The sequence below is a fragment of the Platalea leucorodia genome, assembly GCF_965183815.1.
Source record: "Platalea leucorodia genome assembly, chromosome: 3".
Classification (NCBI taxonomy): Eukaryota; Metazoa; Chordata; class Aves; order Pelecaniformes; family Threskiornithidae; genus Platalea; species Platalea leucorodia.
The window spans coordinates 66176337-66320515 of record NC_138825.1 but is presented as its reverse complement, the minus strand read 5'-3'; positions in this window follow the sequence as shown (position 1 = coordinate 66320515).

Sequence of the window (144179 nt, the reverse complement as noted above, 5' to 3'; positions counted from 1 at the left end):
AACTGCATCACTCTTAACATAAAGAAGAAATCTTAATACTTGAAGGCCCTTTTGTGAAAAGTCTAGCACAAGCAATACCACCCTCCCAGTGTTAGCAGGCCTTCCCGGTTGAGATGTAAGATAGATATAGGGAAAAAATGTCAGCAGTCCGGGAGGGTTGTTTTTCTTCCTTCTGAGAACTAGGGCAAAAGCCCAACTGGGCTATTTGCTGGTATCCTGAACCATTATTATTCTCTGAGTCTCATTACAACAAAAGAAAACAAAACAAAAACCCTGCCTTTGTCTCAGGTCATTCCAGAACATTTGCCCTCCCCTGTTATGTATCCAGGCAGGAAATGTTTTTCTTCTTTTAAAATGAGCAATGCAAGGATATTGTGGAGAATGCATGTAGGGCAATATGCTATCAGCACCCTCCAGTTGTTTATCATGGCCATTTTCAGCCCAAACGGGGACACTAAGTTCTCTTGGATTCTCACTGTGCTGGCAAAGTCATCTGTGTGTGACAACAAAAAAACCAACAACCACTTCCTGATAAGTTTCGGAGGATTACTTTTCTCAGTCTTATCTCACAGTTTCATTCCACTACTGAAAAGAAATGCGGTTTTACAGCAGGCTTGCCTCTTTACTGTATATTTGTCAGTGATAACTGTACAGTTTTGCCTTCTCACATGCTTTGCTTCTTTCTGGAGGAGATAATAAAGAAGACTTACTCTCCTTTGCCCTGTGAATAGATGTGGCCTATGTCTAAGGTCACTTCAAAACAACAGACCCTCAACTGCAGTTTTGGCCAGGGGCCTTTTCTATAAAAACGCATTGTTTTGCTGGAGGCAGCAGAGTGGGTAGGGTTATGGCATGCCAGAGATGCACAGGAATGTGAGGCTACTTCATAAGCACAATTTCCAATCTCAGCATGTCTCTTTGCAGCAATGTTGTGTTATGAAATTATCATGGATGTTTTATGCAGAAAGCTTTATGTTCTAAAGGCCAGCCACGGTGCCACTTAGGCGAGGAGGGTTTCTGTCTCAATTAGGTCATGAGACCAAGAGCACAGCAAGGGGAAGCCTCCTTTTGGCACACAGAAAAAGGAGACAACTGACAGCAGTGGAAAAGTCCTCACACTTCCTCAGTCCTTTTTCTAGAGAGAGCAATTTTCAGGGTATTCAAGGCTCAGTGGTGTTGGCTGCTTGGTTATTTTATACCCCAGCTTGTGACAGTTCTCCTCTATGCGTATTTTGCATATGTCCACAACAAATAGCATTTTTAATTGCACCCTGAAAAGAAAGCAAAGCTCATTTTCCAACTGTGGGTGCCAGCTGGAGAGTACAGGGCTTGTTTTCTTTCTAAAACATAGACTTTCTTTTTAGCCTTTGCAACTACCTCCCACTTCCTCTCCAAATACGTGTTTGATGCTTGGTAGTGATCACTCTGGTGATATTAACCGATGAGAGGAAAAAGGCAGGAGGATGGTCAGGATGATAGCCGCAAATTTAGGAAACCTAAATTAAAATCTCTGTGACAGACTTCCTGTGTTATCTTACACAAATCACTGAGCCACAGAGCTACAACAGGCTGCATTCGCCTTGATTTCTGTGCTTCAGTTTCACATCTGTTAAATGTGAAGCATAGAATTTCTATCGGATGAGTTTATGTAAATTCAAATTGTGAAGTTCCTAGCTACCTGCTGTAATGGGGGCCACACTGCATTTTAAACTAAGATTTCTGAAAGGGATCATTAAGATAGATGGCAAGAGGACCTGTTTTTACTTATTTGTTTATTCTCATCATGAGGAAGCCCAGTCTGAGCACAAGAATAAATGCTGTGGAACTTCATCAGCAGCAGATGAACAAATCCTTGCAACCTTGTTGGGAGAAACTGCTCCTCTCTCCTTAGGTTTTCCAGAAGAATAAGTGTAAAAGAATAGCTGAAATAATAAATTCTTCTGAAAAATAAGGGTTTCCTGTTGAGTAATCCAAGGCTTTATTGTTTCTCTGGAAGCAGAGAGCTGCAGCCTCTTAAAAAGAAAAAAAATCAACCCACTAGTTAGCACAGACTAATACAGTAAATGTTAACACTTAGTATTCGTTTCTTGACATGCCTCTGGAAGTGTATTTCTTGCCCCAAAGAATTCCTCAATGATAGTTTTCTGACTGTTTTTGTTTGTTTTGTGGGATTTAGAGTCCATTGATATGAGGTATAATTTAGAAATACAGGAGGCTAAGAAAGAGTTAATTTAATTTAAATAATTCTTTTACTGTCTTCTTGTCAAGTACCTATCCAAATCTATCAGCAAACTGTTAAATATAAGTCCCAGTCCTGGGCCCACACAGGTAGAAAGGGAAATGATTGCCTCTAGTCAGAGTTGAGACCGTGGGCTCTTGCAAATAACAAAACATACCCAAGCACTGTGGGGATGGGGCTTTTTGAGTGAACGAGCATGAGGATCAGTTTGCAGTTACCTAATGTAAGCGCACTGCTGCTGTGGCAAAGTAGTCCCTGTGATCTAGGGGTTGAAGGTAAGTGCTAGAGTGGCCAGCACCAACCTACTGTGAGTAGCAGAACAGAACCGGCACAAAGTTTCCCACAGCTTGACCCATACTCGGCAACAACTGCTGGCAGGAGAGGTAATGTTTCAACAGGACAAGTTATTCTTCAGTTGCTTGCCTTAAAAAATTAATGCTCAGTTTTGCTATTGCAGTGCAACCATAAACTCTTCTGCAGCAGTGACAACTTCTGAGTGACGGCTGTTTTCTACCCACCTATGTCACCTGCAAAGTTTTTAGTGAGTTGCTACAGTGAGAAAACTTACGAGAACAGTTATTTTAATTAATGCTTTTCTTCTCAAACCTTAATGTTGTTAACTTTAAGAAGTCATTAGAATGCTGGCATGAACAGGAGACAATGCTTATGGGTTTTAATGAATGCAAATGTGGGGAGGAACCCATTTTCATCTTCTAAGAAACAGAAGGGATTAATCTAAAATGACATACTTAATTATTCCAATCAGGCCTTCTTCAGTGAGAGGCAATAAAAATAAGAGCCTGTGATTAGTTCTATATTTCTGGATAAAAATGTTGATGCCATTAGCTAAGAAATATTTCAGTGACAGTTTGAAACAAATGTCTCCAATACACTTTTAATGTAGATCTTAAAGGTTCATTATTCTTGGCTAATTGCATGCCAGTTGATCATTAAAAACAGATTTGCTGAGGCTTAGGAAGCATGCATCCTTTACATGAATGTTAATCCTCAATAAACATGCTTTTAACAATCAGTTGGCTTACTTTATATGTATAGCAGGGAATTCAAGTCACAGAATGTTCGTAAGATGCTTACTTTAAAGTACTACTATCATTTCCCTACTTATCCTGCACTGTCTTCTCTAATTAAATGGAAAGCCAATTATTACATAGACATAAGACACTTTTCTAATTTGGCTTTTGCCAGATTTCCCCTTTGCAGAAGTTCATTTCTGGTCGATTGCCCCAGTTTAATATTGAAAGTGCATAAATGAAATGTTGTCAGAAAAAAAAATTGTCAGAAAAAAAAATTGTCAGAAAAAAAAAGTGCACCTCTTCAGTTCATACAAAGAACCATTGCATGTGAATAGATCCGTATTTTCTGAAAGACAGTTCTGCCCTGAGCCTGGTGACAATTGATTCAGGCCTAAAGGGTTCAGAATGGTCACTCCAAAGACTGGAGGCAGATTAAAATCTGCCTAGTATCGTCTTACAGAGAAAATTTCACAGCACAGATGCATTCAAAGATTCACAAACATCTGCAGCTATTTAAATTGGTTGTGTCAAAACAAAAAGCCTCGCTCTAAATTCTCTTAAGCTTTGAAGACAAAAGAAGGTTAAAAATCTAGATCTCATTTTGTAGCCTAGTTGATCTCCTCCATTATCTAAGGCATGGTTGAAAAGTGTTTTCAGGTAGAAATCCTGTAAAAACAGGTGATGTCATCTTAAAATTGGGCAAAACTTGCTATTCTAGCTTAATTTAATTTTGAGTTCTTGTTTTTATTTCAATACAAAATTCAAATCAAATTAAGATTCGATAACTTAAAGAACCAAGCAGACAGAGAGACAAAGCAGAACTTACTCCCCCCCAGTTCTAATTCCAGTCATTTTGTGAGATGGAGAATAGGAGAATATTGAGGTTTTCCTCTTATTCTGATACCAATGTATCACCCATGCAGTGCTGGTCATTTTTGTCTCAATTCTTTATACTTTTTCTGAGATCGTGAAATATTTATTTTGAGCTGTATATTCAGCTATATATTTATTATTTTACATGTATTCATATGTTGACACCTTCGAGCACAACTTGAAAAATAAAGCATATGGTTATTCTTTCTGGCAACTGTAAGGTTTTAAATCTCTTCTCTACTCAGCTATTTCTCTAATCAGAGAAGAGATCATTGCTATATGGTATGGCAGAGATCACTGCTTGTCTCCTCTCAGCTCTTCTGTGCCACCTACACAATTATTCAATACAGAGGTAGTTATTTTTATTTTCAGATCTTTGGCAACATTAAATATACACACATCTTTGTATATATGTCCCCTTATTCCTGTAGGAGGAGAACACTGCATCCTTCTGCATGCTGTTTGTTCTGTTAAAGACCTGTATGGAGGAGGAAAGGAGCCTGCTTGCAGGGCTGCCATGTGAGTTGGCCCAGCACCATTCGGTATAATCCAGCTGACTATACTGCCTGTAAAGCCTGTTAGCATATGGTGGAAAAATGCCTAAAAGGTAACTCCAGAGCAAAGTTTTCTGAAGGTCACAGATCTTACTGTAGAGAAATTGCAGAACCTGAAGCTTTTGCAGAGCCAGGGAATGAAATCCTGGTTTCATTTGGGGCAGCAAGGATTTTGCCAGTGATGCTACCAGGTCAGATTTGGTCAGGTGAGGTGCAGGGACCCTTACTTCCAGCAAATCTCTGGGTATCAATGCATGTAAAGAAGAGCATTTTGTCTTTTCTGGGGAAAGGTAAGAACTCATCACAGCTGCATGATCTGCAGGAGATGGGGCTAGAAAAAGATTTACCTTTTTCCTAGACTATTTGGAGTGATCTGTGGTTATGGTGCAGATCAAGCAAATGACATAACATTGTTTGCCTATAGGTACACAGTTTGCCTGTCAGTTTTACTAGAAAGGGTCACAGGCTTAGCCATGAGTAAACTATATCTTGCTTTGTCTTTTTTTCTTTCTCTTTCTTTTCCTCCCAGAATAGCTCGGACCTGAGATCCTCCAAACCACGATTACTTCACAGGGCTTTTTTCTATCCAAGCCCCTGGGCGAAACAGCAGGTGCACCACGAGGTTGAGAATAAGCCTCCAGGAGAAATGCTAATGGTCAGGCTGCTGACCCACATTGCACAGCTGGCAGGTGCATGCTTCCTCTGAGGACGTCCCTGCTACAGAGAAGGTTTGGGCTCCCAGAGTGGTGTGTGTGCGCAGCTGCTCATAGGAAGTGGAGGAATAGACCTTTCTTGTAAGGAAGTTGTCCTATTAGTCACGAATCCAAGACTGACCTTTTCTTTTCTGGTGGAAGCTAAGACTGGGTGGCCCTTGGCTTCTTGCAAATGAACATATGGTTATGGACTGGGCTCATGCGATGATATTAATGACTGGTGATTAGTACAAGGAAATACCAGGCACATGGCCTGTTCTATAGGGGGTCATCAAGCTAGACGTGGTAGCTCTATTTCAAGAAAATGCCTAATAGCCTGAAGGCTTTCTAATAGCATTTGAAGTTTTATGTTCTGGAGTAAGGTAATCAAATCTCATGCTTTGGGGCACACGCTGGTCTCTGCAGGAACCAGCTCTCCCCCATGAGAGCTTTATGCAGTTGTCTGGGTGGTTTCCATATTTTCCCAGAGTGATGGTAAATGGAGGCGGTTGGAGGCAGGACACTGAACTGCATGGAGTGACCCCCACATATCTGTGTCCCCACATAGCTCTTTAAGGAGCTAAAGATTTCAAATCCTATAGAAATGAATGCTTATGACAGGAAAGCTCCAGCAAAATGCTTTCAAAGTGAAACCCTGGGCCAGCTTTCAGTCTCTATTAGGTAGGTGCAGTGCTCACTGAATTCATCTCCAGAACAGAGAACAATACTTGGCAAGCTGCTTCAAGTGAGGAAAAATGATTAATGTTTTGTGCCAAGTGCTCATAAAACGGTGTGGCACTTGTACACAGTGTCTTTTCTCTTCTTAGGTAGGGTGCTAGTGACCGCATCAAAGCAAAGCAGAGTGTTCACAGCACCAAGTTTTTGTTCTCCAGCTCCTAATGCACTGCCATGCCAGCCAGCTTCTCTGTATGCCCATCTGATAAAATCTGTGCCCTGTTTTGGCTGCCTTCTACTCCTCTTCTACTTTTAATTGTCTCTGTGGCTTTTTCTCTTCCTTTTTTTGTTTTTCTTTTCATTCTCTTCTGCCCAGCTGGAGGAAATAATTTGTCAGTTGTTATTGAAATTTTTACTTTGATCTGGCTAATGTAAAATATTTTAATCCAGCACAGAATTTGATGCTGCCACTTTGTCATTACTAAATTGAATTTTTTTCTCACGGGAACATTTCTATACACATATATATGTACTTAACAGTAGCATGGACAAAGGCAAATTGCTCCAGCAAGGCAACTTTCACCGTCGGTTCAAGCCAAGATTTCTCACTTTTTTCTGCCTGGAACACAATGTTAAAGTATATTTTTCTCATGATGTCACAGACAATGCCAGTATTTTTCCCTAGAGATACCCCATATTTATTGTCATTATTTTTCACCGTCTTGTAAAAGGTGTGATGATGCAGCCGAGGAAGAGTTTTGAAATGGTACATCTCAAACATTGGGGTCTAGAAAAGTAATTGGCTCCTCAGTCACTTTGTGAGTTTAATCACCAAAACTACTTGAGTTTATGCAAAATGAAAGCTAGTCCTCTATCTGAGGGAAAGATGAAAAAGTAGAGAAATTAATCTGTCATTTCTTTTTTATTTACTAGTTGAAAGGGGAAAAAACCCTGTCCTTTGTCCAGTGGAAAATATAGCAGTAGTAAATGAGTAGGTACAAATATAATGCAGACGATAACAGTGTTACCTTTGTCATTCCACATGGAAACAGCAGAACAAGCAAAATAGTTCACAGAAAGTGCTACTGCCAGAGAAAAGCCTTCAGCTTTCATTCTTCTTGGGATTATCCTTTCTCCTTGAACACAGACTATTGCTGCATGTTGGGATCTACCCAGACACGCTGGAGCATATAAGCTCTCAAAGCTGTGCAGCTTTGAGGAGAAGCAGCAAACAAGGGATGAGGCAGGAAAACAAGGGATGAGGCAGGAAAACGGCATGTTTCACATGATGGTCCCTTGTACCTGCTTTTCCAAAGAGGGCCAAGGATGATTTAGTTCTGCTTTACACATCCTTGTGAAGTTGCTTGACTGTTAAAATATTGTGATCTCCTTGTTCTTCTCTAGGGTTTGATGCAAATGGCAAACTTGAGAAGATGTCTGAAGGAGATGAAGACTATGGATTAAAAGAAGTGGTTTGGGGAAGGGAGAGCAATTGACCTGAAGTGGGAAAAGACTGAAGCTATGATTTGTGATGCAAGAGGAAAAAATTAGGAGGGACAGAGTTTTAAATGGCCTTGGACAAAAGGACAAGAATTGTTACCCTTATGCAGGAAAAGAAGGAAATCCAGTAGAGAGGTAAAAGAATGTGATCGGAACTTTTTGTTAGTGGTTTTGCTTTTTGTGAACGAGAATGCTGCAATACTGGAAAGCAGTGGAAGCAGAGATTGTGACAAGCACAGCTGCAGGTATACAGAACACAGCTGCAAACAGCTTCTAGGGGATGTTTCATCTGCTCCAGTGCTTCAGCAGAAGACCACCATATATTCAGCGAGAGAGACTAAAAGTGGTCTGTGATCATCAGTCAGTCAGTCAGACACAACTCTCCTGGGCAGAGTGAGAAGGGATGCACAGCCTGCAGATTTGTCGGTGGGTTTGACGGTAAGAGGAACAGCGTATCTGGGCAGGGAGAGGAGTATGCAGGAGGGAGATGTGAGAAGGTGAGTCTGTTCCACCTAGAGCAATTAAGGAGCCAGCTTTGTTGCCATTGCAACATCACTTTACAAAACACGAGCCCAATCCCTAACGAGCTTAACTTTAAAAATAAGAGAAAGCCTTTCTTGCCTCAGAGTACTTGTTATGTGCTCAGAATGTGCTGTTCTCTTTCCAAAAGCTTTTCATCTTAAAGTGAGTTTTCGCCAACTGGTCTGAGACGGAGCTCTGTGAAACAGCATGGCAAAAGAACAAGACCGCGTGTCATTCAACTTTAATAAGTCATGGGAGAAGACATTGTTTAGCCTTGCAGAGTTTATACTCTCAGATTTATAACTGTAAGTAATTAAAAAGAAGCAAGACATCTTGGGCTTGTCTACGCTCCAGCTCTTACAGGGCCCAGTGTCCTGCATCTGGCATGGCTCAAAGGTCTGTGCCCTTTATGAAAGGGAAGGGACTAATTGGGTTGCTAGCAATGCAGGAGGCTCTGTGGGCAGCAGGGAGAGTTCTTGGGGTCTCCAGGCTGGTTAGGGAAAAAGGAGAACATTGCTAAACTTTTTCCTTCTTGCAGAGAAGACTTTTCGCTCTGTTGCCATCACAGTGACTCCAATATTTTGGACTGTTGTGCAAAGCTTTGGATCCCAAAGATAGGGCTGGGGAGTGAGTGCACACACAGAGCTATAGCAGAGCTGAGGTCCCACTCTGCCTTTGGGAGGCAGGTGTGACCAGCAGCTGGGAGCAGTCTGGGGAGGGCTGCAAAGGTGGCAGATCTTCCTAGCAGTCTGGGCCGGCTCGTAAAATGCACCAGGCAGGATCGTGGAGACCTAGTCCACATAGGCACCAAGGGCAAAAGGAGGGGCAGGACAGAGTTTTTGGATGCTAAGTCTAAACACCTTAAAAACAGCAAAGCTTCTATGGCAGTGATCTCAGAAATGTTTACAGTGCTCTGTGCAGGGCTGGAGAGAGAAGCCAAACAGTAGAGTTGTAATGTCCAGCAGAAAAGACGGTAGGTGAGCAGGGACTCAGGATGACAGGAATGGGGGGTCCTTCTGTTGTATGGGAGACATATACAGACATACGGGCTTTGTATAGATGTTAAAGAAATGAAATTTCTAGTGCTTAAAATAAGAAGATTGTGAATGAGTTTTTAAACTGAAGAGCATTAAAGGAAGCTGGTTGGTATGGAAGAGCTCATGGTTTGAGACAATTCTTCTGTTCTGGATTCTGTATCCAAATAGGAGACAGATCAGAGGATCGATAGCCACATAAGAAATGGAAAACTGTCATTTAGACTTCCAGGAACCAAATGAGCAGTATGCATGCTTCCAGAGGATTGCAAGGACTCTAATGAAGAAGATGAGAAAAATGGAGTACATAGCCCTTGACGAAAATATTGACACTGGGTATGCCAGGGCCTTGGTGGAAGAAAGATCACCACAGTATATGGTGGTACAAAATATACCTAAAAACATAGTAAACTCTTCTGGTACTGCAGTAATATTTGAGGTTAATGAGAACCTAACATAAAGGTAGGTTAATAAAATAATAAATTAACTACCTCAATGAATAACACCAAGTTTGTACAGGCTGAAATTCCAGGCCTAAATAGGAAGAAAAATAAATCATCAGGTCCCTGTCTCCAGCTGTGTGATGAAGTAAGCAACAATGATTGCCATTCTAGGGAGATGGAAATGTGGTGCCGGTAAGAAGGTAAGGAAGTTTGAATAAAACAGGGAACAGCATTACATGCTTGTTTGCCCACACCTTGACTGCTGCATGCCACTCTCATCCTGTCAGCTGAAAAAGGGTGTATGAGAACTGGAAAGAGTTCAGAGAAGAGCAACAGGGATGGCTGGAGATACAGAATGCCTTCTGCATGACAAAAAAATTAAGTAAACTAAGGTTTTTCAGTCTGGGAAAGAGATGACTCAGGCTGATGTAGTAGAGGTCTATAAACTCATGCGTTGTACAGAAAGAGTAAGTAGTGATGGATGTGATTTAAATATCTCTTCCAACAGTAAAACTACAGGACATCAAATGATGCTAGTAAGAACTAGATTTGGGGGCGGGGAAAAGGTTATTAACATGGTTGTAGCAGCACAAGCTGACCTAAGTTCAAAGGGAGAATTGATGAGTTCAGGGAAATTTGTTGAGAATTTCTAAACACATTGAAATCATATCTGCTTCAAAATGCCACTGAGATGGAAATATTTGGAGGCTGTGACAGTATAATGGGGAAACATCGTGCATGCTTGCTTTATTTTAGGATGTTCCCTCAGCATTTGCTTGAAGACGCTACTGGAGATGATATGGTCCTGTGGTCTGATCCACTACAAGCTCTTATGTTATTGTGTGAAAGTAATTCTTAATCCAGACCAGTGGTGGCCAGAGGACTCCCAGACTGGGCCTGACACATGCATCTCCTGATGGGACTTAGGCCTGGGCTGGTTGCTGTCAAGACATAGAGTAAAGCTTGGAGAGTAAAGCTAGTATACGATATCTCATGCCCACTGCCTTCACCATGATGCAGCAGTTGCCTCCCATCAGTGCCAGTGGAGCTCACTCTGGAGCTATCCATCCCGTGACCCAGGGCACAAATGCAACTGCTTCAGAAAGGACGAAACCCACCCTCACCATTTCAGCGCAGAGTTTACAGGGGAACCCCACAAAGATTTGCCCTAGCACAGCTGGGAGGGTGGTTGGCCTCAGCCCCAGAGTGACGTTAACCAGCTCAAAGTGGGAAAGGGGAGGGAGAAAAGAAAGTCTTCTCTGAGAGAACGTAAGAACAACTGCACCCTCCAGTGCCTTGGTATAATTGTGGCATTGTGCGCTAATCAGAGCAATAAAATAATCTGTACTAGAAAGTGCACCTTTGTTTTATAGGTCATTTTTTTACACCCCCCGTATTTCATTCATCTTGGGCAGAAAGCAACACAGCCAAAACAGTTCAGTTGCCTCAGCCGAGGGCAGGACAAGGACACGAATAGGTGTTGGTTGCTTTTTGCTGCCTGACTGCGGTGAGTTGACCCTGGCTGGACCCCAGGTGCCCACCAAGCCACTCTATCACTCTCTCTCCTCAACTGGACAGGGGAGAAAAATACAACAAAAGGCTCATGAGTTGACTCACTCACCAAGTACCGTCATGGGCAAAGCAGACTCAACTTGGGGAAATTAGTTTAATTTATTACCAATCAAATCAGAGTAAGGTAATGAGAAAATAAAAACTAAATCTTAAAACACCTTCCCCTCATCCCTCCCTTCTTCCTGGGCTTAACTTCACTCCCGATTTTCTCTACCTTCTCCCCACCAGCGGCGCAGGGGGACGGGGAATGGGGGTGGCGGTCAGTTCATCACATGTTGCCTCTGCTGCTCCTTCTTCCTCAGGGGGAGGATTCCTCACACTCTTCCCCTGCTCCAGCGTGGGGTCCCTCCCACAGCAGACAGTCCTCCATGAGCTTCTCCATCATAAGTCCTTCCCACGGGCTGCAGTTCTTCACAAACTGCTCCAGTGTGGGTCCCTTCCACAGGGTACAGTCCTTTCAGGAACAGATTGCTCTAGCGTGGGTCCCCTGCGGGGTCACAAGTCCTGCCAGCAAACCTGCTCCAGCATGGGCTCCTCTCTCCACGGGTCCACAGGTCCTGCCAGGAGCCTGCTCCACCGTGGGCTTCCCACGAGGTCACAGCCTCCTTCGGGCATCCACCTGCTCTGGCGTGGGGTCTTCCACGGGCTGCAGGTGGATATCTGCTGCGCCATGAACCTCCATGGGCTGCAGGGGGACAGCCTGCCTCGCCATGGCCTTCGCCAGGGGCTGCAGGGGAATCTCTGCTCTGGCGCCTGGAGCACCTCCTCCCCCTCCTTCTTCACTGACCTTGGCGTCTGCAGGGCTGTTCCTCTCACATATGCTCACTCCTCTCTCTGGCTGCAATTGTTCTTGTGCAGTAACTTTTCCCCCTTCTTAAATAGGTTATCCCAGAGGTGCTACCACCATCGCTGATGGGCTCGGCCCTGGCCAGCAGCGGGTCCATCTTGGAGCCGGCTGGCATTGCCTCTATTGGACATGGGGGAAGCTTCTAGCAGCTTCTCACCAAAGCCACCCCTATAGCCCCTCCACTACCAAAACCTTGCCATGCAAACCCAAGACATTGACAAAATGTAATGTGGACCCAGTCTCCAGGAAACAGAGGAGCCATAGGGTTTGGGGATGGAATTTTTTGGAGTTCAGTTTTTTTGCTTAGTCACCAAGGGTTAGGTACATGGATCTGACTCTAAGAGATGATCCTTGTAAGAGGCTTTTAAGAAGCTTAATCACAACATAAATACTAAGGCAACAAACAGGGAGCAATGGGAATTTATAAGAATTTCTGCATTACGTAGCCTAAATTCCAATCACGCTCCTCAGAAAAAAGCAAACGGATCAGCAAACAGAACAGAAGGACGCACTGGTGAGAGGTATTGTCATGTACGACTCAATCGCTCTATCCGCTGCATGGTGATTTAGGCCCTCTCAAAGGTTTATGCAATCTTTGTCACCCACTATTCAAGCTCTCCGTATGGTTACACGTGTAGCTACATTCACCAGACCTCTGTACTCAAGTGGGCATGAATATTCATTGCCAGACTTTTTTGTTTTATCTTAAGGGGATAAAAGTTATAGTGGAAATATGTCATCTGAGAAGGGTTTTTTCAGTCATTCTGATTGGAAAAGCCAGGGGCAGCACACGCTACACGCTTTTATCCCAATTTTAGTAAATTCAGATATGAATACAAATGGACCCTGAATGTTGAAGAGCTGCTCTATAGCTGAATGTATGTGCTAAAGCACAATGGAAAAAATACTGACGAAAGTGCCAGATGTCTAAAGCAGTTTAAACAGAGCAGACCAAGACTGCCTGGCTGCTGATGCACAGTCCTGCCAGCTGGCTTGTGGGGTTCAGGTACAAGCAAAGCACTTGGGCTCAGAGCCACAGACCTTGAACTGATGGTATCAGAGCAGAGGATGATTTATTTTTGTTAAGTCCTGGATATGGACATTTGCACAGTCATTTAAAGAGGGGAAGTACTACCCTGTGGAAGCGTGTTCATTTCCATTGGCAAATTTGGGATAATAATTAGGAACTGTGGCAGAACTACTTAAAATTCAGGGGGACCACTGAGACAAAACACAGGCCTAAATTAAAAGTGGAGAACACAGCATCAAAAGAAAGAAAAGCTGTTTTAGTAGTTCACAAGGAGAAAAAAGTCCCTACCAAAAAGGAAAAAGAGGTAGTGTTATCATGACAGAAAAAAAAATCTGTTGGGTATGAGCTATTCTTCTTCAGGAAAGAAATAAAATAAATGATAGAATGAAGGGAAGTATTAACACGTAAAGTGAAGACTCCTCTAGTTGAGGTGGTGAAGACTTTCTTATTAGGGTGTACATCACTGAATCACTAGGCTGCTAGACTTCTGGCTGAGACCTGCGAACATTGATAGTTACTGCCTTTGCCAGTCAGAGTAGAAAAAAGGTTAAGCTGTACTGTGGGTGCCCTTTGTCACAGATGATCCACCACCAGCAAGAGTTTATTCTTTTGGCTGGCGTATCCTTCCCCAAGCACCACTGCCAGCTCTATCTCTATGCTCTGGGGAGGAGAGGACTGATATTGTGAGCAGATACACAACAAAAAGAACAAAGTGAACACTTCTGCCTCCTTCAGGTCCATTAAAAGCTGTTCATGGTCTTGCTTCTTACTCAGAGTATTTCAGAAAGCCTCTTTACTGTCTTCCTATGGTGAGGATCCCAACACCTTAACTACAATAACACATTACATCACGAATAGCTTTAATGAAGGTAATGGAACCTTTAACACTCTACATACGTAATTTAAACTGGCTTACTGGCAGGAATAATGTATGTCTATTCTAATAAACTCTTTCAGCCTGCAAAACAGAGTACTTGCATGCAAAGTCCCTGCTGGGAATGATCCCAGGAATGTTCAGATGCCAGACCATGTCCAGAAATTGTTTGGGGGTGCTGGCTGGCAGGGACCAAAAGTGTGCCTGGGAGCCCTCTGATGGGGAACTGTATAGACAATAGCATTCCAGTGGGAATGCTTGGGACTGTTCCTGGGCACTGTTTAACTTACTAGCATAGACGTAGCCTCATTGTCTAAAGTGATGGACTCCAGAGAGCTTCTCAGTTCCAGGATCTGGGTATATGTCCCCTTGCCTCCCAACCGCGTTCTGAAGTGAGAGAAAGGCAATCTCATGCCTTGACTGCTCTGAGAAGGAGACTTGGATACACAAGTGAGAAGGGTGACTATACAGACAGCTGCAGGACCAGAGCACTCTGGCACACATTTCATCATTGGTCCACACGCACCCTAATATGATAAGGCATTTCCTCATTTTGTGAGTGTACTAGAATACAGACCTAAATAATAATGCTTGTGACAACAGGACTCAGTCTGCATCTATTTTGCTTCTGTCCCTTTTCTATGGAAAATGGCTATGTTTGCCCTTAAATTCCTTCCAGAGCACTATCTAGGCATGAACTGTTCTGTAATTAAACTAAACTATTTCAGCTCACAGGAATAACTGAGTGCAATTTATCTGAGAGGAATGATGTGTATGATCCCTATGGAAGCCTGGAAAGACTTTATCAGCATGCCAGAATAATTTCATAGTTTAAGTAGAGAGGCCTAGAATAAACTCCACAGTCTTCATGAAGTGCTCTGTACTAACAGCTTTGCTAGATTATTTGCATTAGACTTGCTTAAAAATACCCTGTATGGACACAAAGAAAATTGTATTGCTAATTGCACATTGGGAAAACACATGAGTTATGTCTTGAGACCAGCAACATGACTGTTGCTCAAACTGAGAGCTGCAGAGTTCATCAGAATTGCTCAAATGATGGTAAGTGGAGCTTTATCTTCCCCTGTTGCACTGATGATGTGCTTCACACTGCTAGAGACTTTAACGGTGTTAAAAGAGGTCAGAAGGGGTTTTGAATCTCAGAACATCTGTCTGTCAAGACCCACTTCTGGGGTCATGACCCCACTTCCAATTATACTGCCAAGCTTGTGCATAAAAGTAAGGTTGTGACCCTCGTTTAGGAACTAGCGGCTTAAAATAAGCTCTGGGAAGAAGGAATAAAAAACATTTACAAAGCAGTGTATACTTGGAATGCATGTCAAGTGTAGGGTACTTTCCAAAGACACAAGACTAGGGTGAGGTCATACAAACATGCAATGCATTGTATTTCTATTTGGGTCATTCTTTTTCTCCATAAAAGGGGAAGAGCTAACCATTCTCAAGACAGAGAGAATCATAGCAGCTGTACAGGTTCTGCACTATTAGTTGATTTAGATTCCTGTCCTGCATTTTAATTGTCAAAGTGCAGAAGTTACACACCTAGCAGTAAATAGCAAGATTTTCCATTGGAAACTGGGAGTTCACCTGTTGAGAATCAGGATGGAGCATATGCTATAGTGGCTGAGGGTATTAGTCAGTCACAGGGTAACTATGAAACACTGACAGGACCAGTCCTGAAAAAGGCACACATCATCTTAAGATTTATCAGATATGACATTTCTAATATAGTGTGCAGATGAGTCTGAAGCATCACTGGGGATTTTACCTCTGGCACCTAGTACTATTTCTCCAGCAAAATGAATTTAAACAAAACATGTGCAGAGAGGATGATTGAAATGGCCAGGGGATGAGAGTCTTATCTTACAAGATAGAGACTGAGAAGGACTGGCTTATATAGCCTAACACAGTGAAAGAAAGAACAGGACTGCACTGCTTAAGTCCATTGATGGCTGAAGGAAAGCAGGGGAAGGAACTATCTGAGCTTAAAGATAGTGTTGCACAGGAAAAAAATATGTTGGTGTTTTTTCTTTTTTTATTTTGACTATGAATCATTCTGGGTTAGAAACTGAAAGAACTGGCAGTACTGCGAAGTCTTAGCAGAGGTATGACAAGTCTGGGGCAAGGAACTTAACTGGTTTTAAGACATGCCTTGCTGAATGGGATTATATAGGAAGATGTATGTAATATCAGGAAACAGGGAACAATGATACGGACATTAAGTAGGTGTTTCCTACTTAGTAGTAGGTCCTAGTTCTCAGGCACAAGAAGAATATGATTATCCTTCTGCCAGTAGTGTACCCTGGCTATGGTACATCGCCCAAAGCTCTCCCTAGCCTGACACTGGAATGCTTACAGAAAACTAAGGTGGAGTTAGGTCTGCTGCTATATAGCAGATTCATCTCTAATAAAGAGGGTTGTTTTCCAGATACAAAGCCAACATTTTGCATTGCTCAATGTGATATTATCACTCATAATTATATGCAATTCGTCTCACTCTATGGTGTTTACAACTTTCAAATGTGGGTAGTCAGTTATAATAACATTCTTATAGTGTTAAGCAGTGTCTTCCTGTCCCATTCGCTCATTTCATTTTATGTGAACCAAATGTGATTTTGCTCAGTTCTTAACTATTTTAATTCTGTATATTCTTTTCATGATCAATTAAGTGTTTCTACTGAAAAGTTTACATAGTTTTCCAAGTAAATGTTTATTCCCTTTCCTTCCACTATGATTAAGGTGGAAACTTTATCAGGTTTACAAAAGGGATTAAATGGTGACAGACAATGCAGCCTACCTCATGCAATTTACTGACTTTTCAAACCAGATTTGCTCCAGAGAAAGAAAGATTAATTCATACCCAGATTCTTTGTAGGGAACGCAGGCCTGTTGTTCATGCAATGCAATTATGCAACAGAGAGCAGGCAACACTCCTAACCCCCCAACAATCTGCTACTGTAATGAAGTTCAGGTCCTGATTGGAGTCTGATCACTGGGCCTCCAGTTCATCAGCATTTTTTTTTTTTTAATAAAATCAATAAAAGAGGCTTTTCCAGAGATATGAATAGACCTGTGAAATCTAGGCCTGTCATCTCTGTGCTCTATCTCTTCCCTTTGCTCCGCATATCTTAGTTCCCTTCCTTTTATGGGTCTTACTGCCTGCTGTTGTTTTCCACGTTATCTACTGCAAGCAAAAACTCTGGCTGGTCAACAGAACCCTTGGTGCCCCCACTTACGTGTATTTAAGAAAGAGCATCAGCTGCTGGGGGTGGTGGACACATTGAGGGTGACACTGCTGACGAGGTGGCTGGAGGTGCACGCTTGGGCGGAGGTGCTCTGTGCTGCAGGAAATACCTCTGAGGGACTGGGGCTGTGGGTGACTCACACCAGGGCAGTGACAACCCTGACAGATTGCAGCCAAGGGTAACCCACACTGGAACAGAGGCACCCCTGAGGGACTGCAGCCATGGATGATCTCAGGGATGCCCATCTCCAGGATGTCCTTGAGGGATTGTCACCAAGGATGACCCACACCAGAGGAGAGACACCCCTGGGGGACTGTGTCCCATAGATGGATGATAGAATTGTATCATAGAATCATAGCATTGTTTAGGTTGTAAAAGACCTTTAAGACCGTCATGTCCAACCGTTAACCTAGCACTGCCAAGTCCAACACTAAACCATGTCCCTAAGCACCACATCTACCCATCTTTTAAACACCTCCAGGGATGGGGACTCAACCATTTCCCTTGGCAGCCTGTTCCAATGCTTGACAACCCTTTCGGTGAAGAAATTTTTCCTAATATCCAACCTAAACCGCCCCTGGCACAACTTGAGGCCCTTTCCTCTTGTCCTATCGCTTGTTATTTGGGAGAAGAGACTGACCTCCACCTTGCTACAACCTCCTTTCAGGCAGTTGTAGAGAGTGATAGGGTCTCCCCTGAGCCTCCTTTTCTCCAGGCTAAACAACCTCAGTTCCCTAGGCTGCTCCTCATAAGACTTGTGCTCTAGACCCTTCACCAGCTTTATTGCCCTTCTTTGGACATGCTCCAGCAGCCAAAATTTCTTTTCTTCCAATCCTGAGGAACCTCCCCTGATCACCAAGACCTGTCAAAGACAAATTGCAAGTACCCTTGTGGTGATGCCTCCCAGCTCCCTCAGCATTCATGAGTATATCCCATTAGGTCCCATGGACTTATGCTTGTCCAGTTTGTTTAGAAGTTCCCTGACTGATTGATCCTCATCCTTCAAGAGTAAGTCTTCCTTGTTGTAGGCTTTCCCACTGATCTCAGGAGCCTGGGATTCCTGAAGATTGTTTTTACCAGAAAAGACCAAAGTGAAGAAGACCTTGAATACTGTGTCCATGTCTTTTGCCACAAGGGCACCTGCCTTATTCAGCAGCGGGCCCACAGTTTCCCTAGCCTTTTCTTGTTGTCCTTCATGTCTCTCACCAGATTTAGCTCCAGGTGGTCTTTGGCTTTCCTAACCCCATCTCTGCACAATCGAGCAATGTCTCTCTATTCCTTCTGGGTCACATCTCCCTGCTTCCACCTTTTTTTGTCTGAGATTTATCAAGAGATCCTTGTTCATCCATGCAGGCCTTCTGTCATCTTTGCTTGATTTCCTTCTTGTCAGGATGGACCATTCTTGAGCTTGGAGGAGGTGATCCTGGAAAACCAGTAAGAAGCACCAGAGCTGGCTGAAGAAAACCAGTAAGAAACACAGTGGAGCAGAAAGAAGCCAACAGGTACAGAGCAACGGGCAGAAGCTGCTATGCACACAACCCAACCTCTTGGGCCACCCACTGCTTCACCATAGGAATTGGGATGGACTGAATGTATCCCACAGCAAAAATAAGGGAAATTGAGACTAGGAAGTAAGGAGGATAGGTGCTTGACTTAAAGTAAGCCTGAGGGAGGAGAAAGGATGTTTACTTAAGTGTTTAATTGTTTATGTTCTCTCTCTCTTTTTTCTCAATACCTAGATCAGTGATCAGAAATTTCTGTTAAGTGGTAATTAATAAAATTAACTAAAAATAGCCCAGTTTTTGCCTGTGATGCTAGCAAGTACAATAGTCAAACTTTCATTTCACTGCACTGTGGAGACGCTTTGGCATATTCTGCTTCCATAATGTGGAGATGCATTAAAATCTTTGGTAACTTAGGTAAACTCACAATTAAGACTCTTTACACTGAGTACTCTAAAGAGAGCTCTGGTACATAGTAGGGAAAAGCCAGCTGAGCTGTTGAGTCTACAGCAAGCTTTGACTACACTAATACAATGTTGAGTCAAAGCTGATTAACTTTGCTGTGCCACAGATACATTGGTTTGAGTTTAGTGCTGCACTTCTGTTAATTGCTCAACTTCCAAACTACATCTGGTTTATGACTATTTTGGAGCCATGGAGCAGACACACAAAGGACTGCACCCATTTCTGTAGATATTTTCTGCTGGATATGTGTCTACTATGCTTTGAGCGTGAACTGCTGCATGTTCGCGCTGTGAGGAAGTAAAATTCTGCTGTCTTTTGACTGTGGAAAAGCCTCTGAACGTGTTGCAAAGAACGTTTGGATGCACACTCTTTGTGAAGGCTCAGACACAGCTATAGGCAGTATCAATGCACTGCCACCATGATTTTGTCTGTCCTTGTAGACTGATGGCTGATTGGCATGGCTGACATTGTGCAGACAAGGCAGTGGAAAATCCGCTCAGGAAAGGTTCTTTATTATGTGCTAGAGGGAGAAATAGATGAGATTTAGAAGTACTCTGATCTGTCCTTGTAAAAGCACAGGCTCCCAAATCTGAAAAGCCAGTGTCCTACATTGAACTCAAGTCTGGGAGCTGTAGAATAAAAGAATTTTATGGGTAGGGCTAGAATCTTTGTTTCGTTAACCAGTATGTTTAAAAATGAAAGTTCTCAGATTAAAAAACAAACAAACAACAAAGAAACAGTTACAGGAGATGTGACTCTTTCTTCTAATACTATTGCGAAACATTTTTATTAGATGCATAACAAGCTGAAGAACTCAGAAAGGGCATGGTTGATCAGAAGATCCCTCTACTATGTGGCCAAGAACAGATGTATGTGGAGACAACCAGATATATTAAAAAGAGTATTCTGGCAGATTTATAAACAAAGAACACGACAGCTTGTCCATGTCAGCATGTTGTACTGTCAGAGAGGATTAATTCTCTGCTTAGCATCCTAAACATATGGAAGTCAGTGGGAACTGGAGTGACAACACCTACTAGGAGTGGATCAAATTTTTTCCCCCCTCTTGGAGCAAAGTCAGTTAGCAACCCAGGAACACCCCTGTTCCTTTTGGCTGGTTCTCTTGCCTTTTTGGCCTTTTTTCTCCCCAGGTGCAGGGAAGGATGAGAACTTGCTGAGTTGGTTTTGAGAATTTAAAAATGTGAAAAAAGGGAAATTAGACCCTGGCTGTGGTTTAAATTGAAATGGAGATCAAAGTCCAGCACTTTCAAGCATAAAGGGTGTGTATACATTTTGGGAGCAGCTCTAAGTTTGATGTAAGTCAGTCTGCTTGTGTAATTCTACCATACCTAGCCCAGATTCCTGTCTGCAGTTGCGTTTATTTTAGAAAATGTCTCTCTTAATATTAAAAAAATAAAACCAAAATTTTTCTCCTTCTAGCACAGTTATTAGTAAAATCGGGATGAGAATTCTGCTTCTGAAAAACAAAGGTCTGCTAGCGGCTACGCTAACACCAAGCTACTTCATCCTTTTTTACTCTCTGAACTCTTAAGTGGACTCATTTTTTTACGTACTACCACAAAGCAACATGTGAATGGAAAGGCACTGTAGAAGGCTGGGTGGCTTTGAGAGGTACTAGGTGACCTCTGATTACAACAGGTGGGAATGAAGTGTCAATGGGTGCTCCTAATCTTCATGCTGAGGCTACTGCACTGTCCCATGGCTCCTACCAGAAGTAGGAGAAGATCTGCGAGATGCAACTTCAGGTGTATGGGGAAGAACATTTCTTGCTGCTGTCTGTCTTCTTTGTATGTCGGTCAGTTATCTGTGGTTGAGGGATCCCTTTTCATTTAGTGTCCCTTTCCTCTGAAATTGTGCTGAATTTGAAACCAGAGCAGTCTTTTGCAGTTACTGTTGAGATCCAGAAAGAGTTCTGGGGTATTAGTGGAAGAAAATAGATCTCCAACATTACTTTTTTTTAATGATGTCTGAAGGGCATAGATTGTTATAGCAAGGGATTCAGGAAGCACTGAAAACCATGGAGTAATCTAGAAAATACTATACTAACGGCCTGTTTTATATAACCCTGGGCAATGGTGAGTATTACTTTGTCCTGGATACTCCACTCATAGCAAATAAGTTATTGCAGTAACTTTCCTTCTGGAAAGCTTGTGGGTAGGTGTCTGCCAAACTCCCCTGAAGACACGGACTGACCTGTGTATTCTCAAAGTTTATAATCTCAGAGGATGCAAGTCTTTCAAATAATTTGGAATTTACCTTGCCAAAACAAGCTGAGAAATATCACTCTAAAAATAGCTCTTTCTTTTGGCTCTATACATCCTTTAGGTAAGACATTCCTAAAGCTTAAAATAATGAATATTTTTTAAAAAATTCTCCTGCAGAACCAAACTGCAAAGCTGAGAAGGATGACCATTATTTTTCATTTTTTGTTAATCTTTACTTCTTTTAAGTTCAAATCTTGATCACTTTTTTATTTATATACAATGGTTTGGTTTTTTTTTTTTCTTATTTTAATTTTATTGTAGTCCTAAGATCTCAGATGATAAAGAGTCAATGAATAGAACTTCTACCTGGGAACTCTGAATAAAGCAGGATCAGTTTGAGTTAGGTGTTTACCGTATGGAGAAATGAAAGGATAGCTATCTCCAAAGAGACAATATTCAAAATAATTTACTGCCCCCACTCAAAAGTAAAAACCCCTGGCCTGTCTATTGCTTGCGGCTGCAGCTGAACTGGCAAGAGAAATGTCATGCCTTGCTTTATTGCAAGTACCTGCTGAAACATTAGGTACTTTCTACCACACAAGCAGAACAAATGTTCAATTATTTGACCAGAATGTTTTTGCCTGGGGATATTCTGTCATCCTTCTTGTCATAGCATCGAGTCTGTGAAGATGCGTGTGTGATACATGCTTGCTATGCACATGTTTTACAAGTTATGAACTGTGAACTCTGCAAAGAGGTGAGTTGATTTGTCAGCTGAATGAGCCTGGGAATAAAATAGAGGGCCAAAATCTACAAAAGGATTTAAGACTGTAACTGCTTTTTAGGCATCAATGCTCACCATGAAATTGATGGGAGGATAGAAACCTAAATACCTATGTGGATCTTGGCCTGTGTCTTGTTGATCCCCATCCAGTGTCTTGTTGATCCCCATCCAGTGTTTTGTTGATCCTCGTCCAGTACTTCGTCGATCCCCATCCAGTGCCTTGTCTCAATATCTTCTCTTTCTTTAGTCAGCTCCATGTTTCCTGTAGTCCTGATTTACAGCTATTTCAGGATTCATCTTGTGATACAAGAATGAAGGAAGGTGATTATTTCTGGGCTCTTGTTACTGAGATCCCGTGTTGGTAATGTAGTGTCTAACACAGACCACATTATATGGGTGTCCATTCGTACCCTGGCTTTGAAGGTGCCCTTGGACTGGTCCTTATGTGAACTTGGCAACCTGTCAGAAGCATGACTGCACAATTTTGGTAAGCTTGGAAAGTTCCTTTAAAGGCTTGCAAAAGGGAAAGGCCTCATTTCAGCACATTTTTACCAGTGACATAATCTCCTTTTAATATTTTTGTATATAAAGCATAGTGTCATTTACCAGGTCAAGAAACTCACTCCCAAAGAATGTATGCCTCTGACTCTAGCAGAGAGGGTTTAAAAAAAAAAAAAAAATGTTGTTGCCGTTCAGCAGCTTTCCTGGGTGTCTCATTCTTCAGCTGATCCACATTCTTTCCCAGTGAGCGAGAACATGATAAGGCACTAGTGCCTATTTATAACTGGCAGGGAGAGATACTTGCTTAGTGATGCAGTACTCAGTGAAGGAAAAAAGGAGAAAAAGCTGCCCAGTCCCTAAACACTTGCCCTGAGTTCTGCTGTTGGTTACTCCTCCGTGCTGGCATCCTTACTCTTCTTTGGAGGGCACCACGTGTGACTTGGCCTTTGAGAGCAAAATAAAACAACGTGCTCAGGACTGTGCAAAATGAGTCACCAGGAAACCATGTGTGCTTTTCATCTCCTCGTAGTTTTCATGTTTGATTTTTGTTTCTCTGAGAATGACTATTTATACGATGGTAGTACTTAGAGGCCCTGATCCAAACTAAAGCCTGCATTCCTAGGCTGTGTGCAAATATGGGGTGAGAGACAGGCTCTGCCCTTAAAAGCCAGTGATCAAAGTGACCCTGACAACTAAAAGATAGGACAGGAAACGGATATGATGTGACTTTCCAAAAATTATGCCACAGATCAATCACTTGCCAGACAGAAGAATCATTTACTTTTCATCTTCTCCCTCCAAACAGTTAAGAATGCGGTAGAAGGTAAGACAAACCTCAACAGGGGAGAATTCAACCTCAGTGAATCGCTCTGGTTGCTGCTTGCTACTCCTTGGTTCATTGCCTTGTGCTGGATGAGAGAAAGAGGGATCTTGGATCTGTTTTGTACATCCATCGCAAATGTCCTCACCACAGTGGTATGAAGATGGCAAGTTTCCAGGCTTGCTGATTTTGTGGCTCTACTCTTTTACTTTCAGTTGAAATGCACCACATATTGAATATATATGGCCTCAGAAATGAATCTTCATCAGCTGAGAGGTAGCCTCCATACAGAACAGCTTTCCTTTTAGCAGCCTGTTCAGCTGCAACTGTGTGAGAGCTGAGAAGGAATGGACTTTTTGCCAGCCTGGTAATCCAGGCTGCCTGTTTTCTAACCTGGCAGGGAATGGATGGGTAATTTTATTCCTTGTCTAAGAGATGGGAAAAGCTGAATATTAGGAAAGGAATATTAGGAACAGACAGCACAGATTTACCGAATTTCCAATGAACACGGACATTTTTCTTTCCGTGAGGTTTCTATCCATATTGTTTCACTAGTGAGCATAAAAAAAAAACAAGGCACCACTTCACCCACACTGTCTTCTTGGATGTCATTTCATGATGTATCTGGTGTGCTGATATCTCTTATGTAAAAGATTGAAGAGTATGATTTGAATAAAACCAAGCGTGTTCTAAAGACATTAAAGTTCTACTGGAATTGCTTTAAAATGTATTGACTATATCAGTGGCTGACCCCCTTTTAATTATAATTCCCTAAAAACTTAGTCAAACTGTACTCTGTTCTGTAAGAAATTTTCATCCTGGGCTTTTTTTAGGAAAAGCCACTCTCTGCATGTACCTGTAAATATTCCAACTAGAAAAATGTGAGGAAACTACTGCCACATTTATTTAATTAATTTATAGTATTTATTATTGTTCTGAAAACTAAGCTGGGCTATGAATAATACTGCTCTGGAGATTTAAGCATGTGACTGACAAAAGAGAAACTTCATGAATGCCTGAACCAATTGTAATGGAAAAGAGAGCTATAAAACCCCCGCCTAATATTTTTACTAATAATACATTTTTGAGGTAATGTCTGCATTGTGCCTAGGAGCCATAGTCATAGACTACCAACACAATGTGGGGAATACTGGTGGTCAAGATCAAAAGAGGGTGACTCTCCCACAAATTTATCATCTCTCTGAAAGAAGACGACAGAGCTGGATACCAGCAGAAGACTGGTTACAGGTATGTTCAGTGCTCTTGGCAGCATCAACCCTCTGGTAGCCAAACTTTTGTCAAGGTTTTTCCAGGAATCTTGTCAAAAGAGAGACTTCAATAGGGATTTGAAGGAAACCAGAAAAATGGCTTTGCTTTCAAGACCATATTTGAAAATTCAATTATGTGTAGTTATGTGACGGCAAAAGACGGAAGTCAACTATCAGTATAGGTGAAATAGTAGGGGAGATAGGAACTAGCTAGTGAGGAGCCTGAAGTTTTTCTCTCATGTGAAAGAGTAAAGAAACACAGTTTAAGTTGCAAGGAGAAAGGTGACAGTAGTCAAAGAGATGGATTAGAAAGATGAACATTGTAGTAACTTTCTGAATTGCTAGGAGAAGGGTAATCCTGTATTAATTAAAGCAGAGGAAAGAAATGGATATATAAGGTGGCACGGCTGGGCAGCACATCCATCTGATGGTAGAGCAGCTTTTCATATTCTTTTCCTGCAGAAGTGCAAGAGACTTAATGCCGAGGAACTGCCCTGCGGGACAAGTGCCCCACACAACCGGGCCTCAAAAATGGGGGCTTCTTTGGCTGCAAGAAGCACCCCTCCAACTTACTCCCTATAAAATAAACCTGCTGCTTCTGTTGAATCTCTCTGGGTGGAAAACACAGGGAAAATATTCATTTGTGCTCTGTTTTCCCTTACTTCAGGGCAGGAGTGTCCAGGAAAGCAGGTGGTGACATGGGTGTGGGGGACAGATGGCAGAGCTCTCCCCACAGTGTCTGAAGTGGCCAGAGACTGTCCTGGCTTGTGGGTATTACCCAGCAGTGAATCCCTCTGCCTGGCGTACGTTCACTTTGTATAATGCAAGATGAATGAAACAAACCAGACAATTTGGCCTTAAGATGCTATAATTGTGAACAAACTGTCCAGAACAAAAATGTTTAGAAGACACAAACCTCACAATCCTCCTTGACTTTTGATTTTCCTTTCCCCATGCTGAATCTATTAATTTAGATATTTTGAACCATGATTTAAAGAAGGCCTTAACTCTGCGGGTACTGACTGCTACCAGTTTCTACAATCACTCCATGGGTGGGATTTTAAAAAAAACCTCTGAGGTGGCCTGCGGGAGAATCCCATTTTCCTTGTCTCATTCAGTGGGTACAGGGTGGAATTTTCTTTTCCACGCTTAATTCCATTAATGAAGCAGGCCAGGCTATAACAGATAACTGATGTCACCACAGTTTGGAAAGCACATACTTAATTGAAAATATAATGCAGCGTTCTTACAAATTGTGAAACTGGACAGCCTGCAACCATCTGGCACTCCACCTCTGAAAGAACATCTGTAAGGACAATGTTGTTCTTTCTGTAAGAGTACCACCCTCTAACTGCAACCATCACAGAAAGCCCCTTCTCAAGTCAAGCTTTATTCAACTTTCAAAGTGCATGTGAAAAAATAAATGCTATTTCCAGTGCAAGCCAAAATATTCACAACTATCACATCCTTAAATCACACCCTATGCCTGCTTGTATTAGTAAGGGCAATAGTAAATACTGTGCATCTCAGCCCCAGCAAGATTAAATACATTGTAAACCTCAGGGAAAAAAAAGTGTGGAGAGGTTGAAATCAATGCACAGTAGAGTTGCGTGCTGATTAAATTTCCCCTGAGCTGGCTTTGATGGTCCAGCTGAGGACCCCTGCTTTAGGTATCAAAACTACTTCGTTCTAGTGACAATTTGAGGTCAACTCCAGTCATAGGTACTTCCAGTCTAAAAAATCCTGGTGGCAACTGTCATTTTTTCTGTTCAAGGTAAGCAAAAATGCTAATTTCATCAAATCTGAACCACAGTAGCAAATAATTAAAAATTACTTCATGAATACAGTCTTTGTGCATGGACAGGATATCACCTCTTCTCGGCTTTGTCCTGTAATAACTCACAGTAGTAATATGGAAGGAGCTGAGACAACGTGTTTGGTTGCATAAGAAGCATTTGGTTTTTCATTTACAGCCTTATTACTAATGCAGATTTTCAGGGCCAGAACTATCCAGCGAGTCAGTGGATGGAGTTACACCTGAGGATCTGCAAGTCCAGCTCAAATTCTGACCTTGGATCAACTGAGGAACCTGACAGTCTTCTCTTAACACTCTTTTTTGCTGCCCCACAGGCTGACAGAACTGGTGATAGGCAGTTTCTGCTCAGAAGATTTTCCTTTCCAGCTTTCTAAAGGTGTTTCAGTTCAGTGCTGACATATGACAGAACTGGCTGGGAAACCTTACTTGAGGATTGCTTTTACATCTATTGCTACTCAGTAAAAAGTTAAGCATGTGACTAGTCTAAAATATGTGCTTAACTGTCGATGGAAACGGGACATAGGCACAGGTTAAGTGTTCGTCTGAATAAAGCCATTTCTTAGAAAGGGTAGTCAAGGTGACTGCTCAGACCAGCATCCTGCATTTAAAACTGACTAATATTTTTCTCAGTCTAGAAGGATTAATTTCTGTCATGATTAGAGCTGGGCAGAGAAACACTCAGTTGCAGCACTGGTTCCTCTGATGTCTGATGACCAGTCAGAATGGAAAAGACCTTGGCCATTTAGAAAACCTTCTGGCAGAAGCCAAGCAGGCTGCCTGCATGCCTCTTCCCTGCTCCCCTGGCTGCTTGGCTTCTTGTGCTTTGGTGGCTTTTCTGCCCACAATTCAGTTTCACAAAGAATTTCTAGGCATAATGTATTCAGATTTGGAAATGGCGAAGTCCCCTGTGGGAGAGAATTGCTGTTATTCCTCCAAACCACTTTCTGGTTACTTAAATTTCTGTAATTTATATGAGTGAGGCTATAATTTTTTAATGTAGGGTTAAATGAGAAGATAGGTATTTTTAATAACTATTTCTCCTTGTAGTCAGTCACCTCGTGGATTACTGAAGCCAGCTTACATGCCATTATGGATGGAATAGGAAGTGCTGATAAGTGTGCCTCAAAAAGATGATAGTCTGTGGACATAAAATAGATTGAATTTTGCTTTGCTGCGTAAGAAAATTAACACTGGTCATGTGTGGCATGTAATTCTTCTTGCAGGGTCTTTCCAAAGAAAGGATATGCTTTCACTGCGCAGTGAAATCTGATTTCAGAAAGTATTTAGCTGTACTAACCTGCAGGGTGCAGACAAAGCACTCCCTGTTTTGGGTGCTTTTCCAGACTGCAGTAAATCTCCGGGGAACCACTCTTAATCTTAATTTTGGAATATTTTTAACAAAGTTGTTCTAAGTGCCTATCAGAATAGGCAGCTGGTTAGTATATTTTTCAAAAATCTGATGCACCTGGAATTTTTCCTTCATCGTACATCATGATCAGAATTTTTTGCTAAGTGTCAAAGAGAACCCAGCCTTCTTGACCATATTTTAATTTTTCCAAAGAAAAGCGCTTTTTTCTTATAAAATAACTTTCTCCCTCTGGCAATACCTTTCCCCTTTCTCTATAGAGGAAACTGCGGTATTATGAAGAAAACCACCAGAAATCAAGTGTGAGAAAACAGTAGTGCACTAATCAAAGTATTGGAAAGTAAATAGTGTAGTAGTCAAAGAAGTCTGCACTTCATTCTGTGGGTAAGAAATCTCTATTTAGTCACACAAAGTGTGTTTGATTGTGGGCCAGTGTCTCACTGAGAAGTTGACACAGACATGTTTTCATATCTTGATGATTTTCCTGAGGCTTCTGTATTACCATCCTTATTTTGTTGATGAAAATGGACAGATTATCCTTTTGTGTCCAGGATCAGTATAATACACAGTTACCCTCTATCCATACGTAACTCTCTCTTGCAAAGCCAAACATAGGAATAATAGAGGGTCTTCCAGAAATGACAGAGACTTTTTAAGGATATCCTGAGCAGTACAAAAGAAACATAAGGTTTGATCAACTCATCCTTTCCTCACATTTACCTTTGTATATGAAAGCATGTTGACCTCTAAAACTTTATGGTTGTCGCTCTGTCTGTGAAAGGCAGTACCCTAGGTTGGCATTGCCACAGACATTTCATATTGTCAAATTAGAGCTTCAGTTTGGCACAGGAATACAGGATGAAAAAACAGAAAGTGGCTGTCAAACAAGCAAAGGTAATGTAACTTTACTCCATTTTCAGATATTAGTATGGAGAAAAATATTTTCCTGTCCTGGATGGATTATTCTGTATTTCAGCACTTTTAGTTCCTTTTTTGCTGCTTAGAAGACCTTGCTTGAACAGCAACTTGACAAACACAAACCTATGTGAAGAGACCGTATTTCATTCTGGCTTCCAATCAGACTTCTTCTGCAGAAGTTTATTTTCATGTCTGAAATGGATTTCCTATTGTTTTTGACAAGGGTGGGAACTAGATCTGGCTACCTTTGTCCATCAGGCTTGTATTCCATGGCTTGATTATTTTACTGGATGTTTTTAATGTTTATTCATTTTTAAAATTCAAGGACAGGGTGATGAAACAGGAGTTGTACACTCTGGAAAGCTGTAGTTAACTACAGAATTTATACCTCTGCAATTCCTCTGTTGTATTTTCTGCTTTAGGGATCTCATGGCCAGATTTTGCAACAACACGTAGAATTTTCTTTGCACTTCCAATAGGTCAGTGTTTTCCTGCACCTAAAAGAGCCACTTCTGGAAAGACATAAAAGAGGCCCCAGTTTATCTTCAGGATCTCAGCCCTTCATTTAAAACAAACAAACCAAAGGACAAATATAAAAAAACCCAAAAATTATTTGGAGACTACAACAGTGAGCATTGTACTGCCTTGCTTTTAAACATCCAGGTTCCCTGTGGATTGTGTGGCAGTTGTTACCCAGGGTTGAGGTCAAGCACCGTCCCATGCAGGCAGTGCCTTAGTCAACACCATCAATAAGCAGCCAGCAGGCTGTCAGAAGGGACATGCTGTGTGCTGTGGCAATTTTTCAAAAGAAAATGTTTATTTTCCCTGCTTTTTGTGTAAATATAGTGCTGCATTAGGTATGTTCTTTGCATGTCCCTTTGGTCAGGGAGAAGGAAGGTCTGCTTTGTGGATACTTGTTGAACCTATGTGTGAGTTAGGCATCAAGTTCATAGGATCATAGGGTAGTTCAGGTTGGAAGGGACTTCTGGCATGTGAAGAAACAAATTTAGACACACAGGAAACTTTAATGTCATGAAAAGATGCACATACAGAATTTAGTTCATGCCAAGATTGCATGATAGCTAAGCTGAGATTTCCAGGACCATGTTTCTATGATTTTGTTACCCAAAATCAGCCTAAGAGTTACTTTGTCCTAGGGTGGTCTCCTAGTTTGAGGACACTGGGGTCCATGACCAGCAGAACTTTAGAAACCTCAGTGTAGTCTTTCCCTGTCATTCTGTCAAGGTGGTGACATGCAATGACAGCTGAAGAAACTGCAAATTTTGGACAAACTTATGATATGTAAAATGTTATAACAAGTTTCCATAGAAAGTTTTTGTTTTTTTACTAAAACATACATGTGTCAGGCATTCTTGTGTAGCCATGTACCTACATGGTAGCCCTAAGTGGGAGTTGTGCTGCTTACCCTCAAGCTTGCAGGAACTAGGACTGATCATGAAAAGATACAAGGTGCTTTAACATGCAACAGTCATTTTTTCTGTTTTCCAATGTCAAAAAATGCAAATATTAGCACCTTGTTGGTATTATATTGATGATGTATAATCTATACTGTTCTTGCTTTTTATGATGCTGTTTTCTCAAATCTCTTTTTCATTATGTGGGTGCATATGTGTGTGCAAACATACACAAAGACTTGGACTACAAATACAGAATGAAACAGCAGTCCTGTAATGTGAATTGCCTCATTAACCTGTAGGATGCTAACTTTAATTCTTCCTTCTAATACTGCAAATGTCCATTTGTTAAAGATTTTAATGCTCAGAAGACTATATAGGCAGCAACTGCTTTCAAAAATGTAGAAAAACTTGCATCAGAAGACAGGTATTTCACCCAGACAGCAGAAATTAAGAGTTCTAAAAGCACAGAAAACAGATAGAAAATGAGTGCTTCAGAAGAACAGTCATATTTGTGGAGTATTTTGCCTGACTTAGGCAAAGGAAGTTAATGATTTCCCAAAAATACCCTTCAAAACCAGACTACTTGCACAGAAAGCTAGAATTGAATTTGTAGCTTTGGTATGTAGCACTCCTTTGAAATTCTCTATGTGTTTGATCTGACAGGTACCATCATTACAGGACATGGTCTTTAGTCCAAATAACACATCATTTAATCAAAATTACACAGGGAAATGTTTATGTATCCACCATATTTTATACAGTAGTAATATGCAAAAAGATATCCTGCAAAAGTATCATTACATTGTAGCTGGCCAGACTCTTCCAGGACAACTTGGAAATGCATAACAGCATACAATTAAACACACCACTTAAGCAAAGGACAGTGGTCCCTGGGAAGCTTTATTCTTGTGCTTTTATCCTATTTAAGCAAAATTATCCCCAAAGACATCCTAAGTGTATGTTCCAGTCCCTATGTATTCACACCCCCTCGCGGAAAAGATGTCTCAGGGGTATTTAAATCCATTTACTGTAAACGTGCTTGCAAGGATGAGGAACCAGAACTTACATCAAACAAGCTGCCTTTAGGAGCTCTACCAGAGCTGTAGCCAAGCAGAACCATGCCATTACCAGCGGTTAATGCCTGTCTGCAGCAAAGTACCATTAACACTTTCAGTGACTGTTTTTTAATGGAAGTAAGGACTAACTGTGGATGCTATTTTCATCCAATCATATCAAAAGATTAGAAGAGGCACAATCACAACGCTTTCTCTGACAACCTATCCTTCTCTTTCTCTATGGGAAAATAAGCCCCGCTGTTCATTTCTGTGTCATAGCTGTGAGGTTTACCATGTTATGATTCAGAGTGGGTGGTAATTCTCTCCTGACCTCATCATAAGAAAGAAAAAGGAATGTTAACATTGCAGATAAATAAATCTCCAGGCTTCCCTTGGGTCCAAGGGAAGAACTGAAAGATGAGCTGTATATTTATATGGCTTTTCTGCACTGCATTCAGCAGATATTGGCACTCGCACTAAGGGAGTCAGTGACAGGCCTGGAAGCAATCTAGCTGTGGTCAGCTCTCAACTGCTCTCTTAGGGGAGTCCTGCCCATTCTGGCACCCAAGCCAGATTGTTTAGGCATATCCATACTCATTCTCATCTTCAAGTATGCTTAAAGTCTGATTTAACACCTAAATTCCACTCATAGCTGGACCTTCAAAAGCTTTTGGTCCTGCAGTTAGCAGTTAAAAGCAAATTAAAAAGAAAAGCCTCTACAGGAGTAAATAGTACTATAGCCATCTCCTTAAACCAAATGGTATTGGAAGAGGGGTGAATAACACAGGAAAGTATTACGAGCAGTTGCAAATTACTCTCCACAAACGTGTTTGGTAGATTCTCCTTTGCATAGCTGTGTGTAGAGAGAGGGACAGGAGGAAAAGCAGGCTCTAGAGTAAATATTTTGTGTGGTGTACTCTAGGCAGAGATATCTAGTTGAGAGACACCTGTACAATAAATGCTAGTTTTTATTGTGGTGCTGGAAAAGAACTCGACCAAATTTCTGCCTCTATGGCTTCCTGAGTTCAGTACTGACCTTCCTGATGCCAGAGTACATCAGGAACTATCTAAATGAAGTTAATAGAGTCAACACATCTGGTAGCGCAGAATAATGACTCTGCACATACCCGTATTTCCCACTAGGAAAACTAGAGTAGCACTGGCTCTCTGAAATCTCCTTTGTTGCCTATAACCACAACACTAAGATCTGCTTAGGCACTTGAATGCACAACTCTGAATTTTAAACAGAGGAGTACTGTTTCAATCAGGGGCTTTTAAGACCAGATTTGTATTTGATCTAGCAGAACTTGAATCTGTTGACCTTGAGGCCATATTGCAGAATTGCTGTGTTATTATTTTAGGCTCTCTCCAGGCTGGTGGGTTGGGATGTGGGAGGAAAGGTGGGGTCAAACCCTGACTTTTATTCAAAGTTAAATATTTTTCTATGTTCGTTTTAAATCAAATTAGACTAAATTCATGGACAGGCATGTAATTGTGTCATTAAATTAAATAAATAAATTATCTTTTTTTTTTTCCCCCCCTATATTTTGGAGATATAATTGTATATATGAAGAGAAATAGTAAGATAGATATGTATAGACATAAACATATAACTAGATATATTGAAACTCTCCATATACATTTCAATAAAAAAGTTTAAGAAGAAATAAACAGCAACACAAAATATATCTTGAAATTTCCACTGAAGTGTTCTTTGTTAGGAAAACAAAAATAGAAGTGAGAGAAGCCACAGGAGGGACAGCAGTTTGATTTTACCTGTCTCTCATCATCTCAGAACAAGTCAAGCACATTTAGCACTACTCTAATAAACCACTAGAAAGTACAGGGAAGTGAACAGCACTAAGATATGCTGGACAAGAACTCTGACTCAAGAAAGCATTAAAACATGCTTAAATGCTTTATTGATGTATTTGAAGCATCCGCTATCAATCAGAGCTCATTTTCTTTGATGCTGTGCAAATACCAGATATTTTTTGTCTCAGCAAGAACCTAGTTATTCTAATAAGTTGGGTTTTTTTTTTTTGAGTCCTATAATTTGCTCTTTATTATTAGCTTGCCCAATTTACTTGACTTCATATACATTGGATTTGGGTTAACACTATAACAATTTCTGCAAACTTTTTAAAACAAAAAAGTACAGAGTGCAATATCTGAGAGAAATCTCCAGACCCAGGCAACTATATTATCCGGATACCTTCTTCCTAGAGCTGCCTTGAATTCAGTGTTATAAAGGTAAAATCCTTTTGATCTATCTATGCTCTTTTTACTAGAGCTCAATGACATTTCAAATTTACTACAAAACAGTTCATATAATTTGCCGTAAGAGTAGATGCACTTTTTACGCCTGTCTTTTTTTGCGTGAGCACTTCCCTCAGGCACTTGTCAGGATGTGGGAAACCAGGTTCATTTCCCTCATCTTGTTGTAGAAATCTCCACTCCCATTTCCTAGATTTCAGGATTAAAAATCCTGATGATAAATGGCTGTTGTGAAGCTTAGCTAAAGGAAGGGGTGCTCCATTTTTGTCTTGGACAATATCCTGTTTTGCTGAAATAATGCAGTAACAGGCACCAATGGTGACAGAGGTGGCCCAAGTACCAGCTCAGTGCTCCAGCTGCTAAAACGAGCAACCCCACTCACTCACACCTCACCCAAGTGCTGCCGAAGCAGGGCATCCATCCAGCAGCACTGCAAACTGGAGAGGCAGGAACAGACCTACAAGCCCACACCCAACCAAAAATATAAAGTGTTTGTCATCCCTGCTTTATGTTGGCTGATGTTTTTGGCATACTCAGACTAAAACCTCTGGGAGTCTCATGGCTGTCCACCTGCACAGGAAAAGTCCGCACTTTTATGCACGAAATATGTTCTCCTAGAAATGTGTTCAGCTAGTAGGCATCATCTCAGTGGATAAGATGATGGACCTCATTTCTACAGTCTGCAGCTTTCACCAGTGTAGTCTCATGTCTGTGCCTGGTCGCACAGCAGACAATTAAAGACTAAGGTTGACTAAAGGAGAATGTGTAAGTCTACTGGTGTATGATTTAAAAAAAAAACAAAACAAAGTGTCAAACACCAACCTTAAGAAGATTACAAAATATGATTGCTATTTTAAACTTACTTTTTCCTATAAGGACTGATTCCATGAAACAAACTTAAGATATTTTAAAGATTAAATGTCTGACCTTCAGGCTCCTTCTGCTCACAAAAAAACCTCATAGACGGTTTTATTCACACTGAAGTCAGGTGGAAAAACGTATGTGAGATGGAATTCTTGCCTAGATCCACAAAGCACTTAAGAATTTATTTCTATTATTAAGTATGTTCTGACTACCATCAAGATGCTCAACAGTGTTTCTGAACTGATATTTTATATATTTTGCACTGAACAATTAAACAATTGTTAAACATGTAGTTGTCATGGTAAAAAGGAACAAATTTTTAATGTGTCATGTAAATTTCGCTATCCTAAACATGCATCTAACCCAAAATGCTTTGCTGGATTAGTTCAAAGACATCAATAACTCTTTAGGGCCCTTGTAACTCAGACTGGAAAAGTTTCATTCTCCTTCCTGTCTTGTTGCAATCAGTTTTTGTCCAGAGTGGACAAAGCATGCTGTCCAGGAAAAAGGCAAGGTCAAAGACAAACAACTGCAGTACAGGACGGCTGTAATGATCTCCCTTATCGCTACTACTACAACAAAACAAAAGTTTATTTCCTTTCCTGATAATGCTTATTTAAGTGAGACAGCAAGTTATTTTTCTCTTATCTTAGTGAAAATTTAATTTAATTTTCGCTCACTTCAAAACCACATTTTTTTATACTTTCTTGTTCTTATGGAAATGTCTTCAAGGATTTATAGGACTTTCACCTACAGAAATTGAACCAAGATTGTATCAGAGGCCCTATTCTAAAATGCGTAAGGTTCCACTTCAGGAAGAAAAGCTGTGGGACGGTTCAGAACTCTCTGGAATTTGGTATATAATCCATTAATCCCTGCAGGAGATCTCTATAACTGCAGCTACGTACTGATTGACTACATTACTGTGTATACTTGTTTTAATATCTGTTATATCCATATTTGACCCCTACCTTTGGCCATGTTATCCACTTTTTTTTTTTAAATTTGAGAAGGTTCTTAATGGCTCAAATTGAAACACATGAATATCAACATGGATGGTGCTGCTGATGTGTGAAACCTACTATTGATACCTGTAAATATACATAGAAGCTCCTGAATACTCCCCTTTACCAAACAAAAGAAAATCTTTGTGAATAGTTAAGACACTTGTAAGATAAGAAGCTCCTGAATACCCCTCTTTAGACAGCTAGGCCTTGGGAGAGCAGATATGCGGAGCCACGAGGATAAGAAAGTTGCAAGATGACCATTAGACTAGAACAAACCGACCTTGAAAGACGTAGTATTCCTGGTCCCAGAACTGAGTTTGCGCCGAAGTAAAGGTCAGTCAGTGAACACAGTGAAGAAGACTACGAGCCTTCATCTGAAGACCCCCAAAGACCACCTGAAGACCACCACGGAAGATGATTGTGCATGCAGATCGGACATTTACATATGTTAATAAGTTCCAGGAAATCTCATGTTTATGTAGATGAATTCTCAGAAATCCTACGAATATGTATATTTTCATAGTATATAATTACTGAAAGTCTATCAGGCCTTTGGAGCACTTATGATGGAATTATCCCCAGTGCTGCCCGGTGCCGCAATAAAGAATGCCTGCTTTCTAAAACTCCAAAATTAAGTTTTAGAGAGTGAATTATTTTGCCACTTTCTAGTAACACTATGGTGGCTTAATCTTACTGCAGTGACCAAATCTTATATGCCTGTTCCCATAATTAGCATTGTCTGTCCTCCATCTTTTACTCCTTTACCAGAGGGGGAATTCAGACAAGACCTAACCAGGCTGGGTACTCTGAAAATGAACCATTTACTTTTTTTTCAAAGTGAAGCTAGCAACTTTTCTTAGTTGTTATCATCATTGCTAGAATTAGGACTGCAAAATATCAAAGTAAGCATGCTAAAAGCATAGGTCTTATTATAACAATGCAACATTGACTCCAAGAGGATTTAAGTCAAAATGCTTGCAAGGCAAAGCCAACTTCAACTGCATAATTGTGAAAAAGATTTAATTAGCATAGCAGACTGGCAAGACTGGAACTACATTGGGCAGCAAAAAATGAATGTTATTGTAAGTTTCTTTCCAACATAACACGTGAGAAATATGCTAATGACCACTCCGATAAAACTATTGCCCCCCCACACACATAAAACTACCATTTATAGTGCATTTGGATTTTAGAGTAACCTCCTCTTATTTAGTTTAAATAAGCATGTCTCCTTAGCAACAAATGTCACCTAATTAAAGTCTGTCACTCAGTTTAGCATCTCAATGAAAGATTGAAGTAGGAAGGGGACTACGAAACAGCTGAAAGCAAAAGGGAAAAAATGCGAGGAATGCCAAGGGCCCTCCAGGAATATCAGATAAGAAAAGTCACTGAAAAATGAGCTCATTAAAGGAATAAAAATACATTGAAGTGATGCTTGTTTAGAATTGCATATAAGCCTGGACTTTTCATTCTCTGCAGGTTTTTCAGGGTATCATTAGGTGTGGTTTTTAGGTTTTTTTTTTTCCTTCTAGTGAGGAAAAAGAGTATATAACTAACTTTTTTCTAAGTAACTAGCTTAAAACCATCCCAAAAGTTTGAGGTAAGAAACCCTCTTAATATTGTTCACCATTCACAAAACAGTGTGGGAAAGTTCAGGTTTTAGAAAGAAAAATACTTTATCCCGTCATCACAAAAGCGGGATTGAAGGAGAAGGACTTGCAAAAATGCTCAGCAGTTTCTTAAGTGTTGCTGACATTTTTTTGAATAGAAGCAGGTCCAGGGGAGTGCTGAGGACTCGTTGTAAATCCCATTTTCCTTAGGCCTCTTTACAGCAAATAGGTTGAAGACCTAACCCACGAACCACTGAAATTGCTGTGGGACATGAATTAGATAGTCGCAGTGATTTCAGAGGCTTTGCAAGGGCCACTGTAATGTTGCTTGTACTAGAAATGGGTGGCACTTCTATGTTGTCTTGTGCCGGGGCAAGTCTTGGGGCAAGTGAAGCTTTCACACCTCAGAATGTCTAAACCTGGCTATGTGAAACAACACAAAATATGAGGTTCTCTCCAGCTTTTCCTCAAGGCTAGGCCAGACAGCTGAATGGGGTGTCTGAGCACAGACATTTCTCATGGCAAGGTCTTATCAGAAGCAGGAACACACCGGAGAGAGCGAACTTGCATCCGGAGAGGGCGAACCTGCGTCCTCAGGTGAGACCAAGACTCTTCCAGTTGATTTCAATTTCTGTTTCAAATACCTGGCTCTAGGGCATTCGATTAGAGTCACAAATGACAGTGGAGCACCAGGAATGAAAGCAGCTTGTGACTCTCCCCTACAGGTGAAATGAGCTGTCAGCCTTTTCACTGCTTAAGGACCGCTGAAGCCCAGGAGGAGATAAAACCTTTGCAGTCTGAAAGTGGGCTAAAGCTGGTTGCTCTATGATCTCTTCCTCCTAGACATCGCCTTGCTTGCAAGTTTCCTCCTGCGGGTTATTTTCCCAGCCTACATCTTCAGCTACTCTCCCCTTGGCACAAACACCTCCTTGCATCAGTGTCAGCTCCAGGCAGCCTCGGCGCCAGCAAGGAGCCTCTGCCTTAGCTGAGCAGCAACTCAAAGCCTCTCATCTCTACCTTGCTTTACTCTTAATGCCGCTTTGCTTGGCTTCTTGGGAACCTGTGCATTACCATTGGAACTGATCCTGTTTGAAAGGCCCAGCCTAGCTAAAGTTGCTGTTCGACCCTCTGAGGTTTGGAAAATGAGGTAGTGCCTGACAACAATGATAGTGTCATTCGGATGTTCTGTTATTTCTGCTATGATTTCTAAGACTAAAAGTGACTCAATTCAGGCTAAAACTCAGGAGGGCAGAGGCAGACAAACAGGAAAAAGCCTGAGAAGAATGCAATGATTCTCTTGGACCTCCAGGAAAGTTTGAGTTGAGCTCACGTGTTGACCAAAGACATTTGGGAAAGGATTCCTTACCTGAAGATGGTATTTACATTGTATCAACAGCATGTTGTCTGGATTGGTTAATAATATCCCTGCTGAGCTCACTTTCGTCACAGCTTTTCCTCTGACCTCATTCTACTTCCTGATGTTTTTGTAGACAATCCCTTTTAAAGTTTTCCATGAATCTGGGAGGCCCCGATGTACAGGCGATGAAAAGGTTTGCTTATTAAAGAAGACCACTCCTGACACTTGTTCTGCAGCTCCCAATACAACAGTTACTTGTGAGTTTGGTCCTTTTGAAAATCATGTGGGTAAACTGTGAATCAGGCCTTCATATGCAATTTGATTGTAAAAGGAAGTTTCCAAAATAAAAGGTTTTGCCAGTCCCCTAGCATATTAAAATAGATAACTGCACAAAGTTGCAACTGAGGTTCGGTAACAGAGCACAAGGTATTTTGATCATAGGCTCCATAACTTACTTACTGGTAAAAGAGGTGCAAAAAATAACAACAGAAATTGCTGAGATTAGAAAGATTTCATCTTCAAAGATGATATCTTTGCCTCGCTGAACTTAATGGCACAATTCCCATTCCTTTGTGTGGATCTGTTCTCATTTGCCCTCTTTGTATATCTTATCAAGATCTAGAGATAGGAGCAATTTATATCCCTGTGGAATGATATAATTTTCCATGGAGTATCAAAGCATTTGTATTTCCCTTTTCAACCATATGTAACAGGATGGATAACATCAATGAATCAGGTGAGATTTCCAGAGCAAATCTCTGTATATCTGTTTAGGTAATGAAACTACACTAGTTCTATCTCATTAGCATAACTTCCTAGTAACTCCTGCTTCTCTGCATCCCTGACTGCTCCAGGATTTCATGTCCATGATTACCAGTGCATGCCTGGACTGTACTAAAAGAGTCTTACATGTTATCCACCTGCAGCAGGATGGCACGGAGCTCACATCACCAAAACCTGGTAAGACAACACATGCAGTGTGCTTTCCAGCACGTTTAGAGAGCAGAGAACACAGTGTACTCCTTACGAGAGGATTTTAAAACCACTACACCTCAGTAAGCAGACTGTGGATACTGTGCAAATAACTTGGTCTACAGTCCCTCTCAGCTCACTTAGCTCTGGATTTGCATGCAAGACAATAGTATAAACCTGCTACTTGAAATAGGAGAGGACGGCTGCACACACATACACGCATGCCCAAACTCTGAAGGCCAAATATACTGTCTGGCCTCACTGGCATTGCTCAGGGTGCAGAAGCTTGGAGCACTTGTTTTGGATTTACTGCTTGAATGCAGTCATTACTGGCTCTTTCCATTCCTGAATGATAAGTGGAGGCATGTGATTCATCTGGCATATGAAGATCCCTGGGGTTTTTGGTAGCCTCGCAGTTTGGATGCTAGAATCTTATCTAGGCATAAATGACTACTGACTTCATGGTTACTGGATTAGAGCCCTTTGGGGGAATTAGTTCCTCTTTCCCAATTCTTTGTAGAAAAAAACTAATTCCTAAAAGTCATTCCTATGTAAAACAGCATTATCACTCTGTACATGATAGATACCTTTCAATATCAATGTTGTTATTAGAATATACAGACTTAGGTGGAAAAAAAGTTCAAGTACTTGTAAATCATGAGTTTCTGGTATGATATCTGGCCCAACACAAAGAAATCAGGCTAATGTTGCATCCCTGTAAGTAGGGAGCACACTGAAGGTGGGTCTAGTGCCAAATCCTCCAGTTTTATCTTCTCCCTGTTCTCCTCACAGAGCTCCCATGAAGGAAACTCTCCTGGAAGCCTCATGGAAGACATATTTCATCTCTGCATGCTATTCATGCTTTTCTTCCAAGCAATAGCATCGTGATAACCCCTGCCAGCAAATGGAAGCATTTTCTGAATTAAATTTTGTAAATTAAATTAAAATAAATTTTCAACTAAAATTTAGATCTATGCATGTAATAACATGGTTGGCAGATGAGAGAGTTTACAAAATCCTAATGACTTTATAACACTCAAATAAACATCATTCACAATATATCTGAGGTCCTGTTGCACAGCTCAAATCAAAATACCAGCCTTTTTCAATATTCAAAAGTGCTTGCCCCCTCAAACAAACAGAAACTCCTCACCTTCTGCATGGCACAGCGGATCACACAATATTTTCTTTTGGAGACTGAGAAGCTGTTCACTACTAACAACCGTACTTGCTTAGGAAGTCTTTTAAACAGACATTTAGAAACTATTAAAGCAGTTGTTGCAGGCAATTATATTTTTAATAAGCCCTACTGCTTAGTCAAGTGGTTTGCCAAAAAACAGATAAGCATAGTAAAGTGACTCTAGTTAACTTCAGCCATATCTATGTATTTATATTTAAAGCTGCATTTCTTCAGTGAGGAAAGGAACAGGAGTACCTAGATGTTCTGACTGCCCACTGCCTGCTCCTATTAACTCTCTGTCACAGCTTCCCTCCTTATGGCCTATGAGGTATCCGTTGGTCTAAGAACCTGTACTGACAAATGCAGGAAGAAAGGCTGCATTCCTTCCCCTTACACACGAATGGAAAAGCATAGATACCTCTTCAAAGGTCAAGTCATCTTCTGTTAGATGGCTCTAGGGAGGATGAAAGGAATTACCTTCTGGAAGCACTGATTTCTTTCCAATTGCTGTAAGGGCTGGCTGAGCTTATTCACTTAAATTTGCATAACTGTTTTTTTAAATCTTTCAGTTCCTTGAATGGAAAATCACTGTAGATTTTGGTGACATCTCTATGAACAAACTCATGAAGGAAACTTCAAACTTATAAGCTCCTGACCTGATCCCATTATTCAGCAAAAGCTTCTTTCCATTCCTTTTGCAGGACAATTGCAGTAAACAACGCATTTTCTTAGCTCGACCTCAAGACACCTGAAGAACTGTGTTACTGAGAAAGGGAAAAGTTTGTTTTCCAACTATGGACTCAAAGCAGGTAAAAGGCAAGATGTGTCACAAAGCTGGAATCATGCAGCACTAACTCTCCCCTGGCCATGCTTTTTTTGTCTATAGGACCTTCTCTCCACTTGCACAGAGGGGATAATATGTGGTACCAGTGATTTTATGATTTGATGCCCATACGTAGTGCCTATATTGAGATATCTCGACTGTAAAGGTCCCTTGCTTCTTCCTCCCCATCCTTGCGCAAGAGAGCCACCCAATTTCCTCTGCAGAGTTGCTAGGACTCCCTGTCCTGACCTACTCCACAACCCAGATTACATCATCTTGAAAGGCTTCCTTTTTTTTTATCTTTCATTTTACCTTCCAGGCTAATGAATTACATGGATCTTGAAAGAGAAAATCTGAGCTGAGAAATGTGGAATGCAATGTGGAAAAGAGCCTTTCTTATTTTTTGTTTAGCTATGGTTCAGAAAGGGACAACAGCAAATGCTTGGGAGCCAGCCAGATGGAAATTACTTCAAGCGCTATCTCAAGTGTAATGGAACTAAGGTACTTTTAGCATACCGTACTCATTAGGTACTTGTAACATCCAGCACTTCTAAGTGCTGCAGTCTGACAACTCTTTTGCACACTGCTCTGAAAAAATCTATAGTGCATTTTGACTCAATGAAGTTTCAGCAGAAATTAACTTGGGGTTTTTTAGACATTCATCACATTTGCAGGGGAATGAAATATTACTGAGGCATTAACTTAGATTTAAGAACAGAGGAATACTTTTTATAGCCACATTTTAGCTCTGGAAGAATGTGCTTTCACAGGACTGCTTTCTCACAGTCAAATTAAACAAGTAGAAAGACATTTGTGTTGTATTGCAAACAAAATCATATCAGCTGCAAGGCTTTTGTAGCTTGTTGATCATAGTAAACACTACACCTGTTGATGAAAGGCAGAAGTTGTCTCAGTTTTGGCCTGAATATGAGTAAGTTTTCTATATTTTGCCTGTGACTTTGTACAAGTTAGAAATGTGAATGACTGTGTGCTGGAGCACTTTAAAAAAGTATGGTGCTTATCTGTGAGATAAGAAAGTTTATTCTGTGTATTCTTAGCTAAAAGTACCTGAGAACCTCCACCTCACTGGGAGGAACTGGTACGCTAATGTTTGTTCCCACACAAAAAAATATGTATTTTAAACCTGCAATATCGCATTCAATTTACAGAAAATGCAGAAAAAAAATCAGCAAATTGGAAGGAATTAGAAGAAGACCAGTAAAAAAAAATAAATTAAAGCAATGAAAAATTGATTTTTGAGGGATCTGTATTAACAGATCACTATTTTGGAATCAATTTGTAAATCCAAGCTAATGCTAGGCAGGCATAGGAACCCACTGATATAGATCTCATTTAAGACCAACACATAACTGGGGGAACATACATACACGCATTACAGCAACTACCTGTAAGGGTTTGGAGAGTGTAAACACCACAAAGATACGATTTGAGCATGAGTGACATTAACAACATGAGCTACATGAAAATACAATAATATTATGGAAAAAATACTGATTACATCTAGGGAGAATTTTTTGGCTCTGGAATAACCTCCTGAGAAAACAATGGGAGCCCCTATTGTCTGAGTCCTTTAAAGAGAACTGAGAAAAAGCACTGGAAAAACATCGCTCAGAGAACAATCGTTTACCAGGAGAGGAATGGAAAAATGAGTGTATCGTCTTAGATCATTTAATCTGTCCATGACTTTTATGATTCTGTGAAGCCATACAGCTGTCTTAAAAAAGTGTTACTGGAGGCCTAGTTCATTGCATAATAGACACCCGATTACTTGTATTTATTAAGAAACACACTGAAAAATATTTAGAGAGTCTTTTCCTGCGGAAAATAACAATTATGTCCTTCACTTCCTTTGATATCTTTCCTTCACAGTTTACGCAGAGGGGGTTTTTGTAGGGAAGTAAGAGGTGGTAGGGTTTTCCACACTGTACAAATCTTCACTGATTGAGGAACTCGACATGGCTTTTAAACAATATTCTGTTCACACTGCAGGTATCTTTCTGATATCTGGGATCCTAAGAATCTTTACTGATGAGTAGAAATATGTCAGATGAAAATTCAAGGGAAGGGATAATTCAAAATTTATCTCCTTGTAGGATGGAAGACTAAGAATGGGAGACAGATACCGCGGTGATAGGGAAAAATTCTCAACATTGGCGTTCAGATGTTAATCAGCCACTCACCTTCAGGAGGCAGCTTGAGAGACGGCAAGCAGAAGACACTTGTTATTTAGTCAGCATATGAGGCCAAATCCAAGCAGGAATCCAGTCTGCTGCCATCATGACATGGGTGTAGCTTTGCCGACTGGAAACATGTCACATCTCCATCTGTGCTAAAAAAAATGCAGAAATAAAAATACGAGAGCATGAGGCCCTAGGGTTTTGTGTGAGGCCAAAGTCCCAGAGAAAGTAAAGGGTTACCAAGACCTTGCAGAGGGCTTTGGCAAAGGAGAAGACCCAGAGGGATAAAGAGGTGATGCACTGACCCCCCGAGTCCTGGAGTGGGTGAGCTATCTGTCCCTCGAAATACCGGGGCTGAACTATAGACTCCCAGATGCTGGCACCTGATAATTGTCAGTCTAACACGAGGGGAAGGTGCCAGCACACTCACCAGCCTCCTTCCCTCTCCTGCTTCACCACCACCTACCCTTCACCCACCCTCCGGGACTGCTCGTGGCCCTTTGCATTCACTGGCAGCCCAGTAGGCAGCCGCTGCTGCAGTGAGATTTGAGCTTCAGCAGACTCTAAGACGTGTCACATCTTGGACTGGTGCCATGGGGAATAGTTCAAAACAATAATAGACTATCACTGGTTGCATGGTAACTAACACACCTAACAAGTACAGATTAAAGGAAATTAATGATGATGGCTGCAATCAATGCTATTGTACTAGCTATTAAAACACTTAAGAAGATCAGTATATGTATCCCTAAGGACAGCTTACCAGTGATTTTATTTTAGACTGCAACCATCTATGTAGAGAAAAGTTTCACATTAGTATTTTGCACTTTAATCTAGCAGAGAAAAAGTGTGATATAAGTCAGTGATTACAACTAAGACTGGATAAATTCCAGCTAGAAAAAAAAGCGTATTTTTTACAGGGGAAAATTAATCACTTCTACAGCCTGTGTATACATGTGTATGTGTGTATGTGTGTGTATATACACAGGTGTACATATACATATACATATATGTGTATATACACAGCGAGGTGTATATATATAAATGCATATGTACTATCTATAATAATATACTAATGTATATAATTAAAATAGCAATAATTATATTAACATAGCAGTATCAGGATATTAATATATTATACATAATGAATTATACTATGCAACATATAATACCTAATGTATAGTATATAATATAATACTATAGAATATATTGTTATAGTATAACACAATATTAATATAACATGATTAATATACATTATATATGTATAATGTGGCAGTGAGCACCTGCAGCAGCCTTTGAGTAAGGCAAGATCTCTTTTTTGAAAGGCAATTTCGGAGAATCTCAACCTTTTAAAGAGAGGTTAGGAGCCTGATGGAGAAACCTCTGTGTGATACTTTATAACCTGATGTTAGGAAATGACTTCAGGTGATCATGATGCTGTTCTGACATCATGACAGATGTGAGCTACGATTTGAGGAGCAGTTGCTAAAAGCAGTGAGCAACTGACAGCTGTGCAGTGGAGCATGCTGGTCCTTTCAAGCTAGTCAAAGTGCTTAAACATCCAGATATGAAAGCAAGACAGCAAATCAAAACTGGCATTCAGCGAAGAGGAAGAGAATAGGATGTGTAAGGAGTTGAAATTACATTGATCCCATGCAATGCCTCTCAGTATTTCTGATGCACATGACAGAGAACTATGCTGACAATTTGTTGGTCCTGCAGTTATCAACTTGTCTTGTATAAAGGAAAGTAAACTGATTTGCATAAAGGGCAAAGGAGCTGATGGGAACTGGTCAGAGTTGCCACCTGTTTCAACAGAAATAGAACCAGGCACTGAAAGAATAATGAATCTTTTACAGTTTGCAAACAATTAACTTCTGAAGTTAAAGCACTTTCATCAGCAAAACCCAATGAACTTTCTAGATGGTTAAGGAGTGTCATCAGGATTTGGCAGCTGGTAATGGAATGACCAGAAACACAGTACAGACAAACATCCATATTACCCTCACAAAACCTTTCTTTCTACTTGTATGAGGTCAAGGCAAAGGTTATTCTTACCAAAAAAAATAAGCAAATTAATTATTATGGTTACTTCCATTTGTGGGTAGACATTTTTATCCCATCTAATAAAACCTATGCAGACTTCAGGGTTTTTTTTCTGTTGAAAAGTCCTGCCTGAAAACATCAGGAAATACATGAACATAAGCCGGAGTTATTCTACACTTTCTGCTATGCAGCTGAAGCCATTAACTGTGTTTGTGATGTGTACTTAAACTGTCGCATGCGATGATGAAGTTTACAAGAACAGGCCTGGACAAAAGATCAGCAGAAATAGTGAATAGTTCCACAAAGCAGCAGCCTGGTATGTCTTTACTAAACACAGCACAGGGTCCTCTTTGATCCTTAGGACCTACACCAGTGGCCCAAGACCTGATGAAGCAAAAAGCATCTCATGCACCTTAATTTGCAGTTATATGGATAGAATGTTATAGACTTCTCAAATATTATACAAGATAGTTTCTATAAAGTAATATTTTGTCTCCTTTTTATGTAGCAGTGCTGAAAAAAAGCCAGAGGAGTCACACTGCAGCTGATTTTTTTGTCTCTAAATTACGATGTGTAATATACATATTATACATATTATAGAAGCCTCAAACAGAACACTTGACTTTGCAGCCTTAAAATTCTGTAATATACTTGTGTGTAAAAAAATATTTTTGTCTGTACATGTCCAAAACAGGAAAAAAATTATGATTCTTTCTTTGCAAACCCATTGCTCCAGCAGTAAACTGCAGCCTTTGCAGTGCTCTACAAATACATAAGCAGAGACCTGTTCTCTTTTCAGTGCACCAGTTAGTGTGCTCCCAAGATAGTACTGCCAATGCCAATTCATATAACATGAAACAATGTAGTATCTGATGGTAGTATATTGTAGAAAATAAATACATAAAAAGAAAGAAATACATGCCCGAAAGCTTGACAAGGGAAAGCCTCAGACCTTATGCCTTAGTTTCAGAGTCTTGGTGGAATTCAACATGATTCAGTACTGCATGAAACTGTGTTAGCTCTCCAGCGTCTGAACTTGTGTCTCATCCTCTTCCTGTAGGACTTCTACCTGCCTTGTGAGAAGAGGTGAGCTGTGTCTGGAAAACTTGATCTGTTTTTCCATTTTTTGATGCTGAAAGTATTTGTTTCTCTGATGCTTAGGAAACACACACTTTGACTGAACTTCCTTTCTTATAAAAGACCTCAGTGTACAAGTTATCCTTTCCTTCCTGTTGCAAAATATTTTGACTTGTGATGATTAGAGTGGCTCAGAGAAAGCAACAAAATACTTGCGAGCATTATATCTTTCTTCCTTCACCTCCCTTTTCTAGCCTTAAGAAAAGGAGTTCACCTTTCATTTACTATTGATGTTGAAAACTTGGAAATCTGGCAATATTGCCAAGCTATGTTGAATAGTCAAGATATCATCAATCCCTTCTCAATCTTTAACAAAGGTCTCATATACTAAGTACTATCTCTAAGTGTATATGTTATATTCATGCTTCACTACCTGTCCTGGTCTTCCCCTGGATTTCAGATGGAGCTTGACCTATGAAAGACATAAATCCTCCCTCCAGAAAAAGGCTTTCCTTCTCACTCTATTTGCACAGCTGTGATCAACGGAGTCTTTTGAACAGAAGGTGCCTGTCTGTAAGGGAAAGGTGGTCACCACAGTAGCCTGCTGGAGTTCACCAGTTTCCTGGGCCCCCAAACCTTTTATTAAAGGTGATATTTGCTGATCTTCCGGGGTAGCCCACCTTAGTGAGTAGGCATTTGGAGATGGTTTGTGACTTTGGCTAGGAGGTACAGAAATTTAATCATGCTCTAGGTACTGAGTTTTCATCGTTTCACTGTATTCCAGAAAGGTCAGACATCCTTATTTACCTGGTTTGACTTTTAAGCTCTCACACAGGTGACAGGCATTTTGGGACCCATCCATGTGCCTGAACAAGTTGTTTGTGCCATTTTAGGTGTCCTGTGGTACCTGAGACATGGCACAGCTCGGATCTATGGGAGGCCCATGTTATTCTGAAACAAGAGCTGGATACCAGGTAGGATGTCTGAGTACCCTCCTGCCATTTTATACACTGATGTTCAGAAACCTGAGTCCTAATCCTTTTTTTTTTTCCTTTTCAGGATGCAGTAGTTTTGATTCATCTTCCTCCTTTGGTGATCTGATAGCTTTTTTCCCCTGGAACATGCTCCTGAGATCTCAAGCCACTTGCTCATCCCTGTGCTGAGTTCCAAGTTTTTCTGTCCAGCCCTCTCTAAATGAGGACCATGAACACTTTGGGAACTCTGCTACATAGCCCTAGACTTCAGGTATTTTCCTTTAACTGTTGAATTTTACATCTTCGGGTGTAAAACAGCAGCTCTATCTATCTCACCCAGCATACCTTCCCAGAACTCATGAGGAGATTGCCAAAATATCAGACTGTCGCTTTTCCATCTTAACCAATGGCCTTAATCAATGTCATGGTGTGCCCCAGACTATGTTTATGTGTTACTAAATGGTTAGGTCTCAGCAGTGGTTTCTGAGCCCTGAAAGAAGACCTCTAAATAGCATCCTGTGCCCAGCCTCCAGCACCTTCTCTGGAACAGCAAGGGCTCCCAGATGTTCCCAGTCAGACCTGCCAGCTCAGCACAGTCCCCGTAGAGACCACAGGGTGTTTAAAAGTGCATGAAACTGGTTGCTCAGGTACCTGCTTGGGTGACATTTGACTTCTTTCACCTTGATCCTTTCCCTTGATGGAGATGGGTAACTGAGTAACCTGCATCTTTTCTTCTCCAGTCCCTGAGGTGATTTAAAGTTTTATACCGGAATGGTTTGCATAGCTTTGCACACCCAGGTCTGGCCACGAGAGCTAGTCTTATATTCAGTACTCTGAAGAACATTGCTTAGCTCCACAGCTCAGGTCTTCTGAGCACCTTTATTTTTGCTGGGCATTTCATTCTGTGACTGGCTGTTGGGGTTTTGTCTTTGTCATGCATGGTAAAGTTGTTTATTTATTTAATACTGAATTCTTGGGCTCCAGTACTACTGGTTGCCTTTGTTCTTTGTGAGCCAAAATACACCTTACCGCTGATGGACAAGGGTCATTCAGTGACTGTGTCAGGAGTGGGAGAGAGCTTAGTGGGAGAAGGTCAGAAGCTGAGTTATTTAGGGCGACTTCCTCCCTACTCCTCTGCTGCTTCTCCCAGCAGTGGCTCCACACGGGAATGCGTGTACGTGTAGGAGCAGGCTGGCATGTGGGACCAACCCTTTCCAGGAACAATGTCACAGTGGGGCTACCTGAGGGTGGCTAGGTTTTCCGACCTTCATTCTGATTCATAGCAGTTTGGGTGAGGGTAAATATGATGTTGTTTGTAATTAAATATGTGCAACAAACAGTATGTACCTCCTCAGAGCTCCTCTGCTGTCCACATGGCGAGCCTCAGGCAGTGCCATCTAGCTCAGAAGAATAAACAAACCATTCAAGACCTTTGTTTGCCTGTGAGTCATGAGGGGGCTGCTCACTGGAGTATTAAGATAAACATATGGCAAAACTCTAAAGACTATTTCTGGAAACCTTGACTGGAGGGAACAGCTAATCCATTGTTCAGAATCTGCGGAGTATTACAAGGCTGGAGAGAGGAATGGGAGCAGGAAAGAAGAAAAAAACCAAAAATCCGAGAGATCAAAAATTCAGAATGGTTGTAATTGCCCATGTAGGAACAAGGGCTTTGTGGGAAGAGGGGGATGAGTGACACAGGGGAATTGCGGGAGGGGTTGGATCCATGTGCAGTCATAACAGGAGGCAGTTGTTACCCGTCTCCTCAGGAAGTAAACAGGGAATATCATGCATTATTTGACCACTATTCCAAAGGGAAAGAATATTGGTTAGAGATGATTAACAATTATTTGCTGATTGCAGTTAGTAGAAAGCCAACGAGTCATTTCCCCCATATGCTCCAGCCGAAGGGCCAGAGGGAGTATTGTACCTGAAAACGCAAAGGCCTCCGTTTTTGATGTCTGTATGGTTTTTTGTTGAAAAGGAACATCTCTTTCCTTCTCATTACCCATTTTATTTTCTGCTATTTTAGTTGTTTCATTTATTACTGTAAATGAAAACATCACAGATGTATGCAGAAGCTTGTGGCAATTCATGAGGTGTTGCTCAGGAGAAGCCATGCAGCAACCTCAGCGTTTCCTGAGGTGCAGACATGTCCTCTCTCCTCAGGGCAGCCCCTGAAAGTCTCTGCAAGGCACCTCTGCACCTCTCATGGGCTGGTGCAAGTGAGTCCCTGTGCTTTTTTCTGTTATGCTGAAGAATAATGTACAGCCACAGAAATGTAATAAAATAATTGCAGGTGTTCAGTGGAGAAATATAGCTTCCACCTTTATTTTAATTATATTGGTCAAGCTGTCTGGGATGAAATTTACCCGTGAAGACTTTAACGACATACTGGGCTGGTACCGAGCTTGAGATGGCAACTAGGACTGATGTAAATAGGACAGTATCTTTTAGTAGCTCTTGATGTCAGCAGACATTTGTGAGTTGGATCAGGATTGAAGCCAATAGGTGGCACTAAACCAGATTATGATTATTTCCTCTAAAAAAATTTGAATGAGTTGGAGTTCAGGAAGATAAGCAGTTTCAGGGACTGGTATAAATGTGGCTTGAGTTTGAATCGAGGACTGATAGACAGCAGACTAGAGATAAAGCTGAGTCTTTTGAGGGGTGCAGTCCCCAGATTAATCTGCTGGATTTAGTCTTAATCTTAGCTCCAAACTACTAGCTGCCCTGGGCCTGAGCACTCTCCCCAAGTTGCTGACTGGCTCTTAACCTACCCCCTCGCTTACAGACACCTACTGCCTCTAACCCTATTTTAGCAAAAAAGTCAAGTATAGGTATGATCCTAATCTACCCAGTGCCTGCAGTTTAACCAAAACCACCCCCCAGGCCTGAACCTCAGATCATTTACTGTGGCCTGCCACTGCTTATCCCTGGCCTGAGGTGCCCACTGTGCCAGGTCCTAACCAGACCCTGAAACCTCTGCTCCTCTGTGCTCTCCCTGGTCTGCACTACAAGCAGTCTTTGATGGTGGCCCTGGCACAAAGCCACTTGCTGACCTGCAGCTCTGCCAGCCCTGAGGCTGCCCTCTGACGGCACTGCCTGACAGCCCCAGCCATAGCCTTGCCTGAAGTCCTGCACGTTAGCCTGTACCCATAGCACTATAATCTCACCCAGCTTTTGCTAGCCTGAAGTCACCCATTGGCCTGAGAGCTAATGTGTCGCTAGGTTCAGTCAGAGGTCTCACTTTCAGCCCTGACAGCTAGATTTAAGAAAAATCAGGAATGGTCTGTTGTGTCCAAACTTCTTATCAGTGCAAGACTTCCTAATGATCTCTTCTCTCATGCCAAAGCCAGGTTACTTCCCTGTCCCACACACAACACTGATCTAACTCAACCACTCCCGCAGTGCAGCCTGATTCAACAAACCTTGACTGTATGCTGTGTGTGGGATTCATCCTCAGTCATTTCACTAGCCCAAATCCTAAACCCAGTCTGGCACAGTTTAGGACCTGGCTCAGCTACTTCACTAGCTTCAAACCTATCTTCAGCCCTCTGCTTCCTTCTAGTTGTTATCTAATCTACCATAGTCACAGGCAGTAGGCATTTACTAAAACTAACTAACTAAAACTAACCAAAACTATCCTGTGATGTCCTCCTACCAGTTTCAAACTGCCTTACCTCTAATCTTGGGTCTCATACTGGTCGTAACCTAAGCTCCAAATGGCTTACCAGTAGGTCATCTATGCTTTATCTCTTTGCTAGCCTGTGATCACCAAACGAGCCACATCATAAACCTACCACTCGGCTACATACTGCTTCTACCTGAAACTCTACACAGAGACTACCTACTGTCTCAGAACCCCAGCCCAAGGTTATTGTTAGACATAACTTTATTCCTAACTCTTTGCTCTTCACTGGTCCCAATCCTATCTGCAGATTCATCTGTTAATTCCAACAAAAAGTTGCCTACCAGCCGAGTCCAAGCTCTGTCTCAACACAGCTTCTTGGGCTGTCCAAGCGTAATGTTGCTCCAGCTCTTTGTGGAGAACAAGATTTCGCAAGTCTCACTTGATTTGAATTATATTTCAATACCATGGCACAAAAAGGCAGTACAGAAAGCAGAACAAAAATCTCTATTCAAAATGGAATTTGCAGAAGGAGCACTTAGGGGAACATTGCTATCCTAATTATCCAGATTTGTTCCTAGTCTGAAATGGAATAGCCACAATTTCAAGATTTTATCCATATCTACAAGAAAGGTCTAGAATTACTTTTGTCTATTTTCCTAAGGAAAATGGCTTATCATATTATTGCCCTGGCCTATCTATTTGATCACCTCTGGTATCTTTTGAATGAATTCACTAATTTCAACCTGATTTGTTGCAAAGTTTAAATTTTCAAGTTCTGTGGAAGCTGGTTAGCAGCAAGGAAGCCGGATGAGTTCCTTCCAGAAGGAGAGGGAGGCAGAGCTAAGCCTTAGGAGGTTTTGCCGGGCAGCAGCTGCCTGTTCAGTCAGAAGAGGGACCAGACAAGAAACCATCAATGATGTGTTTCTGTATGAACCATAGTCTGGCATGGCTATCATAGGATACAGAAGAAGGTGAGTGGAGATTAGCAGCAAACAGTGGTGAAGGGATAAGGATGATTACTTAGGAAGTTTTATTTCATTTATGTTAAAGCTCACAGTAACATTTTGGGGAAAAGGGAGAGGAGTTTCAGTACATGTAAATCAGGACTCTCAAGTAATTGTGACTCCAGAGGCTAGGACTTTTGGGGCAAAAAAAACAATGAAAAAATTGTAGGAGTGGGCAGCAATGAACAGGACTGCAAACCATTTGGGGTAAGAACTGTGTTGATTTTATGTGTCCTAGCACAATGCAGACTCTTCTTACTCAGGGCTTTTACATGCAGCTGTTATTAGTAACAACATTTTGTATCAGAAAAGTAATAGCAGTAGAAAGGAACGAGTAGCTCTTGCTCCACTCTCATTCTATGATTATTTTAATCTTTGGAAACACAGAGGAGAGAGCAGGTTATGTAGCTGTATTTGCAGCTGAGGTTCTGGCAGGAAGCATTAATGGCACAGGGCTCAGTTATTCTGCTTGTGCGAGTGGTGTCCCCTGACAAAAATAGACAGACTCTGCTGTCTGCAGTTTGCAAAGAGCAGCTGAGGGAAGGAAAACAATCTTCGGAGGTGGTCGGCCAGGACTGGCCAAAGGCGGCTGGAAGGGGAGGAAACGCTGAGTAAAACCTTTGCAAAACTGGCAGAAATGTCAAGGTGACAGCGTCCCCATTACTGACGAAGACGTTTACCTTCAGTGGCTTCCTCTCTGCGAGCGGGGCTGCAGGCAGGGCATGTCTTTCTCCTCCAGTGACGGTGGCCGCTCCTGCGTCTCCATTGGTCTGCCTGTGCCTGCGTCCCTTTCCTGTGGAAATAGAAGATATGGGCAGGAGAAAAGACATATTTGGTAATGTTTCTCTTCAAAGTGCCTTTTTTCACAAGGCTGCTTCAGCTGCAAAATGTTAAGGGGAAAAAAAAAAGATCTTGGAACTAACTCCAGACAGACCCTAATGCCTACAAATTTGTCTAAGTAAGCCAAGTCCAGAAAGGCAAAACATGAAGAAGGCTCATTATTTGACTGCTAGGGACACTCAAATAACCAGACACACCAGTACTTAAGATCTTCATATTTCAGACGGCTCGTCTTTCATATCCTCCCTCATCCTGCACTCCCACCCTGTTCACTTCTTATATTTCCCTTCATCCCCAGTAACTCCACTGCATTTAAAATGTTTATAGAACATATAAAATATAAAAATATTCTTTAAAATACCTATGGGGAAACAGTCTATTCATCTAACAGTCTGTTTGGTAGAGCCATTCACAGCTCCCCTAATCGCTTCACGTAGTTGCTTGCACGATCATTTTTTTTCCTCTCCAGAAAGTCCAAAAGCGCTTTGTGGATCTCTTTCTATTTTCTTTTAATAAGAATTGACTGAGGAGGTGCTACGGAGCTTAGGGCATTGAGTGAATGTCTCTGATTCACAGTTCTGCCAGAGCTGTGCTCAGGGCAGGAGGTGGAGTGACTGCACTCAGTTTGAGGTTTCTTGGGGAGTTCTCCCCAAGATGTTTTAGAGCATCACAGGACTGGTAAACCGACAGTCACCATCCCTGGCCAGAAGGAGGGGCAATTTACATTCTCTTCATTCAGTACACATCCAATCTACCCCTGGAGACCTGTGCAGAGCAAAAATATTCACAAGTTGTAAATTAATCAATAAAAACATTGTTTTAACGATTGCCAAAACAACTCACAAATTCAACCAAAATCCCTGACTAGTTTTAGCAGGACAAGGATTGTACTTCAGCTATTCACAAATGTACAGGAATAAAGGCAAAGGGAATACTCTCAATCTAACCAATGTTTTTTCAGTATTACCTATCAATTCAGTTGAAGGTAATCAACTTTAATTTCTCATTGTAAGGTGAACTTAACACTCTGAAATGGTCTATCTGTGGATATTCAAATATAATGGTTCTTCCCCTTATTTTTTTTTTTTTCTTCAAGACTAGATTGATTGCCTGTGAGATGCAAATTGAATACAGTAGTGAACAGAAACTGATATTTGGTTTTGAAGTCAAGTGCAGAATTACAAGGTTTTTTCCCCACAGTTTCCTCAAATCTAGTTTTGTTGCTCATGGATTCTTAGTAGTATGTATTGGTTATCATTCACAGTCTCTTCCAGACTCTAGGAAGCTTGAATTTGTCCCCAAACCATAAACTACATTCAGTTTGATGAGTGACTCCAATACAACATAAAAACTTTAAGGGGTGGTTAGCATGCAGACACTTTCCATTTGCATTTAATAACTTTGTTTATGATACTGAAATAATAGTTGTTTTCATAGCTTTTAATGCCAAAAATAGCTATTCAAACATCTAGTCTGACCTCCCATATAATCCCAGCCATAGAACTGGACTGTTTCGCTAACAAATGGTAGACTTTTACAGCACAACCAAGTAACTGTCTGCAGCTGCTAAGTTACATAAAACATAGTTTTTTTCCTTCCTCCTCCAGTGGGCTGATGAAGAAACTGTAGTCTAGAAATTATTTTGTAAGAATACTGTTTATAGTATGAGTGGGACAGACAGAAATACGAGAAAAGCTCTGGGGCTGCCAAAAATCTCATTTTTTGGAAGAGCAGCCCTTGGGCTTTGAGAAAGTACTGTAGGAAAAATGTTATTTAAATGAGATAATTTCTGTCTCACTACAAAATAATTATTCCCTGACATAAAAAATATTTTGCGGACCCCTTCTAGCCCTCCTTGTTAGGGACAGGCAGTGTGGCATTGCCTCTTCTTTCTGGCTCTGCAAATTCCTTTCTCCAACACAGATTCCACAGTTTGGGGAGCAGCTGAAACTCTTAGGTTGTTCCAAAAACCTGGCAGTTTATGGTTGGGCTTAAATCCTACCTTATTTGTTAGCCCTATTCATTTCACCTTATAGGACAAGCAAAGTATATAGTATTTTTTCCTTTTTCTGGCCTGAAGTTGCAAAAGGATTTTTAATCCATGCAGAAGGCTATCTATGACTATTACCCAAATGGATGCTAATGGCAGCTCTGTGTTACACAGCAGTGGCTGTGACACATCCTCCTCCCTGTTCACTGTACGGTTTGGCAAAGGTTCTGTGGACTTACTACTGTTGAAGTCAGAGACAAAATTCTCCTTTCTTTCTGAGGTAAGAAGTCTGGACCAGCCCCGATTCCTCCTCGCAGCTAAAGGTTCCCAAAACAATGATACTTTTATAAAAGGGAACTAGTTTAATGGGAATAAATGTTGATACCTTTCATTTTGTTGCTTCATGAATCATTGTGTTACACTTCTGTTCTCTTACTCTTTGCATCCCAAGTTCTCTCACACTTCATACTGTGTTTTTCAGACAATCTGACCCACTGAAGGAAGGGGGATCAGTCAGCATTTACAGGGGGGAAAAACACTCAACATATATTAGTGGTGTGTACAGAAAGTAAACTTCAGTGTGTATCAGATGTGGTCTGGCTCACGTATATCCACATACTAACATCAGCACAGGAAGAGGTCAAGTGAAAAGAAAGGGTGAGGGACTGGCAGGACCTGGGCTTTTGGTGTCAGTTATATATTATTAATTATAAGGTTATATATTATTATAAGGTTATAGCAGCAGGTTGAGAGAAGTGATTATTTCCTTCTATGTGGCACTTGTGAGGCTGCACCTGGAGTGCTGAGTCCAGTTTTGGGCTCCCCAGTACAAGAAAGACATGAACATAGTGGAGAGAGCCCAGTGTATGTTCACCAAGCTGGTCAGGGGTCTGGACCACACGATGTGCAAAGAAAAGCTGAGGGAAATACATTTGCTCAGCCTGAAGGAGAAAGGGCTCAGGAGTGTCTGACTGATGTCTACAACTACTTAAAGGGTAGTTGGAGAGAAGATGGAGCCAAAGTCACCCTGGAGGTGCACAGTGGCAGAGTGAGAGGCAGCAGGCAAAGACTGAAACAAACAAATTTACAAGACACATGGGATATTATAGTATGAAGAGTATTGATTCAATTAAATACCTCTTGGGAATGGGAAATGGTGATGTCTGGAGACATATCTTGAGCTCTCAGAAGACTTTGGGGCCTTTCAGTCTAGAGTCAGTTGAGATCAGGAGATCCGGAGATATCTGAGGTCTGTTAGAGGACTGAGTCTTTGTGCTAGCCTTAGACCACTTACAGAGCCTTCCTGGTTGGGTGAGAAGATAGGGTTGGCTGAGTTTGAGGTAACTGCAGGGTCTGTAAGCGCTGCTCTGTAAAGGCAGACTGAAAGAGTTTGAAGTTTGCCCATATTCTGTCTGAGTGAAAGGAGCAAATGTGGTTTTTCTCCTGAACAGCTTTAAAAGTGTTTGATATTTATGGTGGGAGAGTGTGTTATTCGTATGATACATATCGTCAAGTGACAGAAGATGGGTCCAAGCTCATGTACTCCATGCCTCACCCCCAGCCTTTCCCAGGCAAATTGAGGAGACGGCCCAGTGCCAAGGGGTCTGCGGTAGTGTCATGCCTGCTGCAGCTGTGGAAGCTCCATAGGAGCCTGCAGGGTGGAGGGAGTTGCGCAGCCTCTTAGGAGTGCTCCCACAAAGGGGCAGAGATATGGGTGTTCACACAGCATGCCCGTGCTCTGCTGTGCACTGCATTCATTTAGTGAGCTTCAGAAGACTCATCAGCTCAGATACCTCTTAAAAAGCATGAATAGTTAATTTACTTCTGCAAACCTGCTTCCATTAAATTTCAGTCTTGAAATTTCTTACCCAGAAACCTATGAGATTTTAGACATACAGTTATACTTCTATAGTGTACCAATTGAGAGAGATGTAGTTCAGGGATTTCCTCAAGGAGAAGACTTATTTTTGAAGGAAATTCAGAGGAAATGCAGAGGAAATGCAAGCTTGATGAGCAAAGAGTTCAGCGATGGCCCTCTAGATCTAAGGATCGTCAATAATTCAGTGCAATGTTGCTTAAAATGTTAATGAATGTGAGATATGGGGGTTCTTTAGGAGCAATTAGTGGATACCACAGTGGAGCAATCTATAGGACAGCATCCATCAAACTGATCAATGTTTATAAGCATTATTAAGGCACAGCTTTTCAGAGGCCTTACCCCACATACATTTCCTGAGACAGTATCAGAAACTGTGGGTCCTGGAAAGAAGACCAATTTCTGTGCCCAAGTGAGTGCTCTATTCATGTTTCCATGCTAGGATGAGTATGGGAAGCATATTGTCCCCTACTGTAAGCCCCATGCCCCCTATAGGGAGGAAATTGAGGCTCGCAGTCTAGATGAGAGTCACTGGCCGGGTCCCAAATCCAGCTGGTGGGGGAGCCGGATGGTGGGGACCTGTAGAGTAAACCTTCCCGTCCATCCAGTTATATATATATAACCCAATTTTATCTGTAGTGCACGCAGACATAAGTAGAGCTCGCCATCAAATGATGCATCCTAATATGGACTTTCCAACTCACTGGAAAATAGGTTAAATCATTGAAGGATTACTGCTCTGTGTTTAAAAAATATTTGTAGTGACAAATATTTTTAAAAGTAATCCACTCGGGTCAAAACATCTGTCTGACTGATGCTATACCTATGTGAGACAATAACACATAAGTCGTGGGGGTCTACCTGAAGAGTGTACATAGTATCCAGACAGTTAAAATAATTTGGGGACACCAGACAGCTTCTGAAAACCAAGTACAAAAGATTCTCTCATCTGGTATTTACTTGAATGAGGAAGTTTTGAAAGCTTTATACATTTATTCCACATTTTGGCAGCATTGGGCACAAAAACTGGAATGAACTGACCTTTCCGACTTTTATCAGACAAAGACAACCTCTGTGCCTTCCCTGCTGTCTCCTCGCCTCTGGCCCCCACTCCCTAGAGAAATACAGCACTGCTTCTCTTAATTTTTCCTTCCATTTTATTCCCTTCCTTCAGTTTGTTTCCTTTACCACTCTGCACCTGTTTTTAAAATGCAAGTTACTAGTGAAGTTATTCCTTGCTCCTGGGAGAGACAGATGGACTCTGGGAACCAGAGCCATGGCATCTTCCTTGTGCAGGGTTACAGAAATAGCTCCCATGAAATACACTGTTTAACTAAACACAGATGGTCTCTTCAGGATGGGACATGATGATTTAAGAAGATGGGCAATACCACACACACTCATAAAGCAAGTAAATCCGAGAAAGACAATTCTCCTGTAGGCTGTAATTACAAGGAAGACAGCCTTTCTGTGAAAGCAAGCTGTGCAGGCAGCAGTCTCGAGGATGCAGTGTAACTGTGAATTATGCTCTTTGCAAACTTCCATTAAGTAAATTTGGGAAAAGCCACAGAACTTGTTGCAGACCTTGATCTGATGTTTTGGCTTCCTAAAGGTGGGCCTTCTTTCTATCTGAACTCCGTCATTGCATGTAGCTGTGAAATTGAAGCTGGGCTCATAATCTAGCATCGTAATTGTCAATAATACTGTGTAGGAATCTCATGTATCTCTGGTGTGTTGTCTGCTAAAGGAGAGTATGTGGTGTTTCAGCGGGGGTGTACATAGCCTGTCTTCTACTAGACGTGGTGTCACACTTCTGCAAATAAGTATTACAAATTCAAATATATGCAGCAATGAAGAGACTTGTTAGCTCCCTGGTTAAAGTGATGAGCAGTATACTCGGAAGTAGCTGGGCATTTTTTCTGTCTAATTCTGTAGCATCCAGTAGTCACTAGGACAGTCATAACTTGCTCAGCAGCCAAACTGACTGCTTTTGTTATAAAAATATGTGACTATTTTTCATGAAATTTTTATCAAACCTAATGAAGTGGCCTTCTGTGTTTGTATAACTTTAACATATAATGATGTTTGGAGTTTTTAGCTCTGACTAACTGTCCTGTCAGCAAAAGTTTAAGTTGCTGGGAAGGCTATTCGGATCTTATCAGATGTTACCAACAAGCCAAATACTGCAGCATCAGTTCATGGTTAATTAACTACTAGACTTAAGAACGGTATTGGGCAACAGGGAACACAGTAGGCTGAAAAGACTTTTTAATTGGTTTGCTGTCTGCTTGATTATTATCTACAAAAAACACATGGGGGGGAAAGTAGCAGTATCATTATATACGCAGTAGTAGTTTATAGACAGCAGAGGCAGCTTGAAGAATTTGATCTCCCAGGCCCATTCTGTTACACTGACTCAACTGTTGTACTCCACAATAAGAATTTTTAAACCAGCAGAACATCGCTCTATGCACGTAGTTTTTGCTTCAGAGACAGGAAATGTATCACAGAGTTTTGGTCTAAGAATTGTTGACACAGAGTGATGCTGCCACATGCTACAGAGTATTGTTAGAAATTCAATTGTCTGCATAGTTTTAAAATATTGCAAGAGAATGTGATCATAGTGGTAAAATGCAGAACTTGGTTTTCCCTTTCAGATGTAATCTAAGTTCAATCAGTCTATTTTCCCATTTTCCCATTTTTATCATTCAATAAGGAAAATAATATCTAAAATTATGTTTAAGGCAGGCAAGCAGGGATCACACTTTGGATTTTTCTCAGACTGGATATTTACAGATTCACAGATTGTAAAATATGTATATCCTTAGCCAGGCTGGTTCATCTATCTATGTCTCATTTTTTTATGTGAATTAAAAAGGCTTCAGATACCCACAAACATGCTATGAAAGGTAATGTAAGTTTATAAAGTGTGTTGGGATCCTCAGATGAAAGGCGTTATAAAACCACAAAGTATTCTTTCATAGTACAATTTATTGATGTGGTTTCTTTCCCACCTGCCAGATTCAAATGCTATGGTATGCAATAATTCCAGTTTAAAAGAATAAAATTACTTCTATGTTATTATATTATAAAATATGTATTTATTGTATTACTACAAAAATCTCAAACATGATACAGCTCTCTCAAGTGTAAGTTAACAAGCACAGCTAGCTGAGAAATCTGTTCTTCTGGCGTCTCCAGAAAAGCCTCTTTTATCAAGTGGAGGTAAATCCTATGATACTTTCAGTACAAATTATATCTGACACAGGGCGCACACATCCTGAGGTAAAGGTCATTCTGTGGTGCAGGACACGAGTCTTTAATATACACCTCTTGAACTTGTGGATAAATGTTTCTTTCACAATGAGATAATCCTATTAAGCCATCTGGAGCATGGAAAGAGAGTCTAAGTATCCTAATAAGATATAAGCAAAATGATTGCACAACGTCATATCCTTGCTGTTTATACAAATAGAATATGGCTCTCAGATCCAAAACCTCAGTGTTAATTCAGTCAGAGCATTTGGCCTTTGAGTAGCAATTAGAATATTAATAAACTTGGCTGCATTTATTACACATGGAAAACAGATGGAAATGAAGGTGCCAAGACAGTTGCTTACACTCCTACTTACAGCTTTTCTGCAATACACTATAATTTGTCAGTGTTTGAACTTTTGACCTTTGGTTATCTTGAAAAGATAGCAATAGGCTTTGGAATAAGCCGATGCAAAGGGGCAGAAAGAGACAGGTACGGAGGGAAAATCCCAGAGCAGATGGCTACACAGCCTTGGAGCATTCCAGCTGTGAGAACTCTTGACTCAGCAAGCAGTGCAGGAATGGCAGGGGTAGCAGCTTCTGGAAGCGAAAAAGCCAAGGAAGCAACAGATAAAATTTCTTGGATACAAGACCTTTTTGCCCAAACACTTTCCAATGACCTGCATCACATTTTTGTTGTCTACATAATAACTAACATGCTACCTTTTCCAAGTGCTTTAGTCCTGTCTCTTCTCAGAATTTTTCATCTCAGATGCTGTTTTAAGTCTAAATGGCCAACAGGTTGATAAAGGCAGGCTGCCGCAAGGACTGACTCTACGGGAACCAGTGGTGGCAGCTTCAGACGCTGAAACTTGAATTCAAAGTGCATTTTACATATTGGGCTTTGTATTATATTGAATTAGCCACTTCAGTTATGAGGAACAACTAGAAATAGTCGAGTCGCACGCAGATTTCATGGTAAGCGTAAGCAGCTCAGAGGACCACATCACTGCCCTAAGTATCGCAGATGAGCTGCCACTATGCAACCTTTAATGTGTAGTTTGGCAAATGCTGCCATGAGACATCTTCTGGTTTTGCTGAGACTACCATGTGGGTACCAGGGCTCAACAACTTGACCGTCCTGTCTGCTGTGAGGGAAGGCAAATGAGATAGATTTGTTCTAAGGCCAAGGGAAGTAGTGAAGCAATGTGTCAATTTTGTTTCCTATCAGGCCCTATAAATTTGCTGTAGGGGACAGGCTGCTGTTCTTCAGGGAGGTTGGAGGTGGCATATATGGTCCTTATGAGAGGAGAACTGAGGAGGATGGCTACACACATGTGCCTAGGGCAATTCATAAATTTGGAGTAATCTAGTTGGCAGCATCTTATACGAAGCCTCTCCTGTGAATTCTGTCCTTCTAGGACCTGAACAGCAGAAGGAAGCAACAACATATTGATAGCATATCTCCTCAAATTATTCTACAGCGGAGTACACCAGAATCTTGGACCTTATTTGAACAAAATCCTTAACTGGGGGAGCCATGCATGTTGAATACAGTGTCCCTATGGAGTGGGCAGCTGGTGCAGCTGTGCTGTTGCCCAAAAGCCATGTAAGGGCAAGGTCTACTCTATGACCAGCGAGGAAGAGGAAGGGAGGGTTCATTGTTAGCCAGACATGGGGCCTCATTTCATTGCATGCAACATGGCCCAGACTAGCCACTCCAGCTCACTGACAAAGTCAGAAAATTGTGCATGAGTATATTTTCAATAATACTGTGATTAATTCTTCTTACAGATAAATTGCAAAAATTCCTTTGTAACAATTGGACTATGAAGGAAAAGGAGTTTTGCTGCTTGCACTTCAATGCATTTTTCATTCTGGCTATCAAGAAATCACAGACAGGAGCAATGGAAAAAGTCTGTGTGGCTTTTCACAACACCGGAAGATAAGTTCCCAGAAGACAGGCTCTAACGTATATCTGCAATATAATGTAAGGTATGAGATGGCATTTCCACTATTTGGGAGCGGCATCCCTGACTAGCCCAACTTACTTCTGCCTTCACAAAGTACTGGAAAACCTAACACAAGCTTAACAAAGATGAAAATGTTTGAAGGTACTTAATTGCTGAATCTAACATACACTGTGGTTCCCACAGCCACCCTCACTTCAGACTAAATCACATAGATCAATGTTTGTATTCTTTGTCAAAATTACTGAATGCATCATTCCATCCTTTGACTGAACACAATGTCTTGTAACTCACACGTGTTATCTTCAGGAAACAGTTGACATCTTTAAATTCCTTCTGCAAGGTGCCAAATTAGCTGGTCTGAGGACTCAAATCCGCAACTCACCCACAGAAAAGACACAGTCTTCATCTTGGCAGTCAATACTTCCCATATTGCCTTCAGATGTATGCCATTCCTGGAAGGAGCAATTCCATAAATAGCCCTAGCACATGTTTAAATCCCTAGCACATGTTTAAATGCATCCCTTTTGAGGAAAGCACATGCTTAAAATTAAGCATGTGGCCTAAGTACTTTGATGAATAGCATTGCTTTCCTAAACTGGGGACAGTAGGAAGGGGAGTCTGAGATATCCATGCCCAAACGCCAGCTGAGATGCTTTCAGTGATGTGGGTACCACTTGGTGCTGTACCAAAGCTAACAAGCTGTCTCCTGTAAATCACTAAGCAACTGTCAATTAGTGATGTGTGCTGGTTGTTTGAAATATGCGTTACATTTACTTTCCTAACTGAAATTTTTCTTTTGGACTAGGTTCTTTTTTCTTGTTTTTTCTTTATAGTACAGAGTTGGTCAAAAGCGGGTGGAATGAAAGAAAATCTTAGCTCTTTGCAAGAGCCTCAATAAGGTTATAGAAGTTGCAGGGGAAGTTATAGTTTGCTTTTTGTTTAATGTTGTTTTCCTAAATGTTTCTGAGACTCAGGAAAACGAACCTCAAGCCTTTAATGAGCATGGGCTTCCTGAGGTTTCCCCCTTCCCTGAATCTGAAATACCTTTGCCTACCTCTAGTCAAAAGGGGAACTGTTTTGCTTTTTGTGGTTTCACCATCATTTCAGGATTTTATTCATTGACTGATGTTTATAATGTCCCACCAAAGGTCAAAAGGAATCTTTTCTTTCTGTCTGTCTTTTCTGGTTTTGTTTTTAGAAACACAAGATAGGAAATTATCTTAGCAGAAAAATTAATCAAACTATTACGATTGACCCTGCTTGTTTGTTCATTAAAAAATGAAGCAGAACGATCAGTTTCTGCCAAATAAAACACTCTCAGCTATTTCAATTACTGTTTTAATTGGCTGGGCCTGCCTGTCAGATTATCCTCTAATCTGTACAAGAATGTTGTTTGGAAAAGATGAGGCATGCCTGAATTGGAGGCCACATTCATCACTCCAGCACATTCTGGTCCAAATATTGTTCCGTTAGCACAGTGGAACTACATGACACTGAAGGTGGTAGGTCCTGGGTCTGCTTCCTTCTAGAGATCCCACGCAAGACACATTGCCCACATCGTTGTGTGGAAATGCCTGAAAACATTGATGTGAGAGAAAAAAGTGAAAGCGAAAGCTCTAAAGCTCCACAAATGGGTGCATTTGGATGTATTTACATCTCATCAGAGCTGCCGTTAGGCTGAGTTTAATAACTGTTACAAGAAAAATTGTGGAAAATCAGTCTTGGGACCTGTGAACCCTCACACAGAGGCTTCTCCATAATTTTGACTCAGGATCTACCATTTCACTGAATCTGTGTCTTCTATGGATGCCGATATTCTCTAAGAACAAGTTGTAACTATGCTGTGCTGTCCTAAGATCTAATATTCATATCTGCCCAATGTAACCATTTAAGCCTGAGAAAACAACTGAGGTTAAGAAAAAAAAAGCTCAAGCCATATTATTGCATTTTAGGCAAACAGAATTGTTTCAAAGTGAGGTACAAAAATAGGGATCTTAAAATATATGGGTTTAATTGCAGCAGACTTCACTTCTGGCACAGACCTCCTGCATCACCTTGAACAATCCTCTGTATTTAGCTCTGTGCCTCCATTTCCCACTCTGGCAGAGTGGGAACAGTGCCCAGATTTTATGCACCTTATTCCCGTGCTCCTCAAGACAGAGTTTCTTACTATGCATATAATGCCCAGCACAGCGTAGACCTGATTTCAGTCGAAATGCTAAGATCCCACTGAAATACCAAGTCGGTATTTTTAGATTGATTTATACTTAAGATCCATGTACATGGACAAATGCTGTTCTTGAATAAAGTGAGAGAAATGGCATGGAAAATTATAACATTTGTACAGGAGTTTTATTGCATTGACTCAAGGCCTGGCGATGTACATAATGGTCATTGCCACTCTGATTTGCCAAGTTCAATGTGATTTTTTTTTTCCTTCATATATTTGCTGCTTTCTTAGATGACTACAGCTGTTTTCCCTTTGTACACCAGAGCTGTCCTTCTCACAGCTACCTACTCACATAAGCTGCTAAGCACTCCTTAGGCAAAGCCAAAGTAGAAAAGGCAGGAAGGAGATCACATACAAGTCCTTGAAGGGATCAAGGGAAGACCTGTTTTTTAAAAGTGTTTTGATACGATGGAAAGGGATGCAGAAAAACTAGTCTGAGGTTTAGTTCTGCGCAGAACTAGCGCATATTTTGGAAAAAGTGTAATCATTTTCCATGTGTATTTCATCTTTCTTTTTCATTTATGTATGAACAGGTACACATCATGTTTACAAATGTTTCATCATGTGCAAGTTCAGAATCAAGCTATGGCGACAACGATGAGATTAATGAGACAATCCTATTATGAGATTAACATGACAATCCTATATAGCACATTAATGTTCATGTGCAATTGCATCCAATTCTAATCAGAGGGTCATTAAAAACTGGTTTTTGGAAGCAGAGGGAAAGATCACCACGTACTTGTCTTGCTTCGTGCATCCTTCCCCTAAACTACTACCTTCTACTGGAGAGGATACTGGTCTTGGCAGGTCTTTGTTCTGAGACAACATGTGTATCTCCTTTAGAGTTTGATTGAACCAGGATTGTACTTTTGAAGTGAATATGACAGTCGTACTTCCTTCCTGTGCTTTGGTTTGCATCATGGAGCTGGTCGAAGATTAATGAACTTGATTACTCCCATTACTCCCTCCCGGTCCTGTTCAATATCTTCACTGATGATCTGGATGAGGGGATCGAGTGCACCCTCAGTAAGTTTGCAGATAACACCAAGTTGGGTGGAAGTGTCGATCTATCTGCTGGAGGGTAGGAAGGCTCTACAGAGGGACCTGGACAGGCTGGATCATTGGGCCAGGGCCAACTGTATGAGGTTCAAGAAGGCTCAGTGCCGAGTCCTGCACTTGGGTCACAACAACCCCATGCAACGCTACAGGCTGGGGGAGGAGTGGCTGGAGAGCTGTTTGGTGGAAAAGGACCTGGGGGTGTTGGTTGACAGCCGCCTGAACATGAACCAGCAGTGCGCTCAGGTGGCCAAGAGGGCCAATGGCATCCTGGCTTGTATCAGGAATAGCGTGGCCAGCAGGACCAGGGAGGTGACAGTGCCCCTGTACTCGGCACTGGTGAGGCCGCACCTCGAGTATTGTGTTCAGTTTTGGGCCCCTCACTACAAGAAGGACATCGAGGTGCTGAAGCGTGTCCAGAGGAGGGCAACAAAGTTGGTGAAGGGTCTAGAGCACAAGTCTTATGAGGAGCAGCTGAGGGAACTGGGGTTGTTTAGCCTGGAGAAGAGGAGGCTGAGGGGAGACCTTACTGCTCTCTACAACTGCCTGAAAGGAGGTTGTAGCGAGGTGGGGGTTGGTCTCTTCTCCCTTGTAACAAGCGATAGAACAAGAGGAAATGGTCTGAAGCTGCGCCCGCCAGGGGAAGTTTAGACTGGATATTAGGAAAAACTTCTTCACTGAGAGGGTGGTCAGGCACTGGAACAGGCTACCCAGGGAAGTGGTTGAGTCTCCATCCCTGGAGGTATTTAAAAGACAGGTAGACGTGGTGCTCGAGGACATAGTTTAGTGGTGGACTTGGCAGTGATAGGTTAACGGTTGGACTTGATGATCTTAAGGGTCTTTTCCAACCTTAATGATTCTATGATTCTATGAAAGCTGGACAGTGGGACCACAGGTAACACCTTCCAGCTCAGGCTGGTTCCTGGTGCCAGGCAAGGGCTAGTCTGAAGTCTGTAAAACCCTGAAATGTATATAATTTTGCATTTCGGGTCCTCTGCACCAATTAGTTAGCTCTACAATTTCTCCTCTATCGGCCTGCAATACGTGTTAGTGCAGATACATACATGGATTGCAGCCCCTGTACAATCATCTGTATGGGATATTATGAAACAGAGCAATGGCAAAATGCAGGTTATAGAGTATCGAGTGGAATGAACTGAGGGTTTAACATGCTTTTTTTCTTCTTCTGCCTTTTGGGGCAGAGAAATTCAAGAATCAGTGAGCAACTCATAATGCACTGGCAACACATAAAGCAAATAGAGTTGCTATTTTTGCAATAAGCAATTAGTGCCAGCTCACAGATCAGGGAAATGATGGTGCTAAACCAGAACTGGTAACATGCCAATAAATTGAGCCATCAAAAGGCCAAAGCTTCATGTTCAACTTTGACCTTGATAATTTACATCTTGAATTGCTAAATTACAGCATGAATGTATACCTACAACCCAGTAAACTATGGAACAGCATCTTTATTTTTCTGTAGTTTATACAACCTGAACAAATTAAATCTGAAATCTCTTTGTGGAGACCTGCTTTTAGAACAAGTTTTCACCTGGCTGGTTAAACTTTTATGACAGGGCCTGTGTTTTAAGACTTTCATTTTTTAATTCAGTATTTATGTAATGCAGAAAACAGGAGAACCTTTCAGAAGGAAACAAACTTCATGCCCTACAGCCTTGTTTTTCAAGAGTCTTGTGGTTAAACCTCATAGCACCTTTTTCATATCTGCACAACAGGCACAAGTCTAATGAGGATGAGCATGGAGGCAGAGCAACAGCTCAAAGATAAATACAGCTTATAGCACTTAAGGATTTTTCAGTGTTTAATTATTGCTCAGAATTTAAACTGGTTGAGTATTTTTAAATAGTAAATGAAATCCCTTTATCTGGTTGTTAAGATGCAAAGTAGAAGGTAGATAACAGCTAATGTTGCCTAAACAGTGATGCTGATATTTGTACAACTCTGTTTTATGTTGATTTATGTTGGTATTTGACAGCAACAGCAGGTAGTGGAGCAAAAATACATGGGACAATCATGATCTATAACTTTTTTGGGTGATTGTCTTGAGTAATTTGTTGAAGACCATATTTTATCTGCCTGGGATTTTTGTACAACTGAGTACTGATGGCCATCACAGTTGAATAGGAGGGATGTTCACATCAAATCACGAGCAGTATCAGAACCCATACTGGGCATCTGGGACTTGCCAGAGCTTTTTTCTTTTTCAGAGGAAAAACTTCTAGCAGAAGATTGTTAAGTTTATGCCTTAATTTTTGGGGCAGGGTGGATGGATATTTTATTTCATAATCTTTTAGTCTGGTTTCTTGCCTGAGACACTAAGGATTTGGAGATTGTGTTGTGTGTATCTCTGTCTGTCAGACATTTCAGTCCAATTACATTTGAATCCATCAGCCAATTTCAACCAAGCTCAGCAGACCTGAAAAGAGATGCGATATACAGGTAGAAAAGAGATGAGTGTTCACAGGGGGGGAGGCTGCAGTGAGCTAAATACCAGATAAGCCACACAAAAGGAAGATCTGATGAAAGCCCTGCTTCTGGCAGAAGCATCAGTAACGTTTGTACCTTATTTTGTATCAGAAACCTCACTTCTCAGTCAAGTTTTCTTTTCTGTGTGGGACTAGGACTGCAGAAGAATGGATGCTGAAGCTTTAATAACGTGAATCACATATTCAGTCCAGAACGACTTCCATTATAGGAGAAGCAGCAATATCTCCAACTGACTTTGTTTTGATATCCTTGGATAGAAAAGGTGTACTTGAAAAGTATCACAAAACTTATTTTGCATTTAATTTCAAGAAGGGTTAGGTCGAAATTGAGTTGTGGCTTTTTCTCGTCAGGAAATGGGGATTTAAGAAAAAAACAAAACAAACCCAACGAATTATTACAAATAAAAGTGCAGTGAGCTACCATCCATCCCCTGACACCCCTTGTTGTTACCTCTGCCACTGAGAGCAGGTTTGATCACACAACGCTTTCTCAGCAGAGCAGCCCTGGGGAATCGCACAAGCAGATATTCTACAGCAAAGTCTATCAATCAGAGCCTGAAATTGTTGCAGTTTCACCTTTTGACCTGTTCAATTCGACAATAAAAAACCCTATTTCTTTCATGAATCTTTGCAACACATTTTTTAAAGCCAGTTCAAAGGGTTTTTTTCCCTCCAAAACAAAGAAGCATTATGAAGTCAACAAAACTGTTTCCACATCAAGGACAGATTCTCTTGGCATAGAGTCAGCTCCAAAGAAAGACGCTAACCACTAAAACCTAGCTGCCAAAGAGTTTAATATATTGTTTGTATTTTCACATGCACACATATTACCAGAACTTTGCTGAATGAAAAGACAGAAAATGTACCTGACCTGAACCTTCAACAATCTTTATTTACAAATACTTATTATGTGAAAAATAATAATAATAATAAAGGGAAATGTAGGAGGAAGAAAAGGAATTATGAAGATGGGTTTGGAATTGCTATATATTGATTCCATTATAATTGGTATCATTATTACAATTCCTGTTGTAGTAAACTCTTCTTAAAGGTGACACAAAAAGATAATTTTATGAGGAAGTTTAATTAAAAGTGAGCTGTTAAATTAAACACAAGACTAAAGGAGATGCTTTCAAAATAGAAGCAAGACAGAGCTATATAAAATTTTGAATTTCAAAAAAAGGTGTTTGTACCCTGTACAAAGATGGACAAAATAATTTATGTGTGGCTGACTGTTTACTTGTAGCCAGAGTCTGAGGAGAGAAGTCAAAAGAAGAACCAAAGATCATGTGTTTGGATGACAAGGAGAATGGTGTTCTTGGCAGCCATAGAAAATGTGAGTGGAAAGGGTTTTGGAGGTAAGATAAAAAGGATTGGTTTTAGTTAGACTATGCCTGAGTTGACCTTGAGCCATTCAGGATGCAAAGTCTGAAAAAAAGAAGAAATGCCAAACTGAAAGAAGCTGGAGAAGGAAAAAGGGAGATATTTTCTGAAGCAGCTTTGCTGGCTCAAAGTTAATAGGTAAATCTGTACAAATGGTGACATCTAAATGGTGAACGGGGAGGTGAGGGAAGAAGAGGTGAGTAACAAAAGCCTTGGAACGAGCATGAGCATTCACAGCTGACAATTGCATACAATGGACATGCATTCCACTGAGGTACAGAAATACATATGACTGCAGCAAACCATTTGATTTAGGAAGTAGTTGAATTTAGGACCTAGACTATCAAGTGGTGTGATGAAGCAAATGTAGAATACTTTCAAATAACTAATTTGAGAAAATGCAGACTCAAACACTACTATTCCTCAAAGAGAAGGGGAATTTAATGTAAACCTTGTTAAGAATATTAAGAATTCAGGGTTAATAGTTATTCATTTCAGAGGAATATTTAGTAGCTTAGTTCACACACGTTATAAACATATTTTTAGATTATCAGATGAAAGATACTAAAGTATTGAAAAACTCTATTAGTTATATGTGTAATTATTTTAATAAGACAATTGTCTCTTCAGAAAGATAAATAAGAACATGATAAACTTTAAGCATACCTTAAAATTTCATTTGATTGAAGTACCTGCTTAAAGTTGATCATTCTGGGCCGTACTCAAACAGGCTGAATTCTCCTTAAGTCTCCATGTCTAGAAGAACTAAGCATGCTTTAAAGAATCATTCAAAGGGCTTAAACTACATGTTAAGCAAAGTAGTAATTAGAATTAGCTAATAGGAAAAAACAGGCACAGATACTTAGTTAAAATACAGCATGTATTTATACACTGTCTTGAAGAGAAACTGGCTTATGTGTTCATCTAAGTCCTTTCCTGAATCTAGACCTATGCTCATAATTAGAGATTAAATTGGTGATGAATAAGCACCATATTGCATCAACTACACTCTCCCCAAGTATTATTTTAATTAGCAAATAGTCCTGTTTGACCTAACTGGGCCCGCTCTGGTTGCATTTTTAAAGCAGCAGATGAGAAAAGCGTTTAGGGAATGGCCGGTTTATTAGCACATCATTTATTGTCCATACTACATGTGCTTTTGGGGGAATATATTCATATGTTTTTAATTTTTTTTTTTAAATTAGAGTTGAATATTTTAACACTGTTTACAAAGCCGCACATTTTAACATGCAAAGCAGTCAGGAACATTCCATAGGCATCTGCTGGGACACGGGCTACTGCTCTGCCAACTTTCTGTGGGCAATATTTTTTACTGCAATGAAGAGAATTCCTTTGAAAAGAACAAGCAAATATATGTGTGTAGTTTACATACTTTTGTGGTTCACATATTTTGTGGCTAAAAATATCCAGAGTCCATATCCCACCTTCAGATTCAGTCTTGGAAGCAGATCCAGCTGCAGAGTACAGCTCTTGTGTGCAGCTCATCTTTTCTTATGTGTGAAAATAATTTATAAAAAAAAAAACCCAACAAACCAGAAACCTTACTCCTTGGAATCTGACTTGGCATGACTATTCCTTTCATAATTTCATTTCAGAAGATGATTGGTCCAACTGTCTCTATGTAAGGATAAACATACAAAGCTTGGACAGCAGCTGAAAAACTAAAATCTGAAGACTTCCTAAAATCTGATATTTGGACTGACCAAACTGAAGGAAAATATATCACTTGGCTTTAAAGATTGCAACATCACAGCAACAGACTCTCCTAGATTTCTGGCAGGTTCACTTGCTTGTTCATACTGTCACAATGACTTTCTCAACATAAAATGAAGAAAACTACTTTTACTACTGTACTTAAGTAGGATGTTTATTATGCTCCTGCAGTACTTCTACAAATGGAGATGAGTTACATGGAGGGCAAGACCTCAGTTCTTTTTCTGCCTCTACACACAATAGGGAGAATGGGAACTACTCTTACAAATTAAGAAATTAAAGACTGTCATTTTCAGCTGACAATACCGTATTATTCCTTGGCAGTTTAAGGTCTATAGTTATGAAGACACGCTCACCATTTAAGGTGGGAACGTTTATTCTGACCAGTTCTCTTTAAAAACAGTTAATTGATCTCTAAAATGATACTCCAAAGAAAACCAAGGAATATAGGATTAATGTGGATATTTGTGCAATGATGTGAACATAGGGACTTTTATTTTTGCCCTGAATCATGTGAGAGTTAATTATTGCGTAGGCTGAAACACACACAGCTAAGCAGGAATTTGTCCTTTTTTTATTTCCTTTGTCTAGGGCAACTAGCTATCCTGCTTTCTCTGACATGTCCCCTCTTTTAACCCAGATCAAAATGTAATTTGACTGGGACAAAGGGATGTGGTCATTTGTCCAGAGGGTTTAGGGGTTGTCCTGCTGCCAGACCAGACAACGGCCGTAGCTCTCGATGGGTTACTGTGCGTCCAGAGGTCTTGGACCAGTGGCCAGAGCACTGGTGTGAGCTGACCCTACAGACACCCTGGGCTCACTGCACATAATCCCAGGAGTCAATCTTTGCATCTAGTCTGATGCACCCAAAAACGTGTCTGATGTAATGCGTTAGCCATCTGTGCAGTGCATGCATACATATATTCCAGTCCAGGATTTCCCGGGTGGAAATATGGGAGCACTTTCTGTACCCACACTGAAGTAGTCATTGTTAGGAGTGACTTGAGTCCATGTTTGCCCTTCTCATTACACAGACAGGGAAACAAATCAGCTTTCATTAACATGGCTGCACGTGCTCATGCAAACACACAGCATAATGTTGCATAACTTTGACACTGCAAAAGCTTCATATCTTCCTCACAGAAAGTTAGTCAGCTAACAAGTGTATTGGCTCTGAGAAAAGGGTAAAAAAATCCCAGCTTTGTTAAAACAGAAATGTAATTTAACTTGTTCTTGATTTAATTTTTGTACTGTTCACTCTCAAGAAATACTTGTTTGACCTGAGGTTCAGTTTCCAGAGTGCAACTCACATCTGTTGATTTCATCATGGGAAATAACTTTCCTTCCCTCTGACAGATAAGTAACATCAGGAGATTGCTGTTTAACTGGCCACAGTTGCCACCAACAAATTCCAAACAAACTGAAAAAAAAGGGAGGTAATATGTTTCTTGTTCTTTTTGAGATATCCTATATCCTATTCCTTTGCCATCATTCATCTCTAGTTGGGAAAAATGTGTACATATTTCCCCTGAAAAATGGTCTCTGATGGCTTAGGAAGTTGATCAGGATTATGTGTTTCACATCCACGGGCTACAGGGAGGTCCTGAATTCATTCCTGAAATGCAAAAATTTATGTAACCACCAAGATGCTGAAAGTACAGTAATGTTGTTTCCAGCCTCAACCAGGAGGAACTGAGTTAAGACGGAAGAGTAGTTCTGGTGAAAAAATGATTAGAGAAAAGGTCTGCTGTTTGAATAAAGGCATGAGGTATTCTAAGCTATATGCCTGCCATTAAACAATGCAGACCATATAAACACCAATTCAGTGCCGAGGTTAAAAATCCCACACCACCACAGAAGCATAGGAAGAGAAATCACCTGGTCCATCCCATGCCTCAAGTGAGGATCAGGTATGCCTAGGTCCCACTTGGCAAATGTTGGAGTGTTGTGTTCTCTAAGACCTCCACTAATGGAGATTCCTAAAACTTCCCAGATAATCTGTCTCAGTCCCTCATTACCCTTACTGTAAGAATATTTTATGTATCTTCAATATAGACTCCCTTGCTGTATTTGAAGTCACAGATTTTTTTTTCAGCCTAGCAATGGCATGGAGAACTGAATATCCCCTTCCTCTCTGCAGTAACTTGTGATTTATTTGAAGATTTTATCATGTCTCCTCTCAGTCTTCTGTTCTGCAAGCTAAATGACTATGAATTCCCATCCTTTTCACTTTTGGCATTTTTAAAAGACCCTGAATCACTCTCACTCTGGACTTTCCTCAGCTGGTCCACATGTTAAAGAGTAGGTCAGACTTTCTGAGCAAGGTAGCACCACAGGTTTATTGATTATACACCACCAGCTAAAAGCCCTGCCTCTAATCTCACCAGCCTCCCTGATTTCACTAATTCAGAAAGGTATTATTGATATCTTCTGATCTCCGTTAGTTAGACTAGGTCAGATTTCTTCATGGGAATCTGGGGAGTGTCAGGGCATGGAGCCTCTCTTACATGAATTTACAAGGAGAATAGTCTTTCTTTAGGAACATCCACGTGTTTCCACAGCACCTTCAGTGTGAAGGAGGTCCCCTTCTGCTTCCCAGCTAGATTTTCACACTTCTCTGCCCAAAGAAGTAAGTCAGCTTGTCATGGAAATAGGAAATAAAGAGGAGAAGGCACGAGGATATATTTGTGATAACAGATTTGATTCTGGTTGACATTTGTTAACAGGAAGATTCCTTTCTCTCATAACTATATGTGGTGGACCATGGAAAATTTGAAGGAAGCCACTTAGGTAGATTCTGAGAGGCCTTGACTGTGAACTCCAACACTGACCTCATTCTGGGCATCAGATTCTTCATATGTATACCATCCATTGTCTTCCCTAAGACTTGCTTTATCTTAAGGAGATCGGGTCTTTCAAAAAGGGAAATCAGTTATTTTGACAGGAACACCTTTGGGAAGAGTTAGACTCAGAACTAACACATCATAGGGACAGCCAAAGACCTGGTCACTATCATGGATCTGTGAAAGCAGTTTTGGAAATGCTTCAGAAATGCATCATTTTCTTCTGGAGCTGTATGCAAGCACTGAAGAAAATGTTAAAAGAATAATATGAAATTTTTCCTTTGGGTTCTAGTACAACAGTTCCAGACTTTTTAGCACTTGGACATTGTCATTTGCATAAATCAGCAGTGTTGCAGTCACAGTAACCCTGAGTCCTAATGCCTGCCTTCTATATGACAGAGCATTAGGCCAGGAACTGTCTTATGTCTTCTAGTTCTCCATTTTTAGTATGTTCTTACTAATACTTATCTACCTGCACAAGAGATACTAACTTGTGAGACTGAGCTCACTGTTCTATTTCACTGAAATAATACTATTGAGGAAGAGATGCTCCAACATATTTTTGATTAGTTCTAACAGGTCTCTTTATTTCTCCTTTAAATCCTCATTGTTAATTACTTGATAAAATTTCCTGGGAAAAGCTACAGAAAAATTTTTACAACTGTGGTCACTTCATTTCCCTAGCCAAATCTGCCTTGAGCATCACTTGATGCCTTTCAAAAAGTATAAAGGCATCTGATAGGCAGCTAAACACAATTAAGCAGATCTTAAACAGAACTAAAATTAATACACAGGATTTACATTTAACTAACAGGGGATGGGAAAGGGACTTCCACAGCCAGTGAGGAGCAGGCTTCTTTTTAGCATGAAAGGATATTTGTACCCTACACACCCTGGAAGTGGAGGCAATTGAAATACAGCCATTCCAGTTTCAGAGCTCAGCTCTGCAGCTACAGCTCAGCACCAGTCTAATATTGTACTGCCGAAATTAGATGCCTTTAGACATTCTGGTGCATGTCAGGCCATAACAAATTCTCAGCAGAGTGTGCAAAACCAGCATAGACATACTCAGTGTCATAAATGAAGTGAGGCCTATTTTCAGTGTTGATTCATCTTGGTCCGTTCTGTTTCAGTTTCAACTCTCCTTCTCCAACACATGTATATCTGGTTTATACTGAAGCCATTTATTTTGCTGATTCTGAGACCTATTGCCAACAGCAGAGCTGTAAAATAAGGAAGTCTTCAAGCAGCATTTTTCTAAGGCTTGATTGATGGCATTTTCTGTACATGTTTTCATGTGTGTGTTTGGCATGCTGGAGGCCAGAGCACGCTGCTCCTCCAAGCACCTCAATGTGCACCAAGACTAGCAGACCAGCATCTGCACTAAGATAGTGAAATGCTGTTCAGTGAAAAATTGCCTTGGAGCGAATCCCAGGTAGTGCCATTCATGCATACCTATAAACTTTGCTGCCAGAGGAGGCCATCAGTTCAGTCACGTTGTGGCAGCTCTTATACCGTGATAGGGTAATTTCAGAGCAACTGCTTATTGCTGCAAAAGATCAGGAGCTCCCTAATTCAAGCAGTGAGACTTTCATTTTGTCCACAGAATCCATGATTCCAGAACAGAAAAGGTGCTCCAAAGCCTTGGCAAAGCTTCCAAAACTCTGCCTCTGTTGTTCATTGCTTGGAATAATCAGAACTGGGGAGGCTAATATATAAATCCAATAAGCTCTGTATGTAAATCAGTTCAGTCACAAAAAGGACATGAAACAAAAAATATCTAACAAAGGATCTTCACAGTTTATAGCTTGCCAGGCTTTAAAGTTATGACAGTGAAGTTTCTTGTTTTCTCTTGGATGGTCCCGTAGATTATTACCCAATGAGAACTGCACCCCATTCAGGAATGCTTGCCTGGAAATCTCAAACAATAAAATGTCATATTTCTTGCCTGAGCTATAACAGAAGTGAACGCTTCTGCAGAGGGTCAAGGGAATGACATGCCATTACTGCAAAAATTTTCTCCTATGGCTACTCTTTATTCTCCCAGTGGGATTCTTCCCAGGATAATGATGGAAAGCTGTTTGCACATGAACTGCTTCCCTTTTAGATCTAGCAGGCTGACAGGAATCATTCCTGCTCTAAAGACCCTGAAGTCAAGTGAGCTGAACTCTTTTGGAGTGGGGCTCCAGTGCTCACAGCTTTTCTATTGAAAAACAGTTCTTTATAGGGTGAAAGAATGGAATTTTCATAAAATCTGTTCATCTTAGATACAGCAAAACTGAACTAGAAAGCAATTCACAGACATGGGAAAGAAAATGCAGGCACAAGGTGCTCTGTTTTTAAAGGACTGCGAATGAGCAGCTTAATAATATTGGTATAATAGTGGACAGAAAATGGATGCCTACACTATGCAGATGAGAAATGAATGTACCACTTCCAAAAAGCAGTATGTGGACAGCCTAGCAACAGTCACATGCATTACATGTAGCACCTGTAATGCAAGTTTGGCCTATAAAAGTTTGAAATGCAGGCTTGGAAAAACAATCATTTTTTGTAATGAATTTGTTGACAAACAAAATAAGGGAGATTCTGTTTTGTCACAGAGGTATGCTGAAGAGAGGAGTGGTTCACTGACTCCTCAGTGGCTTCCTCCATCCGGAAGCACGCAGGAGGAAAGGTTGAGAATCGCCGAGGAAGACATTACGTAGTCTTGTTTTTCTTGTAGAAAGCCTTTGCTACTGAGCTCTGGAGGGGAAGGGTGGAAGGAGGAAGGCTTCCTAATCTGCTCGCTGTGCACCAAACCCTTGACAGAGGGATCTGCATGAAATACAGAAAATGTCACCCTATCAGTAAGATGTGCAGGCATTGCGGCTCAAGGCAGCCTCCCCCCTACTCCGGGTGTCTTGTACTCCACCACCAACACCTGTGGGACCAAGCAGCTATTAGACATACCAGCTGAAAGAGGGGCTGCTGCTGTGCCAGTTTCTACTCATCCTGCTCTTTCCTACGCACATACTTCTCAAAGGCCTCAAAACCATCTGTGTGACTTCACCCTACTGTCATAGCAGTTCCTCTTTCATCCATCCCGGCTGCATCACCTCACCTACCAAACACACTCCACCCACCTTACATCAGGCTGTTAACACCCAAACTCCTTGTACTGACGTGTCCCTGATCTCACAGCCTGAACAAGAAGCGCCAGACTTGAGAGGTCCTTGCAGCAGGCTCTGGCAGCGGAGCAGCTGGAGAGCTGGCTGCCTACAGGTGATCAGCAATGGATTTCAAAGTGGGAAAATAGAGAAAGAAGCTCAATGATCTCAAATACAATAAAACATTGATAGTTTTCTTCAGTGACAAAATCTGTATCTCCACACAGAGAATTGCGTATCTCGTTATTTCTAATCTTTTCTATCTCATTATATCACTATTATCTAAGGAATCTCTAATTATTTTAAATGAGAAGAAGAATGCATCAGCCCTCTTCTTTAAAACATGCCTTACAGTACAGTGAAAAACACAGACATTGCTGATATACTGTGTTACCTACAGACACCCTGATCTCTAGTCCCCACTAAAACCAACTTCAAAAGCAGCCGCACGGCGACTCTGGCCCTGAGCAAAGAGGAGGGTTTGGGAGGGGAGAGCGCGGGGCAGGGGGGCCGCACTGCCCGATGAGCAGCGTTTTGCACAATGGACAATTGTCTTCCAGGTGTATTCATTTGTCTCCACTGAACAACATTCCCCAGAGCACAAAAGCCTTCAGTATGGGGACAGCTGAGCATAACAAATGACATACCAGACTTTCCCGAGGTCTTTGATGATTATAAGAGGTCTCTGTTCCACCGTTATTGACTTTGCTGTCTTTGTGTTATTCCTTTAAAATGGACTTAGTGTGTTGCATCATTTCAAGTCCTGGTGCAGGGTTTGCGCTGGAAGGTAGGGAAACCGGAGAAGGAAGAGGGACTGTGAAATAACTCTTAGGCTGGCACTTTCTAAAATAGTCTGTTAGTTTGTTGTCTTTCTGGCTGCTGGTTTTGTTGTCTCCACTCTTTTTTTTACAAAGAAAAGGTTTTTACAGAGTGAACGATCTTCATGCAGCTCCAAATAACCACTTATTTTGGTAAAATTTATAACACCAGATTCTACTTTTAGCCAGGAAATGCAAACAAAGCTTGGAGACAGCTTGTTCCCTGACCCCAAATTCATTCCATGTTGCTATAGCATCACCCCCTGAGAAAATGGGACCAGCTCTTTTCCTCTCCTTAGACCTGCTCAATGGGCTTTTGTCAGCTGTTGAATTATAGCATTAAAATTTAAATACTAGGGATTTAATGGAGGATTATTATGACACCCTGGTGCATTCTTTGTGTTGCTCTTGGCAACAAACCCAAGGAATGAGTGAAAGAAATAAAAACGAAGAGCTGTCTTGTTAAAATCATGCTGATGCTAGGACATATTTAGGAAGGAGAAAAATGGTTCCCTAACTTTGACTATTATTATTGTACCAAATGGACTGAAAACTCTTTTCAACCAGTAAGCATGACTAGCAGCTGAACTCTATTCCAAAGCTGTTATCATTTTCTGAAAACAGGTTTCTTTACCTTGTGCACAAAACAAATGGGATCAACAGTTAGGAGAAGGGCATTGCATCCGTTTACTACTTTCCCTTGCTCATCAGAAAATAGAAACACTTTTTAACATTCTGGCATGACAAAAATGTCAGAGAGATTATTTTAAAGCAGAAAGCACAATCTGTCTCTCTCAGAATATATGCATGGTATTTTGCGTATACATATTGCATACGAATGACAGCTACACAAATGCTTAAATTGCTCATTTTCCACTAATATCTCTAGATTTCAGGAATGTTTTGCAAAAACCCTCACCTTTTTCATAGAACAGAATAGGATTTGGTGTTAGTCTTTAAATAGGAATTGCATTCTGAGCCATATAGCCAGTCTGTGCAGGGAAACATCAAAGAATTTGTGCATGGAGCACACTCTTTGTCTGCTCATCACCAGTTTCCCTGGAGAAATTGTGCCCAAATTCACCTCCGGTATAACTGCTCTGAACTTGTCAGAGGCGTATTTTCACTATTTTCTTTGTGCTAGTTACATTAAATACATAAAAACCCAGAAGTATCTGGAAATATGAACTTTATATAATTTTGGACAATCTAATATAACAGTAGTTTGAAACTTTGGAGGGCAACTTAACATGTCCTCAGGGAATGAATATCAGCACAATGTATTTAACATGGTGAAATTAAGATCGTGAGCTGAAGCACAAACACGTAGCCCGTTGCTGTTGGGTTGCATCACAGAGCAGTTATCCTCAACTCCTTTTCCTGGGTAATGAGAAGCAGACCAGGGCAAGCATATTAAACATGACCCTGCACACCTCTGCCTGTGTTGGCTGAGAAGACTCCACTAACAGTGAGCACCTGACTGGTGAGCACAGTTGGGACAGAAGCAAATTGGATAGGAGTTACAAACAAAATGAAGTGACAGTCAACTAATGACAACAACAAAATAACCTGATTTCAGACACGTTCACCTTGACATTTAAGTATAAAAAAAACTTTCAGTGCGGAAGAATGCAGGAAGGGATGCTTCAGTATTTTGTTTTCATTAGTAAAATATTGAAAACATTATATTAAATTCTCTGTAGACTACAGTCTCCCACAAAACGGGAAAAATCTCACAAAGACACTTGGATTTTGAGAACTGTACAGAAACAGGAGAAAAGTTTTTCTTGTATCCCAAAGAAATCAATGACTGTGGCAATACGTTCCTACAGTTTTGTGTGGGGTTGCCTTGCACAGAAAACTGCCTTTCTGTTTCAGGAGAGTTTCACACACAGGATTTTCTAGCCCTAGGCTGAGGATCAGCGCAATGGACATCTTGAAGTGTTTCATTAATGTGTTCTGTCCTCTTGTGGGCTTCAAAGAGGGAACCGATTAAGCCCCAGGTGCTTCAGGAACCATTACAAGTTTAAATTCACTTGAGGCATGCCCATTGTGTCTGCAACCAGAGTGCAGAATAGCTGTCAAGTGAAATCAGTGGCAGGAATCGTGCCAAAAAATAAGTCAGCTTCTGGGAACTTGCGGAGAAAAGCTACCTTGCTTACAGGAAGGACAAAGGGAGAAGAGGGGCCTCCAAGGAGGCTCAAGGAGGGGTACAAGCATCTGAGAGAGGGGGCTTCAAGGCAGTGAGGAGAAGCCAATGCAAAGTTTTGAATGTGCTTTTCCCGTGCATGGTGTATCTTCTTTTATTTTCATAGTAAAAACATGCCTTCCAAATTACTGATCTCTTCCAATGACTAACGAAAAACATGTCAAACATGTTTTGGTCTAAAATGTATGAAAATGTGTCCCAAGTAACACCTTGATTAGCCACCCTGGAAAAAAACTGCATTGTGTAATGAAAATAATGACTGTGTAGAATGAAAGTAATGACCAGCATAATGTGTGGAAGAAAATATATGACCACCAGGTGCAGCAATCTAAAGAGAGGCCTTGTTTTTACAATTGATCTGTTTACTCTGGTAGAGATGCCATCTCTGCTAGAGAAAGCACAACATCTGGGAACGCCAATGTTTCTGGTTTCCATTATGTCCATTTTAGCACCTGTGATCTTTCCTTTGTGTTTCTGCAGAGTACAGTATCTCCTCTATTGTCTGCTGCTAGCTTCATACATTGGAAACTGGACATGTGCAGTAAAGAGAATCTAAAAAAAACCAAACCAACAGCTATCCCATTCTCTCATAAATACCTTCCTGTTTGTGTTTCCAGACTGCCAGGAAAGAACTTTTCAGAGCATTGCATGGCTGGAACACCTGAGAAATTTTTTTGAGACATTCCCACTAAAAGGCTTTAAGAGGAGACTGTAGCTTTTCTTATAAATGGTGCTGGTTAGACAGACCTCAAGGACACACGGTAGCTGGCTGGCTCTGGAAAAGCATGGGCTTTCTATGCTACAAGTTCTTTATTAAATCCTGATAAATCTAGTGCTAGTATTTTGTTCTCTTTATTTGAACATGCTTATTTACTGATATTTGTAGAACCTGTATTTTAAATATGCATTTAGTTTATGGAGATGGTGAATATTTTAGAGCCTCTCTACCATCAAGATTACTAAACTAAGTCCCTATGCATGGTTTTAAAAGTACTATTTGCTCTTATATCTCAGGTTACTGCACATGGCGTAACTACCACACATAATTAACAAATGATGAAGTGAGACTTCCAAATTGTAGCAAATACGTTTTTCTCTGGAATTTTTTTTTCAGCCTTTTATTTCTGGGATTGTTCCAGATTTACACCATTTCAAACAAAATCTGATTCAGGGCACTAGTTATATTATAATTTCCAAAGCAAGTGATATTCCTACTACGAAGTTAACATTTCCTCTCAACAGGAAGCAAATCACAATACTGTGGGAAAAACAAAAAGTCCTGCATACCTGGCTGACCTCAGAGAAAATCTCCTACTGCGAGGGAAAAAAATATTATTTTCCTTCAGTAGGAGTCCTTTTTTTCTTTCTTATGTATTTTCTTTCTTATGTATTTTTCTGATGATGAGACATAGCTACACTGAGTAGCACCTGTGGAACAAACAAACAAGTCTATAAATAAAAATGTCTTTCTCGATGACAGAACTTTGCTTTTCTTTGCTCTTTTGGCTTCAAGACAGACAGCTAGAAGTACTAGATATGAGCTTCCCTGTCTTTTCTGAACTGGTTTCAACTAAACTTGGCAGAGAAGCCAAAATGACAAAGCAAATGGGATTATTCTTTAGATAAATACTAGACTACTAAAAGCTCTCAAGGTTTGCAGTGTATTAACATAAGTATTTTCAGTTGCTTTTGGCTGTTTTCTGTTCTCTCACTGGCAATGAAAAGAGCAGCACCCAGCCTCTTGCTTCTTGCTATCCTGAAGCTCATCCTCCTCAGATTGCTTTCTGTCCATGTGCCCTGCAGAAAATGCAGTGAAATGCCTGTCTTCTCCTGTGATCACATCTTGCTGCCCACTCTGACATCCTACTCTAAAAGCCACTTCTTTCCAGTTGCCTTGATAAATCCTGAAGAAATTCCACTTCATGGCTAGGTGTCTGATGTTATTCTTCTGCAATGCTAGTTGTGAGAAACACATCTGCTTTTCACAAGTGAAAGTGTTTACACTGAGTTATTTACTAAAGCACTGGCTATGTTTTACATATTCTACAGGGATTTCAGAAATTTGTCATGAGGACAACTGCAATACAATCCTAACCAATGAAAATAAATTATTTTGATGTTTGTCATTGAACACCTGGCATTTAGCATATGGAAAAAGTACATATTAAAAGGTGTTTTAATAACTCTTCATTGCTCTGGTGTTTTTAAACTGCACTTAATAGTGGAGGTTTTCTGTGACAAATGTCGTATAAATTCATAAGGATCAAATCCTGTCTCAGAGCATGTGATCCATATCGAGAATGCAGACAAGAGGTGGAAGAAGAAGTAATCACAGAGTGATGATTTGACTTATTGAAACTTTGGGAAACAGAGTAGTATTCTGGGAACAGAATGTACCTTTTTTTTTGCCTGCTAGAGCTCCTTGAGTATTTAATAGAAAATAACAGTTTTAAAGTTGTTCCCAATTCCCTGTTGCTTAAATGACCCATTTTACTTCCCTGTAACATTGTATGAAATATTTGTCTACATAGCTCCTGAAATTGTCTCCAAAATTCTTTTACATTTTTTCCAGCCAAAAATTATTTTTCCAAGATGAAAACTACCCTTTCAATAAATAATTTAACATTCTAAAAATTATTAAAATATTTAAAAGAAAAATGTAAATGTTTAAAATGTCATTGGCTATTTTATGAAAAAAGAAATATGAAATGGATGTGAAAGCTAGGTTTTTTTTTTTAAAAATGGCCCATTGTTGGACTGTTTTCATTCCAAATCTTGTAACCCATAGCCCATAAGGTTCATCAGTATAGCTCAGAAACTTGTCAATTCTTCCGGTCTTACCCATCTTTCCCAAAGACAACAACACAATCTCTGTAGATCTTCATTTTAATGAAGCTGAGAGTTTCACTTCTCTGTGGAAAATGTGCCAAAAATCAAGTTGAAAAATATCTCTCTATTGTATTCAAATATAGCATCAGTTAATTTTTGTCCCATCACTGCCTCTTTCTCTAAAACAGTATCTCTTTCTCTAAAATGTTGAAGTATATGTGTCAAAACCAGTCTTCTCTTTCCCATGTTTTGTGACTGTTTTGTGATGTTCTGAGTTTGTTCAATGGCTCTAATCAGGTACATATTTTCATGCATTTTCTTTTTAATAATGACATTTCCTTTTTATTTCTTTATTTTCAATTTTCCAGCTCTTGCTCCAAGGCCATCTCCAAATTTGGTAGCAATGTCAATGGGATGCTTCCTGGCAAATGTATTGCTTACATTTTTGTTCTGTGATTGCATTCACTAAGCCCCTGCTAATATCCCAAGACCTTGGGGGGGCAATAAAAGCCTGTTTTCTGTTGCAATAATGTTTTTGTGCAATCCATTTCCTTCTGCTGAATTAAGAATGACTTTATCTGTAAAAAGTTCTCTGCTATTTTTATCACTTGGGGCTGATGTAATGGTAGCAATTTAAATAGTTCCGGGCAATGTTTTTCCTTTGTGTAAGCATATGGTTTAATCTACCAACAACATGCACTGGTGATTTATCAAAAGGGCTTCATTTTCGTAGTCTTTCATGTTGTACTAGACGTTCATTTAGTTTGGAATGAAATGAATTCTCTAGTCAGCTCATATCTGAGTGTGCTTTCAGAAGGACAACTCCCACTGTTGCACTGGCTATGCAACTACTCCATGTCACCTTTTCTTTGACTTGGTGACAGTCACAACAATTCCATATTTCAAAGTAATTTGCTGTATAGGGTTTTCTTCCCTTCCCCTGTGGCTAATTTATTCCACCCCTTATTTGTTCTTGCTTTACAAACTGTAACAACATTCTCTTATTGTCACAGGTCAGGCATTTCTTTTCCTGCACTCTGTGTTGGCTTTGTCATTTGACCTACAACATGTCAAATGGTTTTTCACAAACATTTCATTGATTGTTATTACTGAAAGTTTTATTACACTGCTCCTTTAGCTATGAGATCATAACATTAAAAAGAAGAGTTTTCCCTTCTTTTCTTACTTTTCTGTTTAATGCACTTTTATGCCTGCTAACATTTTCGCAATTTATTGGAACACTTCATATCACCCTGTAATCTCTACTGAACAATATATTGATTTGCAGTTATTGGGCGGGGGGGGGCGGATTTTCTTGCAGTCTCATGTACTGTGGACATCAAAAATGAGTTCTTTATCATGTTAATGGGATTTTCTTGAGACAAATCTGTTGCTCAATCTTAGCTAAGGGAACGACTTGACAGAAGTATCTGTTGTATCAACTCCCTTTACAAAGAACTTTCTCTTCTTCATAGGTAAATCTGGGTTTTTACATGCAGTATGTTTTTCAGTACCTCTGATGCATCCAATTATTTTCAGTACACTGTGGATTTGACATTCAGCTTTTTCCTAGTCAAGTTATTCTCAACATAAATCCAGATAAACTGCACAGAACTCACCTGTTTGTTTGTACATATCCTTCATTTCAGACCGATGCCAAACATTTCAGGTAAGTCAGCACCTGTTCTCCTTCTGCATCAGTTCTAGCATCGTTCAGTGTTACCTGCTTCGGATAGGTCTCTGCTATCAGCTCCTTTTGCAACAAACTAATAAAGGTCCTTCTGATGGAGCAAGGGCCTCCAATGGGAAGCTTCAGCAGTAAAGAGTGTCTCAAAGAAACATGTGCCTAATCTTAGGGCAGTGCCTACTCATCGTGATCTGGAGGCCCAGATCTGACTGAAACACCACCCCTGGTGTTCCATTTTGCAGCCAGATGTTACTTAGATTAGTTTTTAGACACTAGTACTTGTTTTCATTTCCTTTGATATGAGTTTTTGAATAAATAAAAACAGTTTGGGGGGGGCATCAACTGTTTCTTATGTTGATAAAGCCTACACCAGTCATCAGGACATTCAAAAGGGAGGATGGTGGTCAAAATCTTATCCTTATTTATATCCACTTCAAACCATTTTCTGGAAGGGATGGCATGGGTACAACTGGTTTTAAAAAGTAGTTAGCAGAGAAAACAACAGCAGGGAAATTGGATTTTTGCTGGAATCATACTAAAGCTTTACTGGAATCATATTCAGTACTCAGAGTAACTCCAGATTTTAAACTCTGTTCTTGCCCAGCTGGTTTTCAGCCAGACTTCATTATTTTTGGTGAGCTCATTTAAATTTTTACTTTATTCTTCAATCTGCAGACAGCTGGAACATTAAACATAGATTTCAGCTCTTGTTTTTCTTAAGATTTTAGTAAATGTCTGTGCAGTTAGCCAGCCTGTTAATCTAGACTCATGCAAGGGGCAGCAGAAGCACTCCTCCTCCACCTGAAATCCAACAGCACAGGAATACAAGGGCTGCCCTAGGAAATCAGCATAGTTTCCAACAGCAATCTCCAATGAATGTTTGATAGCAAAGTGCTGAAAACAGTCGTCACAGAAAATTTTGCCTTTTTTTTAACAACTTCCAAAGTGAGATTTTAATCCTACTTGAAGATCCCATTCTGCAAGCATGACCTTGCTTACTTGTATTACAAGGAACATCTTAACCAATTTGCTGTTCAAACACTAAGCGGAGCAGATGTGCTCTGCAGAATGGGGAGTACCTGGAGCCAGACATGAGAGTAGCTACAAGGGTTTTCACTTTTTTCCAATTTGCCTGGGTTTAAGCTGTTGACCTCAGTGATGTCTAGTGACAGTGAGTTCCTCAAGTTAATCAGGAACTCTGAGAATATTTCCATTTGTTTCACATCTGCTACCTTTTGATTTCATCAGCATACTGTCTTTCTTGTATTATGAAAAAGGCTAAATATAAGAACACACATGCTTTTTCTGTAACTTCCCATATTTTGAAAACCACCATCACATCTGCTCAGCATTCCTGCTCTCTTCACTGTTTCATACTAAAGACGCTGCCTCTAACAACTGCTGTTACCAGTTGTGGACTCCTTTCGATGTTTCTGTCTTTTCCAGAACCGATGTGGCATTTTGTGTGAGAAGGTATTGACAGGTCTCAAAAGGAACCATTTGCAATTTGCAGGTCCTTCCTGTGCCCTTTCATGTGCTCTTGGCTCTCTCTTGGGCTGTTGATACAGATGGAAGGTTTCTGTGGCTGACCTCAGGGGAATTCTTCTGATCGGCAGGAAGGCTGGCATGTTTGCCTGATGACTCATCCTTATACCCTCTTTTCCTGCCCTTGCCTCTTATATTTTGAGTGTTATCAGATAACATCTATTAAAAACAAAGCCAAAAAAAGGGCTCTTAAAACTTACAGCTGTTCATAACAATGGTTCTCTCTCTTCTTTGGGCAGCTCGTCACTAAAAGAAACCATCAAGAAAGGGTTGGATCAGGGCAACTGGCTTTGCTTCCCCTGCTTCTGTGCTGTGTCCATCTTCTAAAAGCCCTTGCTGTTCTGCCATTGCACAATCAAAGATAGCTCTGACATGCAGTTGCTGAACTCTGAATGTTTTAAGTCTGAACATCGTGAAGTCAATTATGGAAAAAAAGACATGACTCTTTCACCAGGAGAAAAAAAAGCACCTATTTGTAGTTATAAATCTTGATGTTGGGTTCTGAGAATCCCAAATGTCAAAACACTAACGTCAAGGAAAATGGAAACACCCCTATTGACAGTTCAACCAAGTGACAATATAAGGTTTCAAGTAGTTACTTGAGAGTTAATGAGTGATTAACAAGTCACTCTTTTTAATTACTTTTCCAGAAGGACTTCAAAGACTTCAGATGGAATTTCAGCTGGATTTGGGTAAGTATTGGCAAGAGCTAGTCTGCAAAATCGGTTGGGCAATGGACAGGTGTTTTGGTGAGATTTCTAGTTCTTCCATCTGGTCACTTGGAAATCACAAGACTAGGTTCTATCTTGGCCTTTTCTGGCATTTTTAATGCAACTTAAAACCAAGAAATGGAACAGCTAATGAAAACCAAGACAAAGGCAAATCAGAATGCTGCTGAATTTAGATTCTTGTTCTTTCTAGAAAGATTTTGCTACCCCTAAAAAATAAATAATTTCAAAATTGTGGCAGATTTTAAAGAAAGTACCATTGCTATTTCTGTGACTGAGCAAAGAAATAGAATGCACCTGATTGAAGTCATGAAACAGATGGAATAGCTTCGATTTTTTTCTTAGTAATGCATATTAGAAAACACATGCAAATTCATTTCTTAGACTGAAAGTCCCAAAATAGCACCAAAACCACCACCAAAACTTGCATTTGGTCATGGGTAGTCCAACAACTGCAAAACCACGACATTTGAAAATAAGTTAACAAGACTCTAGCTCTGTCTGGCTTTTGGCAGCTGGCAGATTGAATCGGTACACACTGTTACAGATAGAGGTAGACTGAGTGGACCATTGACTAAGTTCTCAATTTTAGAGTGTGGATTAGGCTATGTAGAAAACAAAAATATTAAATGGAGTGTCCCTGATAAATATTGACTCTCTGGCAGGTTTGAAACCCATAATGCTAAATAAAATATGCAGTTTCTTAGTGACACTTGACCTATGAAGTCAACTCCAATAATGTTATAATACATTGGAATAGGAACAAAAAACAAATTAAATGTCTCCTGGGGCCAAATGATTACAACAGGTTTTGACTAACTTTCTTCACTTCTCCCCTTGCTGTTTGCCACCTATCATGCAAAGTCTGTTTCTTATGTTATGAATGTCTGGTTTTCCCTTACCTGTAAATTCATAGAATATTAAGTGTAAACTTGCACAGCAGTTAAATAATTACAATAAGAAAGATCTGATTAATAAAACATTTTGCAAAGGCATGGAGGGATATAATACAACACTGTTACACAAGTACATTTGAAAGAAAAATGATCCTATAAATAATCATTTACAAATTTTTTTGTGAAGATAGTGGTTATAAATTTATGCAATTCATATAAACATGAATTTGGGATAACCCTCCAGCCTCACATAATCTCCCTCTGCATACTGTGATGTAGTCATGTTTAGAAAGCTCATTGTGTTTTTAATAATTGTCAAGGACAAGAGCTAAAACTGAGAATAAAATTAGCCATCCCAATTCAGCTGAAACATTGTATGTACAATTCTGATCTCTGACTTAAAACCCCATCTTGGAACTGCTGCCCTAGAGAGACTATGGTCCTACTCCATATGTCTTCTGAAAAAAGTAATGTTGAACCTAATGAGGCTATCTGAGAAAGGGGAGAAAAGTCTAACTTCTTTGTGGTAGACTGATGAATTTTTGCATGTCCATGTTTTTCAAGTGTTTTCCATGCAGATTAGCAAAAAAAGAGGATTAATGAGCCACATCCTTGGTCTTTATTTTCGATGGTCAGGTTCATGGCTATTTTGAGAAAAGTAGCACAAGGAACCCCAAAGCCAATGCTTTGACTGTACCTGATCTTCCCAAAAGGTGCAATGCTGGTAGAGACAGATTAAAACTTTGGCTTCCAGCTCCCACGGTGTTATGCTGTGGTAGATCTGTTATCATGAGGTATGTGTTGTATGCCCACAGAATATTACAGCACTCCTTTGGGGATGAGCTGTGGAGCACACCACCCCATAGACCTCCCCTGAGACTGTGCAGTTTTGCTCAGGACCATAGGCTGTGTGTAATCTGTCTGAATTAAGTCATCTATCTAATGTATCCAGTCCTGTCATCTTAAGCAAACAAACCTTCTGTTGTGTGTTAGGGGTTTTTTTGCTTTACACAAGATTGCCAAGTTCAGGAAAGTTTCTATTTTTGCTGTTGGCTAGATGCCACAGAGGTAAATGATAAAGTGATAAAGTAATAAAGTAATTTATAACAAGAGTGCATTATAAACAGAAATTCAGTCAGGGCTCAAATTAAGTCTTTCCAGCTACTTAGAATTTTTAGATTTGAGTGGCATTATAGCAAAAATCTCTAGGTAGATGACAATTAAAAAATGAAAAATCTTGCTGCAAAGTAATAGTTAACACTGCTAACGAAATAACCTGAATGGAAAATACTCTGTAGAACAAGAAAGAAAAAATCAGTCTTATAAAGCAAAATAATTTAGTGCTTCTTTCAAATGTTCCATTATTAGGTACTGAGAACCAGAACTAATGTATTAGATTAAATATAAATTAATGGTATGTAAATTAAATGTATATTAAGCAGAGCAGTAGACAGACTGCAAAGGAAAATGTTCCCAGTACAGTGACTGATGTAATGTACGCTTTGAGATATAAATTGAACCTGTGTTAAGTGAAGAAAATACAAGTCTAAAACCATCAAGCTCCTTCCACTGTTTTGAGTGGTCTGACTCTAAATTAATGATAACAATAGTTATAATTATATTCTATTTTTATTTTTATCTAATTAATTTAAGGTTTCAAAGTGAAAAAAAAAATAGTGTGTATGCCAAGCTTTAGCCTGCTGTGAATTAAAGTGTCTGGGTTCTAAATTAGCTGCAAAACAAGGTTTTTAATGGGAATAGCAATTGACCCTTGGCAGTCACAGTGTTAAGAACTGCTGCTGTAGTATTAAGTTACATCTCTGTTCCCTGGGCACGGTCTTACAAGTTATATAACAGCAACCATTGCAGGATTACTCAATCCCCTTACCTAACCCTAATTGCATGCTGGACTTGTGGCTCCCACAATAGTTCTTCTCTATTGCCATGGTCAGAGAAGAAGTCAGGGACACCACCAAACCCAGATCCTGCTGCCTGCACAGACCAATAATGTTCTGCTTACTAGTACCACCCACCCTAAGGGACATTATTTTGTTTTTCCTTCTTTCCTTTCCTAGCTGGCAACCAATTCCTGCCCAAAATGATCTACTCCTGGAAAAAATCTGCACAAATAATAGATGTATAAACTACAGGTACAGTACGTACTGTACTTCATTTCTTGGCATTTGTGTGAGACAGCCACCCAGCTGGAGAAGGAAAGAATAAGACACATTAAAATCTGTGATACAAGGTTATATTTTTACTTCGGTTTTCTGGAAATCATCTGCACGATAGCAGCAGATCTTGAGTGTTTTTTGTATCTCACATAGTCTTTAATATGCAGAACTTTACAGCATCCAGGCCAACATTTTCAAACCTGTCTATCTGTAGTTAGGCAGGCAAAAATCTGGTTTAAATTGTCTCAGTGTTGTGATTTTTTCAGAGAGCAAATCATCTGATAGATCCCTGTTAATATCTGCTGGTTATCACCTTTCAAAGATAACATCTTACCCACCTTTCAAAGATACAGGGCAGCTGTGCCTCACTGTTTTCACAATCGGGAGATTACGTGACTACTGATTACTAGTAGTAGCACTCCAAAGTCCTTGATCTGGCTGAGAGTCCTCTTTTACCAGCTGATGGGCAAGGAAATATTGAGAGGCAGTTTTCTCCTGAAGCAAAATAATTGTTCCTATCCAGGGAAATCTGGCTTACCACTTTTAACTCTTCCAGTTCATCTTGTAAAACTTTTCCCCAAGGGGAAGAAGCCATCTGCTACCAGACAGCCCAGTGCGAAGCCAGGTCACTGACAGTGCAAAGACAAGGATTCAAGGAGGAACAGACTCTGCCATCCCATGGACCTGTGTTCCTCTAAAAGCAACTGCCTTTCAGTGGAAACGTGCCTGCAGGAGAAATTGAACCCACACAGTTTCACATCTTGTCTGCAGAGTCATCTCATTTGCAAGTCAGACAGGATACGGGATTTAGCTACTTCACGGTGTTCAGCATGTCATACGACAGATGGAGATATCTCAGAAATCTCTCTGGCACTGTTTCAGCATAGGAAATATCTGTGTGAAAGGCAATGGATACGTTAAGAGTTAAAAGGTCTCCTACGTGGTGTGCTCCAACAGATTTGGTTGCTAATGAGGCAAAAGGCAGAAAAGGATGCAGCACACTGAGAACACACTGTTACCTCTCCTGACTTGAAAAGTTAGCCTCACTCGGAAGTTTCTCCTAACTTGTGGATGGATCCTAGCAGAAGGAAAATTTGATTATGCAGATGGACAAAGCAGGATAAAACAGTGGTTGCTCACTGTTCAAAAGCTTCTTTCCCAAAAGCGTTTTGCCTGAAAACATACTCTTTTCCCTACCGTCAATTCTCAATTTTTCTCCTTCTTAATGTTACCCTTAATTTTGATACTTCAGTCTACATTTGGTCACCTTTATTGTTTTATTCCTCACTTTTACCACTTCCTTCACAACATGCTGTGCAAGTGGCAAGACCCCGAAGGAGCTGCTGGATATATATTGCACAGAGTTTAATCTGTGAGGCAATTCACTTATTTCATTTTTTCTCTGGCACACCTGGCAGGAGGAGGCTTCTTGTTCCTATGTACTCAATACATCAAAAAAGATGCCTGTAGAGCATTGTGGTGATAGCTATGCACTTCTACACTAATCGAAAAATGATGATTAAAACATAAAAAGGAGTAGATTTTAGGTAGGTGAGCTTGACTGTAGGGGGAGCAAAGTGGTAACTGGGAAAAGCTGGGTCAAACAAGTATCCTCTGCTTTTTATTCCTAATATCAGTGTTAGTCATTTTAGTGAATAATTCCACATTTCATCAATTTTTTTAAAACAAACTGTGTCATAATGGAGAGCTACAAGATCTTCATAGGCGCAGTTGTATCAATAGCCTTACAGCTTACTCTCAACATTTGCACTATTTTTGTGGGACACATATACATGGGCTGCATATATTGTAGTCAGCTGTGACCTGTGGATTTGCATCAGTAAGCATATTAAAGGGAGAGCCTGCATTTGGAGCAAGAGGGTTTGTGTTGTCTCTGCTTCCATGGTCAGCTGGTTGCACAAAGTACTCAGGATTACGGTTGCCTCAGTGGGTAGTCAGAGCCAGAAGAGCACACTCTGTTCTTGTCTAAGTATAATAGTGGTGTAGTAGTATAATTGTATAATAGTAGTATAAAAGTGTATAATAGTAGTATAATTGTGTAACGACTAAGTTAGACAAACGTAACCAGCTGAAAACATAATATTGTCCTTTTTCTGTGTCTCTAATAATTTTCTGCAGTGGCTGGGCAAATTATTGATCCATTTGATCTAACACTATTGTCTGCTCACAAGTTGTCTAAAACAGGCTTCCATTTCATCAGCAAGCCCATTATTTAAATGACAAGATGAATTCATAGGTTACACAATATATTCCCTGGAAATACATTGCTTTCAGCATTTGTTGTTCATAAATCTCCTCTTGGTTAGCTAAATCCTGTGATATTACTTCAGTTGCCACAGTGAGTAACTTACTTTTAAAAACAAGATGAAACTGGAGTAAATCAGACAGCTTTAATTTCTTCAAAAAATGGAACACAAGCCTTTGCATGGAAATATAGCTGCACCTTAGTTACAAGGCTTTCATTCCCTATAAAAAGTTACAGAAGTATACCTTTTGTGGAGTGGTGACAGCTTCCATCAGCCAAAGGTTTATATTACTTGAACTACTTCAACACAAAGTAAAGGCACTAAGCTACTCAGTCAGTCACTGAGTAAAATATGGTGAGTGGGAACATGGATAGTAACCACAAATGAGAGTAATCTCTGCAGAATAAAGACTGGGGCCATGTGCCTCACTGGAACACAGCAGGGCCTGGACCCCAGCTGGGACCTTCAGGAGCTACCAAAATACATGTAAGACACAGAAGACACAGAGAAATCCGGCTTGGTACTAATGAGCGACACTGAACAACCACCAAGTGACCTCTGTCTGAGGGCTGCTGATGGAAGCTAGGTGCTGCAAAAATCGCTGCACCTGCCACCAGAGCAACATGTGTTTGCTCTGCCACTGTTTGCACAACGTCCTTTCCATACAAAGCTCAGTATGTTAATGAGAGCAGGGGCGAATGGGAAAAGCAGTTGAGTTGGAAGGGGAGAGGGGTTTTGAACTTAAGCTGTCTGCCATAAGTGACATTATGGTCACTCACAGGTGCTGGTGGTGACAGCCCCCAGATAAGGAGAGCAAGATACTCAGATTCTTTGTTCTCATTCAGACAAACTTCTCTTGTCTACAGAGGAAGTTTGAGTGGAAACTGGATAAGGTACCTGGTATTTTGCTTAAAGCTATTAGAGCTGGAAATAGCCTATCAGGTTGTTGGGGAAGACTATAACATGTCTATGAAGTTTTTATCAAAACTACACAGAAGCAAAGGACATACAGGAAGATACTCATCCCCCATGGAAGATTAATCATAACCAAATCTTCTAGAGCTTGCTCCTACTGCTGATTTCATGTCTGCTGTCTCTGTGCTACAAAAGGATTAGTAACCTCCTGTGAGACAGTACCAATCTCCATGTCTATATACTTCTTCTCAGCAGCATTACTTCATAGCCTAGATATCTACTGTCAACCAAAAGTACTGGCCAGCCCATCAGACAAACACAGTAGTCAGTCAATAGCTGATTGCATACATCTGCCGTGCTCAGGAGCGGCGTTCAGCAGTGTTTGTATTAAAAAGCTTTTGTGGCTAGACAGCAGGACTGACTCGCTCGGAGCTTGGTTACGGTAACAGTCCCCCAAGGCAATGACGCATGGCTTGAGAGAGGAAGCAGGTTCTCTGATTTACAAACCATGCTCCCCCTCTTCTCTGCCAAATAACTTGAGTGTCTAATTGCACCTTAAAAAGGGGGTGATCTGTAAGAAAAAACAAACTTACTTATGAATAAGTGCTGATTGTAGCTTACACAGCCTCTGTATTTGTCTTTTGTCTGTCGTACTTGCACTTTATGTGTTTACCTACTGTCCCGGACAGGGGACTGTGTGTATCACCCCAGGACTGGTCCTAAAAGGCACTGGGATTCAGGGAGACAGTGGTTTCCTTAGTCCTTCTGTGAACAAGCAGAGTGTCGTGGTGGCACCATCCTTAAGCAGGTAGCACTGTATCCTCGGTGACAACAGAATACGCCTGGCCTGTGGAGGGGCTGGTCTTTTGAGAGCTGGTATTTCCCTAACACTACCTTCTTTCCTAAACAATAGCAACATCATACGAGGTTTCCTCAAGACTCCAACTACTGGCCCATTAAGTGGTCCAGATTCCTGATATAAGTTGAATTTGTGGAAATTTGAGTATTTTTGCTGGCTTATTTTGCTTTTGAGGTGCTGTAAAGAAACTTTACATCTGGTCCCTGTCTTTCTATGCTGATGTGATTAAAAATGACGAGCTGTGGCTCAACACTTTTCCTTGGTGCTTCTCTAAGGATTTGATAGGGTAACATCAGAGAAGGCCCTTCCTGACACAGTAAAACTGGCAGAGATAATCAGTTTTCAAAATATGAATTTACTTTGAAAATCCAAAACAAAGCGTAAGAGCAAAGAATGGGGTTCTGCAACATGATCTAAAAGCTATGGAAACTATACTTTAGTTTAGTGACAGTCACCCTTTAAACCTCCATCGTCAGTCTTAGGTTCAGAGAAGAGCTAAAGTAGGTCTGAATTACCGAAGACGGCAAAAACATAAGAAAAAATATCAGGCATATTTAAACTTTTTGGCCAAAAATCTGTTGCAGCAAGCTCAGTTTCTACATATGTATTCAGCAATAGTAATTCAAATGCTGGTAGTCTTGCTGGAATTATTTGGATTTCCATGAATGCCGATTTTGCCTGTTCAGCATTCATTGTTCAGGGAGTGGGATCTGTTCTCTACATTTTGGTCTCTAGACTGCTGAAAGTTTCTAAGCAAATTAATTATTTGTGCTTAAGCACCCTTTTTCAGTTATACATACAAGCGAAGAACTGACATTTCTCAAACAGTAACATGAAAATGAAAAAAATAAAGCTTCTCTGTGTGAATACAGTCAAGGAAGAGAATTACAGACAAATTGAATGCTGGAATGTGAACAAATATTCTACAGCTCTGTGTTTGCAGCAGTCAGGCATCTCTCACTACAAGAAGGGCAGTCATTCCAGGATGTAGTGAAAGGCTCTCAGGTTTACTCTTTCAGTATTTCTGTGCCAAACAGGTTCACATAGTTTGGACAACTTGTGAATAAGCATCAGTCTTTTGAATACTTATCTAAGACAAACTTCGGAAAACTTTCAACTGCCTCTACTGGAACTAATTAATCCCTTGCGCTAAAGCCAGTGCAGCTGGGTTTATGCAATTTTCCAAGAGAGAATTATTACATAAACGAAAAAAAGGTTCATGAATACATTTTTAAGAAAAAAAGATAGGATGCCTTATTTAATAGAATAAGTCTCTGCTTTTGAACCTATGTTCATAATAAACAATATATTCTATGGTGTTAAGTATTAGACTAGCAGGTGACAGCCCATACATGAACCTGTCCTTTCTGAAATCAGAAATGCAGGCCCCAACTCTCACTGCACCTTATCCAAATTTATATAACATAGGCAAAACTAATGGTTTCCTTCTACTTTCTCTTGGAGCCTTTTCTCAGGAGAAATCACATCTTTCTCAGTGCCTAAAAAGCCAAAGCGAAGCAAACATAACAGCTTTTTGAGAATGCCAGTGCTCCATTTACTTTTCTTCTGCTGGTACTAATCAACAGCGAAGGATTTTAGATCAGAGCCGCTGATTCTACATTTACTTCTACGTTCAGTGCAGTTCCCTTATTTTGCTTCTTTGTCAGAGCAACCTACCTCACTACACAAGTGCTAGGGAAGTCATTTACTGAGTGCATGAATGAAATTCAGAGCTGAGCTGCAGGTGTTTGTGTGGACTGGAGTGCTCCTTCCAAAGAATAAATGTGTTTTCTTGACAGCTTCCCCATGCTTTCTTTGCTTGTAAAGCCAGGGAATGGGGGAGGTAAGGGGTAACTGAGTCAAAAATATGCAGAGCTGTTCAGAAGATATCGTGTCTAATTATATAGCACAAACTGTTTTTCATTCTGCAGTGGAAAGACAGCAAAGTCTTCCCTTTTTGTCTTTCTGACAAAACTGAGTTGTTCCAGTCTTTGATTTTGTTTAAATTGGACCTCAGTTTAGTTTTTCATCCCAAATGCTTTCAAGTCAGGCAGAGAATGGACTTTAACCCCAACATATCTGACTAACATATTTACCACCAGGCTGTGTTTTTCTTCATTGGTCTTGTTTCCATGTAACGTACTGGCTTCAATGATGTGATCAGTTCTAACACCACCTGTTCCCCATTGTATCATTTTCTTCTTAGCTGGTAATTATTGTATCTACACTTGTTTGTGACGTAAAGACAGACTTCCAAAATCTTATGGCTCAAGTATGCTTACAGAAATGCATACTCATGCCATTACCTTCCTCCTGGGGAAAAAAAAAAAAAAAATGTGTCTGGAAAAACAAATCATTTACAAAAGAAAGATTCAACTTTGTGAATTCTTCCCCTCTGTTGTATACCTTTTTCTTATCTGTCATCATGAGGTACATCATTGTCTACCACATTTCATGAGATTTCATTTACCTCAGGAGAAATTCCCATAGTGTTTTTATTTCACTTTGACTCAGGCAGAACTGACTTTCATTTTAACTATTTTTTTCTTGTTCTGGCCAAGTGAAGGCCCACCTTGAAGAAAAGATTTCCTCAAAGTCACATTGTTGGTCAAGGCCAGAGCAGAGTTCAGAGCTGAGTCTCAGGTATGGGCACACAGACCTTGCTGGGTGAGAGAGGATGTCAGCCAGCAGAGGATACCTATTTGCTTTGCCTTCTCGCCTAGCAATATATCTCCCTTTTTTTCATGTAGGTGTCAGCTACCTCCCAGTGACCTCAGGGTGAAAGACTGCAGCCAGGGGTGCTGATGTGGTGGTGAGTCACTCACGCTTGCTCAGCTGGAGGCTCAAGTCCTGCAGCATCCCTGTTTTCCCTTACCAGGCTTTGCTGCCTCCCGCGGGCCAGCTGTTGTGCAATTCCAGATGAGACCATTTTCTCTTTCACAGTTTTTTGTCAATTATCAAAATGAGAGATGAGTTTAAAAAAAAAAGCAAGCATAGCCTTTGGGACTCTTCTGGAAACTGGATGTCCCCTTGAGATTAGAAGTGCATGGTTGTTAGTTTCTAATAGTAGCTTGTTTAGTAACTAGTTTATATATATTTATATATATATTTTTATATATATATACACATATATATTTATCAAGTACTAACTATTGTATTCAAAACCAGATCTGAATTTCAAAACAAAAAGTTCATGGATGCTCATCTGGAGGACAAGGGCATCTCTAACCCAGAATTATTAACATACCTCCATCTATCATGCCTTGATTACACATGGGATTTTTACCACAAGACCGCTGACGGCTTCAGGTAGGTGGATAGTTTGACACATTCTGAAAAAGCTCTGAAGTTCCAGATGTTTATCTCATCACAACTCCAAAGCTTTCACCCACCTCTTCTTTTATGTGGTTTGTTTCCAGTGCTGCAGTGGATATGGATCTTCAGGATATATTATGAAAAATTGAAGGTAGGTCACAAAAGACAGATACGATTCTGGTTTTAGCGAAGACCTCTGATCACAGGCATAGACAAAGTAGAAAGAGATTAATGAAAGCTACCCTTTCCTTGGATTCACCCCTTTGAAACCTCATGATTTATGCAACGTGCCATATACCCTGCATCTCTGCTATGAACTAATACAACATTCACATGACAGCAAAGCTCAAATTTAGCCCTTAAAAAGCTGCTTGCTGAGGTCTGAGATGACGTGAGGGGAGTAAAACCTCTCTAATGCTTAAATCCTCCTGCTGCTTCAGAACAGTCAGCACCTCATTAGCCTCAGCTCCTTGTTTGATAGGAAATGTTAGCTCGCCACAGGAAATCTCCTACACCCAATGGCAGGAGCATCTGTCTCCATCTAGTGTTCATCCATCTGCATTTGTACTCCGCTGCCCCGCCAAGGAAATCGCAAACCAAGAAGGGAAAGCAGGGGAAACACTTGCTCACTAAAACGTCATCCTTCTCACCCACGAGATGTCAGAATTACGTTTGCCACAGTCGGAGGTAGAAGCTAATATAGCTGGTGAGCTGCTGGGGCATTCAGCACTCTCACCTTCGTCTTGTGCTGAAAGAGTGGGAAGTGACAAAAAAATGTTAGAAAGGTTAGAAAATCTGGGGTTTTTTACAGTATTCTGCCCATGACCAAAGTTATATTCAGGCTCTTTCTGTTGTTTAATGCTGAGGGAATTTCTTAGTATGAGAATTGAAATGTTTAATTAAGGAGAAATATCATGGAAACATTTATAGGAATACTTTCCACTGTAACTCCCAAAGTACTGGATAAGAGTTACTCAACTCGCCTCACAACGTGACTGTGAAGAAGAGAAATGTCACACCCTCTGTGGGTTGTGAAACCAAGATAATTTTCCCCCAAAACCTTCTGGATGATTTGAGGGCATTTGAAGTAGAACTAGGGACAGACTACCACCAAAGTAACCCTCCACTCCAGAGGCCCAGCTTTTTTCTGTGCATCTTGTCTGATCATTTATAAGAAAAGAAACGTGTGTACAAAATGCAGGATAACCATTTTGCACTGGTAGAAGCAGAACTTGAAGGGGGTAGTAGGCCACACAGACACTTTTGGGAAGAGAATCAGTCCCTTCAAAATATTTTTAGGACCCTAGAGGGACCTTCAGGCTGCCCAGCTAGAACAGGACCCAGCCTGGAGCCACTACTGAAGAGGTACTGCTGAGGCTAAGCTGAGCTGTCAGCCACAGAGACAATGTCCTGAGAAACCCAGAATGGATATAAATATAAACTCTTAGTTTTAAAACAAGAGGTAGAAGAAAGATCCTGCAAGCTCGATATATAGCGGAGTATATCAAGAGCCTTTGTGGGAGCCATGGTCTTACTCAGTCTTCATGAGGTCTCTGTTAGTCCTATAAATGGTAAAATAATCACTGGCTGAAGACAGTATTAAGTCCTAACCTCCATTTATTAACCTCCATTTATTAACACTTCTGTATTTCAGTAAGTGGAACAAATTCTAAAATCTCAGAAAATAATCTGAATGTCAGTGGGATGAACCCAAATGATTTTGGCAAAAGCCAAGAGGCAAGCAAGGAAGTCATGGAGCTCCAGGATGGTACCAGCTTCCGATGGCTTACTATTGTCTCTAGGTAAAACAGATTTACAGCAGCTGTTAACATGTTCATGCATTTCAGTTTTCCCATTTTACATCTGACCGTCTTCCCAAAACATGTTAACCCATTGACACGCAGAGAATGCTGAGGGGTATAAAAGCGTGAGGGACCCAGGCTGCCTCCCACGGTGGGGACCAGAGAAGAAGGAAGCAGAGAGGACCTCAGCAGAAAGAAGGAATTTAAGACCAACGGATTGTCTGATCTGTAGGAACCTATGAGACCTTCAGGGAGTTCCTGAAGTGCTGGGATATGGGGAAGTGGTGCCCAGGATGCTCCTGGAGGAGGTGTGGGAGTGCAAGGAACACCAACTCTAGCTTAGAAGCAGCACCAAAGTGAGACTCCAGGAAACAACACTATTTCACATTCCTTGTTTTATTTGAGAACTTGCTCCCTTTTGTTCATACTCTCTTCTCTAATGCTCGACAGCTTCTCCCTTATTCTGAGGACTCATCTCAATTATAAGCTCCACCACAGAGTTCTTGCTGACCTCCAGTTAATGAGAACAAGACAAAGACCACCCATGATCTGACTCACGCAAATACTGCAAGCGCTGCTGATGTTGAAAATGTCAGTAAGTGAAAATAGGTTAAAGCTGTCTGTAGAAAGAAGAGAGGCACTGGGATAGCAATATTCAGCATTTGGCATTTCACGTAAATCTTATTTTTGTGTTCCACTGCTCCCATCTGTCTACCTTACCATTCCTCTGGAAAAAAAAAAAAAAAAAGACTTCATGTTTAGATTTTGAAACAGACTTTGCTAGAACACTTTCACCTTGATGAGGAACACTCCTAGTTGGCGTTACATATGTCAGGAGGTATAATTTCCCCTGGATGTTTGGGGTAAACAAGAAGGTGAACATAAGTTTTTCAATGTACAAGGGCTGAGTTTAAACTTTATAGTAAAACCAGATGAGCTTTTCATACTTCTGAATTTCACAATGAGAGTTTCACATGGTACCAATCATTAACAGACATGCTGCAAAAGAAGTTCAGTTTTGGTTAAGTATCCAAAGCTTGGATGCCTTTACAAGCCTCCTTGGTTTGGAAATAGGCAGATGCTTTCATCAGATCTGGATTTCCTGAACGTATTCCAGGGATCTTCTGTCTCAGCCAGCTCAGAAATGATACAAAAGAGTCACTGGAGTGTTTCAATATTCATGCAACTAGTTGACAACAGACAGATGGATGCAACATATGATGCATTTTATTATTATCGTCATCATTATTATTACTACTACAATTGGTATTAGTTATGTGTTTATATACCAAACTTCAAAATGTTTGAGCTCTGGAGCAATTCTTATTTTTGCTGAACTACATTGCCCCTTTTTAAGCAATGACAACAGTTCTGTTGAGTAGGGAAATACATACTTGTGGGTATACGCATAATTTAAAGTTAATGTTGTGCTCAGGAGTGAAGTGGTAGGCATTAAGTCCTTTATAAAGTCCCAGAATAGTAAAAGCACTTGCAGTGGCAATGCTTTCTCATACTACCAACATACCTCCAGTCTGTTCTTGTGGAAACATGAGAAGACAGTCCAGTTTCTGTGGCAATTCAACTCTCAGCTTCTTTGCCGAAGCTGACAAGAAAGTTGTTCTAGAGGAAAGGATGCCTGATGTTGTTTTGGATGTGAACAATGATAACAGCAAAAATGGTAACAATGGTAGCAGTTAGTTTTGAGCAGCTTGGCTACTGGGAATCTCACAATGCCTCTTCCTTCAATTGCACCTACATTCAGTGTACTAATTCGACCATCTTCAGAGAGCTGCTCTTTTGAATAAAATGAAGTTCCAATTGCTTGAGTAGCAAGGGTACCATATAACCGCCATGGGTTAGCTAGGATTTTAGGGCTTAAGTAAGGAAATGCCAAATTACAAACCTCTCCCCAAATTCAAAATTTCTCTTAATTGGTAATGATGTCACAAAACGGTAATCTGTTCAGTTCTTAAGTATGTTGCATAAGGTTTTTACTACTTTCATGGTAACTCTTCTGCCCTGTAATGCAGGCATGAGACTCTGAATAAGCTTATTTGTGATATATGAAGGCAGACTGACTCAAGAGCAGCTCATGAAATAATGACTGGAAAGAACAATGATCTATGGGAATTCTGCCCAGATCTATGAGAACTGCTAGGATTGCTTTTCCCAGACTAATGAGCCCTGGGCAGCAACAGCTTGAAATGTTGAAACCAAGAGCATTTTTGAGGGAGGACATTTTAGAAGAATGTCTTGAAACTGCATTTTGTAACTGCAAAGAATAAAGTGGAGACTTTTTGTGTGGGTTGAGACTGCTGGAAGTAGGATGCATCTCACCTAACTTCAGCCATCCTCAGGGAACATATTTACTCTAAACTGGTCATTTATGTTTCCACTGTCATCAATGGAGAGAGACAAGTTCTATATTTAGCCTGTATGAAAGACTTCTTGGTGACACCTATTTTAGGATATGATGCATTATCCTTGTAGGTGTCAATCATTCTCCACTCAATAACACCTAGACAACTAGATTAGACAGGAAAGTTATCTTTTAAGTATCCTGACTAAAGTTAGGGGAGACAAATTCTCCTTTTCTGTCTCCCAGGAGAGGATACTGAGTATTCACTCCAGAACCCGTGCATAGACTGCAGTTTTATTTCTGTCTGTGTTAAATCCTTTGGCTTTTGTTGATGGAAGAATAATTGCTCTTATGTGCTGTGGCCCTGAACGTTATAATCCAGAAGTACAGCCTTGCTTCTTGCTGATATTTGGGCCTTGCCCCTGGGATGGGCTGAGGAGGTAAGCTGGTGAACAGACAGGTTGTATCTAGTAAAATGAGGCTGTGATCTCTTCCAGCCCCATGAGAGGTTGCCTGCCTCCTTCTCATGAGAGACCACAGGTCTTTAGTCACCTGCACAATATCCCCATGGGAGTAACGCCCAAAAATATCAGTGCTTATCAGTGTTGGAAGCCCCATCGTTGGCACTGTAGTTATCTGCATACGATTGGTTTTGTGCAATTTCTTTGTCACTGTGTGTATATCTCCCAAAGACCCATGTCTTCTTCCATACCTTAAGGGCAGAACTTCCTATCAATTACAACTGCTCATACTAACTGTCTGGGCCATACAAGGATTTAACCGAAGCATCTGAATGAAATGGACAAGGAAGTTGAGTTCTACAGTCTAGGTAGGCATGGTTCTGGCCACAGCAGACACATTTTGAGCATAGAAGGAGGAACAGCAAGGAACATATTAAGAATGGTGTTTTCTATCTTCACTAGACAAATTTTTTGAGAGACTTGTATCTTCCTTCTTTAGATGGATAGGCCATTCCATCATAATGACACTGATACCCTTTGGCACCCAAACCATTGTCCTTTGCAAACTCTGGTATAGTTTCTGACAGTGAGCAGACTACCTTAGCCAACTTTGGAAGGTGATGAAGAAAAATAGATCTTTGTCCAAAGACTCCCTTCTCTCAAGTATGAAAGACTTGCCTGAGCCAGAAAAAGAGGGATTCATCTCAGCAGTTTTGTAGTCAGTACAGAGAAATAACCACCCCCTGGGCTCTTATCCTAGACAGGCATCTGACACAAAAAAGATGACTCAGCTTTGGAGGTGTCTATTTGTGCTGGGGTGATGAGCTTAAGTGGGATGAAATAACCTATTTGAGATGATGTGCAAAACAGGGAATCAAACTCAGATTTCCCAAGCCCTGACCAAGTGGTGATATCACAAAACCATCCTTTTTGAGGGATTAGTATTTAACTTTAGAAGAGTTGCTGTTATCACCTGTATCTAATTAGCTGTGTTTATTTTAGCAGTGAAGGCACTAAACAGATTATCTGATTTATTATTTCCAATACATCATGCATAATTGATTTGACAGTCCCTTGGAATTAGATATAAACAAAAACAACTTTGAGAAAAAAAAAATGAAAAAATATCAGTCAAACATTTGACAAACAAAAAAAGTAAATGACGTTCATGTTAAGCCAAACACAATATTTCAAATGTTTTGTAAAGTAAAAACTACTCCATGTTTAAGTATTTGATTACTTTAAAGACTTGTTTAGGTTCTTAATGAAATTAATTTTTTTAAAGAGACTTTTTAGAAAGCCTTTTTTTCTTCCCTAGCAAGAATAAATTGGCAAAAGAAAGGTAACTGTACAAAACTGACCTGTGGCATCAAATCAGCATTTTTTTTTCAAAGAAGAGAGTTCAATCGACTCTAGCATATTGGAGCTGGAGAAACTTGTAAAATGGCTGTCCCTAAAAATTGAAATTAGAAATGAACATGCATATGTATGACAATGTTCACACTCATATTCAGGTGAACACTGTAGCTCAGTGATTATGATTTGATTCAGTGAAATAAACACTTGCCATAAAAGAAACATTGGACTCACCACATGCCATGGCGGGGAGTCTCCCAAGGAAGTCTGCAACATAGACTTGTCAACAATTTATTCAGACTACAACAGGTGGCTTAGACAAAGAGGAGGGAGGAAGCCTACAAAGGTGGTCAAAAACCTCAAAGATAGGAACAAAGCCAACAAATTTCACTTCAGAATAATTCCTTTTTAGTGGCAAGAATCCACCAATAAATGATAGGGCCTATCTGGAGCTGTGCCTGAGCCCTTGGGACATCTCTGTGTTCCTACAGCAACAACAAGATGTTACTGCTCTCATTCATTCCCTTTCTCACCATGAGGTTCAGACCATAGATACTCTCTTCTCTGTTACACAAAAGTAGTACAAAAGCCTATCCCTGAAGGCTGAGAGCTTCCAACTACCAGTGTTAAATCTACATAAGGTGAGTGGCATGGTGTCTTGCAAAACTATCCCTGACTCCTGGGCCAGGCTCCATCTGTAAGCTGTAAAATGAGAGCTCCAAGGGACAGGCAAAACTAAGGTTGCCTTATAACCAATCTGGATCTTCCTTATGACAATCCACTTGGAAAACAAGCAGCAGCAGGGGAGTTGCCAATTTTCCTCTTAATTTTTTTGCTTTTGAAATAAATTCATCATCTTTGGGACTGTGAGAGCAAGTGTGAGTATGATCATCTTTCCAGAAAAGTGCAAAGAGCATATGAGTGAGTGTTTTGACAGGGCATTACCTATCCTTCTTACAAACTGGAAAAGAAGATTGCATATAATTATCTGAATGTCATCATACTTAGGAAAACTTCTGGCATCTTTTCACTCAAAATGTTTGCTTCAGCCCAACCCCCATCAATGATTAGAAAACATTTTGTGATGCCAACAGATTGTTTGTGGGAAGTTTTTAAAGAAAAATGTAATTGATGATGTAAAAAAAAATCCCGTTTAATCAGTTCCTCATGCCAAAGATTAGCAGTGATCCTGACGTGTGCAACGTAATCAGTCATAATCAAATCCTAGCTGGAGTAGTACTTCAGATGTTGTTAATTGTATTCCTATTAGCCTAAATTTGATTTACCCATTAAGTGCTGATGGAGGAAGCAGAAACTTGTTCAAGGCACTGTATGTTTGCCTTGAGCAGCCTAGTCAGATTGATGGAAATACATAGCAATGGAGCACACATAGTGTCAGCTTGGAAATGTCCATAGGAGTTTAATTTCTTCCTACACAGTCTCTCACGGAGAGTTTGCCTGATCCTCCCTGCCTCTGAGCTTAAAGACTTCAGAATGTAACTGAAAATAATACCATCTCTACCAGATATTCAAACTATCCTTCCAGGATTTAATTGTGAATTATGGAAATCCCTACATCATTCTTGTAGTACTTCATTAAATTCTAAAGGCTTTTCCCTAAAATGGTACAGACTCCCTGATATTTCTCTTGGCTTTTCCACTGCCCTGAGATTTAGGTAGTCTGCTAACATGTGCAGTTCAACATTGTTTCAACCTACAGGATTTAGCATTTCTTTTCAGAGTGAAAATATATCTTTCCTGCAACCTCCACCAAACGTGCAAGGCTCTCAGCCCTCTCTGAGACCTCTCACTGTGGCTAGGAAATATTTTTGCTGAATTTCTCAGATATTACTTACTCTCCTCACCTCAGTTCACAACACTTCTTTCCCCGTTTTGTCCTATACTCCACTTCTTGCTCCTTCTCCGTTTTCTACTTTTTCTGCAATGTTCTATCAATGCTACTTGCCCAGGAATTAAGAAATAATATAGAGAAGAAAAAAAGGTAGCTTTTCTTTTTTTTAAGAAGGAAGAAAAATTGGCAAAAAACTTCTTGAAAAGGTAGTGTGGGCAGGGGAGTTGCCATCACTGCAAATGCAGAGTTTTCAACATTTGAGGCTTACACACTTTAACGCAGTATAAGTTCATGATCATACAACTGCTCACCATACACAATTGTTGTACCTGGTTTTAAACTATCATTTCTCCCTCCTGTTCAAGAGAAGCCCACTAAAAATGGCCATAGTTTTTCAGGGAAGGGCAGTTTCAATGTTTGTGTTTCTCCTCCACTGGTGGGCTTTAGACCAGTGCACATGACTGACATGTCTGCATCCTGCTGGAGCAGGAATAGAATATGAACAATGACAAGACAACATGTAGTCTCGAAAAAGTACCTTCGCCAGGTGTATGTGAACTTACTAGTCACGTATGGAAACATAAGTGTAACTGAGGTTGCTTTAGGGAGGAAAGTTCACTACCAACCCCTTTTTCTCATAGGCTAAAAATGATCATAAACTAGGTGAAGATTATACCATAACAAAGATGAAACTGTCACAGTACAGAATGCTAAACTTTGTTTCTACATGCCGCTTTCCCACGTTTTAGCCCAAATCCAAACAATAGGGCCACCATGCATGCCCCCTCTATTGTCAGATGCTGGTAAGAAACACCACCTGCTTCGTAAGATTACTGGGTAACTAATAACAATCTCTCATTCTGATCAGCTTCACAAAAGGAAAGACCCATTGCTCTGGTCAGATGTGAACATCTTCTATTGTTAAGGAGGTATCACTTCACCATTTCTTCCAGCTTATCAACAGTATTTTGGCCCTGTTTTCCACAGCTATGATATACACATGTTGTATTTCTCTGAGGTTAGAAAAGTTCAATTTTTCTTTATGCTTGAAGAGATGTAAGTACTATCAGTATTACTGTTTGTGAAAACTAAAGCAGCAATATGTCTTGCGTCATGCCTCTTACTACTGCACTTCCTGTATCAGAACTAGGACAGAACATAAGGAGATACGTATGTGTCAAACCAAAGGTCCATATAGCCAGTGTCCTTCTCCAACAGTGGTTGATACAGATAAATAGAGAAAAGTACAAAAGCAGAGGAAGAAAACAAAGGTATTTTCCCAGAAAAACCTGACTCCCTATGACAGTTTATGGTCAGGCACCTCTTGAATCAAAAATGTTATCTTTGTATGTGTATCATGCTTGATGGGTTTTTCTCCCAGACTAACGCAGAAAACATCTGAGCTGGGAAGAGAAAAATTTTGTTAAATCTAGTTCTCTATCTCTCTCAAAAAGAGTTTGTGAAATTAAGATCTTGGTACTACTACCTATAGTAGTAATCATAGAATCATAGAATTGTTAAGGTTGGAAAAGACCCTTAATATCATCGAGGCCAACCGTTAACCTAGCACTGCCAAGTCCATCTATACCATGTCCTCGAGCACCACATCTATCCGTTCCTTAAATACCTCTAAGGACGGAGACTCAACCACTTCCCTGGGTAGCCTGTTCCAATGCTTGACCACCCTCTCAGTGAAGAAGTTTTTCCTAATATCCAATCTAAACCTCCCCTGGCCCAATCTGAGGCCATTTCCTCTAGTCCTATCACTCGTTACTAGGGAGAAGAGACTGACCCCCACCTTGCTACAACCTCCTTTCAGGTAGTTGTAGAGAGCAATAAGGTCTCCCCTGAGCCTCCTCTTCTCCAGGCTAAACAACCCCAGTTCCCTCAGCCGCTCCCCATAAGACTTGTGCTCTAGACCCTTCACCAACTTTGTTGCCCTCCTCTGGACATGCTCCAGCACCTCGATGTCCTTCTTGTAGTGAGGGGCCCAAAACTGAACACAGTACTCGAGGTGCGGCCTCACCAATGCCGAGTACAGGGGCACTATCATCTCCCTGGTCCTGCTGGCCACGCTATTCCTGATACAAGCCAGGATGCCATTGGCCCTCTTGGCCACCTGAGCGCACTGCTGGTTCATGTTCAGGCAGCTGTCAACCAACACCCCCAGGTCCTTTTCCACCAGGCAGCTCTCCAGCCACTCCTCCCCCAGCCTGTAGCATTGCATGGGGTTGTTGTGACCCAAGTGCAGGACTCGGCACTTAGCCTTCTTGAATCTCATACAGTTGGCCCCGGCTCAATGATCCAGCCTGTCCAGGTCCCTCTGTGGGGCCTTCCTACCCTCCAGCAGATCGATACTTCCACCCAACTTGGTGTCATCTGCAAACTTACTGAGGGTGCACTCAATGCCCTCATCCAGATCGTCAATGAAGATGTTGAACAGGACTGGCCCCAACACTGAGCCCTGGGGAACACCACTCGTGACAGGCCACCAACTGGATTTGACTCCATTCACCACCACTCTCTGGGCTCGGCCGTCCAGCCAGTTTTTAACCCAGCACAGAGTGCACCCATCCAAGCTGTGTGCAGCCAGCTTCTCCAGGAGAATGCCCAGTGTCAAAGGCCTTACTAAAGTCCAAGTAGACGACATTCACAGCCTTCCCCTCATCCACTAAGCGGGTCACCTTGTCATAGAAGGAGACCAGGTTAGTGAAACAGGATCTCCCTTTCATAAACCCATGCTGGCTGGGCCTGATCCCTCGGTTGTCCTGCACTTGCTGCATAATGGCACTCAAGATGATTTGTTCCATGACCTTCCCCAGCACCGAGGTCAGGCTGACAGGCCTGTAGTTCCCCGGATCCTCCTTCTGACCCTTCCTGTAGAGGGGCGTCACATTTGCTAGCTAATTACACTGTGTATCATGACAAGGACCATTCTAAGCAGTGGTTAACAAAATCAAGAACACTTTTTTCTGAGCTTGTTTTTGTGAACTTCTTTTTTTCATATAGATTCAATTTTAAACATCATCTTGCAAAACAGAAGAGGGATCAGCAGAAAAATATTTGTAATACATATCCTTTGTTTTCAAAAAAAGCCTGTATACAGTCATCATTTAGAAGCATGGTTGGTCTCAATTTTGCTCTTGAAACACGGTTCATGTCTGGTGGCCAAGCCATTCTTTCCTGTCACACATTGTACTGGTTCTGCAGCCAGGTAAATGGCTTCTGAGTACTGCTTTCTGTTTACTGTTATTGTGCCAGTGTATAACAGCAACATCCAGGTAAGTATAGCTTAGCACAGCTTATTCTGGCTCAGCAAGCAACTGTTGTCCCTTTGGTGGTTTACAACAGCAGTTACCTGAAAAACCTCAAGGCTCTCATGTTAAATCTTTTCATTTTGTGTTGCAAGTCTACAAGGTCTTTAAGACTGGTGACACCATAAATGGGCCAAAAGCTTTCTGCGCAAACATGCCAGAATGCCCAAGATTTTCTTGGATTATTTTGGTATTTAGGGATTTTTTTTGTGTGTGCTGCATGAACCTAGTCATTTCTAGTAGAGAAATGGTAATGCACAGTAGAGAAATAATGTTAGTCTTAAATTTACATCATATACACTAAGCTATGTGTTGTCACTGCCACAGCATATGATATTTTTTATCCACATAGATCACAGAACTCTTCAGTTGCCCTGCTCAGACCTCCATCCCCAAACACACTAAGCTGTAATGAAACTCCAACACAGTTTTAAGATGTCCAGACTGTGGAAAAGAAAGTCCCTGCCTATCTGCTAATATTTCTTCTTGGTACAATCATTTTTCCTTGCACTGAAATGTCGCTGATGTGCTACAAGAAAGAGGCTGAATTACCATTTGAACTACTGATCTTGTTGGCAAGCGATCATTACATCTTTTGTCTTTCCTCTCCAGCTCTTTACTCTGCTACCAGCCAAGCTATGGGAGATCTACCACAGCTGGTGTTAGCCATAGGTCAATTATGTGGTCTATGGAACAGCAGGCAATGTGATTGTATACACAGATACAAGTGGAAATAAAAAACAAACACAAGAATCCCATCATTTTCCTGTGTGTGCCTACACATAACTTTAGGAAAAGTCAGTACATGCTGTTTGGTTCATCATGGAAAGCACGAGTCATGGGTTCTTGAGTCATCCACCAAGGAAATAGGATATCATAATTATCTTAGTTACTTCATCCCTTTCTTCTGCTACCACATACTACTCTATTGACCTCCTCTCCCAGTTTCACAGCCCCACTATGAGGACAGCAGCTGCTGTCCAAAAAGTCAAGAAAGGTTTACTGTTCTTTGTAACTTTATTTTTGTCTCCTGTTTGTTATTACAGGACACAACATTTTGTAGACTTCATCTCTAAAGTGAACCTGACAAATGGATTTCCTGTCAGTATACCAGAAGTGGCTTTTGTACTGTATTTTACACTAATGTGAAATTTTCTAAGTTAGGATGGACTGTGTTTTTTCATTCACGAACACAAATAGAAGAGAAAAAGCTAGGATAAAAATTAAAAAGAAATCCTTTAAAAATGTTTCTTCTGCAGACATCAATGAATCTTAAAATGAAGGAAATAAATAGATAGAAAGTTCAGTTGTCCCTTAGTGAACTAAGATCAGATTTTCAAAAGGGTCTGGGGAGGTGGAGTCAAGATGCTCATTCTCTTTATTCAGTTGCTGGAAAGAGACAGAATTTGCAGGTATTTAGAGGACCCACACGGCCTCCTTTCAGTGCTCCCCTCCATTCCCTGTTAAGGAAGCCAGTCTGCTTCCAGAGAGTGTCTACCTCTTCCAGAAGAAAATGGTAGGTACTTCTGACTACCTGGCATCCATCTACCCTAATGGAGCAGGGTCCCAGCTTCAGTGCACTGAATCTCACTTCAGTGGTGCCCGAAAAGCAACCAATAGAGATTTCAAACGTACTGAAATAGGTCAAAGGCTTAAGTATTTCTGAAAACACAAGGAAAAGTTTGGTTACAGAACACCTTCTGAAATCTAGCTGCTGGTGTGCCAGTGCTGGAGTGGTTGCATGCAATCTTGGGTGCGATTTTTCCAGCAGCTCTTCAGGATCAGACACTTCCTACACTTTGTCAAGTCTGGCTTTTAGACATTCCTAAAATGCAGGGGGATCATGCAAAAATCTGTGCAATGAGGAACTTGCCATGTGGTGAAAGGAACTCAAACTAGGTCCCTCCCTGAACAAAAACAGATGGAAAAACACAGACAGACCACATCAGTACTCCATGACCTACATCAAACCTCCCTCCAAAACATCTCCTAAACCATTCGAGAACCACATCAGAATAAACTTCCTATTGCTGAGATCTGTCAGACCAACAGCTTACAAGCATTGGGGCATGACCCAAAAAGTGGGTCACCAGAGGACACCCACTGGGCTTCATCCCACCAACTGAAAAGGCAGTAAATCCCTGTGGTTGCTAAAACCAAGCTGGAATTTTAAGCTCAGTGAGAAGGAACAGTTCTCTCCCTCACCCACACCTTCTCTTCCTGCTCCAGCTGGCCTTGCCCTGATTTCCATCTTCACTTGCCCACCACAAAGTAGATGACCTGCTGTTCAGTTGCCCTCTCACCTTCCAGTTGTTCCTGCCCAGCACTGACAAAATCTCCATAAGATCTTGCTGTACTGTTTCAAAGTAATGTTGTCCAGGTGCTGAGGAGCACAGAAATAGCCCTATTTCATCCCTAGAGTGTCTTATTTTGTCAATCAAGCAGCCTCCAGGGCTCCTCACCTTGCAAACTTAAGTATAGCAGTTTCCCAGGATCTCAGCTCATGTTTAAGCCTACCAAGCCCACTCTGTTGCATGATTATGTTTCTCCACATTAATGGTCAACTCCTCATGAAGTAGAGCAATGTTTATATTTGATATGACATTTATAATGCTTCTATTTTTATTAAGTGGGAGCGGAAGGATAGCAAATGTAGTCACACCTATGTAGCAAGAGCTTTCCCGTCATCCTTAAGAGTATAAATAAAAAATTTAATGGAAAAACTAAGAGAGCTGCTAGGCTATCAATCAAACTGAGAAGTCCTGCATTAGACAAGTCTTTTAGTATTTTAACAAACAGAGCTGGCATTTCTCTAATTGATAATGGACTATCACGGCAGCTACATATGGGCTCTGTCAATGGAACAGATGGAAGATTTGTCTTCCAGTCTTTTCTGTATATGAACAAGTCAAAATGCAGCCATTTCTACTTGATAATAGTTGTTTTAATAAGCAACAACAAGAAAAATGAAAAAGAATAAAAATACTAAGAACATTTACCTGCCCGGAGCATTGTGTCCCTGTGGTAAGTGTGATGCAAACAGAGAGTGAAAAGACTGTTCCTGGCCCTGTTTATATTCTAAGGAAATGGACAGACAATAGCACACGAGGAAACAAGAAGCCAATATTTGAAGCAGGGGTTTCAACACACCAACTGTTATTACACTTTTCCCTGAATATCATGGCAGAAATCCCAAGGCAAATCCTGCTGGATAGCAAGTATTAAGTCTGCAGGCACCCTATTAGATTCCACTAGGGCAGGGATGGGTAACGGTATTTGTGTTATAAGCACAGAAAGCACTGTTGTTAGGTACAGTTCCCTAAAGTGGGAGTTGTACCTAATGCTACATTAATGCTTCTCTTTTCTCTACTAAAAAGCTTTAGACTCTAGTTTCAAGCATTTCATAGGTTTTATGGTGTTAACTTACTGTGACATCCCTCAGCAGCTGAAGCACAGATAACGTTATCTTACAGATAACAAGCATGCATGTGGGTAATCCATTTAAGTTCTTTCCTGAATTATCTTCCAGTAGTAAATGTGTTCAAAAATTAATCACTATTTCTGTTGTGTTTTGCTCAGAAATCCATACTTTTCTTATCAGCAGTCAATAAAAGCTTTTCCAAATATTAAGATAAATAAATATGCCGAGGGGAGTTTTAAAACATTGCCTTAAAGGAATTCATAAGTGTATACTTTGCATGACTAAACTTCTCTGTTTCACTATGGAGCTCTGGATGTCTACCCTGACACCATATAACTGTGGTGCAACCCTCCCGGCCCCTTGTCTGACATCTCTCATGCTATGTACACATGCTTGATGTGGTTTTTCTGGTGTTCACAAGATATTAATGAGCTCTTGATGTGTTTTCTGATATGGTTTGCCTGACATTTATATGAGGGTTTTCATTTGGTTTCTTTCAGGGAGGGACCTGTTTTGAGTTCCTCTCAGCTGAATGGGTATACATTCATCATTGCTGGGAATAGCTCATGATTTCCTGCGATATTGAGAAGAGCCAGAAGAGCAAATCCTCGTTTTGAAAATATTCTGTCTTTGGAGAATGACTTGAAAAAACATATGATGTTTAGATTATTTTATCTGAATGGCTACTGCTTTCTCAGAAGAGCTCTAGAGCCATGCACAAGCATAGTGACACATGCAACTCCATGAAATACAAATCTCGATGGTACTGACTCACCACAGGGTAGACAGCTAGCTTGGTAATTTGCCAGATGCACCACCATCTTCTTCTCATGGGAAGCATAAACAAAACCCCCCCAAAATTCAGAGGACCCCATTTTCTCACTCTTTGGTAAACTGATTGCTGATCTCCTATTTTAAGAATTCCTACTTTTTGGGGAGGGAAAAAATCAAAACCTCTGTTACATCATGTTCTAATTCCCTAGAGCATGGAACAGGGAAAAAAATAATCACATTCCTGTTTCCTACACGTTTTCATTAGGTACTGGAGAATATTCCTGCAATGCCTTTTAGTTGCCTCATTAGAGACTTTTCATCTGCTCAGTGTAACCACTGAAGATTATTTGGAGCTGGTTTAAAGTAAAACTACTGTTACATTATGCTCAGTTGAGCAGATTTTCACTGAAACACATTGATACTATTTATTTATCTTCAACACTCAGCTCTGGTTATGGTTGACGTAAAGCATCCAGAAAGCAGGATTTAACCTGTAGAAGATTTACTCTGGTGGATTTAAACCCTAGAGGATGGCAGAACTACTATATTGTACCGTGCTATGCTATGCTATGCTATGCTATATGACACTATAGTATACTAGCTCCTTCCACTCCCCTGGACAGCCATTGTGCCCCAAAGTATCTCTGAGTCTGGGTAAAATTGAGAGGTCCATTGTGCCTCTTAGAAACTGTATATAAATTAACCACAGACACTGATCTATCTTATCCATCAGGTCTGGCTCACCTTCGTTTGATCTCAGTGTCAGCTTTCATACCCCACCTCCTCTTGAACCTGTGCAGCATAACATAGCAGGAAGAGCCAAAGCCAGACATGTAAGTACGATATACACAGTGTACTTTCAAAACTCTCTTTTATGCAAAGCCAGCACTGGGTTGTTGAAAAGCATGATAAAAGGCTGTTACTTACTATATTCCAGCTGTTGCCATAAAAAAAATCATGCTGCTTTAAGCAAATGCTAGTAAAATATCACATTCCTTCCTTTAGTAATAAATTAAACAGTGTTGTGAAAATATTACAGAATTAATAATATTTGGGAGGATCTGGTTTTTCATAAAGCAGCTGGACCTACAAGTTTTGCAACTTACAGCAATATCTTGACATCTTTCGAAGCAGAGCATCGTGGTTAATACCCACTTGGCTGTTTTTGTCCTTGCCCACGTCTTGCAGCAAAGGTCTACTGAATGAATAATTTCAAAAAGGAGAGAAATAGAAAGTATAGAGGTAATACAGTTGATAGAAGTAGAAATGAATAGCTAGGAGATCAGTGATCTAATGCATATTCATAGAAAGAGGCTTTCTCCATATTTTTCAGATATCCGCACTAGCTTCTGTGCTGATCCAGTGCTGTGGTATTCGCTATTCCAAATGCATAAAATCCTGTTTTCTTCTCTCTTTGAAGTTGTGGCATGACTTCAAGGGAAAAAGGAAAAGGCTGATAGAGCTTTTGTAAGGCTTATTGCAGGACCTGTAAATAAAATCCGTCACTATTAAGATTAAATAATAATTACATTTGCAAGTACAAAAATGTAAAAAAAGACTGGGGTCTATTGCAGAGGAAATGCTTGTTAGAACATTAAGTTAGGTATAGCACGGGTCTTCCGCTATAGGTGTAGAGGTTAGGATAGCAAATAGATTAAGCAAAGATCTCTTAATTCAGAGTCCATCCTCCTGAAAAAACAAGAGATCGGGCCAAATTGAAATTGATGCCCGGTGACTTCAATAATTAGATCATAGTCTCATGATACAAGGCACATCATATAGTAAACCAAGCCAGGGCCAAGAATAATGAACAGAGATCTCATTAACTGAGATTCTGCAAGTTTCTAAATTTTACTAAATCATTTTAATGTCGTCTCTCACCACTAAGTGGCAAAAATAATACAGTGAAAGCACTCTGTATTTGCAGTACTAGACATACCTAGCATACTCCCTATGCCTCCACAGAGCTTATAAAAATACAAGCAAATATTTGTAAATCAGACCCAATTAATTTATTCTTAATCCTTTCCAAGATTTTTTCAATAATAATGCTCGTGCTTTCCCTGGAAATTTTCTATCACACACAGAACATAATTATTTATAAAGCAATAGGAATGTAGGTGCAAACATGCTTTGCAAATGTGTAGAAAGTATGGGCAAGGTTATAATTTAACTTGGACTAAATGGAAGAAATTCCAATCCTGCAGAAGACTTAAGCTAACACATTATTCTATGTAACAAACAATTTTGGTGTGCCACAATGCTTCAGTGAATGACAGTTTAAGAATTTGGGAGCAATAGACTTACGGAGTTCAAAACATAACCATAGTAGAAAGTCTGTGGATATGTCAAAAAACCTTTTCACACTGCTTATCAATATCTGCTGCCCACATTTGCTTTGCTGGTACCCTTCTAGTCTGACCCCTGTAAAAGTGGATACACCAAGGAGAAATTTCACACAGGGCTGAAGAATGGTTTTTAGAGGAAGCAGGAGCACGGAATTTGACCAAAAAAGAGTATATCATTCCAGTGCTAATAAGCAAAGTGAGAGCAAATTTATGTAAATACACTCCAAGTTACAAAAGTTTATCATCTCTCTCTCTGGAAGCTGCATAAAGGATGAGCAGTAGAATGAATTATGATCTACATCAGCATAGACCATCTGGCGATATTCTGATACTGGTGGATGCTGAGACTTTCTGCCTTATATCTATTTATCTTTTTCATTATCTCTCTTTCTCTTCCAAATATCTAAGAAATAAAAAATGTATTACCCTGGGAGACCAAAGAAAAGTTGTGCAGGGACAGATAATAAAGGTAAACGGGATTCCTAAAATGTTGAAGGCAGACTCAGTTTCAGTTTTGGGCTCTGTGGTACTTCATGTCTTCCTCAGAGCTGTCTGTAAGGGAGTCATGGCTGTCCTTGTTCAGTTTGAGCAGATGACATTTACTTCACAACAATATATTGCTGTAAGGGATGTTATAGTGCTGTAGGGGGACTCCCACCTGTACAGGACTTGCAAGTATTAAACTTTGCGGTACCTCACTTCCCGCTGTAAATGTTTTCCAGCTTAATCTGACTGTTTTGACAGGTCGTTGTAAACCTCCATCTCTCCAGCCAGTTAGACAACCAGCCAGGCATGTGGCTCAGAGTCATCCCTCTGGCTTCCAGCACCCTGTTGGGACTCCTTGGGTAGGAGCATGGTTGCCACTGGTTACACCTGTAGAGCATGAAAAGAGGTGGCTCGAGAAAGTGACTCAGGCCACCCAGGAGCCATCTTCTGGATAAGCCCACCTGTCTTCATTCACTGCAAGGTAACCGTGCTCCTGGCATAATCCCCACAGGCAGTGATAAGAACCTGTGGGATGAGCCAGGTCTCTGCTTGAAATACATTTTCATAAAAACTAAGAAAAGTTGGAAAACTTCATATTTGTATTCTCCTTCTATAATTCACCTTCCTGAGTCAACGCACATTTTTGAATAGAACCATACATTTTCAAACACAAAGCTCTATGCAATCTCAGTATCAAAGTGGAAGCAAAGTTCTCATCTAGACAACAGCATTTATTTCTGTATGATAGAGAAAACTACTAGTTATGCAAATCTGTGTAAAATTCAGTCTGCTTTTTATCACAACATTTTATCAAGCCATTTTTTATTTAGGGATGTTTTTCTGGCCTACCAGACATTCCCATGTACTAGAAGTTTTGCTGCTTCAGAGAGAAGTGACATCAGCGATGACTACATTAGACTAAAAGCCAGCAATAACAACAACAAAAATCACACCCCACAGCCTGGAAGACTACCTATGCAAAGATTATCTGATTTCTTAGCCTAGGCATAAGACCATACTAGATTTCCTGCCAAATGTCATTTTGGTTTAAGTGTGTCATTCACTCTCACATAGACTTTTTTTAGGAGGTTAACAATGTCACATCCTCTTTATGGCAAAGGAGCAAATGGAGTTCGATCACTGGTTCCTTTCTCTGAGGTGATACAGAAGCTTCAGGTGAAGCATGAAGCTAAATTTACGCATTTCCTTCTTTATTTCCAGATAATTGATTCTGAACTAAAAAGGAAGGTGGAAATCTATCTGGAAAAAACAGCAAACTTTACCGTTGTCAGAATTTCCTTGCTGTTTAACAGTATACTGAGCCATTGAGTAAGTATGGAACATCTACAGAAATCAGGGATACTTTTCAGCTCTTCTCCTCAGAGCTGACATCTCCTCTATAACTTCAGGAGAAGAGATGAATTCTCCTCAGGGGCTTCTGCTGGCTGATGATACTTTGTGCTCAGTGATTCAGGTGGTAAACTATCTGTGATGATACAGGAGGCTTATTCCAGGTCCCTCCTGACACCTCCACCCTCTGTGAAACTTTTCTGCCGGAGCCTGTGACCGCAATCGTATTCCACAAACACTTTGAGCAACTCTAGACCAGCTCTGCCAGGAAATTTATGATGCGCCTTATAGGAGATAAATCTTTTCATGTTTGGAGCAGTCTACCTCAGTGGTTAAAATCAGAAGAGTCTGGAAATCAAAAAGAACAACACAGGCACAAACAATTAACTTGGTCGTTTCATTAACTGAAACTGAGGAAATGCTGAGTTAAGTAACAATCAGGGCTTTATCCTCTGTAGTAAAATGAGCAGATTGTCAGGTTTCCTGTGAACCGTCTGCTCTTTTACAAAATCATACTTGCGAGATTAGTAGCACTGCTTTTAACTGGCATGTTGTTGGCAACTGTGCCGCTGTCTGTCTGCACTGCGTGCGGGGCAGGGAGGGCAGGCACACACCGATGGACTGAGGCGGTAAGTCAGCAAACAAATCCCTCCCTGGCACACTGAGACCAGTCCCCAGTCAGGAGACTATAACCTGGAGAGTGCAAAGGTACCTGAGATGTTTAGCTACTTTTGAAGACACCCAGGTTCAGAGAAGAGCAAAATGCCCATGGAGGAATACACTCTCTGTCCGTACCTCATCTTGTGTCAAACTAGGATCTGTTCTTCACCTTCCCATTCAAATGCAATGACTGCAAAGAACAGGGAAAGGCCACCTTTCTGTTTACAGCATACCAGGCTCACGTGCCAGGCCTGGCAGAAGAATTTCACACAAAATATCTGCATCAGCAGCACGGCAGCATATACAAACAAAGAGTTTTTTTGTATTTTTGAATTGTCTTTTCTTCTTTGCATGTAACTGACTTTTGTGTATGTAAATTATGTATATAATTATAGGAATTCAAATACAATTACATATTTCATACTCAATTCCTTGAAATCAGTACAGCCACTATTATTAGCAAAAGTAAGAAAAATGTTTCTTCACTTGCGAGAAAAAAAAAAACAGACACAACAAACGCATGTCACCAGTAGTGACAGGGTATTTGACATTTGAACATACTCGCAACACAGAAAAGTGGCAGTCATAAGAGTGCTACAGATGATTACATCATATTCACAATAAAGATGTTACTTGGAAGCAATTCAATTTTTTGACAAAAGCATATGGTATCTATAATCTCATTATTCATAAATTGAAGTCAAGCCTTCAACTCAGTATTCAAAGAGCTGTATGTCCAAATATGTCTCTTATATATCCAGTGATAATCAACAGGGACATGTACAGTAACAACATGAAGCTTTGAAGATGTCAAATATTGTGAAAAACTGTAAAATCTGGATGCTTATCCTATCTCTGTAACAAAACCATCAGAACTTGATGCATTTATGAAACTGGGCTGGAAACACCACAGGAACCAATATTCCCATAAAAGAAACAGATTGTGTTATCTTAAAAATTACTTACTGTAAGATATTTTTCTCTCACTGATCACTCTCTGAACCATGTGCTAATGTTAGACTAACCTGTCTTTAATCAATATGTTTGTTACTTATAACTAGAGTCAAAGAAAAATTAAAAGCAATCAATGAGAACAACAGAGCAAGTAAATCTCCTGATCTATTACTCTCCAATTCAGCATTGTTTTGCTGTATAAACTTATGCTACTTTTTAATTGACATCTGTTTCCGTGATCTTGGAAATATCTGATATTCCCATACAAAACCTATATGTTTATATATACATATACTATATGTTTTTATATACATATGTTTATTCTAAGCTCCATTTTTTTCAGCTTGAAAGAACAGCTATGTTTATGGAAACAAGAACAACACCATGTGATTTACAGGTGTACCTGGAATTTGCTGTTGAGAACTGTCAAAGGAGGGGATTAAACAAATCCATAAAATAACAGCAAATATGATATTGTAAACATTACCAAATAATGAGTGAAAACCCCATTCCTGGCATCAAATAACAAAACTAATTTCAAAATCTAGATGTTTTCTTTAAAAAAAAAAATCCTTAAGGAGTTTAAGTATTGCACTGGGAGAGTTTTAGGTACTTTGTCTAGAGTTTTGTACCCCCTGAAAGAACTCAGCTAGCATGGCAGCTCCCCCCAGCATACTCCTTGCCCAGCCACTTGCCTTCCCCTGCCTCCCAGAGAAGCAGGTCTGCTTCCAGCCCCCCACCTTGCGAATCAGAACTGCCAGTTACTTGCTGCTGATCAAACACATGTTTTCTTGTTACAGCAGTTGTTCTAATGGACCTCAAAAGAGCTCAGGTTGTTCTCAGGCCACAAGTTGGATAGCACTGATGGAAAATCCTCCCTGAGGGCTTTAATTTTCAAGGCAAAGTGTTCATGCAGATGTACAATGTGAGAGCAATCAACAAGATGCATGTACATCCTATCTGCAAGTGTCCCATAGCAAATTATATGATCCGGACACCAGTCACCTTTAAAACCATGGTTGTTTCTCAGTGCTGCCTATCTCTTAGTGTCATTATGTATGTGTTGGGAACTTGACCCCATGTACAAACACAGCAGCTGACTGTGAGACGGATGATTGTAAGCAAACTCACAGGTACCTGTTACTCTTAGTCAACCTCAGGGACATCAGAATGTTTTGCAAAAATCAATGGTGGGCACCAAGTTGAGACTGTGCCCAATAAATGTTCCTGCAGGTGAAACGACAATGGTCAGGCTTGCCAGTAGATTGTTGTATGACACACCTTTCCTCTAGAAACAATTTTCACAAAAACCTAGGCCCAAATTCACATTCAACAATGCTGGTCTGCTGGTCATCATTTGGTCAGGAGCCCTTCGGGACAGTCTGTTCTGTTTCTCTCTTGCTGAGCAGGTTGCCTGCAATGGGACACGGGTGTTTGTGGGTTGTCACACCACGAACCGAGTCTCCTATCAAATTACAGCCCTCAGTCCACAGAGTGAGTGTGCTGGTTCAGTTACATCTTAGTGTGTTTTCCATGCAAACTGTGGTATTTAACTTTGGGTCCACCCCGAGGATCCTAACAGGACATAATTAGAAGGGCTGTGCCTTGCCCAGGGGCCCGCCACCCAGGAACCACGGGCAGGCTGCAGCCTTCCTCAGGATAGTGTTTCCTAGAATCTCTTTGATGTGATTTACACCCACAGAGGCGCACAGTGAGACCGTGGAGGCTCAGACCCGCTGTGATGTTTGTGCAAGTGGGCACAAGGATAGAAAGTCTCTTTGTTCCCTGCCCTCCCCTGCTCCCACACTCAGCTTTCAAATGTGGGTGCTGGACTGATGGCACTTTTCAGCACCTACAATGACGTGATTGATGCACTTTAGGATCCAGCTGGGTAGCCTGTTTGCCAAACTGAGATACTTTGTGTAAGGCCTCACGTTTGTTTAAAAGTTCATTGGATGTTAAAAGTTCAAAGTTGTTTCAAATGATCTGCACCTCAAGAAGAAGCCTGCAAGTGAGCATATTAGAGTTTCATTTCTTTCTATGCCACCACCATTAAAAGCTTCTTGTCTAAGTTTCCTTGGCTAGAGAATGGCAATAACACCTTGATCATTCACTGTATCAAATGTGACACGCACAGTATCATGACACTGAGTAGGCTGAAGCTATTATCTTGTTATGATGCTGTATTTCATTCCAGCATCACCCTTTGCTGCCTTAAGAACCAATCCTCACCCAAGCATCAGAATTTTTTATTCTCAGTGTTAGTAGCCTGAAGTCAGTGGTAGTTTGTTTTTCCTTTACAGTAAGGTCAGAGAGTGCACAGCTGCTACATCAGATTAAGAAGTAACAACTTGGGCATATGATGCTCAAAGGAAACAGTCTATTAATGCAAAAATCACAAAGGCCATGTATTCACTCTCCAGCTTCCAAATATTTACTCTCAATAATCTTTTCATCACCATAATTTCAGAATTTATATTCCTTCCCCTGTTCTAAAAGACATGATTGAAGGCAAAAAGACTTAGATTAATTGTTCCCTTCAGCCTCACCTGGAAACTCGCCTACATTGCAAGAAAGCTCTTATGCAACGGTTGTTTCTTTAATTATCAAGTGTTAATTGATTCTAAATTAACTAAATAAGCTACCATTTTTTCTTCACATGTAGGGAGAGAGAAGTTATACCTCTTTAGCTGTACCTTGTTGTTTCATCACTAAACACACTTTCTCCTTGTCTCTCACTGATAATAACTTTGGGTACTACTTTGTACTCAGAGACTCCCATGAGGGAAGTGCTGTACCATACTCTTGCAATCAGTACTGGGCACTGTGCTGGACGGGAGGCTGGAAAACAACAGGGGCAGATGGGTGTAGGAAACTTGTGGCTCAAATTGTCCTGGGTATGAGCAGCCTGGAGAGAAGGGTATGGGGGTGGGTGTGTGTTCCTGGGGAGCTCATTGATGTTCAGCTTGAACACGGGTGCCACAGCTAACCCTAAGCAAGGTTTGGGCTGTCGTTCCTTAGGCAGGAGGAACCTTAAGACTTTAAATCAGTAACTTTTTCTTTCAATAAGTTTCTCATTCAATTGTCAGGTGGAGTTTCCAGTTAAAATAAACTTGGCTTTGGGGTAACAGTGAAAGATAATCAAAGCAGCTCATTATCCCAAATCAAACTCCTCCCTTCCTCTGCGCCAACATACTCTGGACAGCTTGGGTATGGCGCAACCCTAAGTGTTCCTGCTGCCAAATACTGTTTTCTTTCACTGTCTCACACTCCTCTTTCACTAATAATAATGTTGTTTTACTTGATCTCATTTAGGCATAGTATTGTTCTCCTGTCATTTCCACACATATGCAAAAAGAAACTGCAATGGAAAGAGACACTGCGGGGGGAAAGCAGAGAAGAAAAGGCAGCAGGAGGGTCCTGAGAACAAATTCATGAGTTGGCTCAAACACATAGACCCAGAGGAAGGGTAGACCACCCCTTATGAGTCCCTTCCACCTAAAGGAGCTTGTGCAGCACTATTGTAAATACAGTTAGAGGGGGCTGATGTAGGGGTATGCAGTGCAGAAGCTCTATGTGGCCTCAGGTTGTAGTAGCAAGCTCTGGAGCACAGACAGGACCATTGCATTGCACAGCCCAGAGTTGCTGAGGTGTCCAGAGGCCATTGTTTTGCATGGTGGGGCTGTCTTTCTCGGAGACACAAGTTTTAACATCTCTTTTTAACACATTTAGCAGAAGTCCTTTCACTTCAAAAGAAACTGATGCTGACCACACCAAAACATCATGATGACCAGCTGGCTGTAGAATAGTAATAATAAAAATGCTAATTACACTCATTTGCAAGGTGAACAAGGGTCATGTAACACTCATGAAAAGGTCACCTTGTGAGGTGGCCGAGAATGAGGGATTCTGACCTTTAAGACTGAACGTAGCCCTCTGAACGCATTTGCTTTTGCTAGCTCTGAACACAACATAAACTCCCAATAAATGGGCACTGGCTATGGAAACAAAGAGATCCTGGGAACGAGACTGCTGCCTTCCTTGCAAAGAACCCCCTGTTATCAAGAGAAGTGAGTGGTCTGGAAGAAAAATTGTTGATGTCTCTCTTCTCCGAAGGTACTTCAAACAGTAAACGAACACACAAGCTCCCATGTTTATTTTCTTTTAAATATATTTTTGAAAATATTGTGTGATCCAAAATATGTGTTTTTCAATTTTGTGTGCCATAGCCCAGCCATGAGTGATGTATTTTATCCATATTCATAACAGTGTACAAACTTTCTATTCATAGCTTTCTCCACAGCATAAATTTTGGTGGGCATGCTGGAATTTCCTTCTGTGGCATATGGTAATCCTTTACCTGAGGGCTTGCTCCAAATAAATGTTTACATTCCTCTGACAGCTCACTTGAAATGTAAAGGAACAAGGTATGTGAGTCTGCCATTAAATGACTGCATTTACATGTTCGGAGGAGGAAGGCACATAGCGTTCTTAACTCTGGACTGGCTGCAGGAATGTCCAAACTTGTTTCCTCTCATAAATATTTCATAATAGAAAAGACCTTAAAAATATGCCAATTCAAACTGCGGATTGACCCTTCCAACTCCAGGCACCGTAGCTAGGAGGGACTGAAATAAACACCACAAGTAAGCAGTGCCTGCAGCGGGCAGTCATCTATGGAAACCACAGCCTCCTCTTTGGTCCTGGGGACCATCGTTTCATTCGGAGGCTATTCCAGGGAGGGCCGGCTGAAAGGGAGGGTGGTGGGTGGCAAGGGTCACACATCAAAGGTGCCAAGGAAGGTGGAAAGAATCTGGAGAAAAACTTCCTAGTCTGGGATCGGGTTTTATTTTATTTCACCCAGTTCAAGCAAATAACATTTTTACTTATACTGATGAAAGAATGTCTCAGCAGTTAGGGATAAGCATGCTGAAGCAGTAAATAGGAAAAAAGCCTATACATGGTGTATATATCCAATTACTGAAGTAAACGTGACACTGTTTACTTATTAGAGTACCAGGTCTACTCAAGCTCCCGTGATTCCAGCTAGTCACATGAAGTTTCTTTAACCTTTTAATCATTATTCATATCACCAGGGCTATTCACTTGGCCACCCTCCTTTAGGATGCCACCAGGTTGGAGCTGGCAGGTTACCAAAACATCCCCAAGAGAAAGAGCAGCACAGGAAGTCAGGAGTTTGTTATTCTGCAGGGATCCAAACCAGCAGCTTTCTCTGGTCACTCCTGCCCGCCTTCCTTGGCAATCGAGCTCTAATAAGATATCCTTCAGCTGCCTTTGATGTCCTTTACTGAGGGGACATGTTGTTTAGCCCCAGGAGGAAGGTAAAACACAGAGGCTCTTTCTCCTCCATTACTCGCATTCCCGCACAGTGACATATCTCACATTTCCCAGTTACGAGTCTTGTGTTTCCCATAAGTGCTCTTCAAGAGGACCATATTTTTTGTCCTTCCTCTCGATTGCTATCAAGGCTTCTCTCAGACCTCTCTACATGGACACAAGGAGCTCATGCAAACTGAGCAGAAATAAAACCAGTACTGGAGACTCACAATACCTCTCAAAAGCTGAGAAGTGCCTGAACGACAGCTTGTCCAGGACACTTAGTGGCTGATATGTACCCAACCACCTTGCTTTAAATGAAGGAAAGCTTCATGGATGTTACATGATTTACACTGGCATAAAACGAGGGGAAGCAAATGGACCCTAGCAGCTACAGTAAATGATAATTACCACAATAATAGTTTGTAATAAAAACCAGTCTCTTCTCTGAGGACCAAAATTACCTCTGCAACCTTTATTTAAGTTGGGATCTGAACTCTTTGTGGGCTAGTTTCCTGCACAGTCTCCAATTTACAGTGTGGAAACCAGGGCATGTATATGTAAAGTAAGTTGTCCAAGTGTCACAGAGGAAGTCAAAGATAAAGCCAGGAGTGGAAACAAACCAGACCAGAATATAAATGTGCACAATTTCCACTAGAATCCAAAAGCACATTTATTCAAGCCTAAATTTTACTGTTACTTTAGAGTCCTGTGCCTTAAAAACAAAACTATCCTTTGTCTACCAGTAATTTCAAAATCTACCTATTATTGGGAAGATGGATGTATTCATTAAGCAATTGATACAGCTGTATTGTGTGTCTCAGCACACTTCTTTGCTGAATTATGTTTATATATATCCTCTACCAACATGTTTCAGAGAAGTGTAGTAAGGACAAAACACTCTGAGGAGGAAAGATAGTTTCATTCTGACAATTCTTATTTAAAGTCACAGCTATTACCAAGCAGTTATTGTTGCTAACACGGTTAAAATCAGATTTTTCAAAACAGATGAACAATAACACCACATACCTCTTAGAAAATCCATCAGTAATGCTAGTTTAGCTCATACCTGTTGTTAAACATTCCTGTCATGGATTATCAGACGATATGAATTTTTTAGTCCCTAGGGACCATCTACAATCAATACACAGAACTGTATACATCAAAGGTAGTAGAAGTCAATGCCAAAATGGTTTGCATTTCTTGCTACAAAAGTCACCCTGATGTGTGTGACACCCAACATGCCCAAGAAAAGTTCCTGGAGATATGAAGCCTTTTCAGCACACTTTTCAAGTCAACAGACTTGAGGTTCATTTAAATGATGAAACAAAAGACCAATCTGAAATGTCCCTGCTGGAAATAACCTAACACCCTCCTTCCGAACACTGTTAGCAAAAGTGGTTCAGAAAATAAGGTGGCACACAGTGAGAATGATGAGTTCTGATGGTTTCTTGGGACCCAAACCTCACAGTGTTTTATAAACTGCCTTGACATTAAGGTATACATCTTCCAGCTTAGGTAATAGCCTATTGAGAAGCCAGATGGGATTTCAAAGATGCTAGTACGTTGTTCACATAGACACAGACAAGTACCTCAGAGGTTAATACCTGTGGTTGTCAATACAGGTCAGAGTGCACTGCAGAATTGTAAACTTGTATATAATTTTTATCATAAAAGTAACCAGCTCTTGCTCTCTTTCTCAGCTATTGAAGAAAACAGGATCAACCTGTACTGGTACTCTCCCATAGCAGCTCATGCATTCCAGTCCAACCTTTACATCAAAGCCCCCCAGACTACCCTTGCAGTATGTCCCCAAGGTTGGCAGGCTGAGATTAACTTTTTATTTTCTAATGATGGCGATGATATAAAAATTGACATTGTAATATTTCAATCAAGTTTTTCAATGGGATTTCCTAGCATTTGGAGAAGTTCCACTGTGTTTAGCTGGTGAACTGTAAAATCCATCCACAGACCTGGGGATCCTCATATGACTAGGGAATCGCGATGGATGGTTATATGCTGTTTCGCAAAGACAGGCAGGGAAAAAGAGGTGGAGGAGTTGCACTCTATATTAAGGAAAACCTCAAATGTATTGAAGTCAACTACGGTGATTGTGAGTGCTCTATTGAATGCCTCTGGGTTAAAATCAGAGGGGTCGTCTCCAAGCAGGACCTTGCAGAGGGCATCTGCTACTGACCCCCAAACCACGACCATAAAGCCGATGAAGCAATATTTGGGATACTAAGGCAAGCTTCTGGTCAAGAGAACCTGGTTCTCATGGGTGACTTCAACTACCCAGACATTTGCTGGAAGAACAATACATCAGCTTGCATGTCATCCATCAAGTTCCTGGAATGCGTAGAGGACTGTTTCCGCTTACAAATGTTAGATGTGCCAACCAGGAAGGAGGCACTACTGGACCTGCTGTCCACAAACCACGAAAACCTGCTTTGTAATATCTCTGTCAGTAACAACCTTGGCTGCAGTGATCACAATATTGTGGAGTTCGGGATCCGGCTGAACATGCTGAAGGTTAGCACCAAGACAAGGGTTCTAGATTTTAGAAGAGCAAACTTCAGCTCGCTCAGAGCTCAGCTGGGAGGGATTCTGTGGGAAGCTTCCATGGAGGATAAAGGAGCCAGTGAGTGCCGGGAGTTCTTCAAGAATGCTGTCTTGGAAGCACAAGACCAGTTTATCCCCTATAAAAGAAAAGGAAGTAAGCAGAGCAAGAGGCCCCATTGGCTCAACCACGAGGTCTCCAAAGGAGATGCATACCAGAGATGGAGAAGTGGAAGATTGTCCACTGAGAACTACAAGGGCATTGCCAGAGTGTGCAGAGATGCAGTTAGAAAGGCAAAACCTCAACTTGAATTGGAACTGGCCAGAGAAGTAAAAAATAACAAGAAAGGGTTCTTCCGCTATGTAAGTGGTAAGCAGAAACAGAAGGAAAACATAGGCCCACTGTTAAACAGTAGAAGTGAATCAAGCACCAACAATGCTGAAAAGGCAGAGGTTCTCAATGCCTTCTTCACCTCTGTCTTTACCAACACTGTTGGATCCCAGGTGTTGGGAACAAAAATCCAGGAGGATCCATACATAGACATCAGTGAAGAAGGAGTCAGTATGTGAATTATTACAGGCCCTTGATGGGCCCTGATGCCATCCACCTGAGGGTGTTGAGAGAGCTGGCTGATGTCATTGCAGGGCCACTCTATAATCTTTGAGAAGTCGTGGAGATCAGGGGATGTCCCAGAGGACTGGAGGAAGGCAAATGTTACCCCTATCTACAAGAAGGACTCAAGGGAGGATCGGGGTAATTATAGGCCCATCAGTCTTACTTCAATCCCTGGAAAAGTCATGGAACGGATCCTCCTGGGGGCCATCACGATTGGGAAAAGCCAACACGGCTTCACAAAAGGCAGATCATGCCTGACAAATCTGGTGGCCTTCTATGATAAAGTGACCTGCTCAGTTGACATGGGGCAAGCGGTTGACGTTGTCTACTTGGACTTCTCCAAGGCCTTCAATACAGTTCCCGACGCCCTCTTCCTGAAGAAACTAATGCGTTATGGCCTGGATAAATGGTCTGTGCAGTGGATGAGGAATTGGCTGATGGGCCGCACCCAAAGGGTGGTGGCAAATAGCTCTTTTTCAAACCGGCAACCCATCACAAGTGGCGTCCCCCAGGGATCGATATTGGGCCCAACGCTATTCAATATCTTCATAAGTGATCTGGATAACAGGATCAAGTGCAGCCTGATGAATTTTGCAGATGACACAAAACTGAGTGGGGAAGCAGACATTCTGGAAGGGAGAGCCACCTTGCAGGAAGATTTGGATAGGTTGGAAGAGTGGGCTAACAAGAACCTTATGAATTTTAACAAAGACAAGTGTAAGGTCTTGCACCCGGGAAAACATAATCCAGGAGTGCAGCTCAGACTGGGATCCACCTGGCTAGAGAGCAGCTCCGTGGGAAGGGACCTGGGGGTCCTGGTGGACAGGAAGCTCAACATGGGTGACCAGTGTGCTGCTGTGACCAAGAAGGCCAATAGGATGCTGGGCTGCATCAAAAAGTGCATCACCAGCAGAGATAAAGAAGTCATTATCCCTCTCTACTCGGCGCTTGTCAGGCCACACGTGGAATACTGTGTACAGTTCCGGTCCCCGTTATACAAAAAAGATGTGGACAGGCTGGAGGGGGTCATCACTGCATCTTGGTTTCATATCCTCAGTGGAGATATTGAGAGACATCTCCTAAATTGCCAGGACATTTCCAGGCATATTCCTGTAGGTTTTGGCATACTTGTCACCACACCATCAGTCTCATGCAGTTGGCTCCATGGAAGTGGAATTTAGAGCCCTGTCATTCTAAAATACTCCTCTAGCACATGGATAATCTTGTATATCTAGAGCCTGCCTGCATTATCATTAAGTCCCACTGGAACTGCACTTCAGGCCCCTGTGCAACTCCTATGCAACAGAAGCCAAGTGAAGGGGCTGCCATTCCCTGCACTCAAGAAAAAATCCACACTGAGGCCTGTCTGCAGTTAGGGGAAAAGTTATCACAGCACAATAACACAAACAGCTGATCACACAGTCTCCATCCTTAACAGAGGGCTGGGTCATCCCTCCAGACACAGAAGGGAAGCTAGGTAACATTGTACGGCAAACAGTGACAAAACTGAATCACAGATTACAAATTGCAAAGCAGCAAATCAGATAGTTTCAGTGAGATTAAAGATGGGCAAAATAAGAAGTTTAAATAATCTATGTAAGCCTTTAAAACTATTTCTCTATTGTCACATTCTGAAGGCAACAAAATCTTTTTGAGCAGTGCTGTGTTCCTCTAAAGCAACAGTGGCAGCTGTTTGCACCCAAGTATTTAATATGAGCTGGAGAGCTGTTTAAAGTCTATGAATAAAGGAATTTTCTTTTCATTCTTCTTTACCAGAGTGGAAAGTTACTTCACAAGTTTTAAAATATTTGCAAATTTATCTAGGTTTGAAAAAAAGCCCAAAACAGTATGTGAGATGTATAAAACCTCAAATTCCTCAAGGCTTGTTTATTTCCAAGTTAAGAAACTAAAGCATTTGATGGTTACCAGAGGGTAATGTGCTTTTGTGCTGGTTACATTGAATACAGTTTCCCATTGTCTGAAGAACAATTTTCTGTCAAGAAATCATTTTGACTAGGCTTTGGGTAGTGACAGACTTTTACCATTAAATGCAGTCCTGTTTATCACCATCAACCCAGTGGCAGACTGTGAACCATTTCCATTTGGTAATCCACTGGGATTTATAGCTTTCTGTGAAGCCATCAAACTGTCTTGCTTTTATAGGTATCTCACAAAAAAAACCAATTCAAAAAGCAATTACTGGAGTAGGTATCCTAGAAACATCCTTGGTTCGGTATATTTCAGCTTTTATTATATACATTTCAGACCAAATTTTGCTTGCATTCATGTACTTTTGAAATTAATGGTAGGGGCACATTACTAATTTAGTGGTGTATAGTTCCCTGTGAACCACTGTGTCCATACTGGGAAACGACAAAGTGGTCCACGGAGGACTTAGTGCCCGGATGTCAGATTATTGGTTGTGCACTGGCTGATGCCTGAGCAGTATCGGGATTTTTGTATTACTGCTGTTCATCATTCTCAATATCACTCCATTATCACTTGTGCTCTGTTCCTAGGCTCCCCAGCCAGATGCTCTTGGCAAATATAGAACCAAAAGAGTAAGCAAGTTGTACTTTTTATGCACTTTGATGTTTTAAAAGCTGTAAAAGAGACAGGAGTTTAGCTAATAAGCATAATTTAAAAACCATCCACTATCAACAAAACAAATGGTTCATTATGAATGAGATTTTGAGTGGTATTTTGGACCCTGACCTAAAGACATCTGGCCACATCCACAGAAGCAAAGCTGTACATGCAGATAAGTAAAAAACTTGCGAGATTTCAGCCAATGGGACCTTAAAACATTCAGTGGTTCAGAGGTATGGATGACAAATGTTACATTCCTTTAAAAAAAATCACATTTGTATCAGAAGTCAATGCATTGCAGAATCAACAAAAGAATAATTTCAACTGTATGAAAAGCTTGTAAGAATATCCAACTAACTATTGCTGCTGTAGATTTTATTTTACAGAAAGCGTGTAAAGAAAAGAATGTTTCAAACGACCCATGTGTTTGGATGGTAAGTGAAGTCTTGCAACAGAATCTTGTTGAAGTACTTGGTTCCTGGCTAGATTACAGCTAGCTTTCACCAGTCTATTGAGTGTTGGTGAATGTAGAATATGGGAAGGCTGAGTTCAGAAAACACCATTTTGTTGCCCACATTTTTCTGTGTGCCCTCGTGGAGCATTGTGCCAAAACACCATGCACTGTATCTATAATGCTGATGTCAGCTCTGAGAGCATCACTGGATTTCCTCCAGGATGTCACAGCCCATGTGTTAACTGAACAGCAAATGAAGAAGCATATTAATGAAAACAACAACAGAAACAAATCCATATCGCCATCTGCTTCAAATGATTTGTCATCATTCCTAGTCCTGCAATGACTGCAGACCCTTTTCAGACCTGCTGGACAAGGGCAGCAACAGGCCCTCACTCTGCCAGGCAGCTTCCTCACAGACACGCTCAGAAGCAAAAGTCTCATCAGTTATTCCTAAATACACTCATCCTTCTTCGAGGACTGAGGTCAGGGATAATTAAAATGTCGAGTCTCCCATTACACACTCGACTTTGTAGAAGCTTACTGGCTGTGACACTCTGCTCTCTGGCATCAGCAAGTGAAAGAACAATTCATCCTTTGTCTTCTGTATTATTTTTTACCTGCAAGGATGCAGCAGCTCTTTTCAGGAGACTGTGGGTCATCTGAAGAATCAAGCCCACAAACTCCAGTAGAGCACCTCCAAGAAGACGGCCAGGAGCCATCCCCTTGGGATTCAGCTGGTTCTCTTGTTCCACGATCTGAATTGCGTCTTTCAGACACTCCTGGGGAGAAGAGTTAAATATCAGCCTTGAATGCTGCTTTTCAAAGACAGCCACATGATTACTCATTTTAAAGTAAACAACTCTTGCACTGCACAGTAGAATGAGCTAGGTGTTTCTTGTGCTATCTATAAATTGGTGGTTTTATCTGTGTTTTCTGGTTTCTTTATTTCCTACGGATAAAGGTCAGTAAAATATGAACAAACCTGATTTATTGGTGTATAGCTTTATGGCAAAACCAGTTTCCAACACTTAAATCACATAATGGCCTTATCACTCCCTTTTATTTCAGCAATATTTGGACATGGTCATGCCTCTGTTGAAGACGATGAAAACATGACGAGATATAATCTGACCACAATTATGTTCCACTGGCCTTATGTTTGCAGATCTACCATTTTCTTCCTCTTCCCTCAGATTTCTGTTTTCTTTTCCCCCTTTTTCTTTCTTCTTGCTCTATTTCAAATTCTATCCTTGCTTCCCTCTTCAATGATTTTTTGCAAAATTCTGCTTTCATGCACTTTTCCTCAACCAAGATAGCTCAGCAGAGTCATCTTTTCTTTTATCAGGAAGAAGCCAAGGAATGATAGTGAAGGCGTATCTCTAATAGCCAATTTAAACAGTGAGGAGTTTAAACGGATCATAGATCCTTTTCGTAGTTCATCCAGACTGGTCCTATGAGCTGGCGAAAAGAGAAGCTTCTGCAGACATCATTACTGGTGGTATTAATGATCTCATCTCCTCTGACGTAGAAAACACAACAGCTGGTGGTCAAGGTGGCTGGGAGTAAGGAATGTACTGTATTTTCCAAACGGAAGACGACCAAATGACCACACAGCCACTGCTGCTTGTTTATAGGGAAAAAAAGAAAAATGCACTTTTGCTTGCATTTGTGCACTATCTTAGGGAAAGTACTAGTACTATATGAGTTATTTTTAAGAGAGCCAAACTATCCCTGTGCTTGGTGACACTTTCAGTGTGAATTCAAAGTGAGTGATAGGAATTGTGTGGCAATGGTTCATGGCCTGAAATTTCTGTTTTATTCCAAGACAGCCAGCTCTGTTCAAGATGCTCCTATTCTGTAAAGTGTTAGAAGGACCATCAGAGCACATACCCTCCTGCCTTCTTCAGATAGGACCATACTTGTACCAGGACAAACCAATGGTATGTTTGATTCATGTCATGCAAAGGAGGGAAAGTGAGAGCAGATTTAACATAGTATTACATTAAGTTACCATAATAATCTCTGTTCTCTGAGTGTTAAGAAGCAACACGTCAGGTCTGGATCATGGCAAAAATACAGTGCTGATATAAGATGCAGGAAAGGCAATTCTCCAGGCCCTATATTTTTCATGTGGAGATTCACTGCATGATGGCAAAGGAACGTTTCAGTCCATCAATCGACTGATTGTTGTAATATTTGTCGTTGTGGCACTTATTTGTTTTGCTAAAGGAAATGCTTCAGCAGGGAGCACACACACAGCCTGGCACAAAATGGAGTGTGCCCACATTCCTGACAATGATGGTTTACTTAGCTGTGTGGGGGAGGCTGTTTTCAGCTGGCTGTTTAGAGCACCCATTTTTTCCTGAAAAAGGGGAAACATAATAATACCATGTTGAATCATGGACTTGAGCTGCCTGATTTCACCACCAGATCTAAATTCTTCCAAAACAAAATACCTCAAAATATCTATTGGACAACAAGGTGTGCATTTATGCACTGCTGTTGCAGGCTGTGGATTGGTTTTTCATGGTGACTTTCAGCCAGCTCAGTATTACAAACCTAGGCACAGTAGCCTTAGGTACCCGTTGGTCTCCAGGCTGTAACTGTGGTGTAAACTTTTTCTCCAAAAACTCTGCTTTACACTGCCTAAGAGTCTTGTACTTTGTGCATTAAACCCCTACAGGATCAAATGAGGATATTTGCAGGTCATTTTAGGGGATGAGATGGCTATGAGGTGCAGAAGGCTGCGGTGGCTCAGCTGGGAGCAGAGAGAGGGTATGGCTAAGGTTTGTATAATGAGGAAGGCAGCAGAGAAGGTGAGGGAGAATGTGTTCACCCAAATTCTCCGCTAGTAGAACAGGGCTCAGTTTAAAGCAGGTAAAAGTCACTTTACAGAGTAGGCAGTGCACTTCTGAAACGTGCTGCCACAGGAGCTGCAGTGAGGAGTCAGAGCAAACCTCCAGGTTCCAAACAGGATTAGACAAAATAAAGCAAAATAGGTCCAAAAAAGACACCATTAGGAATGGGGAGGGATGTTCCCTGTGGCATCCCCAATCCAACAGATATTTTTACGCAATTGTTAATGTTAATCTAGAAAAGCTAATCTCCCTAGGATGCCTTATTCTACAGAGCAAGTCGGGGAGGATCCTGTCTCTCCCCAGTGGCTCTCTAGCAAGCTCAAGGAGGCTGGTTCATTTAAGCTTCAGCTTAAACTTCTCCCCAGATAAAGAAAATGTAACTTAATGAGCCCATGACAAAAGTAAAAAAGTCATATAGTAGAAAAAAATGAACGACCCTTTGAGCTATTTTTAGAGGAAAATAAATGTGTAAACCCCAAAAGAATCAATGTCAAATTTTTCTCCCACCATGACAACCATCCACTGACATAAAGGCAGAGTTCAGCCACAGTGGCTCAGCTATGTCTTTGTCCCCCTGTGGCAACAGGATTTGAGAAAATTGCACGACTTCAGCAAAAATGGCCAGTATCTTGAGCCAGGTTCTGCGTGCTTTTGACTGCTGGGAAACAGCACTGCTAGTCGTGCTTCAGCTGGTGAATGAGAACTAAGTGGATCGTATTTTTTACATCAGTTTCAGGAACGAGATTATAGCCTTTGACTTGGAAATTACTTCCAATATTCATTTTGATCCATTTCTTTGAATTTATCAGGGCTAACTGCTTCAGCAGTCAGTCATTGTTTTCCCCACTAAACCCACGCCACAAATTACTTTGGTATACTGCCTTTCAGTTTATCTTTGTTCACAATAACCCCAAATTCCTTCATGAATGGCAATCCATGTATAAACTGCCTGAAAGATAACCTCTTACTGGAAAGCATAGCATACATAATTATGATTCAGTCTTAAAAACAACAAAAACTGTCTCGGTGTTTTCATTTGTCAGCTCCTCTGTGTAATATTAACCAGTCTTGATAATCCAGGGCAATAATACAGACTGCACCATTTCAAGTTTTCTTTTCACCATTCTTTGCACCAGAACTGTCAAATGCATTGACATTCCTCTGCTTCTGCACTGCCTTTTGGGTCTCTATGCCTTAGCTGACCTCTCATTAGCATAATTTATCATCTAGAGAGGAATCCTATTTCTAGCCTCAGAATACCTCTGCCTGCAAAGTGTGGAAAGGGTACATACATAAAAATACATACCCATAACATAATATACACATATATAATGTATGTACCCATAATATAATAACGTATAACAGTGATCTATGGCAGTAACTTCCCTTTTCCACCCCTTATCCACCCTGCATGGTTGTGGACTCTCCTCTATTGATGGTTACTATTAGGTAGAAAAGACTGATAGAAAACAGCTTTGCTGATGGGACACTCTCATGTCTGCTAGTCCCATGAGAGACCAAACCTTCACCCTCTCCCTCTGCAGAAACAGGTGTTTCAGGCCTGCCTTTCTTCCTAGGAAAGATTTTTCATGTGGAAGGATGCTTTCCGTATTTACTTCAATCTTATTCTCACCGAGCTGTGGTGTACAAAGTAGCCTATTGACTTTCTGCTTCATGCCTTGCTGTGAATCCAAGATTAGCACAGGTTGCTTGCTAGTGCTGGGATTTGTTGATACAATGAATTTCACCAAGTTTACAATTCCAAGAAGTCTGTCTCACAGGCTAATGGGAAGTGGAGGAAGAAACAGCTCATGAAATGAAAAACATCCTCTTGACTACTGAAACTGAATTTTCATTGAAACTAGTCACAAAAAATCATCCAGAAAGGAACCAGAAGTAAAATTAGTCATCAGCCTAGTAAAGCTGTCTGTACTAAGTCATCTTTGTATATTCCAACAATGTACACAGTTTAAAATAATAGTCATCGGAAACCAAGACAAATATGACTAATGCTGTCTTCATATAAGTATAAATGAAACAACACAAAAATTAAAAAATGTCTCGAAGATAAACACATATGTTTGCCCAGTAGCTACCTCTCACTCTACAGCAACCCTTTCTTTTTCTGTTCCTGTTATGTTCTGCTTCAGCATCCCAAATGGCATCCTGGCTTTCTTTCATTTAATTTTATTTAATATAAGCCATTTATTTAATGTCTTTCTTTTACTTAATTTTTAGAAATCTAAATGGACCAGTATTAGCATACTCATCAGTCTGATCATTCACTTTTCCTGCAGAAATTCCTCGGGCAGTACAAACAGTTTTGTTTCAGACAGCTTGTTCCCAGACTATAGGGCTTCTTGACAACAGGGAACTCAATTAACAATTGCAGATAGGCTGTGGACACGCACCCTCTTGGGCTGTAGCTGCACCAGCTGAAGAGGTTACCGAAGCAGCACCTCATCCCCATGAACTCGTCACCTTCTCTCTGTGGCCTCTAACCAACATCCATCAAAAAAAGATGAGTCAGTTTTAAGAATTTAAAGAAGGGGCTGCTGTTACAGCAGCTTATTTTGACTGAAACAGGTTATGGGAAGACACATGAGGAGCCTGGCCAGCAGATCAGAGGGGCTGATAACTTCCAGCAGCAGAGTGGGGAGGAGGCTGGGACACTCACTTTTTTGTTGGCACAGCTGCAGGTGGAAAAGAGCATGCATCAATAGACTTGCACAAATGCCAGCTGCAAGAGAGGAGATGAGAAACCCAGAAGAAAGGCCATCTAGGTATGTCAATGTTCATGCAGTTTGAAGCAAAACCTCTTGTGCTTGCAATGAGCTTATTCCACTCAAGACAGTGGGACCTTTGCCATTTACGTCTGTGACAGAAATAATTCTGAGTTCTCAGGATGACTTGAACTGCATTAAATGAAAGGACAGTTTATCACACATCATAAGATGAGTGTCAACTTGCTAAACCACATAATTAGATCATGTGTCTGAGCCCTAAATTCTTACTTATGCACCTAAAGAAACAGATTGAATTACATAAGCACTGGGAATCCAGGCATCTCCTGTTGACTTAGTCATTCCAAAGGCAACTGTAAGGTACCCAAATTTTGGGAAAATAAAACCATTTATATCCTTGCATGAGGGCCAAGGAACCTACTTTTAAGTACATTTGTGTTAATCTTTCAGTCTGTGCAACTGAATGCAAGGAAATAAAGCCCATTTGGAAAGGCAAACTTTAAATATTGTCTCACTTATTTTAAAATACTATGAAAACTGTAAGAATAGTCAAACAGACTAGATTTTACAGCAACACAATTATAGTGTTTTGGATGACCGTGGCAAGATCTTAGCCTAGTGTAGTCATGGTTAAATTTCTTCTAGGTACACATTTTTTTTCTTCAGAAGAGAAACCTGTTATTCCTATCAAATGCAAATCAGTCTCTAATTTCTAAATCTAAAAGCTGTGTCAATCACTTCAGCAGCTGTTATCTTTCAGATACATGTAAGAAGATCTTATGTTTAGTCATAAAAGAAACTACTTAAATAACGAACAGCAATCTCTGAATAATGCAATGACGTTTTGCCTCTTCATTGATTTTACCGTATCTTTCACAGTATATTTAGAGGTGGAACTGCACCACTGTCAGCGATGGAAAGCTTTATAGTGGTTTTGTGCTTTCTACTCAGAAGTTTCATGAGAGTGAGGGAGAGCAATTACTCTCACAACTTGGTGGTTTCTAGATTTGAATGGGCTTGGTAATGGAGACCCAACTGCGTTTAGCCATGTCAGTCACCTTGTCCAAGTTCAGTGTGCAATTGGTGTGGCAGCTGTAAAATGCTGTGGAGCACAGTGCAGTAAGTATGATGCAGCCAGTGCATGTTTCAGAGTAGTGGGGGCTCTTGACCTTGCAAAGAACAGAGAGGAAAAGAGATAGGGAATGGGGAGGGTGAAGCTCTGAATTGTAGAATATATAAAAGAAAATAAGTAAACTCTCTGCACACACCTGCACGTACTTAGTCTTTTCCATTACATCAAGACTTTGCACAATATACCATAGCACACTCATTTTTACAGGGAAAGTTGCAGATATTACAGTATCTCACTTTCCAGCCCTCCTTTCCTAATCTTTTTCCCATATGTTAGGGAAGTCAGAAGTCAGTGGTGAAGAAACAGATCCTCTCTGCACAAAGTTCATACATCAAGCACCTGAGTATAATAGGAGGGAAAGGCAGCTGTGAACCGCTTTTATCACTTCCCCAGACCCAGATCAGCCAGTGTCTCAAAGTGTCTGGAGAGATGAGGGAGCAGTAACCTGTCTTTCCTCATTTATGCTGCCTGCAGAGGCCTCATGGGGAAAGCTGTGCTGGCTGAAATCTTGAAGGAACTAAGATGTTGTGTGCTTTGCCCAGACAAATAGTGTCCTGACATTGGCCAGGTCCTCCTGGCCCCTGTACCCAAACCTGCTGTTCTCTGTCCACTTGCCATATGACATCATCAGCCAGTCAAACCCCATCTGAAAGTCTGTTCAACCCGATATACTTTTATTCAATCCAGAGTTTAACATAACCATTTGTTTGAAATTTGTGTTTCATTGGATCCCCCTCCACCAAATTTTTTGTATGTGTACTTATGTACATATACTTGCATTGTGTGTATACGGGTATGTACATATACACATCTGCATGCACACGTATATAAACGTAACAATCAGTTACAGGCATTATAGATCATCCAAAGTGATATCTGTTATCAGGGACCTGTCATCTCAGGGACTGCTTGCACCTGGAAAAATATGAGAGCAGCCTGATGTTCTTGCCATCCTTCGCCCTCATCTCTCCCTCATACCTTGACTCACCGTTATCCCCTGTTTCAGTGCACTAATGCTGTGCTGGGATACTGCACAGGTCCATGCGGACCATGTTTAAAGCAGACACTTTTGGACCAGCATTAAGTGAACTCTTCCTAGCTGAGGAACCTGACCATGTATCTAGTAGTGTTCTCCCTTGCTAGAAAAGCAGGTGTTGTTACATGAATAGGAGGACAGTGGCCTGACTTTCCACCTGCAAACACCCAGACTGTGCTGGATCCATGAAGTTCAGATCAAGAGAGAGGAGCTGGAATGGAAAGCCTTCCCACTTTTAAGTGTTTTCTTTTTCAGTACAAACTGGCTCAAATCAATTCAGCATCAGTGAGTCAGACAATTAAGGCCCTGAATGGAAAGTCAGTTATGGATAAATTTGAACTAAAATATATTGTGGTTTAACTCTATGCTGCAAATGTTTATGTACACGTTTGAACTGGAAGTTGCCTGATTCAAGCAACTAGCGGGGTCAGCATGAATTAAGTTAAACACATGTATTAGCACTTGCCAGGCTGAAGTCTAGGAGCTTGATTCAGTAAGCAATCTCCTCCTCAGCTGGGACACAATCATTGATCATTAGTGTCCTGACCTAATGTGCTACAAAGGTGCTCTGTGGAGGGTGAGACAAAACATCTAATTTTGTTTCATATTTGCAATGCACTAGGCATCCATACCTGGTTAGTGACCATATCTCAGCTGACTCCTGGCATCTTCTTAAAAAATTATCATTCAATTTCTGACTATGTGAGCATTTAGGCTGGGTTCACAGGTGGATTTAAGCACATAACTCCAGCCTAATTGATTTGAAAGCACCTAATTTCCAAATGTGGTCCCTCTTGGCCTTTATTCAGCTGCTTTCAGACCCTGCAAACACTTCCATTTTCTGTCCATCATATTTCTTAACCTTAACACAACATGCCTCAATCTAGTACTGGTCTGCTTCTTCCATCTGATCTGGTAGGTGTTTTTGGAGCACTTCTACTAATGAAGTATGGCCACAGTAGAAGTGCTTCCAACTTTTTTTCTCAGACCATATTCACCTGCATTCTCCCCTTCCCACTGAACTGCAAGAAAAGCTCCTGCAATATCATAGAATCATAGAATCATAGAATCATAGAATGGCTTGCGCTGGAAGGGACCTTAAAGACCATCTAACTCCAACCACCCTGCCATGGGCAGGGACACCATCCACTAGATCAGGTTGCTCAGGGCCCCCTCCAACCTAGCCTTGAACACTGCCAGGGACAGGGCGTCCACAACCTCTCTGGGCAACCTGGGCAACATGAGAGGATCAGGCTCAATTCCATCCTCTTCTGAAAGGCCTTTGCATGTCTAATGCATTTAGAGGTGAACACCATAAATCCCAGGTAACAGAGTACTCTGAGATCCTGTTTGATGATTTGAATAACAAACTGCAGTGAATAACCACATATTCATTAGGTCAGAAAGAGAGAATGAATGATTTTACAGACTTTTGGATTGAGTGTTCCCATGGCCGGGGAGGCATCTCACCTGCTGTAGTTCTTGACTGGATGACGAAGTCGCACGGAGGGTTCACCTCTAGGAAGGGAACCCCTCTTCCTTGGCTCACATCTCTTCCAGGCTCTGCCCTGTAAAATACTGTTTTTGCCATAGGCTGTCTCAGAACATCCGATACTCATGTAGTTTAATGGTTATTCAGGAGGTAAGAAATACTGCTTCCAGTTCTTACAGGCAAAGGAAAGGAATTAAATCTCACATTCTTCTCTTCTCTGGTCCCATTTCTGCTAGCCCCTATATTGCTATGGAAAGGTCACCATGGCTATAATCTGTGTGAACTTAGCACAGCACAGGCAGCTAGAGATGGAAGACAGCTCAGGCTAGTGAATTCTGATAAAAAATCACCAATTGCCTGCAGTTTGGAGACTGTGAAGAAGTGGAATTTCAGATAATATTTCCTCTGGTTTATTTATAACCACACTGGCTTTTGCGGATCCAGCTGATAAGGATTTAGACCTCTCTGTGTATTGTAAAAGGAGGGTAGGATTCTTACCTTTCAGACAGTGGAGTTCATTAAGACATCTAAAAGAGTAAAGCTGCAGTACAACAGAGAAAATCCCATCCTGAGCACTCGTCTTCTAGCAGTCTAATTCCCATTGATTCGGATGAGTCTAGGTGCTTTTTAAAAGTTTAACCCTGCAGTATTAGGTCACAGTCTCTCCAGGGCAGGGACCAGCTATTTCATCTGGCTGCAGAGCAATATCTATTCCTAGCATTGACTGTAATAGTGAATGCAACGGCATTCAGCAACTTACTATCAATTTAAATATGAAGTTTACCACCTGGCCTAGAAGCATTTGTTTCTTGTGTTTCCTCTCTGCATGGACTGTTATAGCTTGTCTGAGAGCAAAAGCTTCATCGCTATCTCCCTCCAATGGTAAAATTTGGTACTTTCTTTTGCAGAAAGAAAACGATATTAAAAGATTTAGCACCCACTGTTTATGGAGGTTTTTTCCAGTCTGATGAGTAGAGGGAGAGACTGACAATTTTAAAAGTCACATACTCATTAGAATATGCAGTCACTTCTAAAGAATTATTCCCATTTATCACCTAAGTATGTATTTACATATAATAGAATCACAGGATTGAGCCAGAGTGTCATTCAGGCTGAGCAGGAGCTCAGGACATCTCCAGTCCAACCTCCTGCTCACAGCAGGGCCAGATGCGTGGTCAGACCAGGCTGCTCAGGGCTGTGTCCACTTGGGTGTGGAAAAACCCTGAGGAAACCCCTCCATTGCCCGTCTGTCCTCAGCACGAAAAACCTTTTCCTTACACCCAGCCTGAACCTCTCATTTCAACTCACGCCTGCTGTCCCTCAACCTCCCACCGTGCAGCACAGTGCAGAGCCTGGCTGCATCTTCTAGACGACCTCCCCATGGGTGCTGGGGCTGCTGTTAGCCCTCCATCGCCATCTCTTCCCCAGGCTGAACCAGCCCCGTCCCTCAGCCGCCCCGCAAGGGAGGGGTGCTCCAGCCCGCCCACCTCAGGGACCTCCACTGAGCTCCCTCCAGTGTGTCCATCTCTTTCCCATGCAGGGTGCCCAGCTGGAGGCAGCATCTACGTGGAGTCCGAGGCGTGCTGGGCTGAGAGAGTGCATAATCTAGTGTCTGTGCTCCTATTAATATCACTTAATATCGCACCTTAAAAGACCTCATTGTGTTTCTTCCATGCTAACATGAGTGTCTGGGCATCTCTCTTCTCCCAACATCTGAATGAAGACAGCTGGCAGCAAGGCCCCGCTGATGGCCAGAGGACAGGGGAGAGTTGCGTCTCCCCATCTGTTCCCACTGGGGAGAAGTACTCACATGGCAGCCCTGGTCCCTTATGGGACTTTTCCTTTCAGAGTGTGAAGAGGGGCTGGGCCAGGGCAGAAACTTTCACTCAGAGCATGTATCCTTCACTGAAAAAGTGGAAAATATGAATATAGCTCAGCTGAGAACACAGATCACACAAGTCAAGGTCAGGTCTTGCTGTGGTTTCACTGTTTCCCGGTAGCAGTTACAAGAATTTCCATGCTTTTCTGATCTGAATTTCATTTGGAAAGTATGTAAATGGCTATTTTCATTGCTTTTACCGGCTTAGTCAGAAACTCATGCTGAGGAAGATGGGCTTTTTCCAGAATTTTCACAAATAGTAAAGCCTTCATAGTTCACTCAAGAGATGCTAAAAGAGAGAAAAGGGTTGAGGTTTGAAGCAGCAAAAGCCATGCTATTGCACTTCAAAGCATCCTTATTACTAGCCATAAATTTTGCTCTTGCTACTGATACCCTATTCTCATGTCTTGCTGCAATTTAGTCAGTAACATGGTAATCTAGTAAATAATAAACCACCAAGAATAACACATTTCAAATTGTGAAAAAAAAAGGGAATATTAAGTGTTCAAGTGTATGAAGTTTTTGCAAATAGATTCAAAGACTATGCGCACATAGAGTTTGCAACTTATTTCAGGGATTAAAATGGTGGTTTGCGTGTGTATGTATGCATAATGTAAGACGTGGAATAAAATTTGAGGCATAATTTATTCACAAAATCTAATTTGACAAAAGAAATTTTCAGAAGCACCTCTGCGAATTACAAGTCTTGGTCATAGTCACTGTCAATGAGACTGAAGTGTCGATCAGCTGTCTCTAGCAAAGAGCCATCATCTATGTGATACTTGAATATCATCAAATCTCAAAATTTAAATGTGCAGAAGCAGAGAGAGGAAAGAAAAAACACTGCAAGCAGAGCCAAAGCAAGGAATTTTGGTGACCATGGTGGAATATAAATGAGGTTTTCCTCCTCCCCCAACCCTCAGCATGCAGCAAGCAACACACTCAAGGCAGCATCAATAAAACTGAAGAATCGGGTCATTTTGCAGAGGGCATCTGACTATCTGAAATACATGGGGAAGCAAACTTTGCAGCTTTCTCTTTGTCAGAAGATGGCTAAAAACTTCATTCCCTGTTCATTAGTATCTGTGACTTGGGGAGGTTAGGATCCTGGCGAAGGCTGCCAGCAAGCCAGCCGTGCCTGGCAAGAGGCACTTGAGCTGGGCCAGTGTTTAGGCTTTCCCCGATACCCAACACAAGGGCTACCCTACTGTAATATGCAAGCCTGGGAGATGGTTCCTCTTCCTTTGCTCCCCTAAAACAGTTGTTTCCTCATTGCAAAGGAGCAGATCTGTCTTCTGATTACTCCATTCTGTGATCCTCTATTAGGTGATCCAAGATGATGCCTCTGGGGCACCACATTACAGTGTCCCCAAATCAGATCAATAACAGGTAAGACACAGCCCTGTATCTACTTCTTGCTGGACACTAAGCATGTAGTGAACCAGGTGCTGCTGTTCTTACTACCTCTGTTTATGTCTTTGGTCTGTTGATGTTATTGACTGTCCCATTTCAGCCTGCCTCTTTCTGTGTTAAGTTAAAGTCTAGAAAGTGAAATAAGGTAAATCTAAAGGATGTGTTATTTAAAATTCTTGTGGTATAAAGATCTATCTCATAGCCTTTCACTGTAGAGTAATATTGTTCAAAAGCCTCAACATACCAAAATTACATTATTTTACACATACAGATACATAGACTGAATTCAGGAACAAGCCAGTATATTAAAATGAAAAAAAAAAAAAGGATTGAAAGGGTAAAATATTTATTGAGCAGCAAACCCTCATTTAATGTTTACCCTTAATAAAAGATTATTTTTACCATTATTACTTACCATTACAAATGGTAAATGGTAAATTTTAAACAAATAATAATATGAAACTCCAGTTTTATGTCAGCAATCTGAAGAATTGTGTGAGAAATTGTTTACCCTAGGTAGAAACCTTTTGGTAGGATGGGTGGTTTCATACATTGCAGAAAGAAAAGGCATAGCTCTCCAAAGGCCAAACAGGAGGATGACATTTTCAAGTGAGGAGGTACATAAAAATTGCAAACTGGGACCAATATTTCCTAAAGCTGTAGTCTTCCCTCCTGTACATTTCCCATGGTCTGAATTGCTTCTTAATAACTTTCCTTAGTAAATTTTCACGCTCAGCAGCCTAGATTTCATAAAAGTAAAAAATAGGGTGATGCTTAAACAAGAACACAATGGATTTTTGGCAAGAACTCTCAGTCTCTAACTTTTAAAATGCTACTAGTGAACATACGCTGATGATTTGGTATGAGGTAATCTGGGTACATGTACATCTTTGATATCTTTTAATGACAAATGGTACTGATTACCTATCTAACTAAACAACACTAATGATATGTTTTCTTGACAATGTAAAACTTTCTAAATTGGTGTGTGGTTGGCTGATGTGGTACATTCCTATCTGTACTCCAATCTCTCTTCTCTCCACCACCTCAGTTCCTAAATATTGCTTGAATTTTATTGTCTCTGGGCTGAGATCCTGTCTGATGTGTCCGAGTACATTTCAGCACAGTAGGATTCCAACTTTTAAAAGAAATACACTATACCTTATTCAATATACAATTTATTGTTTATATGATACATGATACATTAACAGAAGTACGTTATAAAGCGTTTTTTCCAAAGGAGCAGAGAAAATGGGAAGAGAGTCTAAAGAAAATGCCATGCTAAACAAGCAGTGAAAGGTCTGTCCAAGTCCTGCCATGGGCGGCTCTGAAACACATTATAGCACATAGTGTTCTCTATGGCAGGATCCCACAGACATACAAGAGAGCAAATATTTATTTCACAAATTTGGACCCTGCGGTGGAACATAAGCATTTTGTATGTTGCCTGTAGCTCATTATCACAGATCCAATGTTACATTTCTCAGAAATCAGTCACCTAGGGTGCACTTTGTACTGAGATCCAGGGCAGACAAG